Source organism: Solanum lycopersicum, chromosome 12 (genome assembly GCF_036512215.1).
Source record: "Solanum lycopersicum chromosome 12, SLM_r2.1".
Taxonomy (NCBI): domain Eukaryota; kingdom Viridiplantae; phylum Streptophyta; class Magnoliopsida; order Solanales; family Solanaceae; genus Solanum; species Solanum lycopersicum.
The window spans coordinates 50480320-50624498 of NC_090811.1; the positions used below are offsets into that span (position 1 = coordinate 50480320).

A 144179-nucleotide genomic window follows, 5' to 3' on the forward strand; every position below is an offset into this window, starting at 1 on the left:
CATATAATATGTGATATAAGGATAATATTATTTATGTGATGGAGGATATACGAATTGACAAGGTTTTCTTTCACCTAATCAAGGGTATAGATTTTGATTAAGGGACTTGCAAGGTGACAACCCCCACCTCCATGTCCTGAAGGACTTTTTCATATGAAGCATTCTAGGGCACCTCTATTACGAGCTCTAAATGATAAGTATACATATAGAGAAAGAAATTAGTATTATCTTCCAATCTTTGATTGCTAAAAACCATGAATATGGTCATTAGAGAAAGGAACAAATTCATAACGTCTATATACAACGATATAGCAGACCAGATGTACTCACCGGACATGTAGTGCTGGGTTAGAATGAACAGTTGGTTGGGATATTTTTGAATATGGATGAGAACAGTATTTGGGCTTTACCTATCCATAAATTGTTATGTATTATAGATGTTGTATCCACATAATATGATCGACCTATGCATTTTAAGCCCTATTTAGATATCAATGTGTAGCGCTGTTTGGTGTCCTATACTAAAAAGGATATCAATATGCTCACTACAAAACATGCATAAGGGAAGAGGAATTATTTTTGGGGGTGTTTTTTTTGGGGGGGGGGGGGGTAGACATGTTTTGCTGGAAAGAAGACGTAAATTTGTTTGAATATTAATATTTGAGTTATGATTGGGGTGGTCTGATATGATTTTGTACTAAGTTATAGTTATGAATCAAATCGTAAATCGAGTTACATCAGAAGAAAATAAAGCTCGACTAATAATTTGAATTTGATTTAATTTGGTATTGAAAAAATAAACTTCGACTATATCTTGGATGGTTTGGTTTTCAATTTAAAATTAAAAAAGTCAACATGAGACCAAACCAAGCGGATATGATATATGTAATTTTAGATTTTATTTTATGCATAAAAGTATTTACTTTGATGTAGTTTCTAAATATTGCTTATGTATTTTCATAATTTATATCTTTTAACATATTTTTTAAATGTTTTTAGACTAATAATGCTAAAAAAATAAATTAATTCAATAGTAAGAATGACAATAACGTTGAATTTGTTCTGTTGTTGTACACTTATTTAGACATCTAAAATGCATAACATAATTATAATTTTTCTTCAATGTTTAATCATGTAACTAAATACTTATTAGACTTTGTCTAGAACAATTTAGTACTTTTGAAATATGATCACTTCCATTATGACTTATCAATTTGTAAGATTTATTTTATACAATTTCATTATTATATTATTGAATATTTTATTGTCAACACTCATTTCATATTTTGTGTTATTTTCTTAAAAAATACCTTAGACAATTTTAGTTAAGTTGGACTATAGAAATGGTGCACAAGTTAATTATATGTTTATATGAACATTTTACAAGAATAATTCAAGAACCTGCAAAGTCAAAAAATTATTAGTTTGGTTAGATTTAAAAATTTAAAAAATTGACACATATGGTTTAATGGTTTTGTATTGAAAAACCCGAACCTTATACAAAAAAATCCAAGGTTGGAAAACATGAAAAACACAATTTTTTTTAGTTTATATTGATTTATAAATTTTAAAATTTGTCACAAACGATTTGGTTTTATATTTGAAAAATTCGAACCAACCCTTTCATATACACCACTATTATAGGGCTTCAATCGGGGGTAAATGCTTCGTACCAAAGTTTTTTCTATAATTAAGATTCAAGCCGGAGACCTCTTACTAAAGGATGAAAACTCTATCAATTGTGGTAATGATAGATTTTCAAGGAACTCAACTATTTTTATTTTCAAGGAAGTTATTTTCTTGAAAATATTGTTTCTCAAAATATTTACCAAACTCAATATGAAAACTCAAAGAAAACAAATTCATTCTAACCACAACACACGTGGAAATGCTACGTGATTCATCAAAAAACAAAAAGGAGTTTTGTCCCCTCTTTTTTGTCTACAATTTCCCAATCCTTCTCGAACAAGGAAATTAAATCCTAAATTTCTATTTCTAATGAAAGTAGGATAAATAAATAAATTTGGAAACTTTACATTATTTTTGCCTTAAGATTCCATAAAACAAACCAGAAATATCCCTCTCTGTATATATATACACTCTCTCGCTTTCTTCAGTTATTTCTTTTTAAAAAATTATCCTCCGTTGTTCTCCGCTATGTCGGTGATGATTGTGATAAGTTTAGGGGACATCGCAAAGGATTTGTTCACCGATCAATGCCCTTTAACATGCAAAAACATTATAAAGTTATGCAAGATAAAGCATTACATAATTTTATCTTTCACATTGTTCGAAAGCATTTCACAAGGCAGAAGGGAGATCCAAAAGGAAAAGGATTGGGAGGGGATTCAATATAAAAATTTTTATGTGGTGACCAGGATCATTTTTTCGATGATGGGATTCATTCTGGCTTGAAGCATTCAATGACGGGAACTGTAGTGATGGCTAGCGCTTGTACTAGATAGAAGAATCTAAATGCTTCTCAGTTTTATATCACGTTACGTGATAATCTCAACACCCTTGATGGGGAGCGTACTGTTTTTGGAGAGATTGCACTTGGATTTGACACATCGAATAGGATAAACGGAACTTATGTAGATGACAAGGTAAAGCCTTATCAAAATAGCCGAATCAAACACACTTATATATTGTATGATCCTTTCCAATTAGTCGACTTGATTCCAGATGCTTCACCTGAAAGAAATCCGTAAGATGAGATTGATGATGTTCAACAGAGGATGACTTGATGCAAAAGGATGAGGAATTAGGTGTTTGTGAAGAGAAGGAAGCACACTCCGTAGCAGTATTACTTGAAAGTGTAAGAGTCATTCCTGATGCTGAGATCAAACCCCTTACAATGTGCTCTTTGTTTGTAAATTAAATCTGCAAAATGAAGTGAAAGCATTGTATATAACTTTCTCACGATTTGGAACCGTGACAACTGCTGAAATTATCAGAGATCACAAGAAAGGGAATAGTCAGTTGAGGAAAAGGAATCCCCTGAAATTATTAGAGATCACAAGAAAGGAATAGTCAGTTGAGGATAAGGAATCCCGTGATCAAGTATATTTTCAGATGAGTAATACTAAAACTGATAATCAAAGGATACGAGTTGATTTCAGTCAAAGTGTAGCAAAGTTATTGTCCGAATATCGACCTAGAAACCAAAGAAGCAGTGTTTGTTTCAACAATGGTTCTGTTGATGCCATGAAACAGAAGGAAGAAGACACAAGTGGCATGGTGGAGATGGTAACAGAATGTACTCAAAATTTTTGAGAACAAGACAAGAGACAAGAAATCACAAAGGGATAAAACACCGGCAAATAACGAAGCCAAATTAAGGATGGTCAAATAGATTCAATTATGCTTATTATGTCATTCACACTTTTTATCCATGTTTAACAATGTTTGTAGTGACATTAACTTGTTTTATCGGAATGGTCCCACCTTATTTCATAGGATTTGGATGGGGATGCCCTTAAACTAGCTTAAAAACAATTTGGTGTTGTTAGATTAACGTACTATTTGAACCTAAATCTTGAAAATTTTAGTGATTCTAATGTGATCTCGATTTGAATCTCTAATTTGCAATATCCTTTTGTATCGTTATTAATTTCATCAATGTGTTATGTATTTCAATTTTATGTGTGTTCTAGTTTATCTTGCTTGATTGCATCCGTTCTTTACTGGTTTATAAATGACAAATGGTTCTGCCTATAGAGATGTGAATTTGGTGATACTTTTAATTGGTTTTGAGAGTAGTAATGATATAAATAATGAAACCTTCATACTGATTGGTGCCTTCTGAGTCTTGTACCTGTAAAGGCTACATACATCTCTTTATCTATAGTGTACTGAGCCATACACAGTGAACTCCGGCGACTACTGACTCTAGACATTAAAAGAAGAGAAAATTTTTGTCTATAAAATTCTTAAACTTATAATGCTCTTTTATCTATCAAATAACCCTTCACATCCAAATATATTGAAATGAAATTTTATTGCCGGGAAGTTTTATCTATTTGATGGTAATGAGTTCACAAATAGGACTCATTTAGAACTTTATTTTTTTGAAAATAGTTTCCTCAATTTCTTATTTTATGTCAATAACTGTTGAGAACTCTTAAGTTTCGGGGATTTGGAGTTTTAGTGTAAGAATGCACACTTAGGCGCAAAATGGGAACAAAAAGGGTGAAAACAACTGAAGTTGAAGCTTGATAATTGTCAAGCATGCTTGGTGACTTCGCCCTTTGTTCCAACTATTGAAACCCTAAAAGAAGATGATTAAAATGGCGATGAAAAAGTGCGATCGGTGCTTCACCAAATAGTTCCACGAAGCATAATTATTCCACCCAATCGTCAAGAATGCATAGACGCTGAAGATAAAGCACAACCAGTCATGAACAAGAAGAAGGACTAATTGCCAAACTTCTAGGCGATTCGCGACTAAATTCGTCATACGAATTCGCCAGCACTAAATGTTAAAACTATAAATACTAGCCTTCATTATTATTTTAAAAGGTACAAACATTATTATCAATTTTCACTTTTAGAATTTAGGTTGTTGATATTTTCTTTCAAGTTTGGAGGGGTTTTTGTGGGAGACTTAAAGAAAGAATTTATTATTTCTCAAATCGAAAGCGGGTCTTCTCCATTCTTTTTCCTTTGCTCATACTAAGGTTTAATTTCTTATACCTATTTGATTTTTTTTTATAATTTTATGTATATTTGATTATTGCTTAATGTATGGCCACAAATCCCCATTTTTGGGGTATGATTTAGCAAATATGTGTTGATATTATTGTTGAAACTTGTTTGTTGATAGGATTAGATGCATTTTAATGGTGATTTCACCTAGTGGTTGTGGTTTAATTTAATGAATTTTTAGTTGCAAACACAAAACGACCCATGTGTTTTTGGCTTGCTCGAGAGATAGGTCATGAAATCAAGACCACTAGATTGATGTCCTAAGGAGTGGGGCCACATGAGGCTCAGTCCAAGAAGATGAGTCCTAGTCCCATATACAAGCGCACTTCATTGAAAGATTGGGTGTGGATAGGGCGTAGGTTAGTCTTCATTAGACGACTGGGTGTCCGAGAGGAACCCATTTTATATGGGGTAATGTAACAACCCGTTTAGTCGTTTTGAGCAACAGACATCAATTCTGGAAAAACTGGCAGAAGCGACGGACCCCACGACAGAACGTCATGGGCACGACGGACCGTCGCAGGGTCTCGTTTTAAAACACTTAGGAAATCTGAAATTGGGTACTGAAAATCGACTCTCTGAACTTTGTGACGGAATGGCAGGACGGACCGTCACAGGTGTGACGGACCGTCACAGACCCTTGGTGGAAATATTGGGTCTCTGAACTCTGCGACGACCTGCAGGACGGACAGTCGCAGGCACGACGGCCCGTCACAGGTTGCGCAAATCCCAGGCAGAATCAGATTTCTGGTTAAGTTTTAAGGGACGTTTTTGACTGTTCTTGCCTTAATTATAAAGTTCGTGGGTTTATATTAATAACTCAAATTCTTGGGGGTTAAAAGAGGTAACCCTAAGTTAATTAGTGGGGTATTATTGCCATCTTTTATTCTTAATTATATACTAATTAGGGTAAAAGAAAGTGGGTTTGAATTAGAAAATGGAAAGAACAAGAAGGGAGAGAGAGAAACGATCGAGAAGAGGAGGAAAACACCAAGCTTCGAGGATTAACTTGCTTGATTTCAATTCTTCGGTGGAGGTAGGTTATGGTTTTTCATGCTTTCGTAGTGAACTCTTAATAGAGAATGATATGTATTGGTAGTATTGTAAACCCTACTATATGCTTAATTGTATGTTTGCATGAATATTATTATGTGATTGTGATAAGATAAGCATGATGAAAATATTGAATCCCAAATCTTGAAAAGAAACTTTATTATACATTATTAATGATGATGCCTTGGTTTAGAAAAAGGCTTGATGAATTAAAGTAATGGGATTGAGGATGCCTTGGTATAGAGAAGGCTTGATGATTTACAGAATGATATTAGTGGATAGGAGTGTCACGTACCGACACATGTAGGGGATCGGGTGTCACGAACCGACACGTAGAATTAGGGGATCGGGTGTCACGAACTGACACGTAGAATTAAGGGATCGGGTGTCACGAACCGACACGTAGAATTAGGGGATCGGGTGTCACGAACCAACATGTAGAATTAGGGGATCGGGTGTCACGAATCGACACGTAGAATTAGGGGATCGGGTGTCACGAACCGACACGTAGATTTAGGGGATCGGAGTGTCACGTACCGACACAAGAGGAATAATGAATAGGAGGAAGCGGAGTGTCACGTACCGACACAAGAGAAATAAAGATAATGAATCTTGAAAGATGTTAATATACTCAATCTAACGAACATGATTCCCAAATGAGTATGGTATTGGGGATTGAGTCCTCATGTGTGAACTTGACGGTAATTGTTAATGATATAGTATTTGTTGTTGCTACATGTTGAGTATCATAGTTTATTTTATGATATTACTCGGTATATATTAATTTCTATTTTGAGTTGGCCGATGATATCTACTCAGTACCCGTGTTTTGTACTGACCCCTACTTTTATGTTTTCTTCTTGTTTATTTGTGGAGTGCAGCAAACGTGCCATCGTCTTCAACTCAAGAGTAATTCAAGCCAGTCTTACTACATCGGAAATTCAGGGTGAGCTAATGCTTCTAGCTTGGACTGGATCTTCTTCTTCAAGTCTTGATGCCTTGAACTTCCGGCATGGACTAGCTTCTTATGTATTTTTAGCTTTTAGAATACTCTTAGTTTAGTCATTTGATTGTAGATGTTCTTGTGATGATGACTTCCAGGTTTTGGGAATAATAGATGTTTAATATTGATAGTTATTGAATTGATTTTATTAATGAGTTAAGTCTTCCGCATTATTTTCTGCTGTTATTACATTGAAATGTTAAGGTTTAGGTTGGTTGGTTCGCTCACATAGGAGGGTAAGTGTGGGTGCAAGTCGCAACCCGGTTTGGGTCGTGAAAAACTTGGTATCAGAGCATTAGGTTCGTTGGTCTCATCACACAAGAACAGGTCTAGTAGAGTCTTAAGGAACGGTAGGGGGACGCCTTTACATTACTTTGAGAGGCTATAAGACTTTAGGAAAATTTCACTCTTTCATTCTTTCTTTCGTGCTACTACTTGAGTCCAATTGGTATCTAGGCGATACGAATTTGTATCTTACAATCTTCACTCTCTTTCGCAGATGGTTAGAACTAGAGCGACGACTACGCCAACACCAACATCGGCCAGACAAGAAACAACTGAGCCAGCCACTGGGGCTGTGGCTCGAGGAAGAACAGCGACAAGGGACCGTGGAAGAGGTCATGGGAGGACGTCCTCTAGAGGGAGAGGACAAACACCTAGCCCATCTGATACTAGGGAAGTGACTCCCCCACCGACTGAGGAAGTAATAAGAGAAGGGGAGGATGGGGAAACTGAACAAGTGCAAAATGAGGAAACGCCACCCCAACCTACCCCAGAGATGATCAATCAGGTTCTGGCTTATCTTAGCAGGTTATCTGATCAAGGTCAGGCACCTCCAGTGTTTTCTGCGCCAACACCTCCGATTTCAGAAGTACAACATGCGGCTACTATGGCTCCCCGCATGGATGTTCCATTGGAAATAGGCACGTTTCCACGTCTGACTACTGGGCCTATAATGACAAATGATCAGCACGAACTTTTCAGTAAGTTCTTGAAATTGAAACCTCCGGTCTTCAAGGGCGCTGAATCAGAGGATGCTTCTGATTTTCTGGTTGACTGTCATAAGCTACTACACAAGATGGGTATAGTAGAACGGTTTGGTGTTGAGTTCGTGAGTTATCAGTTTCAAGGGAACGCCAAAATGTGGTGGCGGTCACATATCGAGTGTCAACCAATAGAGGCACCACCTATGACTTGGGCCTCATTCTCTAGTTTATTTATGGAGAAGTATATCCCCCAAACTTTGAGGGATCGGAAAAGGGATGACTTCTTGAGCCTAGAGCAAGGTAGGATGTCGGTTAATGCTTATGAGGCTAAGTTTCGTGCGCTATCCAGATATGCCACTCAACTCTGTTTCAGTCCTCAAGAGCGGATTCGCCGGTTTGTGAAGGGGTTAAGGTCAGAATTGCGGATTTCGGCCTTACAGATAGCGGCAACGGCAAAATCCTTCCAAGAGGTGGTAGACTTTGTGATAGAAGTGGAAGGGGTGAAGCCAGACGACTTCACCACAATATCGACATCAAAAAGGCTTCGAAAGGGAGGTGAGTTTAATGGTTCTTACACTAGAGGACAGGGTTCGGGAAATTACTCAGTCCGACCAATTCAGTCTTCACTACAGACTGTAGTTGGGGGACCACCTCAGACCGGTCAACACTTCTCCGAGGGGCATATGATCGACTCCAAAGAATGTTATGGATGTGGGGAGGTTGGACATATTAGGAGAAATTGTTCCAGACCAAGTTACAGACCCCCAATAGCTAGAGGTAAAGGTGGTCATGGTAGAGGCCGTTTTTCTAGAGGGCGTGGTGGTCGAGGTAATAGTGGTCACCAAAACGGCAGAGGTAATGGGCAAACTGGGGCCACTACATCACAACATGGTAGGGGCAACGGACAGACGAACGATAGGGCCCATTGTTATGCTTTCCCTGGGCGGTCTGAAGCGGAGGCATCTGATGCTGTCATCACAGGTAATCTTCTGGTTTGTGATTGCATGGCTTCTGTATTGTTTGATCCTGGATCCACATTTTCTTATGTATCTTCCTCATTTGCTAATGGTCTAAATTTACATTGTGAATTACTTGATATGCCTATTCGTGTTTCTACTCCGGTGGGTGAGTCTGTGGTAGTTGAAAAGGTATATAGGTCTTGTTTGGTGAACTTTGTGGGGAGCAACACTTATGCAGATTTGGTTATTTTAGAAATGGATGATTTTGATGTAATTCTTAATATGACTTGGCTTCATCCGCAATTTGCGATCTTGGATTGTAATGCTAAAACGGTGACGTTAGCCAAGCCTGGGACAGATCCGTTAGTGTGGGAGGGTGACTACACTTCCAATCCGGTCCACATCGTCTCCTTTCTTCGTGCTAAGAAAATGATTAGTAAAGGGTGTTTAGCTTTCTTGGCACATCTCAAGGATGACACTACCCAAGTACCTTCAATTGAGTCGGTTTCAGTAGTTCGTGAGTTTCTGGATGTGTTCCCTGCAGATCTTCCTTGTATGCCACCGGATAGGGATATTGACTTCTGTATTGATCTTGAACCCGGTACTCGCCCCATTTCTATACCCCCTTATAGAATGGCTCCCGCGGAGTTAAGAGAGTTAAAAGCACAACTTCAAGAGTTATTGAACAAAGGCTTCATTAGACCAAGTGCATCTCCTTGGGGTGCTCCGGTTTTGTTTGTAAAGAAGAAGGATGGGAGTTTTCGAATGTGTATAGACTACAGACAACTAAACAAGGTAACCATAAAGAACAAGTATCCTCTTTCCCGCATTGATGATTTGTTCGATCAGTTACAAGGTGCTTGTGTCTTCTCTAAGATTGACTTGAGATCCGGTTATCATCAATTGAAAATACGGGCAACGGATGTGCCAAAGACTTCTTTTCGAACGAGGTATGGGCATTACGAATTTGTAGTGATGTCCTTTGGTCTTACGAATGCCCCTGCTGCATTCATGAGCTTGATGAACGGGATTTTTAAGCCATATTTTGACCTCTTCGTGATCGTATTTATTGATGATATATTGGTATACTCAAAGAGCAATAAGGAACATGAAAAGCATTTGAGAATGGTATTGGAAATGTTGAGGGAGAAAAAGCTTTATGCCAAGTTCTCTAAGTGTGAGTTTTGGCTAGATGCGGTGTCCTTCTTGGGGCACGTGGTTTCTAAGTATGGAGTGATGGTGGATCCTTCTAAGATTGAGACAGTGAAGAATTGGGTAAGACCCACTAATGTGTCAGAAATAAGGAGCTTTGTTGGGTTAGCTAGCTACTACCGCTGATTTGTCAAGGGATTCTCTTCTATTGCTACCCAATTGACGAACTTGACTAAGCAGAATGTCCCATTTGTATGGTCGGATGAATGTGAGGAAAGCTTTTAGAAGCTCAAGACTTTGTTGACTACCACACCTATCCTTACCTTGCCAGTAGAGGGTAAGAACTTCATTGTTTATTGTGATGCATCCTATTCTGGTTTGGGTGCAGTACTAATGCAAGAGAAGAGTGTGATTGCTTATGCCTCAAGACAATTAAAAGTGCATGAACGTAACTATCCCACTCATGATTTGGAATTGGCCGCGGTAGTGTTTGCATTAAAATAATGGAGACACTATTTATATGGGGTTAAGTGTGAGATCTATACGGATCATCGTAGCCTTCAGTATGTCTTTACTTAGAAAGATTTGAACTTAAGACAGAGGAGATGGATGGAGTTACTAAAGGACTACGATATCACTATCTTGTATCATCCGGGGAAGGCGAATGTTGTAGCGGATGCTTTAAGTAGGAAGGCGGGAAGCATGGATCTAGCTCACTTGCAAGCTTCTAGACGCCCATTGGCTAGAGAGGTTCAGACTCTAGCTAATGACTTGATGAGATTAGAAGTAAATGAGAGGGGAGGATTGTTGGCTTCTGTGAAGGCAAGATCTTCCTTTCTTGACAAGATTAAGGGAAGACAGTCTGATGATGAGAAACTGCGCAGAATTCAAGATAAAGTATTGCGAGGAGAGGCTAAGGAAGCACAAATCGATGAGGAAGGTGTTTTGAGAATCAATGGAAGGGTATGTGTACCCCGCGTCGATGATTTGATCAACACTATTCTGACAGAGGCTCATAGTTCAAGGTATTCTATACATCCGGGTGCAACCAAGAGGTATCGTGACCAAAAGCAACACTTTTGGTGGAGTAGAATGAAGCGGGATATTGTCGACTTTATTACCAAGTGTCCGAACTGTCAACAAGTAAAGTGTGAACACCAAAGGCCCGGAGGAACACTTCAGAGAATGCCCATTCCGGAATGGAAGTGGGAAAGAATTGCAATGGATTTTGTGGTTGGTCTTCCGAAGACAATGGGTAGGTATGACTCCATTTGGGTGATTGTTTATAGGTTAACTAAATCTGCTCATTTCATTCCGGTCAAGGTTGACTTACAATGCAGAAAAGTTAGCCAAACTTTACATCTCGGAAGTGGTGCGATTGCATGGGGTTCCACTATCCATCATATCAGATAGACGTACGCAGTTTACTTCTAAGTTTTGGAAAACACTGCATGCAGAATTGGGTACTAGGATGGACCTTAGTACTGCGTTCCATCCCCAGACCGATGGTCAGTCTGAGCGAACGATTCAAGTGTTGGAGGATATGCTTCGTGCGTGTGTGATAGAATTTGGTGGCCATTGGGATAGCTTCTTACCCATAGCGGAGTTTTCATACAATTATAGCTATGTATCAAGCATTGATATGGCTCCATTTGAAGCATTGTATGGTAGGAGATGTAGGTCTCCCATTGGTTGGTTTGATGCGTTCGAGGTCAGACCTTGGGGTACTGATCTCTTGAGGGATTCGATGGAAAAAGTGAAGTCTATTAAAGAAAAGCTTCTAGCGGCGCAAAGTAGACAAAAAGAATATGCAGATTGAAAGGTTAGAGACTTAGAGTTCATGGAGGGTGAACAACTCTTGTTGAAAGTTTCACCCATGAAAGGGGTGATGCGGTTTGGTAAAAGGGGTAAACTAAGTCCAAGGTACATTGGACCATTTGAAGTACTTAAGCGACTAGGGGAGGTGGCTTATGAGTTAGCCTTGCCTCCAGGGCTGTCCGGAGTACACCCGGTATTCCATGTATCGATGTTGAAAAGATACCATGGGGATGGGAACTACATTATCCGTTGGGATTCAGTCTTGCTTGATGAGAACTTGTCTTATGAGTAGGAGCCTGTTGCTATTTTAGATAGATAAATTCGCAAGTTAAGGTCAAGAGAGATTGCATCCATCAAGGTGCAATGGAAGAATCGACCCGTTGAAGAAGCCACTTGGGAGAAGGAGGCGGATATGCGAGAAAGATACCCACATCTGTTTAAAGATTCAAGTACTCCTTTTCGCCCTTGTTTTCCTTCTTTTAATCGTTCGGGGACGAACGATGGGTAAATTGGTATCTAATGTAACGACCCATTTAGTCGTTTTGAGCAACAGACTTCAATTCTGGAAAAACTGGCAGAAGCGACGGACCCCACGATGGAACGTCATGGGCACGACGGACCGTCGCAGGGTCTCATTTCAAAACACTTAGGAAATCTGAAATTGGGTACTGAAAATCGACTCTCTGAACTTTGTGACGGAATGGCAGGACGGACCGTCACAGGTGTGACGGACCGTCACAGGTGTGACGGACCGTCACAGGTGTGACGGACCGTCACAGACCCTTGGTGGAAATATTGGGTCTCTGAACTCTGCGACGACCTGCAGGACGGACCGTCGCAGGCACGACGGCCCGTCACAGGTTGCGCAAATCCCAGGCAGAATCGGATTTCTGGTTAAGTTTTAAGGGACGTTTTTTACTGTTCTTGCCTTAATTATAAAGTTCGTGGGTTTATATTAATAACTCAAATTCTTGGGGTTAAAAGAGGTAACCCTAAGTTAATTAGTGGGGTATTATTGCCATCTTTTATTCTTAACTATATACTAATTAGGGTAAAAGAAAGAGGGTTTGAATAAGAAAATAGAAAGAACAAGAAGGGAGAGAGAGAAACGATCGAGAAGAGGAGGAAAACACCAAGCTTCGAGGATTAACTTGCTTGATTTCAATTCTTCGGTGGAGGTAGATTATTGTTTTTCATGCTTTCGTAGTGAACTCTTAATAGAGAATGATATGTATTGGTAGTATTGTAAACCCTACTATATGCTTAATTGTATGTTTGCATGAATATGATTATGTGATTGTGATAAGATAAGCATGATGAAAATATTGAATCCCAAATCTTGAAAAGAAACTTTAATATACATTATTAATGATGATGCCTTGGTATAGAAGAAGGCTTGATGAATTAAAGTAATGGGATTGAGGATGCCTTGGTATAGAGAAGGCTTGATGATTTACAGAATGATATTAATGGATCGGAGTGTCACGTACCGACACATGTAGGGGATCGGGTGTCACGAACTGACACGTAGAATTAGGGGATCGGGTGTCACGAACCGACACGTAGAATTAAGGGATCGGGTGTCACGAACCGACACGTAGAATTAGGGGATCGGGTGTCACGAACCAACACGTAGAATTAGGGGATCGGGTGTCACGAACCGACACGTACAATTAGGGGATCGGGTGTCACGAACCGACACGTAGATTTAGGGGATCGGAGTGTCACGTACCGACACAAGAGGAATAATGAATATGAGGGAGCGGAGTTTCACGTACCGACACAAGAGAAATAAAGATAATGAATCTTGAAAGATGTTAATATACTCAATCTAACGAACATGATTCCCAAATGAGTATGGTATTGGGGCTTGAGTCCTCATGTGTGAACTTGACGGTAATTGTTAATGATATAGTATTTGTTGTTGCTACATGTTGAGTGTCATAGTTGATTTTATGATATTACTCGGTATATATTGATTTCTATTTTGAGTTGGCCGATGATATCTACTCAGTACCCGTGTTTTGTATTGACCCCTACTTTTATGTTTTCTTCTTGCTTATTTGTGGAGTGCAGCAAACGTGCCATCGTCTTCAACTCAACAGTAATTCAAGCCAGTCTTACTACATAGGAAATTCAGGGTGAGCTAATGCTTCTAGCTTGGACTGGATCTTCTTCTTCAAGTCTTGATGCCTTGAACTTCCGGCATGGACTAGCTTATTATGTATTTTTAGCTTTTAGAATACTCTTAGTTTAGTCATTTGATCGTAGATGTTCTTGTGATGATGACTTCCAGGTTTTGGGAATAATAGATGTTGAATATTGATAGTTATTGAATTGATTTTATTAATGAGTTAAGTCTTCCGCATTATTTTCTGCTGTTATTACATTGAAAATTTAAGGTTTAGATTGGTTGGTTCGCTCACATAGGAGGGTAAGTGTGGGTGCCAGTCGCAACCCGGTTTGGGTCGTGACAGGTAAGTTGCTCGAGATGGAATTTCTTTCACTTCAAGCTTAGCCTAGTTATTGTTATTTCGTAAATTTACATAACGAAAACATGTACCCATTGATTTACGTCAACATATGTTGCTGTCATACCCCAAGAACTTCTCCTCATATTGAATCCCCTTTGTATTTTTGTTGTCTTTACTAGTTGTGAAAAATCCACCTTTTTGATATTTGAAACTTCGGTGTCACCAATTGAACTTACATTGTTTTGATTCTATAATTTCTTAAGCTACTACTGAATAGAAAGATATTCTAGTTTAGCTACCATTTTTACTACTACTTCCTTTTGGCAAGACCACAACCTTTGGTTGGGTTGCTGTACTCCCTTCGATTAATAAACACTAAGACTGTAGGCTATTGTCGTTGATCACGATTAACATAGAAGAAGCATCAAAATGGCACCTTTGTCAGGGAGTGGTGTCACGTGAAAATATAGTTCTTTTAGAGCCTTTTTTTTGTTATTTTTAGTTATATTTTTGCTAACATTAATTTTAGTTTAGTTTTGCTTATTTGAATTATAAAGAAGGAAAACATTGAACCTCAGGGATACTTTACTGATGTTCAAACAGACAGGGGAGGAAATAATTATGGAAATATTGCAAAAATTAAAAGAAATCTTGCAGACATGCTCATCTCATTGAATGCCTAATAAGGCACAAGATTGTTTCTATCGAGGTTCGAACCCAAAAATAGAAGAATAGATAAGCACCATTGTAAAGAGGGAATGTTGAACCAACCCTACAATGTTGTTGCTACACTACTTGATAAAATGTTCAAAACCAACGAATAATCCCAAATAAAATACGAATGGGATAAATTGGTGGCACAAGTAGATGTTCTATCCAAACAAATGATGGGATTAGAACAGCAAAGCTAGAGAGCAGTAAACAAACTTCTTCCATCGAGGGTGCAAACCGAAAAAGAAGCACGAGAGTGTGAAAAATGACTATAACCCTTCACTTATCCAACAAAAACATGATGATCTTTGAAGTGGAGTATGTAATCTTAAGTTGAGTATCTAATCTCTAAGTTAAGTATCTTATCCTTGAGTGCTTCTGAGTTGAGTATCTTCGTAGTTTTGAGTATCCTTGAGTACTCTTTGAGTTGAGTAAGTTTGAAAAGATGTAAGTATGTTTCCAATTTTATCAAGTTTAAGCTTATGTTATGCGTTAGAATTCTCCTTACATGCTCGTACATTGTACATAATGAGCCATTTTGCATGCATCTTCTCAAGATGCAGACACTGATATTCAGGATCATCAATCGGAGATTTATTGATACATCCGAGATTTTGGGTTACTTGTGGTGAGCCTCCTTGATATTGGAGGATTTCATTTACCTTTCATTTCTATAAGTTTTTAAGGTGTCATGGGTATTTTCTCAATTTCCATCATTGTCATTTAGATGATTCATAGATAGTCAATACACTTGAGGAGTCTGTATTAATCATTTTTTTAGTAACTGTTTTAAAGACATAAGTTGCCTATTTTATGGATAATGGAACATATTATATTATTCTAAGTTTTCTTTTGAGTTCAGTTTTGTATTTCAGTTTCATGAATTTTATTCTTTTTTAAGCTTTTGTATGCTTAAGTTAGTCTTTCGCTTGTAGCCAGCCAGAATGAGGGTTCGCTTGGGGACCAACAATGGTTCTAAAGTACGACTACATATAAGATATAGACTTGGGTTGTGAAAAAGTTAGTATCAGAGCACAGAGTTCAAGTGTCCTAGTCTTTCTATGAAGCAGTGTCAAATAGGATCTCGTTTATGGTTGTGAGCCCCCCCTTATATAAATGGGGTACGACATACATTAAACAAAATTTTCGCTTATTTCATACACTTAATTGTTCAATAGAGCTAAGTAATATAGATCTATTCTAACTCGTGTGTTCTCAGATTCATTCGACTACCCATCATACTAAAGGTGGTGGAAAAGTAAAGTGTTAAGATCCTTATGGATGAGTTGTTCTTAGCAAGAGTCTTGAGAAAATCATGGGACTTCAGAAGGTCTTGAGAGAAACCCAAGAGTAAGTTAAGCATTCAGTTTTAAAGTAATGCATTAATATGAATCTAGCATTTGAGTGAAAAGTGAGTTATACTCTCTTGTCTAAGCCGTGTTTCAGCTGAGATCCTATGAAGAAGTATGTCTACAGCCTGGGTAGTAATTTCATCCCAAAATGATAGTATGGATGAAGATATCATGAGCAGCATAGGTAAAAGAGCCAGCGTTAGGGGGGAGTATGTAGAGGTTTAGTAATGTAAGTATGGGAGATAGTGTTTTGGAAAGATATGTTATCATAGACATGCACCTAGTTAGATAATAACGAATAGTTTTCCCTTATGGGTAGACTAAGAAGTGAAAAGTTGTGAAGAACACATGATATGACGTAGAGTAAGTGTTGCAAGTCAATATGAGTTAGAGTATACCTTAACTATAAAGGGATTATGATGATGGGTCATTGTGTTAGTACTGACTAGAGGGGGTAAATGGGAGGGCTGAAAATGGGAAACATAAGGTGGGTAACCATTTAATCCGTCCATATTTGATATGGGTAATGATGGGTTGGATAATAAATGGGTCGGTAAAATACTACATTACCCATATTTTCATTAATAAATAGTACTTTACTTAAGAATTCAATATGAAGAAGATATTTTAGTATTTTTTAGATGAAAATGTTAAACATGCTTCATTTAGTTTATTGTATCATAATAGTAAAAAAAAAACGTATAACTTTTCAATATAAAATAAATATATGTAATAATAAGATGATAATATTTTTAATTTCAAAGTAAATGAATATTTGCATTTTAGGACTAAAACATGCTTAATTTACTTTAAGCAACGCCAATACTAATACATGGTTTGCGTATTTCACACTATTATTGATTATCCAATATAAAATTAAATAAATAAATAAAATTTTATTATAATTAAAAAAATAAATGTATATTAAATTATATATTTTTGGTGGGTCAAAGATTTCACCTTTTCAATATGAGAGAGAATAGTAAGTTCTACAGAACAACATAAAAAGGAAGAGAAGTTACATTATTTTTAGTGATATCATGAATTTTGAGTGAATAAAACTTAGAAGTTTAACTAATTTAGTTAATTAATACTTTACCCATAGTTTATCAATATTTTACCCATATTTTTATGGGTAAAGTATGTGTGTAAACCAATATTTTTTCCATGTGAGAAATCACTCACCTGACCCATTAAAATATGGGCAGTTTTGGAGGATCACCAAATCATGGGCTTATTTTTCCGCCACTAGTAATGACCAAGTGTAAGTGGTGAATATATAGAAGGGGCAAGAGTATTCATGAATTGAAAGATTTAATCTAGGTTTATGAATTTTAAAAGAGAACCTCATGGCATTCAGAGGATGATAGAGTGATTCGAGAGATAATTTGGGTAAATGAGTAAGTAGTAAATAAGTTGTGAAGTGGAATGTGATGGTAACCCGAGTCTACAGATTGAGAGGTAAGGATTAACTAATTTTCAGGAGGTCATAGTGGGCCACGTTTTCTAAATTTCCATAGTAATATTGAGGTATAAGTATAGTAACTGAGCAATCATATTGATATTCACGTTTAGTAATAAACATTAAGCTTGAATTTGAGATGAGTATCATGATCAAAAGAATGGTAACATGAGGATGATGATGTTAGTCTTAAGATTTGATATGGAAGACAAGACATAGAATAGGTGAGGAATTGAAATTTCTGTTACAAGGGTAAAAAAAACATTAAGAGAATGTACGCCACTTAGAGATGAGGAATAGTTTTGAGAATAATATATTAATTTCCAAAGTGATTGGGAGTAAAAGATTTTACGCAATGCTACAATTTTTTATTTAATCATAAAAATCGTAGTTTTTATTTTTAAAAGAGAAAATAATTGTGATATCTCTTTATTTTGCATGTGGTATGTTTTGGAGTAAGTTTTTTAAACTTTAAATATATTTGTTCACTCTTTCAAAGAAATGTTGTTTTTTTTACTGCTGGGCCAAATATCTTTCTCTTGATGAGTAAGAAAGAAGTGTCATCACATGGCAGCAAGAACACTTGTTAATTAATTAATTTGACATAAATTTAAAGTTTGTCCATTTATAATATGTGAAGACCGAAATTCATATATATTTTCATCAAATCTGTTGATTGATTGATTAAGATTCATTCATTCTTATTCAATCTTTTAGGTTCAATTCTTGAGAATGGAAAGACCTTATATGAAGAACCCTCAAAGTGGAATATCACCCAAGAATTCAAATTAGTGGAACATCAAATGGGAAACAGAAAAAAAGTTCCATAAATATTTAGTCAAATTGCTCTCATACATAACTAATCCTCATAGCAATTTTTAGTATTGTCTTACAATTTCCAATATATATATTTCATATAATTGGGATGACGTGCATTAATTTTTATTCTTCAAAGTATCGATCAAATCTTCAAATTTATACAATATGAACTCTTATGCCTCTATTTATAGCGCAAAATAGAGGCATACAAAAATTTAGTCATAAACATGACATTAACATGAATATAATGAGGGAGGTTATGGAATGGAAATGTTACAAAAGTAATGGTTATAAAGTTGGAGGTTAAATAAAGTTATAGGTTATGGAGGTTATGGTTATCTTCATAATTGAGGAATTTATGTTGTAACTTCTTGGAGTAGTAGACATCCACATTATATTATTTTATAACACTTCCCTTTGGATGTCCATAGATAATATGCCTCGTTAAAACCTTACTAGGAAAAAATCTTGTGGGAAAAAAATCCTAGTGAAGGAAAGTGAATACACATATCTTTTAATACGCTTTGAATGTTGCCTCGTTAAAAATGATATCAAGAAAAACTAATTGGGACAAAGAAATGATTATGGAGAAGAGTACAACACATATTTTTCTCCCCCCGATAAAAACATCACTTGATATCTCGAAAACAATGCATTTCAATCTTGTATCACAATTTCTCAAATATTGATGTTGGCAATATTTAGTGAATAATTTTACAAGATTTCACGTTAATAAACATTTGAACTCAATCTCACCATTTTGTTGAAGATCATGTGTGAAAGACTTTTGGTGAATTATGCTTTGTTCGATATCTTTTGATTATATCCTCCTTTCAATTGAGCTATATATTACTGTTGTATATGTTGGCTGGAATATCACATATTTTCTGAATATGATAGATCATGATTTCAACCAAACACAGTAGTTATTAATGTTTGTTGAATGCCAAAATACTGGTGTGCCTCCATATGTAAGCAAATAACTCTTTTACGATCGAGCTTTGTCTAGATCAAATAAATATTCTATATCTACATAATCTAATCATTTTGACTCATCAGATATTGATAAATTTTATCGAAGCTCTACTTTTCTTCTCAAAGAAAATGACATATCTCCTAGCATTTGAATAACCAGCAATTTTTAAGTGCACCACTTGCAACCCATACATGACAGTTTAAGTCATTTTCATGAGGTTGAAAAGATTCTTAATTTGTGTGAATCAATATCAAAACCATTGGGTACTCAATCAAATTTTTTTAACACCTTTTAAATCCTTTAAGGATTTTCATTAACCTTCATCATCTAGTTTGACGTAATAATCAATCATTATGCATATTCAAATATTTTAGCTATTGCCAGACTAAAACAAGTTTAATTGCATTCACCATTGGAGAACATATCTTCATTCAATAATGTCAGGATTTCTGCAAAAATTCTTTATTCCCCAAGGCACGAACTTTACTTTATATCTTACGGTTATACTTTGGCACAATGATTCATTTGTTTTCTCAGTGACATATATTTTGATCTATGAACTATATGTTCAAAAGCTTCACTTTTATAAGTAAAATAAAATATATTTTAATTTGACATGTCAATCATTTATTTGTCCACACAATATAGCAGATTCAAATTTTAGATCCTCGTGACCATTTATAGAACTAAATTGTAAATCATATCAAATATACGGTCGACAACCATTTTGATATCGATTCCAATATGACATAACTTATCGAGATCTCTTCATCATTTTCAGGTAATTGAACCTCTGCCAAGGGTTTATGAAATGTTATGTCAAGTGCTCTTCAAAGCACTTACCTCATTAGCAATGACCATTTTGATAATTTGATCAGCTCCTTTATCAAGGAGTTTTACTTTTGGAATCGATTGGTCTATCACGCTTCAAGGACTATTTATTTGAGCATTTGCATTTTAATTAAAATATTGGGTCAGCAAATACATCTGGCAAATTACTTGCAACATTTTGGAAATGAATTATCTTTTGAACTTCAAGTTCACAATTTTTTAACGAGGATCTAGATAGTTCACCCCACACATAATTTTCAGCTTCTACACATATCTCCCCCCCCCTATTGTTAGGAAATCTAACATTCACCCCCAAGCTCATTTGGGGATCCATCATGGTGCATGGAGCAATAAAATCATATGTGCGCACATCAAATTTTTAGATGTAAATTATTTGGTTCCCGACACCTGAACCAATTGGGTTGGGAGAACCTTGTTGGCTTGATGCATACATGTTAAATAAACTCATCTCAAACCAAATTTTATTTGAGAGATTTGTTCTCATAATCAACGGTGTAGTTATAATTGGAGGCTACAATTTTCACTAAACCAACCAACATTATCAACATGACATTATAGTTTGGAACTGTGCTCTTAATTTAGTAATTCGAGCCAACAACCTTACAAAAATCAATTGGTAAGTTGATGCAAATACACATGTGACCATACCATAGATGCATCTATTAAATCATAATAGCAAACGGTTCACATGGCAGGTGAACGAGCCCATATTTCACCTTTTTATAGGTTTCAAAGAATTTTAGGGGATACAATCCCAACCTTAGCTGGTACATGATCATTATGTACCATAATTTTATCACGAGAACACGCTACAAAAGAGAATTCTTAAAGAATATTTTATTTCTTCAACATATAGCCACATGAATTCTCAATTTCTCTTGCATCACATTTGAATCGGAATGGCCAACCAATTATGTCAACTGGTATTTATTCTAGTAAATTTCTCATTTAATTTTGCATGTGATTCCATCGTCATGCCCATGTTTGTATAGAACAAATAAGAGGAAAAATTGGTAATCTTATACGTAAGTATTTATAACCCATTTTTGTTGTAGTAATTTCAAGATATTAATCTTCCCATAATTTACCGTCTCAATAACTTATTTATTTTCAATTCTTACTACAACCCGAATATTTTGAATAATTTCATTTCTTCTGATAGTTACAAACTAGATCTTTCGTAACTATCAATTAATTTTGTGGACTGTCACAATTTTTACAATGTCATTCTTATGGGGATCATCTCTTTCAAGGAGAAAACTATTATTATTGTCATGGTTAAAATTATTACATTCAAGACATATTTCTTGATTACCAATGACGAATTTGTGTTGACATACAACAACATTTATTTTGGTCATGACCACAACCTACATAAAATATTTATTTCTTTCTTTTGTTTGTGTACTCAAAATATATATATGACCAAAATGACTATTTATATCAAAAGAATTTTTTTCAATCTCTCAAACCTCCCGTAGACGTGAGAAGTGACATTCATCCAACAATACATGAACATGTTCTTATCTATATGAACACAAGTCAAATTTCGTCAATAGATTGACCATAACCATTCGTACATGTTCCACAAGTTTTCATTAGAATCTAATTGTCATGTTTTGGCATTATGTAACTAACCTAAACATCACTTTAAGATTTCAAATGTACCAAATGTACTACCACTTTATATTCATTTATTTTTGATGGGGGATTTACAAAACTTTTTAAATTAGGTTGCAACAACAACAAATTGCCCAACTTCTCATGCCACTTTGATGAATAAAAGTTATCTTTAACAATTACCTTCACATTTGATGGACCATCTTCAGTATAGTGTGTCCAATAACCGTTTATACAATTTTGATGGACAAAATTTCCTTCACATTTGAAGGAACATCTTAAGAACCCATAATGTTCTTTTTTTGAATTACCCATAATGTTCTTTCTTTTCATTACCTCAATGATGATCATTAACATTTTACCATATCCATATTAATACATTCAACCACTTGTCATTTTCAGACATGTTAATACACTGCTACCACATTCACATAAGAGAATGGAGTAAATTAATTGGGTAAATATTATAAATTTCAGTCAAAAGTATAAAAATATATGTCAGTCATAATCATATCATTACTATAATGAATTTGGACTTTAATCCAATGTCTTACCCATATAAAGACACATTTGATCATAAATCAATAGAACTTCAATGAACCCAACTTCGTGTTATCATGGTGCACCAAGACTTTAACTCTATATCTTACCCACTTGGTGCGGTGAAACCAAAAATTAATCGTCTTACTCTCAACCAGTGCCTTAATAAAACTAATGAATTACCAAAACAATAATTATCGAAAATAGTAAATATAATCTGAACTTGACTTGATATAATTGAAAATGAACAAAATCAATTAAATAAAAAAACATGTTAGAATAATATAAAAGTCCAAAGTTAAAATAAATTCAAACATTTTAATAGTCCCTCTCAACATTGTTTTGAAGATTATTATAATTTACTAACTATTTTAGAATAACTACAAAACAAACTTTGTTAGTACAAATTATATGTTAATAACTCAACAAGTACATGTTCAGATGAAGAAAAATAAAGAGGTACAAAAGTAACCAACAATAATAATCCAATCAATATGTATATGTCACATAACTCAATAAAACAATATAATAAAGAACAATTGTTTTACAAATTGTTAACTTACAAAACTAATTTTACTTTTTAAATATATAAGTGATCAAATTAAAAGTTTGCTAAAAGTAAAAGCAACTTCTTGGACTCATATGATTTTGAGATGGTAAGAAAATTAATGATGCATAGTAAAAAGTAAAATCAAAAAAATATATATAGTACTTTACCTTGAGAGAAAATAAACACAAATATTTTTACCTTATTTATATATTTTATTTTTGCTTCAATCCTTCAATGGTAGAACAATCGTGATGATAACTTGTTGTAAAACTAAAGCAAAGTAACAATATAAAGATAAAGAAAAGAAGAATATAAGACAACAAATATTAAAGATGAAAACAATAGAAATAGGGATATTTCTTATTCTTCAAAGTATTTATGAAATCTTCAAGTGTATACAATATAAACTCTTATGCCTCTATTTATAATGTAACGTAGAGTTATACAAAAGGTTAGTCATAATTATGACATTAACATGAATATAATCTCTGAGGTTATTGAAGGGAAATGTTACAAGAGTAATGGTTATAAATTTGAAGATTGTGTAAAGTTGGAGGTTATGGAGGTTATGGTTATCTTCATAATTGAGGAGGTTATGTAGTAACTTGTTCGAGTAGTGGACATCCACATTATATTGTTTTATAACAATTTCCATTTACTTAACTCATAGTTTTGAACAATTTACATATTAAAGGGTATTGATTGTGCCTCCAAAATGAGATTGTTTAATAATGAAAAGAGTTCACCATATACTAACATATTTTGTGGGTAAAAGACACATGGTTTATTTAATTTTATTTATCTATATTTTTTAAAAGCAAAAACTCGCTAACTTGAATGTTAAATTATTATAATGCCCTCCGACTTAAAACACAAAATATATTATATTATATTATATTATATTATATTATTATACATCATATATAAGCCACAATAACTAGTTTCTATTACATATTTGGCATGAAAATTCCAAACTTAATCAAAATATAAAGAGAATTATATTATAATTATATAGTTTGTTATGAGATGATGGTACAGTCGACATAATACTACTCCTATTGGCTTTGTGGCTTTGTATAGCAAGCTGTGTGACCTCAAAGGCCGTTAAAGAAGGAGAAAAAAGGGCGCAAATGGTCTGGCACATTTAGAACTGCTAGACACATGGTCTTAGTAAGAGTATGTATTAGTGTCTTGACAGGCCCCTTGCTCAGGTTACAAGAATTTTCCACACAACCATCCAATTATGAGCAAATCCTTGTATATTTGGGTTCTTATTTCTAAATAAGGATATTTTGATGAACTTGATCTGGCTGGTCGTGCGGACTACTGCCAACCCCTAGATCCTGATCAGAAAATGGTATTAGAGACGGGAAAGTTCATGAAAGAATGTGTAACAGAACTCGAAAGTTCGACATAGTTATGAATTATTTATCATGGATCTTAGAGATACAAGTATTGAAAGTACTAGACTTGAAGAGGTAGATATACCTCAAAATCATGATTTCTTCAACAAATGGACAATTCCAAAAGTTTATATTAAAACCATTTATAATTATGGTTGGATTGATAATCTCTCTACTAAACAGATGATAAAGACGACTGACCAGTCTCGTGCTTTAGATTATTTTAAACAAACTGTTAGATTGTTAAACAAAAGAGATATAGATCTATACAAAGGTCTGTATAATTATTTGCATATTGGTATGGTACAAATTTCATTCAAAACATTAACTCTTAAAGGGTTACCAGAAACATTTTTAGCTGCTCTTCATGATGCTCGAAATTGAAATTTTCGCCAATCTTTTACGGGTTCAATTGAAGCAACTGTAGCATATGGTTCAGTGTATCTTAATACCCAAACAAATGTGCAATTATCTATTAAAAGATAGTAATATTTTGGATACTCTAACTTTATATGTTAAAACGCATGGTTTTAATTACGCACCTGGTTTTGAAATTATATTCTTATATTATAGAATCTGTCATAAGTTATTGTCTACTCTTGATCCTAGATATAACTAATATGATACATCTGATCAAACTATTGTCACGACCCGGATTCTCGAATCCGGATGGCAACCGGCGTCGTTGACCTCTCTGAGGTCGCAACAAAGCCTCATCGTGCATTCATCAAATTCATCTAGTTAAATTCACAGAAAATTTAAAACTTTTTATGTGTATGAAGTATACATAGACTTTATATAATTATTAACTAGGTACATGAAATACTAAGCTCAACATAATCGAACAACCATCTAACATAGAAAATCAATTCGAAACTGAAGATGAATATATCATAAATAGTTTACCAGACAGGGCCTTATTACAAAGCTTTGAAATGAATGTACGAAAGAAACGCTAAGTAAAAAATCCACTAGATTTGTCTAAAACTAAGGCTAGACTAAATCTGTAACATCCTCGAAATTAAGAGGACCTACCAAATGGTCTAGAGAAACGCTGATGTCCAAACAGTTGCAAGAGTCGTCAATATGTACCTTAACCTGCATCTATAAACTAGTAAATTGTAGGGTTAGTACACCACTTGTACTAAGTATGGGTGTATGCACACATATAAATAAGGCTATGCATGATCAAAGAAAGCTCTTCCAAAAGAACATGTTGTTTCTTGAAAGTCTAGTGACTAGAGTTTCCTAAATCGTTAGTTTTTAATTGTGGTATGAATATAATATATTTTAATGCATTCAAAGAACACAAATCATTTTATATATGATTACAAAACATTAGTATCATCCACAGAACTTTAGAACAACTCGAGCGAAGATTTTCAAATTTCATAGTCTAGACCCGAGAGCCCTATTTTTGACACTTTGATTATTTTTCAGTCTTTTTCTCTTTCTTGTTATGTAGTTCAAATGATCTCCTTTAATCTTATGTTTCACATACAAGTGAAATGGTTCATTGTAGTCCCATACCTATAATGAATCGAGTAAGCAATTCACATGATGCAAGAGATGATTTGGCTACTCTACTTTAGATTCTTCATTCTTATTTCCTTTGGGTATGATTATATATATGTCAATATTTATTGGCTATTCCCATTCTTTAGTTGATTTATAATACATTCTCCATTATCGGCTACCTTACTTACAAGACAAATATTTCATTTTTAAATTGGGTATGAATGTATTTATAAGCCAATATTTATTGTCTATTCCCATTAATTGGTTATTAGCCCTATTTATATACCTTGATGCATCTATTCATACTCCAATATTTTCACAAGCCTTAGTTTATTTTCAATCTTTTTCTTCTTCTTGTTGTGTAGTTTAATAATTCTTTTGATCCTATGTTTTACTTACATGTGCAATGATTCATTATAGTCCCAGACCCACAATGAATCAATGTAAGTAATCCAAGGACTAAGAAATGATTTCCCTACCTTATAGTGAGTCATTTTTACAGTATATATTCATTACCTTTCATATGCAATTCTCGATTGATCATGCCATTGATTTCATTACTTTAATGTTTTATATATTATACATTTCATATACATGAGACTTTTGAATCGTTGATGTAGAATAAGACATCTCAAATGAGGGCCCAACAAATGGGACCTCAACCTGAGGGCATTCTTTAGCAAACACAGAGTCTGCTTCATTCAGTCATTCGTACTTCACATTTTTCATTTCATTCATTCGTAGGCTCATGTAAACACCAGCTATACCTAGTATGAAGTTTAAAACTCTCATCAAGATCATGAAGTGTAATGACCAAGAATGACTTAACGTCATTACATGAATGTGATTTCACCTCCTCATTGTCTTACACAAACACCTTTGATATCGTTCATTTCATTATCTTTCATACATTGAGGAACTCCAACATTAAACGATAATAGATCATGTGAGCATCATGAAATTTAGTGTCTACCCCACACCGAAAAGAGGTGGAATCACCGGCCAAAGTGACCCAAAACATGGTAGCGTACATGGGAATTGAACCCCGCCAGATTCCTATATTGGTAGTATAGGTTTGAATACTAGGAGATATAAGGAGACCCATACGGGGCATGCCGTACAGTTTCATCTCATGAGAGTAACTGAATATCCGCCCTTTCCAAAAAAGGCATCACCGCTCATAACTAGCCTATTGTTGCTCAATTTAAAGTTTCATTACATTCAACTCATACGTCATGGAAGATGGATTCTAGTATGAGGACATCATAGATCAATAGATGATTTCTCATCTCATCATTACTATTAAGTATACATTAATTACAATACTTTCGTTAGAGTGTTCATAGTGACTGGACTCTTCTTTTTACACTCTCATAGGTGAGTATGTTTTTGTAACATTTACTTTGTCTCATTTGAGATGGCTCTCATCTTTCACATTATCCACTTATCATGTTGTCACCACATTTGTTAACATTAGCACATTGCTTTTTATAATTACTCACCCCTTTACGTGAATGTTTATTTCTTCTTCATCTTCTAGTGTTGACTAAAGCATTATGGAGGCTTGGTTCTCGATTGAGATTTACTTACTCTATTGATAACGTTAATCCTTACTTTACATTGATGAAATGTGAATTTTCCTTACATATCATCCTTTGTTGCTAATGAGACTGTCTCACACCTTCTAACATCTTCATACGTGAGTATTCTTGTAACATAGTAGCTTAGGTGTAAGTGAGGCTTGTCTCACTTCCTTTAACACCCCATAATGGTCAGTTACTTACTTTAGACCCCTTTAATTATGTTATAACTCACTTTACTTTATTACTTTATTGTAATAGATTCATACATCTATGGACGATGATCACTTCATTCAATGATTTTCATGAGTTCATATGTCATTCTTTTAGAGCATGTTGGGAGTTGTCCCAATGAATGATATGCCCTTGATTATGGGTTGATTGAATTAATTTAAAAGTTGTTATATTATCATTTTATACTCTAACTACACAAGATTGGCATATGATTTGTATTGACCTCGAGCTTTGAATATGAAACTACATAACCATTTTGTTGGCATGTGCCAATTCTACGTATGTTCATATTTAAATTTAATATGTATAAAACATTAGCCAATCTTTTAACTAGTTAAAATAATATTATAGACATTTACATATATCACTTTTAGACAATGTATTAGCTATATGATATTCATACGAGTAATATTGGCATAAACAATTGGGCATAGATTTCATAACCATATTTGTTAGCATAAGCCAATTTTCATGTGCAACTATGTTTTTACACATTATACATTGCCCAATCTTTTAATTATTTAACATAATATTATAGCCATTTACATACATCACTTTTAGACAATGTATTGTTAGTCATTTTATTGGCGTACGATTAGTATTGGGATAAACAATTGGGCATTGATTTCATAACCATATTTGTTGGCATAAGCCAATTTTCATGTGCAATATGGTTAAGTTTTTATACATTATACATTAGCCAGTCTTTTAATTAATTAACATAAAATTATAGCCATTTACATAAACCACTTTTAGACAATTTATTGTTGACCATTTTATTTGAACACGATTATTATTGACATAAACAATTGGGCATAAATTTCATAACCATATTTGTTGGCATAAGCCAATTTTCATGTGCAACATGCTTAAGTTTTTATACATTATACATTAGCCAATATTTTAATTAATTAACATAATATTATAGCAATATACATAGATCACTTTTAGACAATGTATTGTTAGCCATTTTATTGGCATACAATTAGTATTGGCATAAACAATTGAGTATAGATTTCATAACAATATTTTTTGGCATAAGCCAATTTCCATGTGCAACATGCTTAAGTTTTTATACATTATACATTATTTCATCAAAAACATGCACATTTAGATCATCCAACACCACATACAAACAAAATGATTTCTAACATATTCAACATTGAAATCGTGACAAGGATACTAGGAAAAAGGAGTTCGACATGAATGACGGGAAACAACCCTAGTTTTCAAGATCTTTAAATCATTCGAAAGAAATTCCTCTTGGAGAAACAAGTCCAGGAGAGAAACCCATACCTTAAGTAGAATCTAATCTACAAATACCATCTTTAACGAAAAATTGGAGAAACCTTAAAATCTCCTAGGAGAATCAATGGAATTTTCTATTTTTCTTTCCCTTGCTTGCTTACTGTTTTGCGTCCTTTTTTTTCTATGAGTTTGAACGTGATTTTAAGTTTTGATAACTGATATTAAATTATAAAACTAAGTTTTAATAAGTTAATTTAATAAACTATTTAAACAATTACCAAAAAGTCCTTCCTAAGTTGATTAAACATAGGAGAACATAAAACTTAGTCAAATCGGGAAATTGGTGTTGACTATGATTTTGGTCAATATTTTTACTTTATATTAATTAATTAAATTGTTAATTTAATTAATTTAGGTACGTAGGGTAAGTACTAAAGTATCCTCAAATCATTGGAACCAAAATTAACCCTTTTGGGCCATGCTAGGTTAAGTACTAGGATGTTTCTTGAGTTGTACTAGGTTAGTGTAAGAATTTCGGCTTGAACCCTTTAATTTAATTAATTAAATGTATAATTTAATTAATTAAGTGATTAGGGTGATTACTAACGTACCCTTAAGTCGTTATGATCATTACTAATCCTTTGAACCATCCTAGGTTAGGTACTAGGTTGTCTTTTTACTTGTTTTAACCGAAATCTGGAAATTGTTTTGTGATTATGGTTTCACCCCTTTATATTAATTAATTAAGTTTGTAAATTAATTAATTAAGTATCCTAGGGTAATTCCTAGAAGTACCCTTAAGTCGTTAGGATCTTAACTAACTCTTAGGACCATCCTAGGTTAGGTACTAGGTTGTCTCTTTAACTAGTACTAGGTTAGTGTCAACCCAGTTTTTGTCCTAGATTGTCGGGTTGTCACGACCCACATCGAGCCACGACTGGCACTCACACTTACCCTCCTATGTGAGCGAACCAACCAATCTAAACTCTAACATTTCATTATAATATCAACAGTAAATAATGCGGAAGACTCAAACTCATTAAATAAAACCAATTCATTAACTTCTAAAATTCAACATCTATTATTCCCCAAAATCTAGAAGTCATCATCACAAGAACATCTACTTCAAATAACTAAATCTAAGAGTTTCTAAGAATCTAAAAATACATAAAGCTAGTCCATGCCGAAACTTCAAGGCATCAAGACAAGAAGAGGAAGATCCAGTCCAAGCTAGAAGCATTAGCTCACCCAGATATCCCGAATAATGAAGACTGGCTAGAGTTGCGCTTGCGTTGAAGATGACCGTACGTTTGCTGCACTCCACAAATAACAAGAAGAAAGCATAAAAGCAGGGGGTCCGTACAAACACAAGTAATGAGTAGGTATCATCGGCCAACTCAAAATAGAAAACAGTATATATTAAGCAATATCATAAAATCAACTAATATCCTTAGCATGCAGCATTTACAATTACCATAACCCTTGGTTACAACACCAAGCTCATCAATGAGGACTCACGCCTCCTCATCATACTCATTTGGGAATTAGGTTCATTAGATTGAGTATATTAGCATCTTTCAAGATTCATTATCTTTATTCCTCTCGTGTCGGTACGTGACACTCCGCTCATCAATAAACTATCCTGGTGTTTGAACGTGACACTCCGATCCTCATTCTATCCTGGTGTCGGAACGTGACACTTCGATCCTCATATACTATCCTGGTATCGGAATGTGGGACCCGATCCATATACTATCATGGTGTCGGAACGTGACACTCCGATCCTCATATACTATCCTGGTACCGGAACGTGGCACCCGATCTATATACTATCCTGGTGTCGGAACGTGACACTCTGATCCTCATATACTATCTTGGTACCGGAACGTGGCACCCGATCCATATACTATCCTGGTGTCGGAATGTGACACTCCGATCCTCATATACTATCCTGGTACCGGAACGTAGCACCCGATCCCCTAATCTCACTACTTTCATTCATCAAGCCTTCCTTTATACCCAGGCATCACCATTAACAAAGTAGATTAGGGTTTCTTTTTCAGGATTTAGGATTCAATAGCTTCATCATGCTTATTTTATCACAATTACATAATAACATTCATGCAAGCATACAATTAAGCATATAGAAAGGTTTACAATACTACCCATACATATCACTCGCTATTAAGAGTTTACTACGAATAGTATAAAAACCATAACCTACCTCCACCGAAGATTAGTGATAAAGCAAGCAATTTCCCCAAGCTTTGATCTTCGTTTTCTCTCTTCCTCGTTCGATCGTACGTGTCTCCCTCTCTCTGTTCTTTTCTCTTTTTCTTATTCAAACCCTCTTTCTTTTACCCTAATTAGCATATAATTAAGTATAAAAGATGGCAATAATAACCCACTAATTAACTTAAGGTTACCTCTTTTAGCCCCTATGTAATTAGACTTATTAACATAAACCCACTAACTTTATAATTAAAGTAGGAATAGTCCAAAATATCCCTTAAAACGTGTAAAGAAATCCGACCCAGGATGGGATTACGCAGCCTGTGACGGGCCATCGTGCCTGTGACGGGCCGTCGTGCCTGCGACGGTCTGTCATGCTGCTCCGTCACAGAGTTCAGAGACTCAATTCTCTAAAGAGTCTATGACGGTCCATCACGCCTGTGATGGTCCGTCCTGCCATTCCGACGAAGTTCAGAGAGTCAATTTTCAGTACCCAATTTCAGAATTTCTAAGTGTTTTGGAACGAGACCCCTCGACGGTCCGTCGTGCTCATGACGGTCCATCGTGGGTTCCGTCGTCTCAGCCTGTTATTCCAGAAATAAAATATGCTGCTCAAAACGACTAAACAGGTCATTACAATAGATACCAATTTACCCATCGTTCGTCCTCGAACGATCACAAGAAGGAAAACAAGGGCGAGAAGGAGTACCTGAATCTTTAAACAGATGTGGGTATCTTTCTTTCATATCTGCCTCCTTCTCCCAAGTGGCTTCTTCAACCGGTCGATTCTTCCATTGAACCTTGATGGATGCAATCTCCCTTGACCTCAACTTGCAAAGTTCTCTATCTAAAATAGCAACAGGTTCTTCCTCATAGGATAAATTTTCATCAAGCAAGACTGAATCCCAATGAATAATATAGTTTCCATCCCCATGGTATCTTTTCAACATCGACACATGAAATACCGGATGTACTCCGGACAGCCCTGGAGGCAAGGCTAATTCATAAGCCACCTCCCCTACTTGCTTAAGTACTTCAAATGGACCAATATACCTTGGGCTAAGTTTACCTCACTTACCAAACCGCATCACCCCTTTCATCGGCAAAACCTTCAACAAGACTTGTTCACCCTCCATAAACTCCAAGTCTCTAACCTTCCGATCCGCATACTCCTTCTGTCTACTTTGTGCTGCTAGAAGCTTTTCTTGAATAGATTTCAATTTTTCTATCGAATCCCGCAAAAGATCAGTACCCCAAGGTCTAACCTCGAATGCATCAAACCAACCAATGGGGGACCTACATCTCCTACCATACAATGCTTCAAATGGAGCCATATCAATGCTTGAGTGATAGCTATTATTGTATGAAAATTCCGCTAAGGGTAAGACGTTATCCCAATGACCACCAAATTCTATCACACATGCACGAAGCATATCCTCCAACACTTGAATTGTTCTCTCAGACTGACCATCGGTCTGAGGATGGAACGCAGTACTAAGGTCCAACCTAGTAACCAATTCCTCATGCAATGTTTTCCAAAATTTTGAAATAAACTGCGTACCTCTATCTGATATGATGGATAGTGGAACCCCATGCAACCGAACGATTTCTGAGATATAGATCTTGGTTAACTTCTCGGCATTGTAAGTCAACAATCACCCAAATAGAGTCATACTTACCCAATGTCTTTGGAAGACCTACCACGAAATCCATTGCGATTCTCTCCCGTTTCCATTCCGTAATGGGCATTCTCTGAAGTGTTCCTCCGGGCCTTTGGTGTTCATACTTTACTTGTTGACAGTTTTGACATTTGGCAATAAAGTCCACAATATCACGCTTCATTCTACTCCACCAAAAGTGTTGCTTTAGGTCATGGTACATCTTAGTTGCACCCTGATGTATCGAATACCTTGAACTATGAGCCTCTATCAGAATAGTGTTGATCAAATCATCGACGCGGGGTACGCATACCCTTCCCTTGATCCTCAAAACACCTTCCTCATCGATTTGTGCTTCCTTAGCCTCTCCTCGCAATACCTTATCTTGGATTCTGCGCAGTTTCTCATCATCAAACTGTCTTCCCTTAATCTTGTCAAGAAAGGAAGATCTTGCCTCCACACAAGCTAAAAATCCTCCCTTCTCATTTACTTCTAATCTCATAAGGTCGTTAGCCAGAATCTGAACTTCTCTAGCCAATGGGCGTCTAGAAGCTTGCAAGTGAGCTAGACTTCCCATGCTTCCCGCGTTTCTACTTAAAGCATCCGCTACAACATTCGCCTTCCCTGGATGATACAAGATAGTGATATCGTAGTCCTTCAGTAGTTCCATCCATCTCCTCTGTCTCAAATTCAAATCCTTTGGAGTAAAAACATACAGTAGGCTACGATGATCCGTGTATATTTCACACTTAACCCCATATAGATAGTATCTCCATTGTTTTAAGGCAAACACTACCGCATCCAATTCCAAATCATGAGTTGGATAGTTACGTTAATGCACTTTTAATTGTCTTGAAGCATAAGTAATAACATTCTTCTCTTGCATTAGCACTGCACCCAAACCCGAATAGGATGCATCACACTAGACAATGAAATTCTCACCTTCCACTGGCAAGGTGAGAATTGGTGCAGTAGTCAACAGAGTCTTGAGCTTCTGAAAGATTTCCTCACACTTATCCGACCATAGGAATGGGACATTTTGCTTAGTCAAGTTCGTCAGTTGGGAAGCAATAGAAGAGAATCCCTTGACAAATCGGCGGTAGTAGCTAGCTAACCCAACAAAGCTCCTTATTCCTGACACATTAGTAGGTCTTACCCAATTCTTCACTGTCTCAATCTTAGAAGGATCAACCATCACTCCATCCTTAGAAACCACGTGACCCAAGAAGGACACTGCATCTAGCCAAAACTCACACTTGGAGAATTTGGCATAGAACTTTTTCTCCCTCAACATTTCCAATACCCTTCTCAAATGCTCTTCATGTTCCTTCTTTCTCTTTGAGTATACCAATATATCATTAATGAATACGATCACAAAGAGATCCAAATATGGCTTAAAAATCACGTTTATCAAGCTCATGAAAGCAGCAGGGGCATTCGTAAGACCAAAAGACATCACTACAAATTCGTAATGTTCATACCTGGTTTTAAAAGCAGTCTTTGGCACATCCGTTGCCCATATTTTCAATTGATGATAACCGGATCTCAATTCAATCTTAGAGAAGACACAAGCACCTTGTAACTGATCGAACAAGTCATCAATGCGAGGAAGAGGATACTTGTTCTTTATGGTTACCTTGTTCAACTGCCGATAGTCTATGCACATCCGAAAACTCCCATCCTTCTTCTTCACAAATAAAACCGGGGCACCCCAAGGAGATGCACTTGGTCTAAAAAGCCTTTGCTTAGCAACTCTTGAAGTTGTGCCTTTAATTCTCTTAACTCCGCGGGAGCCATTCTATAAGGGGGTATAGAAATGGGGCGAGTACCCGGTTCAAGATCAATACAGAAGTCCATATCCCTATCTGGTTGCATACCAGGAAGATCTGCAGGGAACACATCCAGAAACTTACGGACCACCGAATTCGACTCAATCGAAGGTACTTGGGTAGTGTCATCCTTGAGATGTGCCAAGAAATCTAAACACCCTTTACTAACTATTTTCTTAGCACAAAGAAAGGAGATGATACGCACCGGATTGGAAGTGTAGTCACCCTCCCAAACTAACGGATCTGTCCCATTGGCTAACGTCAGCGTTTTAGCAATACAATCCAAGATCGCAAAATTCGGATAAATCCAAGTCATACCCAGAATTACTTTAAAGTAAACCATTTCTAAGATAACCAAATCTGCATAAGTGTTGCTCCCCACAAAGTTCACCAAACAAGACCTATATACCTTTTCAACTACCACAGACTCCCCCACCGGAGTAGAAACACGAATAGGCATATCAAGTAATTCACAATGTAAGTTTAGACCATTAGCAAATGCGAAAGATACATATGAAAATGTAGAGCAAGGGTCAAACAATACAAAAGACATGCAATCACAAATCGAAAGATTACCTATGATGACAGTATCTGATGTCTTCGCTTCTGACCGCCTAGGGAAAGCGTAACAATGGGCCCTCTCGTTTTTTTTTCCATTGCCCCTACCATGTTGTGATGTAGTGGCTACAGTTTGCCCATCACCCCGACCGTTTTGGTGACCACTATTACTTCGACCACCGCGTCCTCCAGAATGACATCCTCTTCCATAACCACCTCTACCTCTAACATTTGGAGGTGTGTAACTCTATTTTAGACAATACCTCTTAATGTGTCCGATCTCCCCACATCCATAACACTCTCTGGGTTCAAGCATAGGTCTCTCAGAGAAGTGTTGACTGGTCTGAGGTGGACCCCCAACTACAGTCTGTAGTGAAGACTGAATTGGTCGGACTGAGTAACCTCCTGAACCCTGTCCTCTAGAGTAAGAACCATTAAACTCACCTCCCTTTCGAAACCTTTTTGATGTAGTTGCCATGGTGAAGTCATCTGGCTTCACTCCTTCCACCTCTACCACAAAGTCTACCACTTTTTGGAAAGATTTCGCTATAGCCGCTACCTGTAAGGCTGAAATCCGCAACTCCGATCTCAACCCTTTCATAAAATGGCGAATCCGCTCTTGTAGACTGAAACACAGTTGGGTGGCATACCAGGATAATGCACAAAACTTAGCCTCATATGCAGTAACCGACATCCTACCTTGCTCTAGGCTCAAGAACTCATCTCTCTTCCTATCCCTCAAAGTCCGAGGAATATACTTCTCCATAAACAAGCTAGAGAATGATGCCAAAGTCATATGTGGCGCCTCTGTTGGTTGACACTCAACATGTGACTGTCACCACATTTTGGCGTTTCCTTGGAACTGATAAGTCACGAACTCAACACCAAATAGTTCTACTATACCCATCTTGTGTAGTAGCTCATGACAGTAAACCAAAAAATCGTAAGCATCCTAAGATTTAGCACCCTTGAAGACTGGAGGTTTCAATTTCAAGAACTTACTGAAAAGTTCATGCTGATCATTTGTCATTATATGCCCGGTAGTCAGACGTGGAAACGTGCCTATGTCCAATGAGGCATCCATACGAGGAGCCATAGTAGCTGTATGTTGTACCTCTGAAACCGGAGGTGTTGGTGAAGAAAACACTGGAGGTGCCTGACCTTGATCAGACAACCCACTCAGATAGGCGAGAACCTGATTGATCATCTCTGGGGTAGGTTGGGGTGGCAATCCCTCATTCTGCACTTGTTCATTTTTCTCATCCTCCCCTTCTCTTATTACTTCCTCAGTCAGTGGAGGAGTCACTGCCCTAGTATCATATGGTCTAGCTGCTTTTCCTCTTCCCCTAGAGGACGTCCTCCCACGACCTCTACAATGGCCTCTTGCCGCTGCTCTTCCTCGAGCTACAGCCCCAGTGGCTGGCTCAGACGCACCCTGTCCTGCCGGTGCGGATGTTGGTGTTGGTGTAGTCGTTGCTCTAGTTCTAACCATCTGCGAAAGAGAGTGAAGATGGTCAGATACCAATTTGTATCACCTAGATACAAATTGGATTCAAGTAGTAGCACGAAACAAAGAAAGAAAGAATGGAATTTTCCTAAAGTCTTATAGCCTCTCAAAGAAAAGTAATGGCGTCCCCCTACTGTTCCTTAAGACTCTACTAGACTCATTCTTGTGTGATGAGACCAACGAACCTAATGCTCTGATACCAATTTTATCAGGACCCAAATATGGCCGCGACTGGCATTCACACTTACCCTCCTATGTGAGCGAACCAACCAATCTAAACTCTAACATTTCAATATAATATCAACAGTAAATAATGCGGAAGACTCAAACACATTAAATAAAACCAATTCATTAACTTCTAAAATTCAACAGCTATTATTCCCCATAATCTGGAAGTCATTATCACAAGAACATCTACTTCAAATTACTAAATCTAAGAGTTTCTAAGAAGCTAAAAATACATAAAGCTAGTCCATGCCGGAACTTCAAGGCATCAACACATGAAGAGGAAGATCCAGTCCAAGCTAGAAGCATTAGCTCACCCTGATATCCGGAATAATGAAGACTGGCTAGAGTTGCGGTTGCGTTGAAGATGACGGTACGTTTGCTACACTCCACAAATAACAAGAAGAAAGCATAAAAGTAGGGGGTCAGTACAAACACACGTACTGAGTAGGTATCATCGGCCAACTCAAAATAGAAAACAGTATATATTAAGCAATATCATAAAGTCAACTAATATCCTTAGCATGCAGCATTTACAAGTACCATAACCCTTGGTTACAACATCAAGCTCATCAATGAGGACTCACGCCTCCTCATCATACTCATTTGGGAATTGGGTTCATTAGATTGAGTATATTGGCATCTTTCAAGATTCATTATCTTTATTCATCTCGTGTCAGTACGTGACACTACTCTCCTCAATATACTATCCTGGTGTCGGAACGTGACACTCTGATCCTCATTCTATCCTGGTGTCGGAACGTGACACTCCGATCCTCATAAACTATCCTGGTACCGGAACGTGGCACCCCATCCATATACTATCCTTGTGTCGGAACGTGACACTCCGATCCTCATATACTATCCTGGTACCGGAACGTGGCACCCGATCCATATACTATCCTGGTGTCGGAACGTGACACTCCGATCCTCATATACTATCCTGGTACCAGAACCTGGCACCCGATCCATATAATATCCTGGTGTCGGAACGTGACACTCCGATCCTCATATACTATCCTGGTACCGGAACGTGGCACCCGATCCCCTAATCTCACTACTTTCGTTCATCAAGCCTTCCTTTATACCAAGGCATCATCATTAACAAAGTGGATTAGGATTTCTTTTTCAAGATTTAGGATTCAATAGCTTCATCATGCTTATTTTATCACAATTACATAATCACATTCATGCAAGCATACAATTAAGCATATAAAAAGGTTTACAATACTACCCATACATATCATTCGCTATCAAGAGTTTACTACGAATAGTATAAAAACCATAACCTACCTCCACCGAAGATTAGTGATCAAGCAAGCAATTTTCCCAAGCTTTGTTCTTCGTTTTCTCTCTTCCTCGTTCGATCGTACGTGTCTCCCTCTCTCTGTTCTTTTCTCTTTTTCTTATTCAAACCCTCTTTCTTTTACCCTAATTAACCTAAGGTTACCTCTTTTAAACCCTAAGTAATTAGACTTATTAACATAAACCCACTAACTTTATAATTAAAGTAGGGATAGTCCAAAACGTCCCTTAAAACGTGTAGAGAAATCCGACCCACGCTGGGATTACGCAGCCTGTGATGGGCCATCGTGCCTGCGACGGTCTGTCCTACTGCTCCGTCACAGAGTTCAGAGACTCAATTCTCTAAAGAGTATATGACGGTCGGTCACGCTTATGATGGTCCGTCCTGCCATTCCGTCACGAAGTTCAGTGAGTCGATTTTCAGTACCCAATTTCAGAATTTCTAAGTGTTTTGGAACGAGACCCCTCGACGGTCCGTCGTGCTCATGACGGTCCATCGTGGGTTCCGTCGTCTCAGCCTGTTTTTCCAGAAATAAAATCTGCTGCTCAAAACGACTAAACAGGTCGTTACACGGGGGCACTAATAGGTCCAATTCGGTTAGACCTAGATTAGTTAGATATTTGGGGCAGTAGGTTAGAGTCTTAAATTTGTTACGAAGGTTAGGCCCCACATGAAGTGGTCCCTTGTTCATGTTTTCACCGATACCTTCCCTAACCGAATTCGGTTAGGATGCTTCCCTCCTTTGGTAGGTTCTTCACATGTCTTGCATACGTGCTTGCACCATGGGTTGGTTGCACTTTCCTAACTAACTACTAGTTATGTTTCATTTGGGAATGTTTACTTATTGTCCCAAGGATCCTCACTATGTCCTGGGGCACTGTTTAATCTACAAGACCATTTAAATGATCATGTTCTACGGTACTAGGATTGACACTTGGATGCCTAGTACTTTGTGTGCAAATATTATAAAATATATGTTTTTAGCTTAGGATCTTCATTGCAGGTACATTTATTAAACAAGCTCATTAATGTTAGAAAATTGCCTAACACCCTTTAAGCCAATATTTTTTTAATATGCCCAATATTTTGTTTATTTTGGTATTATATAGAAATTGGCTAATACCCGTTAGCCAATTTTCTATACTATTCACAATATTTCTCAATATTGGGCATTGCGATGCCTATTTACCCCCAATACACATTCTTAAAGACCTATTGGGCTCTTCACTAGACATGCAATTTTTCTGGAATGTTACATTAACCCCTCCTTGGGAACATTCATCCCCGAATGACACTTATACATCATTTAAACAAAGAGTTTGACTTACCTTGTCATACTTAAATGTTTCTATTTTGTGAATATCTGATTCACACTTATTTGGATGATGCATATCTTTAAAGATTTTCTGAAGCTTCATATTTGAGAATAAGGAATTTCCTTCTCAAACACACTTAACTTAATGCACATCACAAATCATGCAACATAGAAAACATGTCTATGCTACACAAACAAAAAGCAACATAAAATGCAACGTAACTTCACTTTATCTCTTATAGTGTTATTATAAGACATAAGATTAAGGACTTACCACACCAAATCTACTAAATCACTTAAACTTAGAGTTTCTTAAAAATAAACCAGACTTAGGAAGAGTATAAACTCTTAGATGACATCTTGTTGACCTTAAGATTTGAACCTAATGACACCAACTTAATTTCAAAGGGACTTGCCACTATGCCATCTACTTTGTACATACCCCTTCGGCCTTAACACTGTCTCTTATGGGATTGCTAACTAGAAAAGGTTCATGTAAGATCTCAAGAAGTAAGTAAAATTGATCAGCCAAAAATGGAGTTACATTAGATTAGGTACATCCTGGATCTAATAATGCATAAACAGGAATGGAGAAGACAATCAAGTTACCATTATCCTCATATGTGGACTTCTCTTATTCCTCTCTTCATTTGAACGCATAGAATCGGCTTCAGCTACAAAATTTGGCCGATGCTGAGAATCTTCCTTGGCTTGTTGGATTTGAACCACGTCCTTCTCATTTTAGCCCAACTTATTTGGAAATTGAAGTCGTACTACCTTATTTCTATAGTCTATTATTGTAACAACCCATTTAGTCGGTTTGAGCAGTAGAATTATTTTTGATAAATACTTACTGGATGGACGGACCACGCGACGGATCGTCATGGTCACGATGGACTTTCATGGACTCTGTCGTCCCATACTTGTGCAATTTCTTCTGCTGCTCTCTTCACTACCCTCGATGGTAGGTATGACGAACCGTCATAGGCACAACGGTTCGTCGAGCGTCTTCATTCCAAAACACTTCAACTCTTGGAATTTGGGTACTGGGACTACTTCTCTAAACATCGTGACGAACCTGCAGGACGGACCGTCATAGATACGACGGACTATCACAAGCTGTGTAACCCCACACTTGGTCGGACTTCCGCTAAATTTTAAATGGGTGTTTTGGACAATTCATAATTATAATTATGAATTTAGTGGGGTAATTTTAATAACTTATTTAGTTGGTGGTTAAAGACGATAATAATGAAATAAATAGTGGGTTACTCTTATCATTTTTTTATATAATTGATTATATGATAATTAGGGTAAAAAGAATCTATAGAAGAAAAACAAAAAGAGCAGAAGAGGAGAACGACAGAGAGAGCGTGAACGAAAGAACAAAGCAAGCGACTTAGACTTCAGATTGAAAAGGTTCATAGGCACTGAAGAAGGCAAAGGCATTGGAGAGGTAGCTTGCTTGATTTCGGTTCTTCGGTGGAGTTAGGTTATGCTTTATTTCTATGTGATAGATAAACTCTAAATAGCGATCGATATGTATTGAGTGATATTGTAAAGTCTCATGTGTACTTGGTTGTGTGGTTGTATGCTTTGATTGTGTGGTTTGTGGTTGGCTTAAAATTATGAGACTGTTGAATTTCTAATCTTTAACCCTCTCTATTAAAATGACGCCTTGAATAAAGAAGGCTTGATGAAATAAATAATGAGATAATTGGATCGCAGTGTCACGTTCCGACACTGTATTATTGCATCGGAGTGTCTCGTTCCGACATGATATGATGGGATCGGAGTGTCACGTTCTGACACGGTATATGGGATCGGAGCGTCATGTTCCGACACGATAAAATTAAAGGAAAGGAATCTTGAATTATCTTAATATACTCAAATTCAAAGAACCTATTTCCCAAATGAGTATGGTGTGGAGGCATGAGTCCTCATAGGTGTGCTTGATGTTGTGATTGATGGTGTACCTATTATTGTGTTGTTGTAAATGGTTCATGTTTTGTTGCTTGCCACCTATTAAGTATTGTACTTCATTTTATATTATTATTCAATATATATGGTTTTCTATTTTGAGTTGGCCGATGATACCTACTCAGTACGTTTTCCTTTTGCTGACCCCTACTTGTATTTTCTTCTTTGTTTATTTGTGCAATGCTGCAAGTGTGACATCGACTTCGACTCGCCCTCAGCTCTAGCCAGTCTTCAGCACATCAGAGTTCTGGGTGAGCTATTATTCCTAGCTCGTGGTGGATTCTCTCCTTCACGTCTTGATGTCTTTGAATTTCGGACATGGACCATCTTTTTACTTATTTTGGTTTCTTAAATACTCTTAGACTTGGTAATTTGAGGATAGATGTGCTTGATGTGAGAATAAGTGTTAAACTTTAGAAGCTTATATACTTGGTTACATTAATAAGTTTTGGGTCTTCCGCATTATTTTTTTTGTTAATTATAGTTGAACTATTGGTAAATGTTGGGGTTTAGATTTGTTGGTTCGTTCACCTAGTAGGCTAAGTGTGGATGCCACTCACGACTCGTTTTGGGTCGTGACAATTATAGCATAATACTTATGAAGCCAATTCATGTCTAAGCCTTATTCATGAGTTGGTGTGTATCCAACTTATCCTTCTCCTCCTCATCAATACTCATAAAAGGCTTTTAGACATTAACATGCATTCAAATCAATACGAACAACCACTCTCACCACACGTCTTTCGTCCACGTTGGGCATTTCCATTATTTCCCCTTCTTGTGGAGGCTAGATGTGGAGCATGGTGCCTTCGACCACTTGAACATCCTAATTCTTGTGTGTTTTCTTCTACGCGTTCACACAAGAAGGATTTCATATACTTATAATGACAGAAAGTGTCAAAGCTCTAGATAGCACGATAAAGACAAGAAGAACGGAGAATTTCCAATCATCGCGTAGTCTTTAAGTCATGATTGTGGTTGTGTTGAACTCTAAATCCTTGGAAATTTAACCTCAAGCTCTTATACAAAGTTTGTCACGATCTAGATTCTCGAATCCGGATCGCAACGGGCGTCGTTGACCTCTCAGAGGTCGCAAACAAGCTTCATCTTACATTTATCTAGTCAAATTTGCGGAAAATTTAAAACTTTTTATATGTATGAAGTATACATAGACTTCATATAATTATTAACTAGATAAATCATGTACTAAGCTCAACATAAGAGAACAACCATCTAACATTAAAAAATCAATTTAAAACTGAAGATGAATATATTATAAATAGTTTACCAAAGACGACCTTATTACAAAGATTGGAAATGAAAGTACGAAAGAATCGATAGGGACAAAATCCACTATATTTGTCTAAAACTAAGTCTATACGAAAAATGTAGCATCTTCAAAATTACCAAGACCTACAAAATGGTCTGGAGAAACGCTGATGTCCAAACCGTTGCAAGAGACGTCAATCTGTACCTTAACCTGCATCTGTAAAATAGTAAGTAGTACGGGTTAGCACACCACTTGTACTAAGTATGGTTGTATGCACACATAAACATAAGGTTATGCATGATCAAAGAAAGTTTTTCCAAAACAACATTCTATTTCAGGAAAGCCTAGTGACTAGACTTTCCTAAATCGTTACATGTGAATTGTTGTATGAATATGATGTATCTTAAAACATTCAAAAAACACCTCATTTTCTGTATTATTACAAAACATTAGTATCATCCACATAACATTAGAACAACTCGAGCGAAGATTTGGAAATTTGATAGTCCAAACCCGAGAGGCCTATTTTTGACACTTAGATTATTTTTCAGTCTGTTTATCCATCTTGTTATGTATTTTAATGATATTTTTTAATCTTATGTTTCATTGTAGTCCCATACCAACAACGAATCAAGTAATCAATTCACATGACGAAGGAGATGATTTGGATACTCTACTTTAGATTCTTCATTCTTATTTCCTTTGGGTATGATCATATATATATATATAAATATATATATATATATGGCAATATTTATTGGGTATTCCCATTCTTTAGTTGATTTATAATCCATGTTCCATTACTGCCTACCTTTCTTACAAGACAAATATTTAAATCTTAAATTGGGTATGAATGTATTTATAAGTCAATCTTTATTGGCTATACCCATTAATTGGTTATTAACCCTGTTAAACCTTGATGCATCAATTCATACTCTAATATTGACACAAGCCTTAGTTTATTTTTCCGTCTTTTTCTTCTTGTTGTTGTGTAGTTCAATAATTCTTTTGATCCTATGTTTTACTTACAAGTGCAATGATTCATTATAGTCCCAGACCCACAATGAATCAACATAAGTAATCAAAGGACTAAGAAATAATTTCCCTACCTTATAGTGAGTCATTTTTTACACTATATATTCATTACCTTTCATAAGCAATTCTCGATTGATCATGACATTGATTTCATTACTTTCATGTTTTATACATTATACATTTCATATACATGAGACTTTGGAATTGTTGATGTAGCATAAGACATCTCAAGTGAGGGCCCAACATATGGGACCTCAACCCGAGGGCCTTCTTTAGCATACACAGAGTCTGCTTCATTCATTTATTCATACTTCACATTTTTCATTTCATTCATTTGTAGGCTGATGTAAACACCAGCTATACCTAGTATGAAGTTTAAGACTCTCATCAGGATCATGAAGTGCAACCATGAATGACCTAATTTCATTACTTGAATCTGATTTAACCTCCTCATTGTCTTGCACAAACACCTCCGGTATCGTTCATTTCATTATCTTTCATACTTTGAGGAACTCCAATCTTAACCGACATAGATAATGTGAGCATCATGAAATTTAGTGTCTACCCCACGCCGAAATAAGGTTGAATCACCGGCCAAAGTTACCCAAAACATGCTAGCATACATGGGAATTGAACACTGCCAGATTCCTAAATTGGCAGTATAGGTTCGAAGACTATGAGATATAAGGAGAACCATAGATGAAATGTGAATTTTCCTTGCATATCATCATTAATTTTTTTAGTGAGACTGACTCACACCTTCTAACACCTTCATACATGAGTATTCTTTTAACATAGTAGCTTAGGTGTAAGTGAGGCTTGCCTCACTTCCTTTAACACCCCATTCTGGTAACTTACTCACTTTAGACCCCTTTAATTATGTTACATCTCACATTACCTACTTACTTTAGAGTAGTATATTCAAATCATCGTTTATGGACGATGAACACTTCATTCAATGAGTTTCATGAGTTCATATGTCATTCTTTAAGAGAATGTTGGGAGTTTTCCCAATGACTGGCATGCCCTTGATTATCATTTTATACTCTAACTACACAAGATCGACATATGATTAGTATTGGCCTAAACCTTTGAATATTAAACTACATAACCATCTTTGTTGGCATGTGCCAATGCTACGTATGTTCATATTTAAATTTAATATGTCTAAAATATTAGCCAATCTTTTACTAATTTCACATAATATTATTGTCATTTACACATATAACTTTCAGACAATGTATTGTTAGCTATATTATTGGCATACGAGTAATATTGGCATAAGCAATTGGCCATAGATTTCATAACCATATTTGTTGGCATAAGCCAATTTTCATGTGCAACATGCTTAATTTTTTATACATTATACAATAGCCAATCTTTTAATTAATTAACATAATATTATAGCCATTTACATAAATCATTTTTAAACAATGTATTGTTAGGAATTTTATGGGCATACAATTAGTATTGACATAAACAATTGGGCATAGATTTCATAACCATATTTGTTGGCATAGGCCAATTTTCATGTGCAACATGCTTATGTTTTAATACATTATACAATATTTCATCAAAAAACATGCACATTAAGATCAGCCAAAACCACATACCAACAACATGATTTCTAACCTATTCAACATTCAAATTGTAACAATGATACTTGGGAAAGGAGTTCAACCAGAACGACGGGAAACAACCCTAGTTTTCAAGATCTTTAAATCATTTGAAAGAAAGTTCTCTTGGAGAAAGAAGTCCAGGAGAGAAACCCATACCTTAAGTAGAACTTAATCTACGAATACCATCTTTAACGAAAACTTGGAGAAACCTTGAAATCTCCTAGGAGAATAAATGGAATTTTCTGTTTTTCTTTCCCTCGCTTGCTTACTGTTTTACGTCCTTTTTGTTCTATGAGTTTAAAACGTGATTTTTAGGTTTCAGAACTGATATTAAATTTTAAAACTCAGCTTAAATAAGTTAATTTAATAAACTAATTAATCAATTAGCAAAAAGCCCCTCCTAAGTTGATTAAACATAGGAGAACATAATTGATGTTGACTATGATTTTGGTCAACATTTTGACTTTATATTAATTAATTAAATCCTTAATTTAATTAATTTATGTACCTAGAGTAAGTACTAAAGTCCCTAAAGTCATTGGAACCAAAATTAACCATTTTGGACCATCCTAGGTTAAGTACTAGGATGTTTCTTGACTTATACTAGGTTAGTGTAAAAATTTTGGTTTGACCCCTTTAATTTAATTAATTAAATGGATAATTTAATTGATTAAGTTACCTAGGGTACTTACTAAAGTACCCTTAAGTAGTTAGAGTCATAACTAATCCTTTGAACAATCCTAGGTTAGGTACTAGGTTGTCTTTATCATTTTGAACCGAAATCTGGAAATTGTTTTGTGATTTCGATTTTGCCCCTTTTAAATTAATTAATTAAGTTTCTAAATTAATTAATTAAATAGCCTATGGTAATTACTAAAAGTACCCTTAAGTCGTTCTTTTGACCATCCTAGGTTAGGTACTAGGTTGTCTCTTTAACTAGTACTAGGTTAGTGTCAACCCGATTTTGGTCCTAGATTGTCGGGTGCACTAATGGGTTCAATTCGGTTAGAACTAGATTAGTTATCGATTCTGGGAAGTAGGTAAGAGTCTAAAATTTGTTTGGAAGGTTAAGCCCCACATTAAGTGGTCCCTTGTGCACGTTTTCCCCAATAACTACTCTAACCGAATTCAGTTAGGGTGGTCCCCTCCTTTGGCAGCTTCTTCACATATCTTGCACATGTGCTTGCACATAGGTTGGTTGCACTTTTCTAACTAAATATTATTTATTGTTCATTTGGTAAAGTTTACTTATCGTCCCTAGGATCCTCACTATGTCCTTGGACACTGTTTAATCTACAGGATCATTTTAAATGATCATGTGCTGTGGTACTAGGTTTGACACTTGGATGCCTAGTACTTTGTGTGCAATTACTAGAAAATATATGTTTTTAGCTAAGGATCTTCATTGTAGGTACATTTATTAAACAAGCTCATTAATGTTAGAAAATTGGCTAACACTATGCCCAATATTTTGCTTATATGGGTATTATATAGAAATTGACTAATACCCCTTAGCCAATTTTTTTATACTATTCCCAATATTTCTCAATATTTAGCATTGGGATGCCTATGTACGCCCAATACGCATTTTTAAAGACCTATTGGGCTCTTCACTAGACATGCAATTTTTCCTGAATGTTACAACTATTTTCGTAGAAACAAATTTTGCCTAATCTAAGTTCACCACCAGAAGAGCTATCAAGTGAGATGAAATAGATTTTCCAAGTTCTTGGACTCTTAATTCAATAATATATCCTAGTAAGGTCACTAACAACTTGACTAATAGTGATTTTTCTCATGTTACTCAAAATCTAGATGGTAGGATTTTTATACAGTTTTATGATAAGTTTACAGTTTATAATAGACAACTGTACAAGATAAAGACAATTTATCTTATAAAGATATTCCTTCGGCTTCTGAAATAATCTTTGATTTAAATGATTCTTGATGATTTCTCACAAAATAGATTTTACCAGTATCCCTGGCCAGAAAACCTACTCAAAATGAACTTTTTCATAACTGATGTTATCGGTTTAAAACCAAGTTCTTTGAGACATATAGTCAAAACGATCATCATCATATTTCACAAGAATTTTATAAAACAGGTGCTATTTATAACCAGATTCTCTATTTTGTAACTTGGTTTATAACCACTTATTTCCTTCATATATCAATGTGTTAGAAAGATCTTATAAAGATGGCAACGGTAATATTGTAAAAGCATTATATCCGCCTCAAAACCCTTTTATATTACTCAATAATAGAGGCATTAATTTTTCTGCTTTTCAGAAATTAACCGACCATAATATTGCTCAAGTTCGTATTTATTAAATTAATGATTTAATTTCTCAACATAATTATTTGTGTTTATATGTTAATGTTTTAGGAAAACATATCAATACTCTTGATAGAAAATATGACGATTTTATTTCTTTAATAAAAGAAATGGGTACTTTTATAAACCTTCTGACATTGCTTAGACTAGTAAAGATGCTCAAATTGTTTGTACTCATGTTCAAAGACCTCTTGAGATTGAGGATTTAAAATTCAAATCTTTAAATGATTTAGAGGAACTTCTTGATAAAAAGTTTTCTAATTTAAGTACTAAACCTGTAGACTTGTCAAATAATTTTGCAGATAAATTAGAAGCTAACTTTGCTTTAAAAAGATTTTGATCTAACAGATCAAACTTGGTTAAAGTCAATAGTTATAATGACATCACTAAACCGACAAAGTTTAAATACACTAGTAAACCTCAAATGGAGACGTATTATTACACACGTCCTACCCTTCAAGACATATAGATCCAAGAACCTGATTGGAATCGGACTAATATGTCTTATAGCGGTTTCGACATTTATGTATCAAATTTTGATGGACTAACATATCGACAATTGGCTATTATGGTACAACGTATGTTAATGTACTCCACTTTTTTGAAGTGTTAAAAACACTGATTATAATATCTGGAAGATGATAAATGCTGGTTTTACAGGCCAACTTTGTGTATGGTGGGATAACTATTTAACCATTTAATATAAAGCTTTCGTTACTATTGCAATAGAAATCGACAAAGGTATTGATAACCTAGGCACGACTTTAGTAAAAAGTAGAGAAGGTGTTGTTTATACATTAGTTCTTACCATTTTAAAAGATTTCAATGGTAGATTCACCAATCAACATGAGACGGTTCGTACCCTCTTGAATGGTCTTAGACATAGGACCTGAACTAAATTTAGGTTGTATAAAGATACATTTATGAGTAGGGCAAAGTTTATAGATGGTTTGCCTCCCCTATTTGCTGAAAGGGTCAGAAAAATCTCGAGGGGATATTTTGGTGAAATCCAGTATACTAATTATACTTATGGTAAATTGATAGTGTTTGCATGCATTAAGGATTAAACTTATGCAATGAGTTTAAACTATCAAGACAGCTTAAAATAGATAAGCATAGAGAAAAATCTCAATTGGGAGATTTTTGTACTCAATTCGGTTTACCAGGACCTTATTCATCTCCTCAGAATAAACAAATCTCTGAAAAACCTTAAAGGAAAAGGAAACCTCAATATAGGATTCAACAATATCGCAATGTTAAGAAGAATTATAAAGTTATTTTAGACCGTCCTCCAGCCAAAGCATGGTAATAGAGAGTAGCGGGTGTTCCTAAATCAAAGTCGTGTAGCTCATTAGTGACAAAATCCTCAGGTGAGAAAACTCTCCGACAACTGAAAGGGAGATTCAGTCTCATCCTCCAAAAGTAAGAGTTGGGGAAAATTCTGCTTTTTTGGCCTGGAGTATACTTTTCTTCATAGTAAAAACCCTTCTGTCACCACTGTTGTAGCTTAGCGGTTATGAGGCGCTTAAGCGGAAATTTTCTGGGTTTTTTTACTGGAATTGTTAGGAGAGTGAACAGTAGGTGTAGGTACCAAGGGTTAGGTTCTTTCAAAAGCTAGTTGTGGCCCCCTTTCTATTAAAATATTCTGCTCAACTAAATAGGCTAGGCTAATGGCTTCATCCAAAGTTTGGATTTATCGTTCAAGATGGCATGTTCAATATCCGTCTGCAGGCCCGATATAAAAAATGGAGTAGCCAGGCGTTCGAAATTTCTTATGTCTCATTCACCATCGCCTAAAATCTAGATTAGATGTTCGATACAGAGGAAACTTGTTGGAGTTTAGAGTGACGCCCCTTTGGGGACTTAATATTCTTACTTTTGAAACGTCAGATAAATCGGCTGTTTATTCCCGTACTATCATTGGTACCACTAAGTTGCTTCTCTATCAAGATAAAATGAGGCTTAAGAGAGATGGCATTTAGGTAATATACCATAGAATGTTAAGTAGTGTTCTACTTGAAACAACCACGCTTTTAGGCTAATGCCATGAAAGTGGTCAAGTTCAACAAATGCCAGTTTGTGACAAAGAGCAACAGATCCACCATAGGAAGATCTCTGGTACACTGTCATCTTCGAAGGCGTAAATCTAGCTGGCTCCGGAGCATATGCTGTTATTTTGGATCCTATATTAGAAAATTTTACCAAAACCTCCAACATCACTTGTTAGTATCATCTAAAAAAGAATGTATATCAGAGACGTCATTTGATAACACATTATGTCCATCTTGCAACATTTTTTGACGAGTATGCACCATATTTCAATGCAATGAAAGCACCGAATATAGAGAAGAAAATTTAACAAAAGAAATAACTCGATTTCAATAGAACAGTAATAAGGATATGACCACTAAAAAGGGAAAATTACAGGAAAAAAAAAGATTGATCGAGAAGAGGGGATGGGAGGCTAGACATTAGGAGATGAGAGAATAACAGAAAATGCATAAACATTAGGCTACCCTCTCACATCCCACTACTCTGCTCTTATAATTAATTGTCGTGTCCTTTTTTCTTTCTGTTTGCTAACTCTAATACCACCAACTTTTAACCATGATTCCAATCATACTCAGCCAACCTAGCATTTCGCATTTTAATACATTGGCCTCTTACCAAAATATCGCTACTCGCTTTTATGTCCAGCTCAATAGGTAACTTATCGTTCACAACAATGTCATGCATTGAGAATAGTTTTCAAAGGATTATTCATTTATTTTTGATGTTGTGTCATAATTGTAATATTGTGAATTATGAAATGTTATGAAAACGGGCATCGCCTAATTATTTATGTCAACATGCCATTTGTATTATTCTGAAACATGGTTGTGACAAGTAGTATGTGAGTTGAGAAAGAATAAGAAATGAAAAAGGATGTACCATTTTGAGGAACATGTCACGCGCCGCGATGGATACTACAAATCAATAGATGTGTCGTACATCATGACAAATACTATATATCAATGGATGTATCACGTGCCGTGACAAATATTATAATTGAGGGTCGCTTCATATACTACGATGGATGCATGGAAAAATGTGTCTCTAAGGGTCCCTAACTGATAGACAATGGGTGTGTATCACTAGGTCATACATGAATACTATACTTGACATTGCATTGGATATCTTTATCATTAGTGAGCTTGATATTGTGTTTCGTTGATCATGTGAGTACCTTTATGTCGAACTTGTGATTAATGAATATTGAGTTTTTTGTTGATTTCGAGTATTGTTGTTGAGTTGCGTGTTGTGCGTTGTGTAAATTTTAAATTGTTATGTTGGGATGGTTTTATGCAGGCTGTACCAATGGAGCTTTTGTTAGGGTGTAAGGAGTACCCGTATTCCATCCCCTTAGCTTCTGTTTTGAAGTCTTCTTGTTGAGTACCGTGTGGTTTGGTACTCACCCCTTGCTCCCACATTTTTGTAGGTTATTAGCTCGGATCTTCATGTACTTTCAATCATCCTCTTTTCTGATGCTTCTTTTGGAGATTCTTGAGGTAGTTTTTGGTCAACCCAAATTAGTTCTATTTATGGGGGTAATTTTAAGTTTATTATAAATTTCTGCATTTTATTATAATTGTTGAGTTCTAGAATGACTTGTATTGGTGGGATACGACAAGTGTCATCAACTCAATTTTTGAATCATGATAAAATGGTAACAGATCCCCAGGTTCATAGGTCTCACGTGTATACAAGTTGATTCTAAGTAGAGTATCAAAGGGTTGTACGGAGACATCCGTACTTATGACAGGCTACAGTGACTTGGATCTCTATTGTGCATCCTTTGAGATTCTGGCTTATAATTTTATTCCATTCACTCTCACAATTATAGTTATGACTCGTTCATGGTTCTTTTATGCGAGTAGTTAGTGTTGTGTATTACTTGGAGGTCAAATTTGATTGAAAGTAATATACTTATGAAAAATTTATTTGGTTATACTTGGAATGTTGAGTAATTCAGAGTGGTTAGGTAGGGTGATGGCTTGATGAATCCCTATGTGTCATGCCTCAAGCTACCCCCGAGACGGGGACACGGAACCTAGGACAACAAGTGATCCCAAGCTAATCATGCTAGTATGATCATGAGCATACTAAAGATAATAAACTGTTGCGGAAGCTAAATCAAACTTAAAATGAAAAGATGTAGAATATCTATATTCTATAACTGAGATATTTGAAAACAGTGAGATTAACACAAAAGAAATATTAACTCAATACTATGCTGAATCTAACTATGTCTGAAAATAGACTCTAAACTAGACTAGAAATACTAGGACAAGCCCTAGCTAAATCTAGCAAAAACTGAAACTAAATGACTAAAGACTGAAATGAAATTCATGAGTGTTATCCTCAGAGAATGAAGACTCACCATTGAATCTGCTGAACTGGAGATCGGGAAATCGATCTATGCGTAATCTAGATGCTGAGAACCTTAACTTACATCACGAGAAGATGTAGCGCACGTGTGCATCAGTACTTGAAAGGTACTGAGCATGTAGGATAGAGTAAGGATTAAATAAAAAATAATTGAACAAGCACAAAAACAAGTATAATAATTTGAAGTGATGTGTTGATTTCTGAGCTAACTGGATGCAATGACCAATTTATAACATGTTGAAGCTGAATACTGAATACACTTATAAATTGTAAATGCAGAGAGTCTGATTGAACTGTGAGAGATACTAATAACTGTTAATAAAACCACATGATCTAAATGTGGAGTCCGATGTATCCACCACATCGAGAGGACCCAATATACCCTACCAAAGATATAAAGGCATGCGGGCATGATCACTAAAATGATTGCCCATAGAGGGGAATTACAACCTACTTGGCTAGTAGTTCTGGGACTATTGGGTACGTTAAATCCTAGTCCAACTCGGTATTATACTACTCCAAATGAATTATGTAAATTAACTGATTATATCTGAATTTTTGTAAATACTAAATAACTTGAAACTTAACATGGAAACTTAGAATGCAACAATTAATCTGGTAATTATGCATTTATAACTAAGGCATGTATATCTGAAGTGTCTGAAATATATGACCTAGCATGTGTCATTCAAGAAATAAAAAAAATACAAAGCTAGGGTTCTGAAATTCATGCGATAATCTGAGATATAACATGATAATTCTATTTGGAACATATATTTAATAAATTCATGAAGTTATATCAAAGTTCTAGAAACCCTAGGTTTAATCATGATAAGAGAATCAAGAACTGACTTATACTAAGGACCCAATGGGTGAAAGGAACCCACTAGTGAAATCCCACATACCTGGTGTTGAAATCCATGAAAAAATACTTATGTTTCGGGGCTGGAACTGCTGAGCTTTTGGCGTTTTTGAACTAGGGTTCTTGAGCTTTTTTCTCCTCTCTTGCTTCTAATTTTCTAAGTTTTTATTTAATGATTTGACTTGGATATGTTTTTGTTATGTTTCTAGGCTTAAACTGACTAGTATATGATGATTTATGGTCAAAACGACATAACATAGGATAAAAAGACCCCAGGGAAGGTTGTTGTCGGGCCTCATGACGGCCAGGACTGATGGTCCATTGTGCGCTCGACGCCCCATCGTTGGGTCCGTCGTGAGGGCCTGCTCGATAGGCCTTTACTAAAATGGGCATAACATTTTACTCGGATGTCTGATTTTAGCAAAGTTGGTGGCTGTTGAAAGATAGTACAATTATCTATCTCTGGGTAGGTCATGGGAGACCTACTTCGTTTTGTGATAAGATTAATGATCATTTTAAGTTTACCCAATTGCATTTCCCTTTAACTGGTTGCAATTTTTCAACCTACGGTCCGTAGGTCCACCTACGAACCAGGATGGTCATCCATAGCTTTTGTAGAGAGCGGTTGAAGGGATTCTTGATCGACGGTCACGGACTACGGACCATTGTTTGACCTACGGACCGTAAGTCCATCCGTCGTCCAAGACTTAACCAATTTTCTAGGCTGAAATTGTTTGGATTTTCTGATCCCATCGATGGTTGTGTAGGACGGACCATATTTCAGGCTACGGTCTGTCGATGCCTTTGTAGGTAGCGCCTGCAGATTTTTCTAAAAAACTGATTTTTGGTCTGTTTGGGCTATGGGGTGTTACACTATGAGGATATATAAATTATGAGGTTGAACAATTGTTTAATGGACTTCATAAACACCTTATCTATTTCGGGTTAGCTATCTAACAGAGGGACAACACTTGTGTAGTGTATATGATATTCAGAGTGAGTCGACAAGTTAAAATGGATTGGTTAAAGATAGGACTACAAAATGAACAGTTTTACATTTGAAACTATAATTAGCACAGTTGTCATAAACATATATGGGTTACTTAGAGAGTGATGAGAATGATGTTACGATAATGATGCCTATTTTGTTAGAGTTATAGGGTGTCTTATTTTTGTCTTCGGCCTTATCCACAAAAGAATGCATATCGCTATGGATAAACATATTTGATTATGTTTTGCAACTAATCAATGAATAGAAATGTGTGGGTTATTTGGATAAGATCTTTTCAATAAGTTTGAGTTTTTCTAGTAGTTGATCTAATGGACTTTCATGGTCTGATACTAGTTGTATGTTGTAATGAATATAACAGTTTTCAAATGTGAATTTACCTACTTAATGTGTATCAATTGTATAACCAACTTGTATAATGAGATTCAATGTTGCATACATATTTGAGAAGCAAACTAGTTTGTTGTTATGCGCCCTAGGGTTAAGCTTTGTTTATAAGAAAGGTTTTAGTGGTGGATTGTAGATGCAATATTAATACGTTTAGATTGTGAAGTGTATTGCGATTTTTCTAAATGAGGATTCGTGATTTTATTATAATGTATAAATGAGTGGATCGATATCGAAATAACAAGCTTATTGGTAAAGAAAGTCCCAACGAGTGTATATGCGCGAAGGAAATTGAGAATTTTTGTAACAATGTGCGTATAAAATTGAGTTAGTTCTTTTGAATTCGATTGGTATAACTTGGTTTAAGGTTCCATATTAATGAAAAGCTTGACTCTGTGGTGATGACAAGATATAACTGAGCATCATGGTAACAAGAGTTCGTGATGGATTATAATTGAGGTGAAACTATAGAATACATATTGTTGGTTAAATGAATTTTGTATGGTAATGACGACTTGCGAGTATTTAAGGCCCTGGTCTGATACTATTTGGTTAGTAGATTGATTGCATGGGAAGTCATAGGAGGTGCTGAGACACTGCTTGAATAAAATTGAAAGAAATTAGAGTTAAACTGAAAACAATTAGGGTAATATAGCTTAGTCTTTGGAAAGAGGAGATCGATAATAAGATATTTACTTTGAGCAAGGAAAAAATGTAATTTCATATAGAAGAAAATTGAGTTCTAAGACGCATGGTTTCGTCTATTTTGGTCTACCTATGAAAATTGTGTCACGGGTTCATCATATTGGTTAAAAATTATTTGATAAAATTTGAAAAAGGAGTGTACATACGTTCAACTTGAGTGTGATGAGAAACTTTTTCTTGTTTTTTTGACTTTTGTAATGAGTACAATTGAATTTTTAGCGAAAGAAATGATTAAGGTCGATGGAGAGACAATCGATGATAAGCTAAGATATATGAATTCATAAACATCTTTAAGGTATGGGTTAATGTTGATAAATAAAGGGACAAGATTAAACAATTGAATTCAAATCCAAAATTTTTATGGTGAGTTTATGTTTGTGGTAGTGTGTTTTGTCAAGGTATGGATTGGTAAAGTAAGAAATAATTGATCTCATTTAGTATGAAACATTTAGTAGGACTAATGTTTGAGTAGTAAATTTTGTTACTTTTGATTGTTATACCTTGGGGGGGGGGGGTTCACGTAATGTTATGTGTTAGAGGATAAGGTAGAAATAGCATGGGTTGGTTGGTCAAAGGATAAGATTGGTAAGAAAGTCAGCGAAGAAAAAAGAGTATGGTATACTAAAGAGTTCAGCTATTTAAAATTTGCATCATCGGAAGAATTTAAGAGATGTGAAGGAAAAAGACCTCTCATTTAGAATATTGATTCGAAGTATAAGGATGTATTGATTTTCACATATAAGTTCTAATATGATTATGGTTGTAAATTGGTTGGTATAGACTTTCTAGGACATTATCAATAATTTCTATGAAGATATGGTTTTGATTTTGGTGAAAATAGAAAGGTGTGGAAGATTATGTGTTCTTATAGAGGATAAATTGTTTATATTATGATAGGTGACTGATGGATACACAACAGTATGGACCTACAGTTATACGGGGTTATTGAGGATTGTGAGTGAGTTGAAACTACTTTTTTTATAAGACAACATAAATTTTTATGATGAGATACATAGGCATTTGATGGTGAGTAGAGATTATGAACTTATAGTATAAAAACTACAGGAGAAACCACAAATTTCTTTGAGTTTTTTCATGTTGTACATGATGGTATTAAATGTTAGTTGAAAAGTGATATGTGAAAGTTTGTGTGATGTTGACATTAGGTCTGATTCAATTGTTGTACCTCGATGATAAAGTATTTTAGATTTGAAGTTAGTGCTATCAATCTTTGGTGAGACTTATATCTTTCATGTAATTCTTAAATAAAAAAATAGAGAGCCATATTTTGAAATTTTTAGAGGCTACAATGTGTTTGCTACGAAACATTGATACTACTGACAGTTTGAACTAAGGTAAATGATTGGTATAGTTTATGATGTTTGTTGGTAATAAGAGTATTAGCTTCAATGTATTACTATGAGAAGTGTGTGGGGTATAATAAAAGTGTATTTGTAATATGGTGATGAGCACCATACTAGTTGATTGTGGATCGATAGAAATCGAGAGACAAAAGTTGAATAAATTTTTTATTTATATGGGCACTAGGGAAGAAGTATCTTGTGTTATTCGAACATGCTTCCAAATATTCTTATGTGATCACGTACTTCGTTTTGGACATTATTTGAATATCTATACCCACTCATATTTTCACCTTTGAAGATTCACTACCTATGCCTACACATATTTTCACCTATGTGGGTGGATCCCTAGTGAAGGATTGGGTTTACCGATCAAGTGATATCCTTTTGAAAGGATAGGATTCTTTGGAAAATTTAATTATTTTAGATGACATATTTGGTGTTATGTTGGAGTAGTTGAAGTATTTCAGTGGTTCTATATGGGCCACCTTTCTTATGAAATTATATAGAAGAGCTATAATTGATATTTACAGTTGATAGACAATTTTAATATTCATCTAGTCGTTGAGATAAAGTTCCATCTATGTGTGGTTTAATGTGGGGATAATATAATCTAATTTTTTTGTTCTTAAGGGTTGTCTACAATCATAACTGCTTATCTAGCATTTTCAATAATATTGTAAGAGGTTTAGTATACTTGGGTGTACCGTTTGTTTGGTGGTGACTTTATCTGGCTCTTTTTTGAGTAACATAAGTTGAATTCTCCCTTGATATGTATGTGATGTCTAAAGATCATATTTTTATAACTTAAACTCGTGAAAAGATTCTGTTGTTAATTTCATATTGTGATAAGATTTGTGATGGTTTGTGCATTATGAGTGTGTGGTGGTTGATTAAAGTTCACCTCTGCTTATAGTCAGTATCGATTTAGAATGTTATCTACGTTATGTGAGAAAATATTCGTCATGATGGGCGTGTTATGGTTAAATAAAATGAGCTTCAAGATAGATTGGGTTCATGAGTTATTCCATGTCTTGGTAATCAATGTTGATTTGTAAGTCTGTCAAAATTTGATTCAAAAGTTGAGCTCTTGGTAGTTGATTTAGGTGGAATGTTCCTAAAGATAAGTTCATCACTTGGAGAGATGAACACGACTTTGAAAAATTATACCTCGAGCTTTTGTTAATTTCAATTATTCTTAATTCTTCTTCTTTATATTTAGAACTAACATAATTTTTAGTGGTGGATGATGCAATAACCCTCTTAGTCGTTTTACGAATTTTAACCATTATTTTTATGTTAAACTTTTTAGTAGCTTTTATAAGCTTGAAATGACTTTTTGATGCAATTATTGAGACAAAACTAAATAAAGTACTATGGGTGTCATCAGATTTGTTTTCATATGAATAATTTTAAATAGATTGAATTGATTTGGAGGCATAATGAAAAGGAAAGGCTCAAGTGTTGGAGTGATCGTTCGATTGTTTGAGCAAAGTAGAATTGTTAAGTGTGTAAAATCATGTATTTCTTTTTGATATGTGTTAGAGAGTAATGAGACTTTGTGATTGATTGATTTTTTTATTTGAATAATTGTAATGATGAAACAAGAATAGTAAAAGGCTATGTGATTCGTTATTGGTTGAAGATGTATTGATAATATCTTTGAAAAGCTTGTCAATTCATTGTTAATGTTGTATCAGGATTGGGCTGTTGTGAATTTTGCAATGTTATGAAATGGTTATCTCCTCAGTATTTATGTGAACATGTCATTTGCATTATTTTGAAACATAGTTTTGACAAGTGTTATGTGAATTGAGAAAGAATAAGAAATTAAAGAGGATGTCCCATTTCGAGGGACATGTCGCATGCCACGACGAATACTATCTTTTGAGGGAGGTATCGCAAACCGTGACAAATAATATATTTTGAGAGATGTATCGCATACTAGGACGAATACTATATATCGAGGGACGTTTTGCGCCTCGCGATGAATACTATTATCAAGGCACTTGTCACATGTTGTGACTGATGTATGGGCAGATATGTCCCCTTGGGTCCCAAACTGAGAGACAACGGGTATGTGTTATTAGGTCAGACATGCATCACAATACCTGAAGATTGCATTCTATTGCATTGCACATCTTTATCATTAGTGAGCTTGATGTTGTGTTTTGTTTATCTTGTGAGTAACTTTATGTGGAATTTGTTATTGAAGAATATTGAGATTGTTGTTGAGAATATGTAATTATTAGAGTGTTGTTGTTAAGTTGTGTGCTGTGTATATTGTGAACTGTTAGGTTGGGTTGGTTTTGTGCAAGTTATAGTTGTGGAGGTTTAATTGGGGTGTAAGGAGCATATATTTTATCCTGTTAGCTTTTGTTTAGAAGTTTAGTTATTTAGTACCGTGTGGTTTAAACTCACCCTTCGCTACTATATTTTTGTAGGTTATGAGTTTGGATCTTTGTATACTTTATGTTATCTTCTTTTCTGAGGCTTCATGTGGAGATTTGTGAGGTAGTTGTTTGTCATTTCAGCTTACTTCTATTTATGATTTTGTTTTATTATAGAAACAATGTCAATTGCGACTTGTATTTTAATTTTGAATCAAGTGTAATATTTCAGAGACTTGTACACGTGACAACAGGTTGTGAGGGTAATTTTAAGTTGATTATAAATTTTCGCATATTATCGTAATTGTTGAGTTTTAGGTTGATTTGTCTTGATAGGATAAAATGAGTGTGATCACTTCTAGTTTTAGGTTATGAAAATGTTTCTCATCAGTTAACTAATAGTTACTCTTCCTTCATGTATGTCTCGATCTTATGTTATTGGATTTATGTAACTTATTCACCTCACTTTTGTTGTGATGTTATTTTCAATATCACAATTTCATACATATATCTTAGTATAATTTGTATAGTGGATTTGATATGCATATAGCAACACATGATACTTTGAGTGCATTAATTTGTTTCAAGAGCGTTAAGATATTAAATTGTATCGATTTGAAGATTAAATGCTTTTTCTCTTCTCACAAATCAAAATATATCTTTTATACAACTTTAGTCATTCTTTATTATATTTTGATTACATATTAGTACAAAAAAATGGATTTTTAAAAGAGAAAATTGTACATAATAGCAAACATTTAAATTAAAATAAATTCTATAGCTACTATTTAATTTATTTGTATTGCCCAGCAAATGTTGCACATATGTTGCCAATCTGATTGGGATTCACGAATCTAGAAAAAAATTGATGATTTATTTTTATACAAATCCATTTCCTGTCTTCTCTTTCCCATTTTCTTTCAATTTTTTCTAAAATTTCTCTTCAAATCAGTTTTTTTTCAATTGATTGGAGCCCACGCTCTATATTTATACAAATTCATTAGCTATTTTTACCCTCCCAATTTCTTTCAATTTCTCCTAAAATTTCTCCCTAAATAATAGTTTTCTTAAAAAATTATATATAGTTTCCACTGATATAAATTTTAATTATACACAAATTTTTAAAATTATAATGTACAGTTCCACTAATACATTGATAGTTATTGTATTAGTAGCTTCACAACAGTTTCTTTGTACATACAATATAAATATTTACATTGGATACAATTTTGTGCATTATTTTTTTATAAGGATACTTTTTGTATAATGATCATTTACACATATACAATTGCACAAACTTATACATCCAAACTAAGGATGAACCTTCGCTGTATAAATAAACAAACTTGAAGAAATAGACAACAATTTCATATACTTATTCAACTTAAAACAACACCAATAGGTATATGTATATAAACTACAACGAGTTCTATTTTTCATTTATATACATGTTCCCAATATACACTTATACAATCAATTTCTTTTGCTTTTCTTTCTTTCGCATTTTATAAAAATTCAAATGTATATAGTTTCTCTCTTTCTCGTTTTATACAATTTATTTTATACAATTCGTTTAATTGTATATGTATAGCGAATTATACACATGTATGTTTGCTATGGAGCGTAATTATGCGAACTTTGTTATAGCATACAAATATGAACTTTTTATTTGCTATATGTGAAAGTTGTCCTTTTTTAAATACTATAAATACTTCTATTAGTGTACTATTTTAAATGTAAAAATTAATTTCGTTTCTCAGGAAATTCGCACAGCGGAAGATCCTGAATTTGAGACTTTCTACACAAAAATTATTCTCTTAAACGAAGATATTCGAGCTTGGATGGCGGCTCAAGATAAGCCTCATGAAAACCTTATATTCCCTAAGGAGGTTCTACCACGTGGAAACGCTCTTTAATGGAACTTTAGCCTTAGCTGGTCGTGACCAAGAAACCACAGGTTTCGCTTGGTGGGCCGGGAATGCCCGACTTATCAATCTATCCGGTAAACTACTAGGGGCTCATATAGCCCATGCTGGATTAATTGTATTCTGGGCCGGAGCAATGAACCTATTTGAAGTGGAAGAATAGAGTGAATGAGAAAGATAAGGAATTTGGAACCGCTAAGATCCGCATATGTTTTATAAAGAGAATAATCTTATGCTTTGAGAATAATAATAAATGGACAGTGTTCAATTGGAACATGAAAACGTGACTTAATTGGTCCTAGTTACTCTTCGGGGCGGAGTGGAAAACGGGGGGGATTCTGGAACGCGAAAAAGGATCCAATGAATTCGAAAGAATTGAACGAGGAGCCGTATGAGGTGAAAATATCATGTACGGTTCTGTAGAGTGGCAGTAAGGGTGACTTATCTATCAACCTTTCCACTATCACCCCAAAAAAACCAAACTCTGCCATTACTATGCTCTTTTAAGTTTGATGTTAAAGATTTTTTTGCAATTAAATAAAAATTATTTTTTAAAAAAAAATGAAAAATGGGTGTTGTAACTATAAAATAGTATATAACTGATATACAAAATTTTAAAATATTAAAAAATATTAACATAAATTAACGTGAATTTGAAATGAGCAATTATAGTAGAACTACTTTTTAAAAAGAAATATATAAACTCCTTTTTATAGCAAAAAATATTGAATGAGCATATATCATATTTTAATGCAAAATATTTCAATTATATCTCACAACTTCTTCTTATTTATAGCATATTTAAATACATATTATTTACATTTCTTTTTAAAATGTAAAATTTTAATAAGCCCGTTTATTTTATTTATGTGGGAAGTTGTCATGACCCAACAAGTCAGCAGAACTCAACCATAACAATAAAATGTGAAATTCCATAATTAACACAAAAATATCCTCAAAAGTTGGGGTTATCGCGTGTACATTGATTGAAAGGAAAACTCAAGTTTCAAGTTACCTTGTTTCTAGAATAGAATAAGATTATAAATAGGAGTAAGAAGATCTGGTGAGATGACAAACAACTATCTCACAAATTTCTAAGAAGCCAAAGAAAATAAAAGAATGGAAAGTATTACAAAAATCGAAGTTCGTAACCTACAAAAAAAAAAATAAAGCAAGGGGTGAGTACCAAACCACACGAAACTCAAAAAGTAAACTTCTAAACACAAGCCAAGAAAATAGAATACGGGTGCTCCTAAATACACTAACCGAACCTCCAAAACTACAATATGCATAAAACTGGCCCAACCACACAGTTCACAAGTTCAAAGCACACAACTCAACAACACTTTACCAATTTCATATTTTTAACAACAACAATCTAACAATTTCATATCCTCAACAACAACACTCTAAAAACTTATATATTCAACAACAAACTAAATATTGATCAATCACAAGTTCCACAGAAAGACAGTATGGAAGATCAAGTTCACCAATAATAAACAAGTGCAATGCAATGTCAAGTATCATGATGCATGTCTGACCTAACGCTACACGCCCGGTGTCTCACAGTACGGAATGCATGAGGAACATATATGTTCATGCATCCATCGTAGTGCGTGATACGTCCATCAAAATGGTATATCCTCTTATCACAGAACACTTTTAACAATTATGTCTCAAAAGCAATGCAAATGACATGTTCACATAAAATATGAAGAGATTATCATTTTCATTATAAGGTACAATTCACAACAATACAACTGTGATACAACATCAACAATTAAGCAATAACCCTTACAAATCATTGTCAAGAATCGCACCAATAATTAATCACATTACCTTTTTATTACCATTTTTCCATCATTAGATTGATTCAACAAGGACAAGTCAACCCCTCACTAATTCTCATTACTCCCAAACATATACCATAAGGAAATACACAATTCTATGCACTTAAAAAGGGTTTAGAAATTCACTTGCCTCAAATAGTTTGGCATCGGCTCCAGAACTTGAGCATTCAACTTCCGGTTGACTTTCAAATCAATACTATCTATTCAAATAGATAATCACATTAAGATTTCAAAACTAAAACCACTCATAATACTACAGGTGTAGCCATAGACCCAAAATTTCACTCAAATTTATAATCAATCTCCGAATCTTAATGTCAGAAACATGTCAACTTCTTTCAAATTTCTCAAAATTCAACCTATAATTAAGTTCCAATTCCTTCAAACATCACGAATCTAACGATATTCATATAATATGATACACATATTATTCAATTACATATCCGTAGTATCAAAACTAATTTGATAATTATAGGAAAAACCCAAAGGAAATAAAAGTGCTCTGCTAACCTATTCCAAATCTATGTGTAAAAATATTAAAAAAAGGCTAGCAATTACATTTTTGCCTAAAAGTGAAGTTTGCCATTCTCACGTAGGTCGCCTTTCAAAAGTGGTAAATTTTCGTATCCATTCTTTATTTTATTTTCTAAATTAATTATACATTAAAATGATAATTCCTAATAACTTAATTAATATTTACTGTTTGGCTCATTATATTTAACAATAAACAGATTGCTCGCAAATTAATTAATTATACCTAAATAACTATTCAAAATATTAAAAAAATGAACTTTCGAGTACGGGTCATTACGTTATTCACCTCTAAAAATCATGTTCATCCTCAAACATAAGGAAGAAGAAGGAAGGACAACTAATGTTACCAAAAGTCTAAGATAAGACCTACCATTCGGTGTTCATATCTCTGACTGAGCTCCTCCTTAAGGTCATTCTATCAATCAAGACTGATTATTAAGAAGCAGACTAACCCATGAACCCAATCTAAACTAAAAGTCATTAGACTATAACACAACATCATGACAAATCTTTTCTCACATAGAAAATAAAATTCTGAACTGACACCGACTACAGTCAAAAGTGAACTTTAAGCAACTACCACCCACTAATAATTTACAAACCATCACAGAACTTATCAATATTTTCTTTTCACAACACAATCTTTTCACGAGATTAACCTATAAAAATGTGATTTTTAAACATGGTGTTGTCATCTAGGAAAAATTAAACTTATATAACCCAAAGAAGTAAATGATAAGGTAGTCACCCAACGAACGATACAACCGACCATACAAAACCTGTAACAACACTATCGGAATCCTAGATCAGTAGTTGTGACTATGGTTAAACCTAAAAATTAGTAAAACTCGACCCACTTGTCCCCACATCCAATCACACCTAGTTGGAATGTGACATCGACAACTAAATAAATATTATGAATTTCAGACGACTGTAAATATTCATGGTAGCTCTTCTATAAATGATCATAAGCAAGTTGTTTGTGTATAATCACTAGTATACTTCAACTATCCCAAACAACATCAAAAATGCTAGAACTAAAATGAATGAGTTTGTCATGGATTTCATCTTACCAAGAGAATGTTGCAGGACCAGTACACCCGATCCACCACTAGGGATCCACCCATAGATAAAGAAACACATGTGAGCATATACAACGAATTATACTTCAAATCATATTCGAAACGAAGTAGGTAGGTCATATAAGAATGTATGGGACCACTATCGAATAACACAGTATACTCCCTTCATAACGCCCATACCAAACATTTCCATTCATATGACTTCATCTCTTTAAATTTTAGCTACCGACAATCAACTAGTTTGGTACCCATTATAATCTTTCATATAATCAATTAATCAAACCCCACATACTCCTCACATTACTCCATTTAAGCTAACACTCTTAATACCAACAAACATCACAATTATACCAGTCATTTACCTTACTCTTGAACTGTCACTAGTATCAAAGTCTTCTTAGCAAAGACATTGTAGTCTCTTGAAATTCCAAAATATTGCTTTTTCTTTTTCTATTTAAGGGTTACATGACAAATATGAGCCACACTCAAGACTGATAGCATTAATTTCAAATAAAAAATATTTTTCTATCAAGGTAAAATAATTGAATAACGCCCAATATCAACTTCACGCGAACTTTCACATACCGATTTTCAAGTACTTATTCATACCGTTTTGTACCTCATACCAACACTTAATAAATTCTTAGTAACCCCAATAATTCTATATACTATAAGCTCATAATCTCTACTAACCTTCAAATTCCTATGTAGATCGTTCAATCAACAATGGAGTGTCAATCTGATCAAAATCTTCATTAGCCATGTAGAACTGTACGTCCACACCGTCGAACATCAATAAGTTACCTATCATAATTTGAACAATTTAGCTCCGCATGACCACATAATATCTTCTACACATAGATGTTTATCATCCAACAAAAATTTAATCTTTAGAAAAGTCGATAATAACTCCTCATAAGTCTATATGGAACTAATTCACATCTCACAATCATATCTAACCTCATAGTAAAAAATTAATAAATCCTTAAACTACCAACCAAGGGCTTATACAAGAGGACTTATTCCTTAATATTTCTAAAAGTCTTTCTATGTCATAAAATTCTAAATATCTTGAACTCTTCAATACAACAAACTCTTGGTCCTTTGGTTGACTCTCTTACCAATCTTATCCTTTGACCAACAAATCATAATAATTTTACTTTATTCTCTAAATCAAAACATTGAGTGAAACCCCTCTTAGGTTTAACAATCAAAATTAACTAAATTTACTAATCAAATTATTTTTGTAAGTCCTTCCAAATGCTTCATACTCAATGATGGACCATTTCTTATCTTACAAATCAATACCTTTGAAAAAGCACACAACCAAAAACCTAAACTCACCATAAAAATCTTAAATTTTGAATCCAAGTATGTAACCTATGACCCCCTTATCTATCATTATTATCTCATAATTTGATGATTTTTATGAATTCATATATTTTATCTTATCATTGTTCACCTCTCCATCGACCTTATCATATCTTTCCCTAAAAATTGAACCATACTCATTATCAAACTCAAAATTACAAAAGAATTTATCATCACACTCGAGTTGAATTAACATATATATACTCCTTTCTGAGGTTTTATCCAATAGTTTTTTTTATTAATATGATGAACCTGTGACACTGTTATCATAAATAGTGCAAAATAGATGAAATCAGGCGTCTCTGAACTCAATTTTATTCTATTTAAAGGAAAATCTTTTGACATTGCACTAAAAATAAATATCTTTGTTCTCGATCACCTCTTTCCAAAGACTAAACTACATTACACTAATTCTTTTCATTCATGACTCGATCTCCTTTCAATTTTATTGAAGAGGTGTCAACATGTCCTATAACTTTCCATGCAATCAAAATATTCACCAAATAGTGTCAACTCACATCCTTGAATACTCGTTAGCAGTCGTCATTATGATACAAATTTGTTTAACTAACAATCCTTATTATATAGTTGTAACTCAATCACAATCCATCACAAAATCTTATTACCATCATGCTTAGTTAACTCTTATTATCACCAGGAAGTCAACTTTTTCATCAAGATGAAACCTTAGACTCACTTATACCAATCAAACCCAAAGGAGTATTCCACTTTCATATTCATTTTTTACTAAAATCTGCAATTATGTTTACATAAGTACACACTTTGGGACTTTCTTTACCCATAAGATTGTTATTCTGGTATTAATCCATTTTCCTTGGACCTTAAGATTAAATCACCTATCCTCATTTAGAACCCTTGAGATACACTTTTTAACTTAACACATTACTAGCATATGAACAATCTACCATTAAAATCTTTCTTTAAAATAATGCTTAGCTCAAACATTCATAGTAAAGAAATAGTTTGTTTCTCAAAAGGAAATACAACATCGAATTTCATTATACGAGCATGATCACTTGACATCAACATATCCATTTTCGTATACCACTAGTACCATATTGTTAAGTCTATTAAATCCACAACTAGAACACATCATACCTATCGAGAAGGTTGTACCCGAATAGCCTACACATTTCTTCCCCATTAAGTAACTAACATACCACTACAAAATCTATTCGCTCTCTCGTCCAAAGCAATATGCACCCCTTCATAGTTCAGGTCAATACCAGGAGTAATACATTTCATAAGTCTAAGCAAGTAATCATTGATACTATTATAATATTCATATTATGGACTTCTTTAATATAAACTCAATCTATGAAACCTTAGTAGAGATTCAGACCTTAATTGGCGCAACATCATTCTCATCATCCACTAAACAACTCATACATGTTATGACAACTTTACTAAATGTATTTTCTAAAGATACATGTCCATAATCCGTCTATCCCTTTTAATTATTTCATTTTCAATTATTGAACCACAAGAGATATTACATATACCAGACAAGTACTATTTCTCAGTTGCAAAACCTAACTTAATAAGGATAACACATTCATGAAGTTCCTCAAACCGTTATTCAACCTCGTTATTTAGAAATCCTAAAAAAAATTTGTCGAGCCCTCACATAACACAACCTTTTCAAATTGAAAATTTCAAATATGAAACATATATGTTTTTTTATAAATCTATCACTTTCACCTTAGCATCAGGTCTAACCTCGAATCCATGCACAATACACCTACTTATATCTTAACGAACCACATATGAATCGTCACTAAAATTGAGTAAGAACAAAATGAAGCAATATGAATTAGAGCAGAAAAAAAGATGCACGATAGATATTCAAGAAGTGGAGATTTTTCTTAAAAGTCACTATAACCTATCGAAGATAAGTATAAACGTCTTCGTATCAATCCTTGAGAATCTACTAAGACATGGCTTGTACAAGCGTGAGACTTATGAATCTGGTGCTCTGCTACCATTTTGGCATGACCCAAAGATAAATGTGATGACACTTGTCTTATTCCACCAAGATAAGCCAGTTTAACATAAAACCATTTCATTGACATATGGAAATTTCATAATCAATTCAAAAATATCTCTAAAAATCTAGTTGTCACATGTACAAGCTAGAATAGAACAAGATCATAAATGGGAGTAAGTAGGTCTTGTGAGATGACAAACAACTAACTCACGAATCTCTAAGAAGCCTCAGAAAATAAAAGAATGAAAAGTATCACAAAATCAAGGCTCGTAACCTACAAAAAGATATGAAACAAGGGGTGAGTACCTAATTACACGAAACTCAACAAGTAACTTCTAAACACAAGCTAAGAGAATAAAATACGGTTACTCCTTAACACACCAGCCGAAAATCCACAGCTACAACCTTCATAAAATCAGTCCAACTTAACAGTTCACAATTTATAAAGCACACAACTTTACAACAACACTTAAACCATTTCATGATTTCCACGACAATACTCTAATAATTCCATATCCTCAACAACAACACTCTAACAATTATATATCTTGCACAACATGTTCAATATTCATCAGTCACAAGTTCCATAGAAAAGCAGTCACAATATCAACAATACACAAAATCAAGTTCACCAATTATAAAGAAGTGCAATGCAATGTCAACTATATTGATGGATGTTATATATATATATATATATATATATATATATATATATATGGGTGTGTCTGTGTGTGTGGGGATGTGCGGGTGTGTTGGTGGGGGGAGATAAAATAGAGAGATAAAATACTTAAAAATTAATAAAGGTAAATAAAAAAAAAAAAAACCATTTTAAAGACTACAACACGAATAAAGGAAAAACTAGATGTAACAATACATCACCGAAAAATTTAAACTTAACCAACTTCACCGTTAAAATCTAAACTGATAATCTTTTTCAAATTATAATATAAAAACAAATAAATAAACAACTCTTACTACAAAAATTCTTTAAAAAAAGGTAGATTACATTAAAAAAACGGAAAAGGGTCTAAAATACGCTCAAAGTATTGGAAATGGTACAAAATTACCCTCCATTCACCTATTGGCTCCAAAATACCCTTCCGACCCACCTATTGGGTCAAAAATACCTTTGTCATCCACCTTTTGGTTAAAAATTGACCACTTATTTAACGGTTTTAGATTTAAACTATTTAAATATTTTTTTAAATACGTGGCGCTCAACTATTTGTTATAATTTAACTTTTTAGTATAATTTATAAATCAATCCACTACCCATCCATTACTAATTAAACCCTCCAAATTAATAAATCACTCAAATTATTAATGCAACAATAGAAAAGCTACTACTAATTGAGTGTTTTAAAATATTTGAGACGAAAATATCTACAGAAGTAAATTATCATACATTCAAGTGTCTAAATAAAAATTACCGATAAACTTAAAAGTCTGACTATGTTCATCTTAATTATTCTTACGTGTCAATTATGTGATGTTACTTCATAGGTAACTTTTTTTCAAAATAATAAATTAAAAGTTATAAAAAAAATCATAAATATTTATAAAATTATATTTTAAAAAAGTGCATGAATTTTAATTCGGGATGTATTACTTCTTTACCTTTAATCATAAATTTCTAATTCAATCTTGAAAGAGAATTAAATTGAAAGTGTCCTTCTAAATAAGCGGCTCAACATAAATTTAATTGGGGCTTCGATTCAAACTCGAATAATTTTGGATGTCATTGTCATTAATCTATAATTTCATCGTGTTTTAATAGTGTTTATGACGATTTTGATATTATAGTTGGATTATTAATTGGGTGGGGTTTAGTTAGTAATGGGTGGGTAGTGGGTTGGGTTATAAATTATGCAAATAAACTAAATTATAACCAATAGTTGAACATCAAGTATTTTGAAAATATTTAAATAGTTTAAATTTAAAATCATTAAATAAGTGGTCAATTTTGAAATCAAAGGTGGATGACAAGGGTATTTTTGAGCCAATAGGTGGATGAAAAAGGGCATTTTGGAGCCAATAGGTGGATGAAAAGGACATGTTAGATCCAATAGGTGAATGAAGGGCAATTTTATACCATTTTCAATACTTAAGGGTATTTTAGATCCTTTTCCGTTAAAAAAAATCAGTTGTACTATATCACCAAAAAGTTAATGAATGAGACTATTTAGAGCAAGTAAGACCATTTCCAACCAACCTCAATTTTATACTCTATTCTCTATATTTTAAAAGAAAAATAGAGAATGAATTTTCAATCATAGATACATAACTTTTGAGTGTATTAGTAAGTGATCCGAAATAATTTATTAATAATGAGTGGGAGCACTCATCTACTTTTTCAACAAGAAATGAATAATAGTTAATAAAATTTATTATTTTCCTTTAATTTATTTAATTTGTAATATAATTTATATTGCAATACATATTGAACTAAGACTTTTCCTTTTTTAAAAAGGAAATTTACATAAATATACTATAAATAAAAAATATTTACTATTTATAGTAATAACTTGTTTTTTTCTTTTCTTGATCACTTTTACTACATTTATAATACGCTTTTAATTCATATTACAAAGGGCACATTTTATCAACATATAATATAAGTCTTATTGGTGGATGATATATTTATCACACATATTAATACACATATAATACAAACTATCAACTTTTTACCAAACAAGCATAATATATTTTTAAAAACATTTATAATGTATATACATATACAAATTTCACATAGTATTGCTATAAATGTAATAACTAAAAAGTATCGCTAAAATCCGTTATTATTTATTAAAAGGAAGCTATCCAAGTAATTTTTCCTTTTAAAAATTGTTTAAGTATAAAATGGAGCAATTGCATAAATATTTATATTTAATTAATTACATTGACTTTTATTTTTATTTTTATGTTCGTTTTTGATATACTATGAGTTATTATTTGTTACTCATGCTAATTTAATTTTCCAATTTTGACTTTAACATTATTAATATCATGTGTTATAAAACGAGAGCAAAATGCAATAGTACAAAACAAGAAATGGAAGATAAATGTGAATGAGAAATATAGAGTAGAGAGTTTTTTTTTATCTCTTTTGTTGTCTATTTTCTAAGTGTGGATACCATCCTTTTATAGGATGTTTAAATCACCGTTTTACAACATTTGGTAATAATACGTTACTATAGTACTTAATTAATATAATAAATACACTTAATTACTGTAATAAATGGATACATTACGTTAAGATAGGTAAAGAAACACCCACACAATTAAGTAAAATTTTAAAACCCTCCTGCATGTTTAAAGATAATGTGCCTCATTAAAACCTTACTTAGAAAAAACGAGTGGGAATCCTAGTGAAGGAAAAATAATACATACATCTTGTAATACGCCTTGAGTGCTGCCTCATTGAAAACCTTACCATGGGACAAACTCATGGCTAAGGGAAAAAGAGTACATTGCATATTTGATCCACGTGATGAAAAACTTATTTGATATCTTGGAGACGATGCATCCCAACCTTATATCTTAGCTTCTCAAATGTTGATGTTGACAATGCCTTATTAAATGAATCTTCAAGATTATCACTTTAACGAATCTATTGAATGTTTATCTCACCATTTTGTTGAAGACCAAGTGCGAAAAAGAACTTAGGTAAAATAAGCTTTGTTCAGTCTCCTTTGATATATCCTTCCTTTATTTGAGATATGTAAGCAACATTATCTTGATACAATGTTATTGGAATCTTTGTTTGCACAGAAAGACTGCATAATTACAAAATATGTTGAGTCATTGATCTTAACCATATACACTATCGACTGTCTTCATGAATAACTATTATCTCTACATTATTCGAAGAAGTAGCATCTATTGTTTGCCTCATCGAAAGCCATGATATAGATGTACTCCATATGTGAATAAATAACCTATTTGAGATCTATCTTTATCTGGACCAAACAGATATCTCATATTTGAATAACCGATAAACTTTGACTTGGATGAATTAGAATACAACAATCCCATATCAATTGTTCATTGAAGATATCTAGATATATGTTTAACACCTTTGCATTGTCTTCTTGTTGGACATGAGCTGAATCTCGCCTATAAAATTACTCGCAAAAAAAAAATTGGTCGGGTATTGTTGGCAAGGTAAATTAGTGCCCCAATTGGAATAATATATGATGTTTCATCCCCAAAAAAAACTCTTCATCTTTTTTTTGAGGTCGAAATGAATCTTTATCTATATCAAGAGATCTTACAACCATCAGGGTACTCAATAGGTGTGATTTATCTATGTAAAATTGCTTTAAAACCTTTTATGTATATGTTGATTGGTGGATATATATTCCAATTTTCAAGTGTTCAATATGAAGGAAAAGAAAATTTTTTGTCTTCCCAAAATCTTTCATTTCAAATTCTATCTTCAAACACTCAACAACTTTTGAAAGCTATGTAGAAGTTCCAATGATGTTCAAGTCATCAACATAAATAGATATTTTTACAAATTCAAATTTTGACCTTCTTCAAAAACTACAATAAAAATAAGGTCATTCTTATACCCTATCTTTAGCAAATATTCGCTACGAAGATTATACCACATTCACCCTGATTATTTCAATCCATATAAGGAATTCTAAATCTTAATTGAATAACTTTCTTTGAATTTTTGTGTGATTCAATCACTTTGAGTGCTTGATTGATTTTGAAAAAAAGAATATGGTCTAGAGATCCACATAAATAGGTCATGACAACGTCCAATAGATGAATTTCAAGCTTTTCATGAACTGTCATATTTATTAGAGACGTGAAGGTAATTGCATCTACCACAGGATAGTATGTCTGCTCATACTTAATGTCAGACCTTTGCAAAAATTCTTGTGCAAGAAATCGTGCTTTATATCTAACGACTTTACCATTTTCATTGCATTTTTGCACAAAAATCCATTTATGCCCCAATGGCTTGACATCTTCAGGTGTTCGGACTATTGAACTAAAAATTTCACATTTTCAAATGAAGTCAATTCTGTTTGAATTGTTTCCTTTCATTTTGGCCAATCATTTCTTTGTCTAGATTCATTGATAGATCTTGATTCCAAATCATTATCTTGTTGCATTATTTCAACTAAAACTTTATAGGAAAAAATATTACTCACCATAGTATTATTTCGCTTTCAGCTTTTTCTCGTCGAGACATAATTTATAGAGATTTCTTCATTCTCATTATTTTCAGGTACATGGACCTCCTATGTAGTATCATCATTTATTATGTCTCAGAGATCTTCATGAACAATTACCTCTATATTATGATCATCTTGATCATTTATTTCTTTCCTTTTCCAAGGATTTTTATCATTGGAACCAAGTCTATCACATTTTAAGAGTGATCCAGACTCATTTGCCTTAATATTTTGTCTTATAGGGACATCAACTCGAACATGAGACTTAAAAACTAGGATATATGATGTAGTAACCTGTGAAAGGTTAGTAAATTCATTCGGCAGTTGATTTGTAATATTTTGCAAATAAATTATCCTTTGAACTTCTTGCATACATTGATTTGTTCAACGATCTTAATGAGATAGTGAAATTGGATTCCTATCTAACTTATTGCACCAACTGTTTTTGTTCTCCCCCTAATGTTGGGTGTATTGATTCGTCAAAATAATAATCATCAAATCTTGTCGTAAATAATTCTCCAGTTCTAGGTTCCAAATATTTTTTAATAGAACGAGATTCATATGCAACATATATCCACAACCTTCTTTGGGGACCCATCTTTGTGCACTGTGGTGGAGCAATTCGGATATATACCACAAACCAAAGATTCAAAGATGGGAAATGTGTGACTCATGACCAAAAACCAATTGTAATAGGGAGATGATGTGATAACTATTTGGCCTTATGTGCACAAGTGTTGTTGCATGCAAAATAGAATGCCCCTAAACCGAAACAGGAAACTTTATTCTCATCAACAAGGGTCTAGCTATCAATTGAAGACATTTAATCAATGACTATGATAAACCATTTTGAGTATGAACATGTGCCACAAGAAGTTCCACTATTATTCCGGTGGACAAACAATAATCATTAAATGTCTGAGATGTAAACTCACCAGCATTATCAAGACGCATTATTTTTATTGCATAATCTGGAATTTGTGTCTTTAACCTTATTATATGAGCCAAAAACCTAGCAAAAGTTGTATTGCAAGTTGATAATAAGCACACATTATACTATCTTGAAGATGCAACTATCAAGACTATATAATATTAAGGGGTCCATATGCAGGGTTAATAGGTCCACATATATCACCTTGTATCAGCTCCAGAAATGGAGGGAATTTCAATCCAACCTTAGAGACTGATGATTTGATAACCAACTTTCCTTGTGAATAAGCACCACAAGTGAATTCCTTTTATTGAAGAACACTTTGGTTCTTCAGAGTATGCAAATGTGAATTCTCAATTACTTTTCACATCATAGTATAAACGGTATGTCCCAACCCATCATGACAAATGATAAAATCATTATAATTAGTAAAACTTTTGTTTACTATGGCATGTGACTTAATTGTACCAATATGTGTATTGTACAACCCAGAAGAAAGTGAATGGGAATTTTTATGCACAATTTTCTTCTTTGCATCTGTTGTAGCGATATAAAGTTATTCAACCTTTCTTTCACTCGTAGTCTCAACATGCTAGTCGTTTTTAGGAATAAGCTTGAAACTTAACAAGTTTCTATGAGACTTACTATAATACAATGCATCACAATTAACAAAATTTTCTCCAGGTAGTAATAATGGCGGTCATCTAGATCCCTCAATTATTTTTTACTACCGGATATTGTATTAAGATATGCCTTTTTCATTATTAAATGAAAGAAATATTTCTTTTATCTTAGTATCGTATGAGTTGTGGCACTTTCCATAAGACACATACCTCTACTACTCATTTTGGATATAGCAGAAGTCTGGGAAATATTATTTATCTTCATATGAATAAAAATGCATAATAAGAAGTACGAAACATAATAAAAGAAAATTTAAGTACCTGAACGTTAAATAAGACATTAAAAATACAGAAAAACATTATTCATTTCCTAGATCAATTATCAATCTTAGTTGTGATTCCAAAAGAAGTCCTCAACTTCCAGATGAGTAATATCATTGAGCCCATCAAAGGAATCATCTTTCAATGCTAAGTTTGCCTCAACATTCTCATTATATTTTCGAGATGATCTTGCCTCCAAATCATCTTTGAGAGTCAAATGTGACTCTACCCGCGCATTACAAGAGGAGGCACTGACTTTATTTCCTTTCCTTTTGAAGGAATTCTAATACATCCTGACAAAATGCTCAGGTGCCTGACATTCATTTTTCTTGTGACCTTTAAGGCCACATTGATGACAGTGATCACCCTTTCCTTTAGAAGGATTATTTTGAGAACTCATATTGTTGTCCCTTTTGTTATGACCACCATCTCAACGATTATTGTAGCGTCTTTTGCCTTTGCCACGCCCGCACACATTATTATGGCCCCAATTATTTTGTCTTATTTCAGACTGATCGTGTGCATCAACCGCGTTTGCCTTTAGTAATGTGGCACTTCCAGCAGGACGGGCTTCATGATTTTTCATTAAAAGGTCATTATGTTGCTCAGCCACCAAAGGACATGAGATCAGTTCAAAAATTTTCTGAAAACTTTTTTTAAGATATTGCTGCTGTTATCATATTACAGGCATGGAATGTAGTTAGTGTCTTTTGCAACAAGTCCTCATCATTTATTGTTTCCCCACATAATTCCAAGTGGAAAGTTTTTCTAACTACAATAGAATTATACTTAATTATGATTTATAACCTTGAAACTGTAAATGCATTTACTCAAATTGAGCCCTTGGCAATACCGTTTCCTTGAGTTGTTCATACCTCCCATTCAAACCTATCCACAATTCAAGTGGATTTTTTACTGTAGTATTCAACCTTCAGGCTTTCATTAATATGATGACGAAGGAAAATCATAACTTTCAATTTATCCTGACATGATGCCTTATTTTCTTCGATTATACAATCACCAAGACCTTTTGCGGTAAGGTGAATTTCATTATCAAGTAGCCATGACAAAATAATTTTTTTCAGAAATGTCAAGTACCACAAATTTAAAATTTGACAAATTCGACATGATGAAAACTATCATAAAATAGTTGAGTTAATAACACGATGTTCATTTTTTTTAATAAAAGATAACTTTATGTTCCAAATGATTAAGATTTAGTATAAAGTATATTATATTCATGAACATGAAATGTTACAAAAACATGTAAACTCGTAAAGTATGAAACGGTGAATTTAATATAAGTTCTAATTATTTTTAAATATTTATTTCTAGTTTTAAAAGTTGTTAACCTCTAACATTTGTAAGTTTTTCTTGTCATATTTAATATAATACTACTCTCTTTATGACACAAAAAATATTTCTCATAAATTTATGACAAGAAAATATGTACAAGTTTTCTAGCTATCACGCTACATATTGCTTCGTATTAAATTACAAGTTTTCTTACTATCATGCTATCATATTGCTTAGTATTAAATTTAAAGTTATACATTAATAGCATAAATAAGATAACAGTATAATCTTCAAATGTATTGATTATTATGCCTAGTTAAGTAATATGATAATACCTAGAGCAAGTTATATATGCAATAAGCAAAATACTAAGCAAAGATTTATACAAGTCCAATACTTGACTTGTATAGGAAATTGATTAACGTTATAGGAAAAAACATAATTCTGAATTAAGTAGGCCTTAATTGATTAGAGACTCGTGCTGATAGGATGTTATAAGATGAGAACAAAATGCAATAATACTCAACATGAAATGGAAAGATAAATGCTAATGAGAAATATAGACTAGAGAGTATTCTTTTATCTATTTTGTTGTGTATTTTCTAATGGTGAACTCCATCCTTTTATAGTATGTTTAGATCATCCTTTTATAAAATTTGATAATACTTTATTATAATATTTAATTAATATAATAAATGGATACATTACGTTAGGGTAGGTTAAATAAACATCCACACAATTAAGTGAATTTGTAACAATAAGGAATATTTTTATTTTTTTGATTTTCAATTAATCAAATGTAAAATATACCAAAATATCCTTTAATGTTATGATATTTATTATATTTAGGTGAACAATTATAACTATAAACTTGCTAACAAGGAAATAATAGTTTTTACTTTTAACTAGATTTTTAAAAATAGTAGAAAAATAATATTTAAACATATGAAGTATTCATTTTTTAATCAAATTAAGATAATTTTAAATTAAATGTGCTAAGTAAGTTACTTAATAATTTATATCATTAATTTTAATGTATCATATTTTTATTTTAAATTAAATAAATTAGTAATTTTAAAAGATTCACACAACTTACGGGTACGAATACTACTTGTGTTTACTTATACATAAAAGTCAAAATCCTTTATAAAAGTCACAACCCTTTGAAAAGTTCATAACTCATAGAAAAAATAAAAATTAAAAGGAAAAAATTTAACCATTCAATGCGGAAAGGTGTGTGATTTTAAAATTATATAAATAAATAAATAAAAATACTATACAATATAGAAGCTATACTAAAGTGAGTGTTTTAAGAAGAAGAAGGATAGAAAACATTCCAAAGTGTAGTTTAAAATTATGAGGAAATCTTTTTTTTCATAGACAACAAAGGATAGTGTGAAATAATGTTTATTGTCTATTATTAAAAAAGGCAGAACCCTTTAGAAAAGTCACAACCATTCCGAAATGTTATAGCTCATAAAAAAAAGTCACAACCCTTTGGAAAAGTCACATTCCTTTTGTAACACCACAAAAATTTCTAAGTTAGACCCGAACTATTCTTCGTTTACATGTAAGGTTGTATAGGGTGGTTCTTAAATTGACCATAAATGTAAAGGTAAATTATTTAGTGTGAGAATATTTTTGGATATCATTTAAGGACAACTAGAATCGCCTACCACAAAATTGAATTGAATGTTTTCTTACTGATTAAGTTATGATTTCAGATTCTCTTTGTGTCTGATTCAAACGACTATATATCTTTGAATATAAAGAGTTCCATGGCTCATATCAAATAAAATTAAAGGACATTGAATCTTCTTTCCAAGGACGTTAATTTTGCAACAATCCGAGTTTTGAGTAAAAGATTATGACCATTTTAAAAACATATGATACAGTTGAGTGACGAAATAGCCATTGGGAAAACATTAAAAAGGGTCATTTTTATAGTTTTTGCCAATAAAAATACCCTAAAACAATTTTTTTGACTAATAAAGTATCCAAAACAATACGATTTTCATCTCTTAATACATCATTCTCTTCTCTCTCAAACCATAAAGCAAAACCCTAAGGAAAGATCGAAGTGTAAGAATTCATTCAAGATTATTTCCATCATTCCCAAGATTCTTCTTCAATATAAGTTTTTCTCCAAAAAAAATTATTCTTTCCAACTCAAATTCCTCCATAGAATTATGATTCACTAAAAATTATGGCCATAGAGATGTCAAAAAACTAGTTCAAGAAAAAAATGTTTCTTGGTTGTTCTTATTCAATCTAAGGTTTCAAGGCTTCCAATCAAGTTCTTCTTAATTCTTCTTCAAGAATCTTGTTCTTTCAGGTATGTAAAACTATCATATTATTGGACTAGTTCGTCCTCACGCCCTACATCCACTTTTAAATCAGCAAAACAAAAATCTAGAATTTTACCCCTAGAGGTGAGTATTCTTGAGATGAGTTGATTTTGAGATCTCGAGTTCCTATTTTATAAAAAAAAATTCTACTACTACTTATTGAGTTTTAGATTTTATGCATTAATATTCTTGACTGGATTCATTCATGTCTATATTTCAACATGAACCTTATGATTTGTGTATTCTTAGGATGAGTAGTATTTTAGAGTTTTTGCGTTCTTGAGTTCTGAGTACTGAGTTTTTATATTGCTATTAAGACCCTTGAGTTGAGTCGTTCTTATCCACAATTCCAGATGAACCATATGAATTGAGTTATACATTTTGAGAAGCTTTTAAAACCAACATTTCAGTTTTTCAATTGTGTTTTTTAGAAAGTAAAGATGAGTTTTGATAAAGTCTTGTTAAAAAACGATTAGTATGAAAATCGAGTATGTCATCAATGTTTAAGAAGTATGGTGTATTGTTATGAAATTCATGTTTATGTAGTATGACTTCCCGAGTCATCAATGATCATATCAAAATATGGTTGTGATATATTTTTGAAAAAGAGTTTTCAAATATGAATGAGTAAGAGTATAACAAAGTTAAGTACCAAAGGTATTAGCATTTACATTGATAAAAGAGAAAATTTTATTTCTAAATGAGTTATGAATTCAAATATTATTTCCGTCATTATTGAAAAGCCAATGGGTGAAAGAATTGGGGTCAGAAAACCTTTTTGTAGCAACATGAGATTTCCTGGCCTTGTCCAGATTTGGACAATATTGGAGTTCCGTGTGTCTACGGAAATCTGGTAATGATTGGGTGATTTAATAAGGAATCCAATGGTATCTGGGTGAGTAGAACTCCCAAAATTGACCTTAGCGTGAGTGGTATTTTCTGAATGTCGTTGGTTAGAGGTGTGTTATAAAAAGGAGGTATTGTAATTATTAAAATATTTCAATGGTTTTGTTCAAGCAGTTTGGGTGGGATTTTTTTTGCCATGGTGGGTTAGATACAGTATAATGGGTATTGCCGTAGCGAAAGGGACACGACTAAAGTCGGAAATAAATCCTCAAAAACATTTTATTATGCACTTCTCATTTTTGAGAGCTACAAGACGATGCCAGAAGAGTTCTTGACCGTTTTCACCATTCTTGAGGCTAAAAGGTATGGTTTTCACACCCCAAATCAATTTTTCAATCTGTAAAACTTAGTTTCTTGGGTAATTATTGATGAGGGAGGGTTTCGGTATGAAGTTTATGGTGGAAAAGGCTTAATATGGATATAGAGATCAAGGGTTCGGATTAGGGTTATTGAGTTTATTTATAATCCTGATATTTAGACCTTTGATTGTTGATCCTTGTATTAATTGTATATTTTTAGACATCAAACAAGCCAGAATACATAAAGAAATATTAAAGTGCCTTAAGGATTCAAGCTTGACTTTAGGTAGGTGATGGCTACGATTTCATTTTGGTGTGATATACGCTTGTAATTTCTTCATTGTAATGCATGTATATGTGCAAATGTTGAATTATTGATCACCCTTATAGAAAATGAGGATATTTGAATAATTGTATTTCATGAATTACCTCTTGTGTATGATTGTGAGAATATATATTGTGATTATGATTGTGGTTTGTTAATTGTGTGAATGTCACGATCTAAGACATTAATTCAGATCAGCTTCCACGTTTTGACATAAATATGGGATCGATTGCCATGTTCCAGCATAAACATTGAACCGTTATCATGTTCTATATGCTAATAGTTTGGGTGTGGTTCCATGAGAGTACCATTGAATTGGGTTTTGGAAGAGGACCATTAAATTGTGTTGTTTCTATACTTGTGATGATTATATTCATATCTAATGATTATTGATATTGAAGACTTTATGTTTCTCTAAATTGATAACCACTGTGTATTATTGTGAATGTGGGATATTACATTGATTCATAAAGGAAGACAAATATTTTATATGTTCGGTATATGTCTATTTTATTATGTTATGGTTATTTACACATGTTTCACTTCTTGGATTCGACGTATGATCCTATCAGTTCACTGTGGTTGTGTAATAATATAACACTTGCTTGTTCTTTGTTGAGTATAGATCATATTCAGGTGACTATTGAGCATAAGTGCATTTAAATGTGAGCTATATCTTTTAGGCTACCATGGATCTTCTTTATTTAGGTCTACTCTTTTCGGACTCAGAATATTTGTTAAGGTGTTGTTTGGCTTTGTGGTTACACCCCTTGTTCTTAGACTTGTCGTGAGTAAAGTTTTTGTACGATGGCTTTCAGGTTCTATGGTTTGAATTTCTGCATTAGTTTATTAGATATTTGTTTAAACATTTGGATATTATGGGGAATCCATTTTTATTGCTACTTAAATCTTCTTCCATAGGTTTAAATGTGAATTACTTTGGTTAAGTTGATTATTTGGGTTGTAGTATAGGTTCTCCAACCGGAGGGTTAGTGTGAGTGCCACTCATGACTCTCTGGGTCGTGAAATAGTTTGTATCAGAGCCCTAGGTTCGTTGATTTCATTGTACCAAAACTATTCTACTGTAGTCTTGCAGAACGATACGAAGTCGTCCATACTTTTCTTTGAGAGACTATAGGAATTTAGGAAAAAACTCACATCTTTCTATATCCTTGTGCTATGACTTGAATGAAGTTGGTATCTCGATGATACAAATTGGTATCTTTCCTCTTTCACTCTATGGTTCAAACTAGATCAAGAAAAATGGTAACACCATCACTAGCAGCAGAGGATGTGTATTGACTAATGATAGTTTAATAGGGTCACAATCTAAAACAAGTATCCATAACCTCAGATAGATGATACTTTTGACCAATTGCAAGGTGAATCTATTTTATCTAAGATTAATTTAAGGTCAGATTACCATGAGTTAAAGATGGAGGTTGTTAAGAATTAAGTTCAACCAAGTTCTATAATTGGAATTCCCAGTTGTTGGGCTCACTAGATACTATTATCGCTTCTATTTTGAGTTGAGTCCAATTGGTCTCCTGATTCATTGTTATCTCCAAGAAGTGAACTAGTCGTCATAGTTTTGACAGAATGAACACAAACAAGTTAATTGGAACTGAGAAGGATCCAATTGGTAGCTGGCCTTAAGGGTCGTATAAGGCATAGATGAATCATAATGATCGTCTATGGAATGAACTAGTTAAATAATTTGGACTTGTCTACAAGTTGTAATTGCTTGAGCGTCTTAAAACTTTATGTGAAAAAAGGGTCATCATGAGATTAGGTACAAGGGTCTATATAAATTACAATGTCGTTCGTAAGACAGAAATTTGGACGTGCATTCAACCAATTGATAACCGTTTGAGAGTCTGGGTGTAACCTGGGATATGTGTGTGTTAGTGTTGAAACGATATAAAATGCGTACTTATTTGGGCTGACCTGGGTAGATAATGATTGTCCTATCTAAGGGAATTACTCTAATACTATATATGTTATACCTAGAAACCGTTGGGGAATTTAGGAAAGAAAAGAACCCCAGATTGTTGGCAGGGCTTCTATTGAGGCTGGTAAAGTAGGCTTTTTCCCGTCGAGGGGGCTCTTGGGACGCATTCCTTCAACCAGATCGGGACAAGGTGAGACAAAATCTCAACCATGTCTCCCATATTTTTCCCTAGTCACAATTATGGACCCTGAATCATAACTTAACTAACAACCACAATCTAATTCAGTATTCATCAATCGAATATAATTTATAATGTGTGTTAAAATTATAGAGAACCTAGGCATATGAGGAGGACATCAACGAGGTCATGGAGGCCGAGGAAGTGATAATATAGGTAGAGAAGAAATGCAGCAAAGCAAGGAAGTTGCGCATCAAGAGGACAAGGCTCAATATTATGCTTTTTGGGTAAGACCATATTTGAGGGTGTGATGCAGTGATGTAAGAGCTACTCTTGTCTGTGCCTGGATGGCCATTGTTTTGTTTGATCTGGGTTCTACTTATTCGTATGTGTTATTTCAATTGCCTTGGTATTCGATGTGGTTTGTGTTATACTTGGTTCCCCAGTCCATATTTCTATCTTACTTGAATAGTTAGTCATTAACCCATGTATATCATGTTGTCTTGTTGTATTTATGGATTTCCAGATTTGGGTTGATTTGGTTATGCTGGATATGAACGACTTGATATATTCTTAGGCATGACTTGTTTAACCCTCTATTATACCAGGCCTAATTGTAATACTAAATAGGTAACTCTAGGGATTCTTGGTAGGGAAAGATTAGGTAAGTAAGATCTACAAGCCTACGATATCTAGGATAATATCCTCTATTTGGGATATAAAAATGGTAGGGAAGGGTTGTTTGGCTTATTTGGATCGTATACGGGATGTTAAGGTTAAGTCTCTCTCTATTGATTCTGTTCCCGTGGTGTCTTAATTTTAAGGAAGAGTTTCCTATGAATTTCCCTGGTATGCCTCCATATAGAGATATATATTTCTGTATTTATTTGAAAACTGACACTCGCCCCGTTTAAATCCCCTTGTATCCTATGGATCCAGAAGACTTAAGAGAGCATAAGGCTCAAATCCAAGAGTTTCTTGATAAAGGGTTTATCCTAGTGTTTCCAAGTGGGGTGCTCCTATCTTGTTTGATAAGAATGTAACAACCCGAATAATTAACTATGCTTATCTAGGGCTTCACTTGTGCTTTGAGGGCTGTTAACTATCTTAATTAATGTGTTCATGAGTTTTGAAGTCAGTCCGGTTTAGTTTGAAGTCAAATGTCAAGGAACGACCAAGATGTTTGACGTCTAGTCCTTATGTGCTTGCGAGTTATCTAGTATGATTTTGCATGTTTCCTGACTTGTTTGGTGTTGAAAATTATAGGTGAGGTTCCTAAGTCTTAGATGAGCATGTTTAGGGTTTTAAAGTCTGGGTACGACTCCACCTAGGTCCCATATTGGTCTCTAGAGGAGGACCCCAACTCTAAGGCATATTCTACGTGGTAGTGTAAATAAATGACCCTAACAATGTCCACTAAATTAAAATAATGGATCTTCGAGTTTCTATGTTGATTAGACCTGAATGACTGCTCAAACTTGAGACTCATACAAAAACTAAGAAGCACCATGACGGGATGTCTATCAGACGACAGTCCTTCGTTGACAGGGCACCGTTTCGGTAGTCAATCTGCCTGCAACTTTGGCCTATGCTTGGGGTGTTTTGGGAAGTCACTCCAAGTATTGTAAATTTTATGGAATGTTTTTAAGTGTATTTGGGTATATTAAGAGTATTATAGTGATTTAACTCTCATTTAGACCCTAACACCTAAATCAAAACCCTTTCCCTCCCAAGTTTTCTCAAAAAATCTCCATGAGAGCTCGAGGTGAAGATTGAGATTGAATGATGTATTTCAATGGAGTTATTCTTAAATTCTCTTTCGTTTTCTTCTAATAAGTTATGGGAGTTCTTTATCTAAGGCTTTCTATCACCTTAGAGCCAATTTCAAAGTGAATTTTCAAAGATCTCAAAGTTTATGAAAAGGTCCGATTTCTATTCTATGTCATGGGTACTTGCATGAAACATTTTCAAATAATGAGATATGATATTATTGACATATAATTGATATTTTCTGAAGGAAATCTCTATGAACTCTTGAACTTTTCTAATCTCTAAATTTGGCTATAATGTTGGAGACTGGAGCATGGCTTGATCTTAGTAAGTTAATGTGTTAATTTTATTGGGCTATTGAATTCTGTATAGATCATGGTAGAGTTGTATTTATGCTGCCTTATTTTGATGATATTTATATTGTATATTGTTGGTCATTCGTATTGTTGGATTGTTGGTTTAGAATTGTGTATATAGCTATTTGTAAGAGCCTTTGTCAATTGATTTTATTGAAAAGGGTAAGGAATTTTGATAATGATGATTGAAAGGTGGTAAGTTGACTTGATCTCTATATATTGTATAGTATTATTATAGATTTTATATTGCTTTGTATGGTCCACTTATGGTGACAGTGCTTATGTGATGAACATGGGCTTGTCGGCATAATTTATGTAAATTATAGTAGTATGATGCTAGGACTTATATGAAGGTGTAATGTGTATATGTTTATGTGAAGCAAGGTGATCTTGTATAATGTGAAAATACGAAGTTAATTACTCTGTTAATGTTTTTGTGATCTTGTATGAGTGCTAATGTTATGATTCTTCTTTAAGTGATAGTATATCGTGATAGAAGGCTACAAACTGTCTTATGTGACAATATTGTATAAGTATGTGTGAGGGATAATCACGTTGTCCTTTGAATGGCAATAGGTGTTTATGGTAGACTATGATTAGTTTTTATATTGTTGATAGGGTATATTTTGTGGTAAACTTAGTGTCCCTAATTGGTACTTGAATGAGATTGTATGAGTGATATGATGAATGTTGTGTCTTTATTTTGTAGACCTAATTCCCTCTTCTTGATTCATGAAAGTTATGTCAATATGTGATCCCTTGACTTGGTAGGCTAATGCACCCTTATCACGTATGTGTATAGACGGTTGATTTTTGACCCTGAAATAAGTAAAGAAGGTCAATGACTTGATACTTGCAATATATAAAGAAGGTTATCATATCCTTAAAGTTGAAAGTCGTAATGGTATCCTTGTCGTGAGAATGATGGATATAGGGATATATTAGATTGAACGACATGAAACCATCTCTAAGAAAGTCATTAATATATCCTTATTGACCATCGAGTGGCAGCTCTAGTGAAACCATCCTTGGTAGGGTGTATTATTATTTTGTAGTGACTAATGTATGATACTTTTTCATATTTTTTTGTGATGAAGTTAAACTATGAGAACTTTGCTAGCACCGAGTGAATATACTTGGGGAGTGGCTCTACTTAAGTTAAGAAAACACTTGATTTCCCTTAACCATGTGCCTACATGGGATGTGTCCTATTTCAACCCTTGGCAAGTAGAACACCCTCTATTAGAGTAGGGTAGAATACGAATTCTATGCCCAGCTAGTATGGTCTATGTCGGTTTATTCCTATTCTCATCATGTGGGGTTCATTAGTATTCAAGAATTTCTATAATATTTAAATAGTTAAATGGGACGCTATATATACATGGCACGAGTAGGCTTTGACTATGCAAGGATGAGGGTTCCCTAAGTCTTCTCCAAGACTAATATGTGAAGTCCTCTAATTGAATAGTTTTCTATAAAATGTTATCATGAAAATATTATATCTTAATGAAGTATGTTTTATAAAAAGGTAGTTATATAGGGTAGCTTTGAAGATTGCTTAGATAGGCTTGAAGAAGGTGTATGGGCAGTCTTTTCATGTTTTACTTAGATGCGTTTTAGAGTAACCTTATGTAGGGAGTCTAGATGATGTAAAGGTTTATCTTATTGAATATGGAACTATGTGATATGTGTTGAAGTGGAATAACTTACTTTAGGTAATTCTTAACATACATATAGGTGTGTCTGAAGGGGTTGTATATGCGGCCGCTTCATATCTTACATAGGTGGGTCTTAGGATAACCTTTAGTAGGGGTTTATGTGAATATGGTTATGTGATTTATGTTAATTAAAAATTCTCTACATGTTATTGTTGACTTCTATTATGCCTCTTAAACTCTTTTATGAAGGTTTATATCAAAATGTCCTAAAATCATGTTTCTATACAAAATGTCCGTTTTTCATGGTTTTCGCATGGCTTCTATACTTAGTGCATTCAATGTGCTAAACCTTTCTTTTCCCTTTTTGACTTAAGTGTAGGGAATTGGAAGTCTTGATATGCCGTTGATGACGGATAGGTTTCTAAGGGTTGAAGATGTAGTATTGGTGATTCTTATTCAATTCGAGCACAAGACCCACATTCTCGTGTATTATCTTAGTTATTGTTTTTACGTCTTGTAAGGGCTTTGTCCTTACGTTATACATTCCATGTATTAAATAGTGTAAAGACACATTGTAAAGATAGATGTTTCTAAAAAAAAGCCTCTGGTTTGTGTATTATAAAAAATATTTTTCGTGTGTGAAGAAAAATTTGAATTTTTGCTGATTTTTAGAATATATTATGCGATTATTGATACGAGAGGCTTGTGGGGGACTTCTCAGGGTCCCATTCACCGGTAACTTCTAAGGGGTACCGTTGGGTCATTACAAAGTGGGTATCAGGGCATATGTTTTGGGAGTGTCTTCCATTGTCTCATAAACACAACTAGTAGAGTCTTGTTCACAATCTAAAGCGCTCCACATTATAAATAGGAGGATATTGGGTTCTAAGAAAGTTTCACTTCTTCATTCTTCTAATCGTGCCTAAGAGTTTGGTTTTATGGTGTCTTTCCTTTGTTCCTTCTATGATTGTCCTTAAAGTGTGGCCTTTGAGAAGTTTGGGTTGAGGGACAAAAGAAGATTGTGTGTGCCTTGTGAGATAGGATATGGAATGTTGTGCTGATGACCTTAGGTTAGTTTAGTTATCCTATATAGGGAAGTATTGTCGAATTAGTTGGTTTGAAGTTGTTTAGATCCGAACTTAGAAAGGAAGGAAGTGATGTTTGAAAGGGTAAATGTGAGTTTGTATTAGTAAAGGATATTTGTTTTGTTGTTCAAGAGGTCTAGTATATTTAAGATAGGGTGAGAATGGTGTTTGTAAGGTTGATGTTTCCGTAAGGTAGGTCCTTGTAGTATGTTCGTGTTGACCTTAGATGGGTTTCTCCTAAGTGGGGGAGTATGTTGTATCGTAAGGGAGTTGTGAGTAAGATATCCTAATATTTTCCTTATCTTCTTATTCAGGCCTAAAAGTAAGAGTTCCGCATATCTTTGTTTATGTTGGAGTCTTTTATGATAAATAAGTTTCAAAATATTCTATTTATGATATGCATGTCTTAGTTGAATTCTTGTTACATAAAAAAATGAGTTTTCATGCATGGTATTTCCTCATGTTTATGTGCATTTAGTGAATATTGTCTATTTTGTTCATGATGTGAAATAGTGAGCATGCCTAAATTGTTATATGACATTGATTTTGTTAAGCATGCCTAATTTGTTTATGAGAGTTTCATATTAAGACTTTATGAAAAAATTGCTTAAATATTCCTTGTTGAAAATGTTGCATGAATTTTCTTTGATGAGAAATTGCGTAATGTGCTTAGTAATGTTTAAATGAGCATGATGTGACTTGGTGAAGGAAGTCCCTTCAATGGCACGAGAAATGGTAAAGAATGATGCATAAGGAGTTTATAGATGTAGTTCTATTTGTTTGAATTGCACGAAGTTCTTTGATGTCTTTTATATGGAGTGATGTTCCTCTTTGATATGTGTATGGTTTATGATATTGTATGCTTGTATTTGAGTTGATTGCTTTTGTTGTTATCCCTTTAAGTGGAAACTGTCATTCAAGGACGAATGTTCCCAAGTAAGGGAGAATATAACAATCCTAATAATGAACTAGGATTATCTAGAGATTCACTTGTTCTTTGAGGGATGTTACTGAAATTAATTAATGTGTTTTTGAGTTTTGAAGTCAGTACGGTTGTGTTTGAATTCAAATGTCAAGGAACGACCAAGACGTTTGATGACTAGTCCTTAAGTGCTCGCATGTGGTCTAGTGTGCGTTTGCATGTTTCATGACTGGTTTGGCATTGAAATTGATAGGTGAGGTTCCTAAGATCTAGATGTGAATTTTCGGGGGTTTAACGTCTGGGTACGACTCCACCTAGGACCGACAAGGTTCCCTAGAGAGTGACCCCAAGTCTAAGATATAATCTGGCGGGTAGTGTAAACCAACGACCAAAACAATGGTCAGTTGATCAAAAGACGGCTCATCAAATTAGTCCGTCGATTAGACCTACAGTCCTGTTCAAATCTGAGCCTCAGACAAAAACTACGAAGCACCATCATGGGACATTGATCAGATGATGATCCGTCGATTGGGCCTACAATCTGCCTGCAACTTCAGCCAATGGTTGGGGTGTTTTGGGAAAACCATCCCAATTCTTTCAAAATGTATGGATGATTGTTTTAGGTGTATTTGAGTACTTTTAAGAGTATATATTAAACTTATTAACTCTAATTTAGACCCTAACACCAAAAATCAAAACCCTTTCCCTCCCTAGTTTTCTCCAAAAACCTCCGTGAGAGCTCAATGTGAACATGGAGCTTGGATGATAGATTTCAATAGAGTGCTTCTTCAATTATCTTTGTCTTTATTCTAACATGAGTTCTTGCACGAAACGTTCTCAAATAATGAGATATGATGTTATTGATATATAATTGATGTTTCCCTATGAAAATCTCTATGAAACCTTGACCTTCTCTAATCTTTAAATTCCTATAATATGGGTGATTGGATCATGACTTGATGTTACTAGGTTCATGAGTAGATTGTTTTGGGATACTTAATTGTGTATAGATCATGGTAGAATTGTAGATAGCCTGCCTTAATTTGATGATATTCATAGTTTATATTATTGGACCTTTAGTATTGTTGGATTGTTGGTTAAAAATTGTGTATATGGCTATTGATAAGAGCCTTTGTGAATTCATTCGATTGCAAAGGCTAAGGAATCTTGATGATGATGATGGAAAGGTTTTAAGTTGACTTTATCTCTTCATATTGTGTAGAATTTTTATAGAAATTGGATTAATTTGTATGATACACTTATGGTGATGGTGTTTATATGTTGATTATGTGATGAACATGGCCTTGTCGGCATTATTTATGTAAATTGTAGTAGTATCATGCTAGGACTTATACAAATGTTTAATGTGTAGATGTTTATGTAAAGTAAGGTGATCTTGTATAATGTGAAGATATGAAGTGAAGTACTCTTGTAATATTTGTGTGATCTTATATGAGTGCTAATGTTTTGATTCTTCTTTAAGTGATGATATATGATGATAGAAGGCCAGGAAGAGTCTTATGTTGTAATGGTGTATATGTATGTGTAAGAGTTAATCATGTTGTCCTTTGAATGGCTTTAGGTGCTTATGGTAGGCTATGATGAGTTTTCTATCTATGTTGATAGGGTATCTTGTGTGTTTAACTTCGTGTCCCTACTTTGTACTTGAATGACATTGTATGAGTGATATGATGAATGGTGTGTTTTGATTTGGTAGACCTAAGTCCCTCTTCTTGATGCATGAAAGTTATGTTGAATGTGTGTTACCTTGACTTGGTAGGCTAAAGCACCCTTTTCATGTATGTGTATGAATGATTGATATATGACCTTTCACTAAGATAAGAAGGTCAATGAGTTGGAAGTTTCAATATTGAAAGTAGTTTACGATATCCTTGAAGTTGAAAGTCGTATAGTATCCTTCTCATGTGAATAATGGACTTAGGGGTTTGCTAGAACGACATGAAACCATCTCTAAGAATGTTATTGAGCTATAACTATTGACCATTGAGTGGCAGCACTAGTGGAATTATCCTTGGTAAGGTTTATTATGAGAAAGTATGGTACCTTTTGATATGCCCCTTGTGATGAACTTACTCTATGAGAACATGGCTAGCACCGAGAGAAGTGCTTGTATGAATTTTGCTTGTTAAATTCAGGATTGATGTGATAGATTATAGATTAAAATTACATTGTCAAAGTTTGTATACACATGAAGAGTGGTCAAAATTGGCCAAAAATTACCTTGACCCGGCCAACTTCGACCGTTCATTTTAATCTGTTCAATTTAGCCTACCAAAAATTATATTGATTTTTAACCCAAGAGAATATACTTAAGGAGTGCCTGTAAGGTCTCTCAAAAAGAAATAAGGTGTCTAGACCCTAACATGTTCCTAAAAAGTTTAATAACATGTTTATGAAGTGTTTTACAATGTGTATGCTTGATTTGAGGTGATTTGAAAATCAAACGAATGTCCGGAACATTTAAAAGTTAGCCTTGAGACTTGTTACTGTGTTCTAGTATGTCTTGGTATGTTTTACATGTTGTTTGATGTTCAAATTAATAGGGAAAGACCTTACATGTTTATTATCCTAGTTTCTAATACTAGTATCATATTCAAAGTACATTGATGATGCCTTCTACATGTGCATGAAGATGTTAGGGTTCGCTGGTCTATAGGTTTTACATTGATGAAGTTATGTCGATGGATGACCCCATTTCTACGTATCCCTACATGAATGTATGATCTTAGGCATGATTAGGAGCCTTATAATAAAACAAGAATATGCCTTGTCTCCAATGCTATAATGTTGAGTGTGGTCTATGTTGAATGTGTATTTTGATCTTAGGAGGCTGGCTTCCTCAATAGTATGTTGATAGTTATTATGTGATCATGTTGACCAATGTACGCACACTCACGCCTCATGGAAATATATGTGTATGATAAATTCATAGTGCCGAATGAAAGAATAGTTCTCCTATATAGTATTGCCTACTGCAATGCATGTAATGTATATGTCCATGAAAGTATGAAAATGTATCTTAACTAGGATGACTTGAGAGGTGAACTAGTATAGGTAAGGTATGAGACTTTGCCTATACATTGCACATGTGTACCTTAATATAATAGAATAGCTCCAAGGGTAATTACTCTATGTAAATGAATATGAATGCATGATGAAGCTATGAACATGAAAGTATATGCAATAATATCAACTAAATGATATGATGAAGTATGCATTTGTGTAGCATTTAAATGTGGTATGTGAAAGGTTTCCTAATATATGAACAGGTATACACACATGAATTAATGCATAACAAAGTATGTATGGCAACCTAGTAAGTAGAGTCCCTTGAAAGGTATGATCAATTGTACTCTAAACTAGACTATGATTGAATATGCTATGTCCAGGTGAAAGGATATTCTCACATGAGTTTAGTTGATGAAAGGATAATCTAATCTGTAACCTATGAGATAAGCATATGAGGGGTTAATTTCATAAATCCTATATGATGAATGTAATATTAATAAAGCTATTCAAAAATGAAACTTTTCTTAGCACCATGTGAACATGACAACTGAGGGGTGCTCTTTCCTAGTGAGGAAGTTTTGTTCAACAAATGTCCTCATGAGGTTGAAACTATAATGACAAATGGCATAAAGAGAGTTTCAATATACATCTCCTTATTCCTTAACTATGTTGCCCCCATAGGACCTAGCAAGTGGATCCACCTAATTTCTAGCATGAGGTTAATGTTCTACCTTGGTAATTAGAGCACCTTCTTTCAGTGTGTGGTTCGATGACACCGGATTCCATGTTTGGATCACATGGTTTTATTTTTTTTTAAGGCTATGGTTTCAAAAAATTAAAAATAGAAAATGGAAGTAAAGTAATGATACCTAACTCAGATAACCTAAGGGAAGTTGCTTGTTGTATGTGAGGGTATGAGACTTTGCCTAGACATTGCACAAGTAACTCTTATCTTATATGCATGATGTTGGTATGCATGTAGTTTACTAAAGCTTTAATGTTAATATATTGAATAAATGATAATTGTTGTGGTCTCTTTGTGAGTTTACTTAGTATGTGTGAGGTTATGAGGCTTTACATGTACATTGCACTCATAGGCTTAGATTGGTATTATTATTAAGGTCTTATAAGGTCTTAATGAAATGAAGTTCAAATATGTTAATATTCACTATTGTCTTATTATAATGATATTGGAAGTCTTGACTTGTATGTTTTCTTATAATGAGTCTTATATGAGGTTCATGCATTATGTTAAGTCATATGTGAAGTATGTGTTGTCATGATATGGTATGCTTCTACGAGTATGTATATGTGTTTCTTGTTAATGAAGGTTTTGTGAATGTTCACCTTGATGACCTTAGAGTGATGATTGAGTATGGGTAGTTGAATGGGACATTGTCCATGCATTGAACCAAGTATTACTTGAGAGTTACTTAGGGGGTAAGGATGATATGGTAAAAGAATATAATTTTATGAACATGATTTATGTACTTTGAATGCAATATATGTGGCTTGGTGTTTGTCATCGATAGTGTCCATGCTATATGAAGTATATGAATTACATTGTATAATTTTGCCTATGTTTATGAAGATCCTTTAAAAAGGCATGTTGCATGATTTCTAAGTAAATGTCCTCTTTAAATTCATGTTTTCACATGGTTGGCATACATAGTGCATTCATGTACTAATACCATTCTTCTTCATCTTTTTACACAAAGTGTAGGTGATAGATGTCTCTTAAAGTGAGGAGCTTTAAAGATGTTTCCCAAGCTCAAGAAAGGGATCCTTATAATACAAGGATTTCTTATGTCAAAGTTCTAATTAAAGTAATTGCAATAGCTTAGTTTGTATTTTATGTTGTTAAGGGTCATGTCCCTAGTATAATCTATTGGTTTGGAATCTAAGTTGGCAAAAGAGATTATTGTATAACTATGTATTATGACCTATTTTATGTTTATATGAAGTGATGTTTCTAGCATACGATGTGCACTAAAAATTTCTACACTTTTCATTAGTTTCCTATAAAAATGCAATGAATGAGGTCTATGAGTTCGTACAAGACCTCCGAGAGGTAAAGTACGACATGTTACTTCTAGGGGGTGATCCCGGTCGTGACAAACATGGTATCACAACATCAGGTTATAAAAGTGGTTTAGGTATCAAAGTCTCATATTTCTATGTCTACTAGAGTTTTGATCATTGGTGGTGAGTCGCGACACATCTATGAGCAAGAGGCTATATGACCATTGAATTTCACTTTCTTCACTACTCTTGTGTCGTGCCATAGAACGTAATTTTATATGATATTTCTCTCGTATGTTTTCTTTTCGGGTGGTCTTTTAGATGTGATTACTTGTATGAGATGGTATATCATTTATAAAGGGAGAAAAATGTGATTTTTTATGCTTACATTATATTTATAGCTTGATGAGTATGTGTGAATGTGAATTTTAATGTATGGTGATGTGATGCCATCGAAGGATATATGTGTGATTTATGAGAAATGACATATTATGTGAAGATTTATGTTATTATGTGGTGATAACTTGTTACTAGTTGTTATAATTGAATGGAGATCCCTTTGAAATGAGAGGTTGCTATGTGATGTATATGATGATAGTGAAATGTTATGGTTTAGGCTTGAAATGCTTTGATGAAATGTGATCAACAGTGAGGAAAATATATATATATATATATATATATGTGTGTGTGTGTGTGTGTGTGTGTGTGTGTGTGTGTGTGTGTGTGTGTGCATGTATGTGTGTGTGATTCTTTATAGTAGCCTTGTGTGGATTTTGAGTCTTTTGTATAAGCTTGATCTTAAGGAGTGAAGGTAGTGTGCTTACCTCGCAAGGTGATTGTGGAGTATGCTAGTTAATGGGGGAACCCTTATGACTAGGTGAAAAGTTTCCCATATAAACCTATTCTAAGAATGTGGACAAAGGGAAAACAAGGTTTTGTTCCATACGTTGGATATGTTTTAGCCTAAGGTTGACTTAGAGGGTAATATGTATCCATTAAACCATAAAAAGAATAGAGGATTGATGTTGACAAACTTGAAGTGGTTACTTGTTCTTTAAGATTGACATTAAGTATGACCATTTGAGGAAGTGCTTAGGTTTTACCTAGGTGTGGTTTGTCTGAAGTTTCCTCCAAATGTGATGATGTGGGTTGAAATGACCTAGAATTTACCTTGCCTGGTGCTAAAAGAAAATAAAGAGGCCTTTATGGCCAAGTTTCCTCTATTGTTTCCCCTAAGGTTTTACCTAGAGAGGATGGTTACCCTAAATATCTAGAAAGAGATGGTAGTGGACCTTAAGAGTCCCAATATCTGTTCTATGCTTTGATAAATGATAGAGTTTTCCTTGGTATTCATAGTATAGTTAAGGCTTCATGTTGTTGGGTAGTATGACCTTGCTTGATTTTTATGAGTTTCCTTTAGGTGTTAGACTTAGAGGAATTATTATGCATGGGTGGTACCTTTTGAAAGATGAGATAAGTTGATCTTAATTGGGTTTACCTTAAGTGCGGGATGATTAGGTGAGTAGTAAGGTTTTGTCGATATCTCTATCATGTCCTTGTATTCTTACTCCAGCTTGGAACCAAAGAGTTCCTAGTAGCTTGTTCATGATGGGTGTTTTTCAGAAAAGTATAAGTTTCATATTCTCCATATGTTGTAAATGCCTTAATTGACACTATTTTAGGTATGTTTTGGAAGGTTTTCCTTTCATGAAAATGTTTTTTTAAAACAAATTTCATGTTTCTCATGTTGTTGTTCATCTTTATATGCTAAAATGTGTGTTTGACTTCATGCGATTATCTAAGGAGCATTCTTGATGTAACGCATAATAGTGGTGTTTTAGGCCATTAATGAGAATTGAGTCTCTTTAAAAAATGTGTGACTTTTGTGATCTGGGGTATATTAATAAAGGTTCATTATTTAGATGTGATGATATGTCTAGGCAAAGTTCTTGATGTGTGCCTATAATGTTCAAGTTTTTTCCTAATTAGTTCATGTTTATGAAAACAACTTTCATGCTAGGACTTGAAACTATGTGTAATGACTTCTTATTGTTGTGATGTGTGTGGTGTGATTTACTATTTTGATTTCATTTGGAAGGGAGTATGAGCATGCGTTGGTTAAAAGTAGAGAAATTCTCTTTAAAATGAATTGAACTTTGTGCATTGCTCGTATATGAGCTCTATGATAACATATGAGTAAGTTAAGGAGAAGGACATTTGTCTTTAAACATAACTAAACATGATTATGTTAAGCATAAAATAAATGATAATATGTCTAAATGATAAGGACATTTGTTGATCAACATTGCTCGTTATCTATGTGCATTAAGTATGAGTTACGTATATGCCTCTTGAGTGATGATGTTTAATCTACTTATGTGTGACTTAAAGGTTGCTTTATGTTGATATTTGATGAAATAATATGGAAAGACCATGTTATTATTAGGATACTTATTATCCTGCTCTGAACATGAGGAGTGTTTATATGTTTCATGCATTAAGGTGTGAGTGAGTGAAGGCTTCTACTTGCTTGTGTGGAATTGAGTGCAAAGTGGTATGAAGTTGGTGTTCCTTGTAAGTTTGGTGCATTGAATATTATTTTATGATGTGTTGAATGTTTTGAGTTTCTCTATGGGTCATTGACTCCTTGTAAGTGTTTAAATGACCGAAGTGTCATTCGAGGACGAATGATCCCATTAGGGGGATATTGTAAGGTCTCTCAAAATTAACTAAGGTGTCTAGAGACTCACATGTGCCTAAATAGTTTGATAACACATTGATTAAGCGTTTTGAAGTGTTTATACTTGATTTGAAGTGATTTGTAGGTCAAACGTCCAAGAATGTCTGAGACGTTCAAAAGTTAGCCTTGACACGTGCTAGTGTGTTCTAGTGTGCCTTGGTATATTTTACATCTTGTTTGATACTAAAATTGATAGGAAGGACCTTAACACATTTATAATCGTAAATGGGTTCAAAATGTAAGATCACGAATCCCCAAGGACCAACCAAGGTGTCCTTGAGAAGGACCCAAACGATGCATAGACACTACCTTGGCAGTGTCCAAACGACGAGCTCGCAATAACAAACCGTTCCTTTACTTATGCCCTGTCCATGGGGGACGTTGCTCCATACATGGATGTGGGAGATTAATACTACAAATGACCGTCTCTTTCCCAAACTACGAAGGTGCAGGACGGGCCGTTGTTCCACAAACGTTCGATGGACTACCCTCCGTCAATGGAACCTGCAATGCTGTCTTCAATGCTGCCATGCAAGGGGTGAATTAGGAAATTCACCCCACTTTCCAAAAATGTATTGGAAGGTTATTATGGGATATTTTAGTTATACTAAGTTGGTTAATAACATAAAAATCCCAGGTACAATTCATTGTTAAAATTTCACCCTTCCATCTCAAAACAAACTCTCTCTATCAACCTCCACTGGAGATGAAACTCAAGAACAACATGGTTGATGGATTTTCATGGATTCTTTATCAAGTTTTCGTGGCTTTCTGATTTTATGCGGTATTGTTATCCTTCATCCTTAGTTATGTTTTCATCTAAGGAGTTCTTTCCAATGTTTTCAAAGAAGAATTCATGATCAAATTGTCCATCTTTCAATCTAGCACTGGGTTCATTCTATAATTAATTTCAAAGCATGCTTATGATGAATTTATGATTAAATATTGTTTTTAATGAGGATTTAAATCCAATTTCATGAAGCACCTATGATATTCCTACTATGTTAATTTAACCAGTATTATGGGCATTGTAATATTGATGTTAAGTTTATGGAATTATGCTTCGATTATGTAAAAGTATCTATAGCTATTGTTTTCTATATCAATTGATGATTAATTATTAATAACTGATCGATGCTGATCAAAGCATACAGAATTGGTAAGGTTGCCCTATTTCCATTACTTTTTATGGAATTGGTAGTTGAATTATCATTGAATGCTATTGTGTGGTATGGTACACTTATGGCAGCACTGTTTACCTTTTTGTCATTTCCTATGTGTTGTGATGATTTACTTGAAAGAAATATGTGTAAGATGATTCAGTGTGAAGATTATCATGAATTTGAAGTATTGTGCCTAGTTTCCAATACTAGTATCATACTCAAAGTATATTGATGATGCCTTCTAAATGTGCATCAAGATGTTAGGTTAGGTGGTCTATACGTTTTACATTGATGAAGTTATGTTGATGGATGACCCCCAACATATGTACCCTACATGAATTTATTATTGTAAGCATGATTAGAAGTTTTAGATTCAAATGTGAAAATTCCTTGTCTCATATGATATAATGTGGTGTGGTCTATGCATGAATGTGTTTTATGATCTTAGGAGGGTCGCTCCCTCAATAGTATGTTAATAGCAGTTATGTGATCATGTTTACCAAGGTACACACAATGACACTTCATGCATATCTATGAGTAGGATAGATTCATTGTGTCTAATGAAAGGATAGTTCCCTATACACTAATGCCTACTACTATGCATGTAAAGTATATGTCCATAAAAGTATATATATGTATCTTAACAAGCATGACTTGATAGGTGAACTAGTATGGGTAATGGTATGGGACTTTTCCTATATATTACACATTTGTACCTTAATAGAATAACTCCTAAGTTTATTACTCTATGTACATAAATATGAAAGCATGATCAATCTATCAACAGGAAAGTATATGCAATAATGTCAAGTATATGATATTATAAAGTATGCATATTTGTAGTGTTTAAATGTGGTATGTCAAAGGTTTCTTCTTATATTGAACAGGTACACACATATGAATGAAAGCATAAAAAGTACGTATGATGACATAGTAAGTAGAGTCCTTTGAAAGGTTTATCAACTGTACTCTACACTAGACTATCCTTGAATATGCTATGTCCATGTGAAAGGATATTATCACATGATTTAGGTTGATGAAAGGACAATTCTCATCTATAACCATTATCTAAGAAAATGAGGGGTTAATTCTCCCAAAGCCTATTTATGAACGTAATATTAATGAAGGTTTTTCAAAAAGGGAACTAGCTTAGCACGGAGTGAACTTAAAATATGAGGGGTGTCCTTTCCTTGTGAGAAAGGCTTTTTCACCAAAAGTCCTCATGAGGTGAAAACTATAATGCCAAATGGAATAAAGAGGGTTTAAATATACATCTCATAGTATCTTAACTATACTGCCTTACAGTACCTACCAAGCGGATCCACCTAATATGCTAACAATATTGTTAATATTTTACTTGGGGAATAGAGCACTTTCTCTAGGTGTGGGGTTCGATAACACCGGATTCCATGTTTATCTCACATGTTAAGGCTAGGATTTCCCTAGAGTAAAAATGGACAATGGAAGTAAAGTAATGAACCCTAACTAGGATAATCTAAGGGAAGTTTCTTATCGTAGGTGAGGGCTTGAGACATTGCCTATGCATTGCACAAGTAGTTCTTAAAGAGAGTTATAGAAATTTTTTCTATATGTATATGCATATGTATATCTCTTTTATGCATGATATTATGTTATTGACCTACTTGTATAATAATATGCATATTATAAGTCCTATTGTGTCTATATGATGAAGTCTTACCTTATATGCAAGATGTTGGTCTTGCTTGCCCTATGGTGAAGGTCTTTCTTTGTACGCATGTAGTTGACTAAATCTATCATGTTAATGTATGAAGTAAATGATAACTCTAGTGATCTCGTTGTGAGTTTACTTAGTATGTCTGAGGTTATGGGTATTCACATGTACATTGCATTAGTAGGCTTAGATTGGGATTATGTGTAAGGTCTTATGAGTTCTTAATGAAATGAATTCCAAACATGTTAATGTTGACTATTGACTTATTATGATGATATTGGAAGTGTTGAATTGTATGTTGTTTAGGAATGAGTCTAATATGAAGTTCATGCATTATGTAAGTCATATGTGAAGTATGTGTTGTATTTGGTATCAATGAAGGTTATGTGAAAGTTCAGCTTGGTGAGCTTAAAGTGATGTTTGAGTATGGGTAGTGGAATGAGACATTATTCATGCATTACACCAAGTATTACTTGAGTGTTACTTAGGGGTTAAGGATGTTAAGGTAAAAGAAGATAATGTTATGAATGTGATTTCTATGAATTGAATGCAATATGTGTGGCTTGATGTGTTGTCATGAATAGTGTCCATGTTATATGATGTATATGAATTATATTGTGTAATTTTGCCAATGTTTATGAAGATTCTTTAAAAAGGCATATTGCATGATTTCTAAGTAAATGTCTTCTTTTAATGCATGTTTTCCAATGGTTGTCATACTTAGTGCATTCTTGTACTAATACGACCTTTATTCATCTTTTAACACAATATAGGTGATGGATGGCTAAAGGATATTTCTTAGAGTGAGAGGCTTGACAGAGGTTTCCCAAGCTCAAGATAGGGATCCTTATGATTCAAGAATCTCCTATGTTGAAGTTCTTGCTTAAAGTATATATAATATCATAGTTAATATTTATGTTGTTAAGGGTTGTGTCCCTATCTACTCAATTGATATTGAGTATAAGATGGGAAAAGATACTTGGAGTCTAACTATGTATTATGACCTCTTTTATGTTCAAATGATGTGATATTTGTAGCATACAATGTGCTATGAAAAGTTTTAAATTTTTCGCTAATTTTCTATGAATATGTGATGAATGATGTCTATGGGCTTGTGCAAGATCTCCAAGACAATGTGTCTTCATGGGATGTGTCCCAGTTCTCTCCTTGGCAAGTAGAACACCCTCCATTAGAGTAGGGTGGACTCCGGATTCCATGCCTAGCTAGTATGGTCTATGTCGGTTAATGTCTATTCTCAGCATATGGGATTCATACAAGTATTCTAGAAGTTAAACAACGTGTAGGCAATGGCATGGGACGCTATCAATACATGGCATGAGTAGGCTTTTAAAGATGCTAGGATGAGGGTTCCCTTGGTCTTTTCCAAGACCAATATGTGAAGTCCTCTAAATGTATGATTTTCTATCAAAAATGGTTTTAATGAAGAATATTTTATAAAAATATACTTATCTAGGGTAGCTTTAATGATTGCTTAGTTAGGTTTGAAGAGGGTGTATAGGTGGTCTCTTCATGTTTTACTTAGGTGAGTCTTAGAGTAACCTTAGGTACGTAGTGTAAATGATGTAAAGCATTATATTATTGAATATGGAACTATGTGATATGTAGTGAAATTTAATAATCTACTTTAGTTAGTCTTTAGGATCATCTATGTGTGCGTGAAGGGGTTGTGTGGGTGACCGCTCCATATCTTAATCAGGTGGGTCTTACGATAATTTTAGGTAGGGTATCAATGCAAATATGGTTATGTGATTGATGTTAGTTGATAATGTTCTATATGTGTTGGTTGACTCCGATTACGTCTCTTGAACTCTTTTATGAAGGTTTTAATCAAAATTTCTTGAAAGCATGTTTCTATACTAAATGTCCCTTTTTCATGGTTTTTGCATGGCTTCAATACTTGGTGTATTGAATGTGCTAACCCCTTCTATTCCATTTTTTACTTATTTTTAGGGAATTGGAAGTTTTGATATATCATTGACGATGGATAGATTTCTAAGGGTTGAAGATGAAGTATTGGTGAGTCATCATCGATTCGAGGATAAAACTCACATGTTCCTTATATGTCTTAGTTATTGTTTTTAAGTCTTCTATGGGCTTAGTACCTATGTTGTACATTCCAACTACTAGATGGTTTAAAGACACATTGTGAAGATAGAAGTTTTTAAAGAAAGTTTTCCGCTTGTGTATTAATGAATGTATTCTTCCTCTGTGAAGAAAATTTAAAATTCTTGCTTATTTTTAGAGTATATTATGAGTTAATTTATACGAGAGGCTTGTGTGGGGCTTCTCGGGGTCCCATTCACCGCTAACTTCCAAGGGTACCTTTGGGTTGTTACATAGAAGAAGAAGGATCGTATGAGGACTGATGATATTATCATAATCCATAAAAGAGTGGATCAAAATTTAAAGCTTATGAAAAAAGAAAGTCCCACTAAATATAAAAATGGGGTTAGTCATTTGAATTAGATGAGTGTACCTGAGTTTGATGTGTTGTGTTTATGAAAGGTTGGCTTCGTAGTGATAGTCAAGGTTGAGAAAGTGTAATGGTAATAAGAGTTTGTGATGGATTGTGATGGAATGCGACTATATAATAAGATTGTTGGTTAAGTAAAATTTTTTATGGTAATTACAACTTGAGAGTATCCAAAGTCGTGGTTTTTAACATTTGGTGTGTAACGTGGTTATATGGGAAGTCCGAAGAGATGGTGGAACACTATTCGAACAGAAATAAAAGAGCTAGAGTCACAATGAAGAAAAAATAGTGGGATGCAGTACAACTTTTAGAAAGAGGCAGATCAAGAATGTTTTTTCAATTGCAAAGGTTGAAAAAATATGTTTATAGGGGTAGATAATTGGATTTAGAGATGCATAATTTATTTTGTAATGATGTGGATATGGAATAGTTTGACAAGTCCATCATATTGGTTTAAAACTATTAAAACTGACTTAAGAAAGGAGTGTACAAACATTAGCTCGAGTGTGATGATAAGTGCTTTGTTTTTGTTCAGAGTTTAGTAAGTAGTATGATTGAATTTTAGCGAAGGATATTGTAAGATGATAGATATGTGATCAATGATACACGAAAATCTATGAATTGATAAGAATCTTTAAGGTGCAAGCTAATGTTGATACATGAAGGGATTGTGTTAGTTGGTAGAAATTACAATTCAGATTTTTCATTATCACTTTACGTTCACGGTGATGTATTATGTCAACATATGAATTTCCAAGGTGAAAAATGATCAACTGGATCCGGTATTGAGCATTTGAAAGGACTTAGACCTGAATTGAGCTGTAAAGTCCAACATAAGAAAGAACTAGTTGAAATTCTTAATCACGATGTCCGAAATCTGGATCCGGTATTGAGCATTTGAAAGGACTTAGACCTGAATTGAGCTGTAAAGTCCAACATAAGAAAGAACCAGTTGAAATTCTTAATCACGATGTCCGAAATCTAAGGTCATGCCATACAAGTATTTATAGTAAGTCGACATTTAGATACTACTCTTCCCTTACATTGCCGTTCTTTCCCAGTTTATCAGTCGGGAACAAGTGACGGGTAAATTAGTATCTATAGTAAATACCTGATTTTCATCGTTATAGAAAAACCAATGGGGAAACATTTTTGGCCAAAAAACATTTTTGTAGTACCTTGAGATTCCCTAGCCTTATCCTTATTTGGACGAAATCATACTCATGTGAGTCTATGAAAATGTGGTAATGATTGGGTGAATTATTAAGAAATTTGATTGCATAAGTAGATAGCAAAGGCATTCATAAACCCGTATGACTGTTACAACTAGGAAGTACCCCCGGGAAGTAACATGACATACTTGACATCTCAAAGGTCTTATACTAGACTCTTAGTATTCATTCATCACATAGGTATGATAATTTGTGTGGAATTAAAACTTTTTACTAACAATGTCAATAAGGGAACTCTTTTATAAAACATAAGATGAAATAAGTCTTATCATCACAAGCGATCTTAGACACGTCTCATTATCATAGGGTCATATGCCTTACATTGAAAGAAAGATACTAGTCTTTAATGAAAGAAAACTAGAAATACCATCAATTTCCTTTAACATATGAAGACATATTAAGAGTCTTGACAAAACAAGCTACTTCCAAGCTTCAATTGTAGGATCCTCACTTTCTTCCACCTATACTTGTAGGAATATAGAAAAATATGGAGTTAGTACAATAGACACTACGTATGACAAATGTGCAAAAACATACATTAAGATGAAATTTTAGTTGAAATACTTTTTTCATGCTATTTTGATAAAATCTCATGAATCATGTGTAAAAGACATCATACAAGTCAACCATCAACATGTAAGTTAATATTCCTATAATTCACAACTTATGACCATACTCATTAAATAGGCCATTAACCATTTGGACTTTCTTATCCAAAGTTATCCTAAGACCCACCTAGGTAAGACATGAAGAGACCACCCATACAACCTCTTCAATACACACCTATGTGATCCTTACGACTACCAAAGATAAGGCTACTTCCTTTTTTCATCACAACTCAACAAGTCAACATGCATTACTAGAGATACTAGAGGAAACACTCATGCATTTAAGAACTTCACATAAAGAACATCCCCTAGGATAATTCTAAGTTACAGTAGTCCAATGTGAAAGTAGCATCCCGTTCTACTACTCCCACATATTGCTCCTTTGGAACCACCCTAGACTAGGCACATTAAACTCAACCATTTACAATAACCTTCTTTACCACATATTTCATTAATGTCAGACATAAATTCAACTTACTTCGTTAATATCACATAGAAATCCATTCATTAATTAACATTACAAGAAAAACTCTCTCCAAATGCCTACTTGTGCAATGCATAGATGACGTCCCATCATGCCACCTACCCTAACTAGTAAACCCTTAGGAAGACCTAGTTCAGTACATTTTTTTGTGGGTTCTAGCTTTAACCAACATAGACCATGGGATCTTAACATGGAATCTCTGTATTAACCCTACCAGATGAAGGATCCCCACTTTTCTAAGGTAGTGCCATTCTTTCAGCCTTTACGTGAAGCACCACTGGCTAGTCCTAGGCGGGCACATAGTAAAAGGATAGGGAGATTGATTCTAAGTACAACATATCAACTCACGAAGAGTACCCAAATCAAGAGGTTGCTTTTGTACACTACATTTGTTCTCATGAAGATCATCCACCCCTTTCCAAATTCTCTCGATGATAATCATAAATCCTTAAAGAGTTTTAGACTTTCATTACATTCATTAGCTATAGGTTATATGATTTCTACTAATTACTTCTAAACCCACGAATAGTAATCATCTCAACCTATCATTCATTCATTGGCTCTTAGGAATATTGAGGTTGTCACTAGGCACTACATATCTCTCACAAAGAGTGTCCACCCATAAATTCCCCATTCATTCATCTTCTAAACATTCTCATACTACATTCATAATAATATGCACACAATCATGCTTCACATTCACATCATACTTCAATTAGTCATACTATCTCCAAGATTCACATTCATAACTTCGTAACACATATTTATACATATACATCATAGCATCCCTTTACTTCACATTAAATGACTTCAAGTCCACAACCACAATACACATAGATATTCACGTACATTAGCTAAACACCGCCACTATAAGTGGATCATACCACACAAGAGCAATTCAATAGAAATAGAATAATTTAGGTCAACTTATCCTCTTCCATTAGACATAATCACCATTCCTTAATATATCCAATAATTCACAATATATATATATATATATATATATATCATGATCAAAAATATAAATCAACTATATAACTCATATATTCACAATTACATCAACATTAGATCATAAGTAATAGACCTACTTCATGAGCCAAATTTAGGAATTTTGTGAAGTAAAGGGTTCATGGGGATTTTAATTGTAAAACATCAATTTAACATCAATAATATCGTATCTAATCATTTGAAATTGTTTCATGCTAAAATCCATAAATTAGAGTAGAAATTACGCTTTTTCATAAACATTGAAATCTTTGAAAAGCCTTCGGAATTACCTCTAGAGTGAAATATAAATCTAGATAAAGACTAACATACCTTAGTATTACTAAGCACAAGAATTTTGGATTAAAATCTTTAGATTTTACCTTCTTCCTTGGATCTTGAAAGTCCTCCAATGGATGATTTGAATAGAGAGAGAATTTAGAGAGAAGAGAGTGCTTCTATATATTTTTCTGATTCTAATTGAGGGTTAGGATTTTAGATAGCGGGAATAGGTGTAAAATTACATAAAATAATATATAATACGTCATAAAAACCCCCTATATAAGTAGGACCTTTTTTATTAAGTATAACTTGGGGTTAAACCGACGCGACCTAATCAGGGACATGGTTGTGCGTCGGAGGAACTTCCAAATCATTGGTCTAAAAATTCATTAAGGCAGAGAGTTTCATGAAAAGCGTACGTTATATGGAACTTTTTTCCTTTTTATCTGATTGAGACGCGAAGCGCAATGGGCCTCAAAAACAGGTTGCCTGCACGCTGCCTTGGCAGCCCCCTTTGCTAAAGTTTGGGACATCCTCAAGGACCCTTTGATTGGTCCTTGGGGAGTCGTGTCGGGAAGATTTGATCCTAAAATAAATTATTAAGACACAAGGGTAAATATTATTGATTTTTGACTCCAAATAACACACAAAACTCATACAACATACTATAACACACATGTTTAAAAAAGACTAGTTTCCGTATGTCTTGGTCGTCCTTTAACGTTTGACTTCCAAAATCTTTAAAATTGAATTCAAAAGATATTATTCATTATTTTAACAAGTTATTAAATCAATAAACTCATGTGAAGCTCAAGCTTGTCCTATTTCATTTTGAGGGTGTAACAATGACTTTATAGAATTGAATTTGAGTGAGTAGAACTCACAATCCATCTTACTATGTGATATTTTCTGAGTTGTTTAGAGGTTTGTTTGTAAAAAGGGGGTCTTGGAATTATTAAAATAGCTTACTAGTTCCATACAGGTCGTTGGGGCGAGATTTCTACCGTCATGGCTGGGCCGCTATAGCGGGATGGGTCCCGCCTTAGCAGGAAGGACATGAATTATGTCTGAAATAAAACCTAAAAAAACATTTTATTAAGACATTTTTTATTTTGAGAGCTAGGAGACGATCCCATATGAGTTCTTGATCGTTTTTAACCATTCTTGAGAGTAAATGAAAGGTTTTCATTTCCCGAATCTATTTTTTGACCCACAAAACATAGTTTATTAGATAATTACCGACTGGTAAGGGTTTTGATCTGAAATTTATGGTGGAAAATCCCTAATTTAGGTATGGGGATCAAGGGTTTGTTCTAAGGATATTCTGTTCATTTATAGATAGGATAATTAGACTATTGATTATTGATCCTTGTGTTAATTGTATATTATTAGACTATGAACAAGCGAGAAGCATTTAGAAAGAAAGATTCAAGTGCCTTACAGGATTCAAACTTGGACTAGAGGTAGGTGATGGTTATGAATTCAAATTGTTTTGATATAAGCTTGTAATTGTTTCATTATAATGCATGAATGTATGTGAATGTTGTATTATTGATCTCTTATCGTAAATGAGCATAATTATATATTGTATATCATGTATCACCTTTTGTTGTATGATTGTGAGAATATACATTATGATTGTGATTGTGGTTTTTTAAATGGGAAAGTGTCATGATTTGACACACTAACTAGAATTGGTTTAACATTTCGACATAAACATCGGATTGAGTACCATGTTCTGGTACGCTAATAGTTAGGTGTGGGTTCCATGAGAGGGTCATTGAATCCGGTTTCGTGAGAAGACCATTGAATTGTGTTATGTATCTAATTGTGATGATTATGTTGATAATTATAACGATTCATATTTGAAGATGTTATGTTGCTATATATTGATAATCGATGTGGATTATTAAGAATATGGGATGCTACATTATTCTGGAAAAGGTCACTAATATTGCATATGTTTCACTTATTGGTGTATTCGTGTGATCCTGCCAGTACACTGTGGTTCTGTACTGATACTGAATTTGATTGTTCATTGTTATGTACAAGTCACCTTCAACCATAAATTAATAGACCTCAACTAGGTAACTATTGAGCGCAACTGTATTTAAGGGTTAGTCAATTTTTTTACACTTCCGTGGATCTTCCTTGTTTGAGTCCACTCTTTTCAATCTCAGACTATTTGTTAAGTTATCGTTTAGTTTTAGGGTTGTACCCATTGTTCTTAGACTTGTCCTTATTAATGTTTTTTGTATAATGACTTTTAGATTCTAGGTATTGAATTTCAGAATTAGTTTGGTTAGTTATTTTTTAAAACATTGGAGTTTATGGGGACTCCATTTTTATTATTATTTAAATATGCTTCTGTATCTTTAAATGTGTATTACTTTGAATTAATTGATTAGTTGAGTTGTAGTTTTGGTTCTCCTACCGGAGGGTTAGTATCGGTGCCACTCACGACGGTATGAGTCTTGAAAAAGATATTTCAAGAGAAGATACCTCTTTTAAGAGGATAGTTTAAGCAATTATCTCAAACCATAGGAAGAATATGTTTTTTAAACATTGATCAGGAGTATATATCATTTAGAGTAGTATTGAGCACCGATAAGGTGATGAGTTCAAACAACTCAGATTTCTCATAAACTATGTATATTAACATGGAACATGATCATACTTTTTAGATGAATCCTTATTTCCTTAAAGAAGAGCTTAGTCGATCCATTTAGTTGAGGTGTTTTATGCCCTGGAAGGTATAGTATAGTTCTAGCAGAGTGGGAGAGACATTGTATCATCATGTAGCTCATAGTGGTAGTTTCTTCATTAGATAATCTTCTAATAGAGTAAAGATGTATTTTTATACATCACTTATGATGTTGAGTTTAGAGATGAGAAAGTATTTAGTAAAGCTTTAAATGATTTAACTTCTTTATTTCTTTAAATGCAGTTGAGTATGTATCTATCTATATCTATTGATATATTTTCATTGATTTGTTATTCAAATATATTACATACTTGTACATTCAATGTACTAATGTCATTTAACCTACATCTTTTAATGATGTGGTTATAGACTCTTAGGATCCTAACAAGATCTTGTTGAGATCAGTTCATCCTCTCGTCAACTTTTGAGTAAGACCTCCTTGTTTTCAGAGGACTTTAGTTTTATGAGGTATTAGTAATAGTTTTTGAGAAGTCATTGGTAGTTTCTCGAAACTCATATTTATACAGTACAGGTTTTATAGATAAACAATTTCGGAGATTCTTTCAGTTTTCATACTCTGTATATTCAGCTACTTTTTGAGATTCAGAATTATTTTTTTAAAACATTTCATTCAATTTGATGCTTATACATTCTTGACTTAGTCTTCCACTTGCAGTCAATCATGATAAGGGTTTGCTTGGTGACAAAAAAAATTTCTCGAGTGCCGGCCACATTCAGCGTATAGGCTCAGGTCATGACACCTTTAGAAAAGCATGAACCCTTTAAAAAATATCATAAATCATCCAAAATATCATAAATCATCCAAAAAATCATAACTATTTTGAAAAGTCACAACCCTATTAAAAGGTGTACTTTAAATATGAAATTATATAGTATAAATAAATATGATGTGATGTCATATGATATGATATGATATGATATGAAATGAAATGATATGATATGATATTCCATACTTCTTGATGGAAACAGTGTGCAAAATTGTTTTTATTTACTGAAGAAAACTTTATAAGATAGGAAGCTAAAACTTCTTTCTAGGAAAACCTACCCCTTCTTTACAGATGAAGGGTTCTATATATAGGTCTAAAAAACAAAAGGAATCTTTGTACAGTAATATGGGTCCCAGACATAGATGTATATACTGTGTACATAGTGAAGTGAATCCCTTATACAGTTTATCTAAATAGATCTTTTTCCCTTATGTTTTTGAGGAAATATTTCGTTCAGTCTATACTGCTATTGGATAACAATCTTTCAGTCTCGGGGGGTTGGGCATTATCGTCCCCGTTTTAATTACATGACTCACTTTGCATTGAAGTGTCTAATTTATCTAATTGATTCAGGGATTGAAGAAAATTTTTCTTTACTTCTTCCAAATATTAATTAATCATTTTATTCTTATCTTTGTCATGAATGGAGATGCGTCTGGCAATATTTTTAACTGAAGTATTGATAACCGTCTTTTGTGGGTCTACTTCATATTCTTGGATCTTTATTTTAATGATATCCAAAAGTTCATGGCCGTATAACTTCTTCGTTTTAGGATCTTTCTTCATCAATTTGTCCCAAAAATTATTCTTATAAGTCCTATATAAGCAAGGAATCTGTTCGTCTGTGAGTCCTAATTCCGCAACCCATTTATGAATCTAGGGAATAGAAAATTCAATGAAGAAGTGTATCTGATCAATTTTTTCTAAATAGAATATATGATCGGGTAGGTATAACTCATTTAAATGGGGCAAAACTTTTACCCGTGTTTTGTATCACGTGAGGAATGAGGCAGGCAATTTTTTAATTGTCGGACCGTGGTATGACCATCAGTTTAAAAACCAATGTTGAATAGGTTCTCTAAATACTTTTGCACATACCTTTATAAATCAAGTATGTTTATGTCTATCATTGTTATAATATAGCTTAATCAAAGGCCTCTATATAATCCAAATATATTAAATTCATACTTAGTTGATTAGCCTTTCTTTTATTGTGGATATCCCCCATTTTTCAACAGACACAATCTGTTTAATAATTAATTTTGAGAAGTTACAAACATTCTCTATCGTGTTATAACCTGAAAAGTGATGGAATTCCACACCTCCTGTACTAATGAGAATAGTCTCATAGTACAAACAGGTTTATTATGATTCACCCGGAAAGTATAACCCATTTAATAAGTATCGGTGGAATATCTTCCATGGTTTATTTTGACATTGAATCTCAGAGTTTTCTACTAGAAATATTAGCTCGTTTTTTTGACATGTTTTCATAGGACTTGATATAATCAATATCCCCTTCTTTCTCCACAGAAGCAAACGTATCACTTTGCTTTTGAGTATTTAGGCATGCTTGTAGTTTTGCATATAATGGGCTATCTTTTGGAATATCTTCCAGATGAATACACTGATTTGCAGATGATTTTCATTTGGAAGGTATCCTTTTGTTTATTAAATTTCTTCGTCCCATTTGTATAACTGGGGAGATGGACGAGGATCCATATGACAAACCATGTTGATATGATGATGATCCTTGTGAATAGGATCGTCCTGGGGAAGATCTTCTCCATCCGCGACCGCGAACTCGGGTCCAAGGAGGATCCATGCTGCATGAAAACACTTAATTTTATTCGGAAAGATAATCGAGAATATCTTCTCGGGATGTTTCTTCATAATCACAAATAGAAAAAATCAAAATAATCTTCCTGGAAAATGTCTGAAACTATTTTGTCATGTATCACTTCTTTCAGATCCTTGCATAGAGGTATAACCTTTAGAATAATGATTAAGAATTCTTTGTCGAATATGAGGGAATAATCAGTCATTGAGTTATGAATTCGCGTGATAAGAAATCAAGAAGGGAATTATCAACACCCTTTTTATATTGAATTTCAAAATTAAAAGCAGCCAATTGAGCCTGCCATCGAGCAAATATTAGTTTAGAGGCATCGTGTTTAAAATTTTTATCAAACATATATTTTACTTTTTGAGCGTCAGATTTTATTAGAAACTTTTTTTTTATATAAATCATCTTGAAATTTTAAAAAATATTTAACAATTGTTAACATTTCATGAGCCACAGTTGCGTAGTTTTTCTGCGCTTCAGTCCATTTTCCTGAATGAAATCTTATCAGGCATTTTATTTTATCATGTGGATTAACTTGCTTCAACATTGTCCCATAACCAGTATTGGACACATCTGTCTCAGAGAATTTTTGCCAAGTGGGATTAGCAAGAGTTAAGTATCGTAGATATTCTACCCGTTTCTTGATTTGTTTCACAAGATTAGTATGACTATCAGTCCAAGGATTTATATAATTCTTTTTTATCCTATCATATAGAGGGGCTAACTCTCGAGATAAATATTTAAGAAAAGGAAATATATAATTTAAACTTCCTAAAAATCTCTGGAGCTGATATTCCCTGACAGATATTATGTCCGAGAAACGAATATTTGTTTGAAACAACAACATTTTTTATTTCGATATTACTAAACCATTCTAAATAACAATTGTTTTTAAAGATATCAAGTTGTTTGATATGAAATTCAAAGGTCTTCAAAAATAATAAGATATCAACTATGTAGACAATTATAAAGTCCAAATATGGGTTGAAAATATCATTCATAGTTTTCATGAATTCAGAAGGGGCGTTTTTTAAACCAAAGGGGATTACATTCATTTCATATTGGCCAAATGGAACGTTAAAAGCAATTTTTTAGGTAAGTTCCATAAAAAAATGCATATGCTAATATACAGATTTTAAATCAAATTTTGAAAATATATTGGCATCATATAATCTTACCAGTAAATCTTTTTTATTAGGAATAGGATACCTAATCCATTTTTAAAAAAACTTCAAAGATTTATAATTAAAAACTAACCTTGGAATACCTCTTTCCTTTTCAGCAGCGTCATTATCGTACAAAGTAGTGCATGACCAAGGGGATTTTGAAGGCTTTATTAAACCTTGGTTTAATAACTTATATATTTTATTTGCAGAATTCTACTAATTCAGCATTCATCTGACAAGCTCGGATTTTATGGGAATATTTTCTTCTGAAAAACTGTCTTTGAATGGAAGAGGGATAAGATGCATTTTACTATTCCAAAAGGCATTAGGATGATCTGCACAAATCTCTATAGAAATTTTTTTCGGAATTTTTTTTTATCTTTTCCTATTCTTCCACAGATTTCAAAGTATCTTATATATTCATTCTAATCATTTCTAATTGTAGAAAATTAATATGTTTTTTTTTCATATCAATCAAGGGATTAATATCACGTTGTATAGGATCAGTAACAAAAGAATAAGATACTTATTTATCTTTATTCTTAGTGGTAAATCCTTTTGAATCAAGATGAGAAAAAGGATAAATAGCATTTATAAATAGAGTCATAGAATAATTGGCCAATGTAATTGATTTTTCACTAGAAAAAAACATTAGACCTAATAAGGAATTTGACTTATCAATAATTTCATCACTTAGAATAGTTTCACTATTCTGTTCTTTCCCTTATAAGATGAAGAAATAGCAATTTGAGAAGTATTTTTCTCAAGTTGTGTAACACGATGATCATAAATCATTCGATTTTTTTAATGGATTTGATCTCTTGTTTAAAATTTTCTACTTCAATTTTAAAATCATCAAAAGAAGTATCTCTGGTAAAAAAGGAATCTTTTGTGAACTAGTTTGTTTTTTATAGATAGGTTTATTAATTTCTGTCAAATAATAAGGAGCAGAATATTCAAACTAATCCTTTAATTTACAAGAGTGCTTTCAGCTGATTTAGAGATATGTTGAGGACTAAAGGCTAACTGAATAATTTTTTCTTCGACCTTATCATCATAAACTTCTTTTAAATATTCAATCGAATTGTCAGCTGTGATTGTTTTCGTATTTAAATATTCAAATTGTGACTATTATTTGTAAAATTCATTATTTACAAAGTTGCACATATCATCCTGTCAAGCAGTACAAGCAGTATTATTTTCTTGATTAGCAGATGACTCAATCACATTATATATCATCAGATCCGAATTCAGTATCATCTAATTCAGATCCAGAAGTGTATGATAAACTTTAATTTTTTTCATGCCATTCATTATCAAGCGCAAGCAATTTAAGTTTTTCAATTTTACAATTGGAGAAATGTTGCCAAACTTACCGCATTTATAACATTTAATATTAGCAATATCACGCTTTGATCTAGTTTTATAAACCTGATTGTCGTTCTATAATCCTTCTTAGCTTCATGATATTTTTCAGTCCTATATTTAGGTCTCCTTTTTATATAAGGTTTTTTCAAGATTTGTTTCTTCTGAGAGAAGAAGAAGGTCCCGGTATACCTTATTGAGTACAAAAATCTCCCAATTGAGAGTTTTCTCTAAGCTTATATATTTTAAGCTGTGTGGATAGTTTTAGCTATTTGCACAAGTTTAATCCTTTCTGCGTGCAAACACCTATCAATTTACCATAAGAATAATTAACATACTGGATTTCATCAAAACATCCCCTTAGGATATTCTGAAGCTTTCAGCGAATAGGGGAGGCAAGTCATCTAAAAACATTGCTTTCCAATGATCAAACTTATTTTTGGTAGTTCCAATACGCTACTCCTGAATGTATATTTATACCCCCTAAATTCAATTAAGGTCCCACATCTAAGACCATTCAAGAGGGTCCAAACCGTGTCATGTTGATTGGTGAATCTACCGTTGAAATGTTCTATAATGGTAAGAATTAATGTATAAACATCATCTTCTCTATTTGTTACTAGAGCCATGACTAGGTTATACCTTCATCAATTTCTATTGAAAAAATAATGGAAGCTTTCTGTTCAGTGGTTAAATAATTATCCCACCATCCACGAAGTTTAGGCTGTAAAACCAGCAATTATCATCTTGCAGATATTACAACCAGTGTTTTTAACACTTTTACAAATAGTGGAGTACATTAACATACGATTTACCAAAATAGTCAATTGTCGATCTGTAAATCCTTCAAGATTGCATTCACAAATGTGTGAACCGCTATAATCTGTATTACTCTGATTCCAATCACGTTCTTGGATCAAAACGTCTTGAGGGGTAGTACGTGGCTAATAATACGTCTTCTTTAAAATTCTATCAGCGTATTTTAACTTGGTCGGTTTATCCATGTCTTTAAGATGATTTACTTCAGACCAAGTTTGACCTTTTAAATCAAAATCTTTTGAAGCAAAGTTAGCTTCTAATATATCAGCAAAATAACTTGACAAGTCTATAGGTTTAGTACTTAAACCAGAAGTTTTTTTATCAAGAAGTTCCTCTGAATCATTTAAAGATTTGAATTTAAAATCCTCAATCTCAGGAGTTCTTTGGACATGAGTACAAACAGTTTTCCCTTCTTTAGTAGTGGAAGCAAGAAGGTTTTATAAAAATACCTATTTCTTTTATTAAAGAAATTAAATCGTCAAGTTTTTTTAATCAAGAGTACTAATATTGTTCTCCCAAATCTTTAACAAATAAACTCAAATAATTATTTTGAAAAATCAAATCATTAATTTCAGCAATACCAACTTGATCAATCTTATGATCAATAAATTTCTGAAAAGCAGAAAAAGTAATTCCTATATTATTGGGTAATAAGAAACGGGTTTGAGGCGGATATATTGCCTTTGCAATATTAGTGTTGCCATCATTATAAGATATTTTTAACACATTAATATATAAAGGCAAATAAGTTGATATAAACCAAGGTACATAATAAAGAATCAGGTTATGAAGAACACAGGTTTCCTAAAATTCTTGTGAAATGTTATGAACATTCTTTTGATTATATGTCTCAAAGAACCAAGTTTTAAACCGATTCCATCTATCAAGAAAAAATTCATTTCAAACATATTTTCTGGCTAGGGAAGGTGGCCTAAAATCAATTTTGAGAGGAAAAACAAGAATCATTTAAATCAGAGCTCATTTAAAAAGCTGAAGGAAGACACTAATGCGTACTCTTACAGAGCCCACGTGTTTAGCAATACTAACTGTACCAGACCATTTGCGCTATTTTTTCTCCTTTTTTGACGGTCTTGTGCGGTCATACAACTTGCTACACAAAGCCACAAAGGCAAAGCCAATAGGAGTAGTATTATGTCAATTGTACAACTATCTCAGAACCAAGCTAAACACTTGTAATGTAAATCCCTTTATACTTTGATAAAGTCTAGAATTTTCATGGAAAATATGTAATAGAAACTAGTTAGTGAACATAGATATGAATCTTTTAGCTGGACATAGTCACGGCCAAAGTGAGAGACAAAGTACAAAATTGAAGAGAGAATATTATAAAAAAAAACCTGGAATTCTTGATCAGAATAGTGTGAAAAGTTATTTTTATTTATTGAAGAAAACTTTACAAAAGAGGAAGCTTAAATTTCTTTCTAATAAAACCTACTCCTTCTTTATAGATGGAGGGTTCTATATATAGGCCTAAAAAAACAAAAGGAATCTTTGTACAGTAATATGGGTTCCTTATATGGATCCGATGCACAATGTATCTACTGTATATACACTGAAGTGAATCCCTTGTACAATTTATCTACATAGATCCTTTTACCTTTAAGTTTATAAGGAAATCTTCCGTTCTGTCTATATTGCTATTGGATAGCAATCTTTCAGTCTCGAAGGGTTTGGCATCATCGTCCTTTTTATCACTACTTGACCCACATTGCATTGAAGTGTTTGATTTATCAAATTGATTCAGGGATTGAAGCAAATTTTTCTTTACTCTTCGAAATATTGATGAATCATTTCATTCTTATCTCTGTCATGAATGGAGATGCGTCTGGCAATATTTTTAACTGAAGTATTGATAACCGTCTTTTGTGGGCTGCTTTATATTCTTGTATCTTTGTTTTAATGGTATCCAAGAGATCTTGGCCGGATAAGCCCTTAGTTTTGAGATCTTTCTTCATCAATTTGCTCCAGAAGTCCTATATAAGCAAGGAAGTTGTTCGTCTATAAATCCTAATTCAGGGACCCATTTATGAATCCAAGAAATAGAAAATTCAATGAGGAAGTATATCGGCTAGGTATAACTCAATCAAATAGGCGGCACTTTTTCCCATGCTTTGTATAACGTGAGGTATGAGGAAGGCAATATTTTAATTATCGGACCGTGGTATGACCACCAGTTTAAAAACAAATTTGGAATAGGTTCTTTAAATAGTTTTGAACATACCTTTATAAACCAAGTATGTTTATGGCTATCATTGTTATAATATAGCATTTTATAAAAGGCCTGGATATAATCCTAATATATGAAATTCATACTAACCTGATTAAGGCTTATGTGCCTTTCTTTTATTGTGGATATCTCCCAATTTTCAATAGATATAATATGTTTAATAACTAATTTTGAGAAGTTATAAACATTCTCTGCCGTGTTATAACCTCAAAAGTGCTACAATTTTACACTTTATATACTAATGAGAATAGTCTCATAGTAAAATGAGTTTTATATGATTCACTCGGGAAGTATAACACATTTAACAAGTATCGTTGGATATCTTTACTGGCTCTTTTTTACTCTGAATCTCAAGAGTTTTCTACTGCAAATTTTAGCTCTCTTTTTTTACAATTTTTCATGGGACTTAATATCATCAATATCCTCGTCTTTGGCCACAAAAGAAAATTTATCACTTTGATTTTGAGCATTTAGTTATGCTTGTAGTTGCGCATATAATGGGCTATATTCTGGAATATCTTCCAGATGAATAGACTGATTTGCAGATGATTCTCCTTTTGGTGGTATCCTTTTAATTATTAAACTTCTTCCTTCCATTTGTATAACTGGAGAGTTGGACGAGGATTCCTATGAAGACCCATGTTGATATGATAAGGATCCTTGTGAATAGGATCATCCAGGGGAAGATCTTCCCCGTCCGCGACTGTGAACTCGTTTTCAAGAAGGATCCATGCTGCATGAAATACACTTCATTTTATTCGAAAAGATAATCTTGAATATTTTTTTGGGATGTTTCTTCATAATCTAAAATAGAAAAAACAAAAATCATCTTCTTGGAAAATGTCTAAACCTATTTTGTAAAGTATCATTTCTTTCCTAACCTTGCATAGAGGTATAACCTTAAGAATAATGATTAAGAATTCGTTGTTCAATATAAGGGAATCAGTCATTGAGTTATGAATTCGCGTGATAAGCAACCAGGAAGGGAATTATCAACATCCTTTTTAAATTGAATTTCTAAATCAAGAGGAGCCAATTGATACTACCATCTAGCAAAAATTATTTTAGAGGCGTCGTTTTTAAAATCTTGATCAAACATATATTTTACTGCTGGAGCATCAGTTTTTATTAGAAACTTTAAAACACATTTAACAATTGTTTACATTTCATGAGCCATGGTAGCATATTTTTTTTTTTGCTTCAGTCAATTTTCGTGAATAAAATTGCATAAGGTATTTTATTTTTATCATGGGGATCAACTTGTTTCAAGATTCCACCATAACCAGTATTAGACACATCTGTTTCAATGATTTTTTGCCAAGTAGGATTAGCAAGAGTTAAGCATGGTAGATACTTTACCCGTTTCTTGATTCGTTTAACCAGATCAGTGAGACTAACTGTCAAAGAATTTTTATTAATCTTTTTTAGCCTATCATATAGTGGGGCTGATTCTCTAGATAAATCTTTATAAAAAGGAGATATATAATTTAAACTTCCAAAAAAACATTGGAGTTGATACCTATCTGTAATAACATTAGGAAATTTTGAAGCAAAATCAATAGATCGCTGAATGGGAGTAATTTTTCCCTGACAAATATTATGTCCAAAAAACGAATATTTGTTTGAAACAAAGAAATTTTTGATTTGGATATTACTAAACCGTTATGAGTAATAATGTTTTTAAAGATATCAAGATGTTTGATACGTAATTCAAAGGTTTTTGTAAATACTAAGATATCATCTATGTAAACAATTAGAAAAATCCAAATATGGGTTGAAAATATCATTCATAATTTTCTAGAATTCACAAAGTGCGCTTTTCAAACAAAAGGGCATAACATTCCATTCATATTGGCCAAATGGAACGTTAAAAGAAGTTCTATATGTATGTTCCTTAAAATTTTGAATATGCCAATATCCTGATTTTAAATCAAAATTACAAAATATATTGGCATGATATAATCTTGCCAGTAATTTTTTTACGGAATAGGATACCTAATCAATTTTAAAAATTTATTCAAAGGTTTATAATTAATAACTAACATTGGCATACCTCTTTCCTTTTCAGCAGCGTTATTAACGTAGAAAGTAGTGCATGACCAAGGGGATTTTGAAGGCTTTATTAGACCTTTTTTTTTTTATATAAATGATCAATTTTTTTTTAAGATTCTACTAATTAAGCATTCATCTGACAAGGTCAAAAAATTTTGGGGATATTTCTTCAGAAAGTTGCCTTTGTATGGAAGAGTGACAATATGCCTCTTTCTATTCCACAAGGCACTAGGATGATCTCCACAAATCTCAACAGCAATATGTTCGGAAATTAAATTTATATTTTCCTGTACTTTCACAGATTTAAGAGTACCTAATATAATCATGCTAAACATTTCTAATTGTAGAAAATTAACATGCTTTTGTTTCATATAAATCAAGGCATTAATATCACGGCTTATAGGACCAATAACAAAAGGATAAAATATGTTTTTATGTTTTACTTTCCAGTAAATCCTTTTGAATCAAGATGAGAAAAAGGATAAAGAGAATTTATAAATAGAGTGCAAAGAATAAGGAGCAGAATATTCAAAGTCATCCTATAATTTAGAAGGAGTTCTTTAGTTAATTTAGAGATAGGTTGAGAACAAGAGGCTAACATTTTTTCTCGGACCTTATCATGAGAAACTTCTTTTAAAAGTTCAATCACATTATCAGATGTGAGAGTTTTTGTATTTAAATATTCAAATTGAGACTTTAATTTGTAAAATTTATTATTTTCACAGTTGCAAATATCAGCTTGACAAGCAGTACGATCAATATTATTTTCATGATTAGTAGATGACTCAATTACATTATCTTCATCATCAGATCCGGATTTAGTATCATCTGATTCAGATCCAGAAGTGTATATTAAACTATAAATTTGTTCATGCAATTCATTATCAAGCGCAAGAAATTTAAGCTTTTGAACTTTACAATCTGGAGCAATGTGGCAAAATTTACCGCATATATAACATTTAATATCAACGATATAACGCTTAGATCTGTTTTTAGGAAACCTGATTGTCTCTCTATCTTCTTAGTTTCGTGATAATTCTTCTTAGCATCGTGATACTCTTGAGTCCTATATATAGGTATCCTTTCCCTATAAGGTTTTACAGAGATTTGTTTCTTCTGAGGAGTCGAACAAGGTCCTAGTATACCGAATTGGGTACAAAAATCTCCCAATTGAGATCTTTATCTAAGCTTATCAATATTAAGTCGTCTGGATAGTTTTAACTCATTGCACAGGTTTAACTCTTCATGCGTTCAAACACCTGTCAATTTACCATAAGTATAATTAGCATATTGGATTTCTCCAAAAAAATCCCCTCAGGATTTCTTTGACCCTTTTTATGAATAAGGGAGGCAAGCCATCTATAAGCACTGCTTTCCAATTATCAAACTTATTTTCGGGTAGTTCCATTTCCCTACTCATAAATGTATCTTTATACAACCTAGATTCAGTTAAGGTCCTACATCTAAGACTATTCAAGAGGGTACGAACCGTCTCATATTTACAGGTGAATCTACCATTGAAATTTTCTAAAATGCTAAAAACTAATATATAAACAATGTCTTCTCTATATTTCACTAGAGAAATGCCTAGGTTATCAATACCTTCATCAGTTTCTATTGCATTAATAATAGAACATTTATGTTCAGTGGTTAAATAATTGTCTCACAAGCCACGAAGTTGCCCTATTAAACCAACAATTATCATATTGCAGATATTACGATTAGTGTTTTTAACACTTCTACAAATAGTAGAGTACATTAAGATACGATGTACCAGAATAGTCAATTGTTGATTTGTTAATCCATCAAGATCCCATTCATAAATGTGAGAATTTTCATTTCATCATATGTCAATGCCCATCAGTGTGTTTCACAATTTTACTTAACTCTTCTAGGGTTTCATCATTTCATTTTTTATTTCATAATCTCTTTATTCATTTCATCAGTTCATTACTCATTCAATGATGCGCCAATGCACTTGGCCATTTAGTGTGTTTCACACTCTTACTTAACCCTTTTAGGGTTACATCATTTCATCACACACATCTTAGGTTCAGTTACTTTTAAACGTATGCTAGACTTATGAGTCTATACATATAAGCCATGGGGCTTCGTTCATAGTTTGTCTAAGTGATTCATACTTAACAAAGATTATGTGGTACAAGACTTATGCATCTTGTAGATATTCCAAGATATTGATTTCGATCTTTAGAGGTTGCATTCATTGAATATTTACTTACCTATGACTTATGTGTCAATACGGAATTGGGTAAGGGAACCCGATTTCGAATCCCTTGGAAAACACAATTTTATTTTAAACTTGATAATCACATTTTTCAGATTTGGGGGACCATACTTAGATCCTTATAAACCCCATTATATTTCCTCTTTTTTCCTCTTCTCCTTTTCGTTTAAGTCAAGGAGGTTGTCGGTTCAATCCCCCCTAAACTCAATATTTTTCTTTTAATTTATCTCTTTACATTCTCACCTATCCAAGAGGTTTTGGTTTCAATCTCCACTCTCCACATTTATTTTCTACATTATTTTTCTCCTAACTCTCTCATCCATTCAAGAGGTTTTGGGTTTTGAGTTCAATCCCCACACAATATCTATTTTTTCTTGATTTTTTCTCACGAACTTTTTATGAAATTTTCATTTAGTGATGTCATGGTTTCAATCCCCAATAACCTCACATTTAAAAAAAATTAAACAAAGCTCATTTTTTTAAAAGTTGGCCGAGAATACAATTTCCAGCAGGCTTGAAATTTAGTCTCTTCCAATCCATTTTTGTCTTAATCTTTTGTTGATTTTTTTGTAGCTTTCATGTAATAATGTCTTTTGTACCATTTTATTTAGCCTTAATGTAGCTTTCATGAAATCTATTGGTGTAATGTTGTATTTTGTACTATTTTATTTGGCCGAACCCAACCTATCAAATGCTGGAAATTTATTTATTATTTTCAGCTTCTTTTTATCATCATTCATACATTAATTTTTAAGGTATTTCATGGATCATTTGGTATATATTAAAGTGTTATATTTTTATGATTATATTCAGTCAAGAATTACCATTTCATCTAGCAACATTACACCACTTTTACACCTCATGATTTACATAAATATTCGGACATGAAATTCAACCATAAAAAGATAGGCTTAAGTCATCGGCGGCCCCATAAAGTTGTCCGCATAATTTACTTAGACACTTCAACTAATACTAGTACCAATTGAACACTTTTACCTATATAATAATCGTTTCTATTAGACAGTTTTTGATAATCAACAAAAAATGTGAAGAGTGTGTGATACACTTGCGTTGACGTGGCAAATGACTAATTAAAAAATAACATTTCGCATTGGGCCCCAAAATTACAAAAAAAAACACATTTAATATCTAATTTTTTTAAAAAGAAGGAGAAAAAATAAAAGTGTCAACCTATTCTAGCCCACCTTACCCCATCCCAGCCTGACCTTCTTTAATCTTCATCTTCTTCCCCAAAACACATTCTTTCTTAAAATACAAAACCTTATTCTTTTCAAATAACTTCTTGATTAATTTTTTTCATATTAAGAGTGAAGAAGAAAGAAAAAAAATTTCTACATCGATGAAAAAATGAAATTGATAGCTCCAAAAAAAATTTTCAAATTTTTTAAATCATTTTTGATAAAGTTAATGACCACATATGAATTTGAGTAAAAATCTTTGTTCGAAAATTGTTATAAATAAATATTGGCTAACCATTTTTATACGTACAAATCATTCTTCTTTTTCATCCTCTTCATATTTGTTCCTTGTTTTTTATGAGATCTGAAATAAATCATACGAAGACTTTCTTTCAAATATGAATCTTTATAGTAGATTTTCTTTTATCTTCACATTTGGAAGCTGTAATTTTTTTGTATATAAAAAAAGAAAAAAACAATGTTAAAGCTAAAGTGAAGAATGTTTTGTAAACTAAATTATGAAGAAGATGAATGATAGGGAGTGGGGTGTTTTCTGTTTTGAAAAAAGTGTAAATAAAAAAAATATTTTTAAAGTTAGTTATAATGCCAAGTGTCAATAAAAGAAGAAAAAATGTAAAAAATAAGTATAAAAGATACTATTTTAAGTCTTTGTCACGCGCTTCAGGGATGTGCAATACACATTTTTTGGTATATCAGTATTTTGTGTCTAATAGGTACATATTTTGAACAATTTAGGTGTTCAATTGGTACAAGTCTTAATTGAGGTGTCTAAATAAATTATGCGGACAACATTGAGGGGCGGTCGATGACTTAAGCCAAAAAAAATATCATTTTTCACATACTTTCGGTTGACATAACTTAACATGCTTACAATGCCAAACACATAATAAAGAACATATTATCACGAAAATAATACTTTCATACTTAAACTACTAGAAACATGCCAACAACAGGATCTCTAACCTATTTCACATTGAGGTCAAAAGGATACTAGGGACAAGAAGTTCGACAAGAATGGGAACAACTCTAGTTTTCGAGTAGATTTATGTGAGCCTTAAGGGTCTCTTGGGAAAGAGACCAAGATTAAGAAGACCGATACCTTTTATGACGTTCAAACCTCGACTTTCTTCCCAAAATCTTCTCCAAAAATCACATCCAAATCCCCTCAAAGTAAACACCAACTCGACGGACAAACTTCTCTTTGCTACGTGATTGATTTCGTTTGTTTTCTTATATTTTCGTTGTGAGTTCTTCAAGTGTGACGAACATTGGTTTACCAACTTTTTTTGGAGTCTAGTTAGCATTTTGTCGAATAAGGTTCTTATTAAATTATTAAAAATCTGATTTAATTTTATTTTAAATAAGCTAATAAATAATAAATATAAATTAATTACATCAATTTACAACCTTAAATTAAAAAGAATTTAATTCATTGCTTCCACCTAGGTTCGAACCCCGGTGGAGCAAGACCTCACTTCAAGAGCCTAATTTCGGCCCTCTCTCCCCAAAATGCCCATCCACCTTATTAATTAAATATTCAATTATATATTTAGGGTAATTACGATACTACCGTTAGCCTGGAATAGGACCATTTTACCCTTAGACCCTCCAAACCTAAGATTTTCCCTTTTTAAGTCCAGTAAAGACTCCTTCAAGTAAATCATTGTATTCGAGAGCCCTACATGGTTGGACCAAACCTTTCCTAGCTCAACAAACTCCCCAAGTTAGTTGTCTTGGATTTATCATGGTTCCAAGGTCTGGTTTTACGCGCATTAATCCGTGTGAACCCGGTCTAATTGTTGGCATTCTAGACACATAAGCATTACTTAGCATATCCATTTTTAGGGTTGTTACATTATCCCCCCCCCCCATTTAGTAACATTCATCCCCGAATGACACTACTCTTTACTAACAATAAGTAAGTCATCTATAGAATGTATTCATACATAGGTTATTCAATACTCCCCATTGGTGAATATCTGATTCACATATTAACGTGATGGTGCACATCATTAAAACCTACTGGTAGCTTCACATTAATAGACTAAGGAACACTATCCTTAACTAGTCTAATCAAAGCATACAACATAAGTAAACATGTAATTCATAAAAATCAGCAACCAACATGATGAATCAAACGTATTAACTTCATACTACTGCATAAACACCGTGCCCAGTCAAATACATGAAAGACTAATTAAGGCTACGCCCCCGAGACTTCACCAGAGGATCCTTCCCCTGCACCCAAGACTTGAGTGCGAAGAATTGTTGCCTCCTTGGAGACTCTTCACTTGGACCATTAGGTTGAACTCTCTCATTCCCTTATTCTTGACTTCTCCTATTCGGACAATCCTTCACCATGTGACCCAGTTTGCTACAATTCTAACAAGCATTAAAGCCCCACATACACTTTCCTCCATGAAGTTTGACAAACTTCCTACTCTTAACTCGGGTTTTAGAATCCCTATGATAGTGTTCCTTGGACGAACTTGAATCCCCATTGTGGGAGAGTCCCTTCTTAAACCATGTCTTATTGCTGATTTAAGTACTACTCTTCCTTGAAAAATTCTTCACAACTTTTCTTGGCTTGTTCCCTGCCCTAGTATGCTTCCTAGTCCTGTTTTCTTCAACTTATAGGACTTGGACCATAAGCCTGAAAAGGCCCATGCTGGCATGCAACATAGATTCCCTACACTCCTCCTAGAGATTCTCAGCAATCTTAGATCTAGTGTAAACGGGAGGATTCATCCCCGTGAAGTCCCTTAACCTGCTAGCCATGGTGCTGGCAGGTGGGTTCTCCCTGGGAACACCTTGTTGCTACTGCCTTCGTTACTCCTTGTATTAATCTTTTTGAATCTCGAGAGTTGATATTAGATAAGCCCTTAACACCAAGAGACAGACAATAGATAAGGCACGATAAGATCAGCAGAAAGGAAATTTTCCTACGCACCATGCAGTCTCTAATTCAGGATAGTGGTGCACTTCACTACCATGACTTAGAAACTACTCAATGTGGTTGATGTGAACTTATTACCTTCGGAATTTAACCTAGTGCTCTGATACAAACTTTATCACGACCGGAGTCTATACCCCAAACAATACCGGCGTCGTTGATCTTTCAGAGGTCGCAGACAAGCCTACTTACGTCATTCTTATTTCGTCTAGGTTAATTTTAGCAGAAAATTTGAAACTTTTTGTTTCTTAACATACATACTAATCATTCTATTAGATCCATAATTTTTCACCATCTAACATTAAGATCATCAAATGAAAGAAATTGTTTGGTATAGAATTAAATGTATACTTGCCAAAATGGCACCAATAAAATGTTTAAACAAAAGCGGAAAGAAACGCTGGTGGAACATACTCCACTGGCTCAATCCTATAACTAAGCTAGAATATAATGGGCAAGCATCCTCGAAAGCGTGAGGGACTATCATGTCCGGATGAATGCTCCACATCCGGATAGTTTCATCGTTAACCTGTAGCTCTAACATCCACATGTGCCTGCACCTAGAATTGTAGAGTTGTATGGGATTAGTACACACTTGTACTATGTATGGGTATATGAAAGCACACACCAAGGAAATGCATGATTAAGAACAACTCTTTCCTAACAACATGTTTATGGAAAGTCAAGTTAGTGGACTTGCCGAATTGGGATTAGGAAATTTAGTGAGCTTTTCAAATTTTGAATAGGAAAGTGAGTGAACTTTCCTAATTTGGATTAGCAAATTAATGCCATGAGATTAACATTCATCATCATACTTATCATATTGCACGCATCACATAACATCTTCTACATAGCACAGAACATATTGCATATAACACATAACATTTTTCATATTATTCGTTCATATGCCATGAGACCTTGGAACCATGCACTTGACATCAAGACTTCCCAAAAATGAGTTCTCAACATATGGGACTTCAACTAGGGATCCTTCTTTAGCAAACACAAAGTTTATTTTATTCATACATACATACTTCATTAGATTTCATTCATAGTCTAATGTAAACACCAACTATACATAGGATGTAGTTTAAGATTTTCATCGGGTTCACTATTAATTGATCAAGCATGACCTAGTGTCATTACATAAGTATAAATCACCCCTTAAATATCCTATTTTAACACCTTTGGTATCATCCATTTCATTATGTGCATCATTTGAGGCTGGACTCATTCATTCATGGGGAACTTTAAATTCATCTGACATAGATCATGTGAGCATCATAAAATCCAGTGTCATGAAACCCCACACCGAAAATAGGTGAAATCACCGGCAAAAGTTACCCAAAACATGCTAGCGTACATGGAAATTGAACACCGCCAGATCCGTATATTTACAGTATAGGTTTGAAGACTATGAGATATAAGGAGACCAGTACCCGACATGCCAGAAAGACTCATGTCATGAGAGTTACGTGAACCTCCGTCCTTCTCAAAAGAAGGCATCACCGCTCATACCTAGTCTATTGGTGCTCAGTATAAAGTTCCATTACATTCAAATCATACATCATGGAGTGTTCACAGAGACTAGTCTCTTCATTAACTTTACACTATCATAGGTGAGTACTTTTTGGTAACATTTACTTAGGCTCATTTTAAATTGCTCTCATTTTTTACATTAGCCTCATATTACGTTGTTACAACATTCATTAACATTAGCACATTTGCTCTTCATAATTACTCATCCTATTTTATGTGAATGTTCATTTCATCATATGCCATTGCACTTGGCCATTTAGTGCGTTTCAAAATTTTACTTAACCCTTTTAGGGTTTCATCATTTCATTGTTTATTTCATTATTTCTCTATTTATTTTGTCAGTTCATTTTTTATTTCATCATATGCCAATGCACTTGGCCATTTAGTATGTTTAGCACTCTTGCTTAACCCTTTTAGGGTTAAATCATTTCATTACATACATCTTAGGTTAACTTACTTTTAAATGTATGCTAGACTAATGAGTCTATATATACAGTCCATAGGGCTTCGTTCATAGTTTTTCTATGTGATTCATATTTACCCAAGATTATGTGATACAAGACTTATGCATCTTATAGATATTCTGAGATATTGATTTTGATCTTTAGAGGAAACATTCATAAAATATTTACTTAAGTTTGACTTGTATGACAATATGAAATTGGGCAAGGGAACCCGATTTCGAATCCCTTGGACAACACTTGATCTTATTTTAAACTTGATAAACGCATTTTTCAGATTTGTGGGACAATACATTGATACCCATCAACCCCATAATATTTCCTCTCTTTTTGTCCTCTCTTTTTTTGTTTAAGTCAAGGAGGCTTTGGGTTCAATCCCCCACAAACTCATTATTTTCTTTTTAATTTATCAGTTAACTTTCTCACCTATCCAATGGGTTGTGGTTTCAATCCACACTCTCCATATTTATTTTCTACTTTATTTTTCTCCTAACTGTCTCATCCATTCAAAAGGTTTTGTGTACAATCCACGCTCACCACATCTATTTTTCTTGCATTTTTCTCACGAAATTTTTATGAAATTTTCATTTAGTGATGTCATGGGTTCAATCTCCAATGACCTCACATTTAAAAAAATGTTTTAAACGAAGCTTATATTTTTAAAAGTTGGTCGAGACTACAATTTCTAGTAGGCTTGAAATTTTGTCTCTTCCAATCCATTGTGCCTTAATCTTTTGTTGATATTTTTTGTAGCTTTCATGTAATGATGTCTTGGGTTCAATCCATAGAGATCTCACTCTTTTTACATTCATTTTTCATTACATTTTGAACAATTTTGTTTTGCCGAACCCAACCTACAAAAAGCTTGAAATTTGTTCACTATTTTTAGCTTCTTTTTATCATCATTCATACGTTTATTCTTAAGGAATTTCGTGGATCATTTGGTGCATCTTTAAGTGTAATCTTTTTATGTTATATTCAGCCAATAATTACCATTTCATCCAGCAACATTACCACACTTTTTACACCTCATTATTTACACAAACATTCGCACATTCAACCATAAAAATATATGTTTTTTCACATACTTTCGGTTGACATAATTTAACATGCTTACAATTCCAAACACATAATAAAGAACACATTATCACAAAAATCAAACTTCGTACTTAAACTACCAGCAAACATACCAACAACATGATCTCTAACCTATTTTACATTGAGATCAAAGGGATACTAGGGACAAGGAGTTCGATAAGAAAGGGAACAACCCTAATTTTCGAGTAGATTTATCTGAGCCTTAAGGTCTCTTGGGAAAGGGACCAAGAGTAAGAAAACCCATACCTTTTATAACATTCAAACCTCGACTTGATGCCAAAAATCATCTCCAAAAATCACGTCCAAATCCCTTCAAAGTCAACACCAACTCGACTGACAAACTTCTCTTTGCCTACGTGATTGATTTCATTTGTTTTCATATATTTTCGTTGTGAGCTATTATGCAACATAGGAAAGTAGTAGCCTATGCCTCTAGACAACATAAGGTGTATAAGAGAAACTATCCAACTCATGATCATGAATTAGTGGCCATGATATTTGCCTTGAAAATATGGAGGTATTACTTGTATGGTGTTCATGTGGATGTTTATACCGACCACAAGAGTCTTCAATATGTGTTTACTCAAAAGGAGTTGAATCTCCGACAATGAAGGTGGTTGAAATTGTGGAAAGATTACGACATGAGTTGTCTAAATCACCCTAGAAAGGCCAATGTGGTTGTAGATGCTCTAAGTCGTATGACCATGGGTAGAGTGTCTCACGTACATGAAGCCAAAAAAGACCAAGTGAAATCTGTTCATAGGTATGCTAGATTTGTTATAAGGTTGGGTGATTCTCCTAATGATAGTTTTATGGTCTATCATAACTCGGAGTCATCATTGGTGAAGTCCAAACAACACCTTGATCAACCATTAATTCAGTTGAAAGAATCGATTCTTGGTAAACTTAATGAGTCATTATTCTTCGAAAGGGGGGGATGGTGTCTTGAAGTATCAAGAAAGGTTGTGTGTTCCCAATGTAAATGTAACGAGGAACAAGATCTTTGAAAAAAATCATGGGTCTCGTTACTCCTTTAATCCAGGTTCAATAAAGATGTATTATGACCTTAGGGAAGTGTTTTAGTGGGATGGTTTGAAGAAGGACATAGCGGAGTTTGTAGCAAAGTGTCTAAATTTCAAACAAGTGAAACTCGAACACCAAAAGTCGTACTTCAAGAAATCCAAGTTCTTACTTGGAAGTGGTAAGACATAAATATAGATATTGTGGTATATTTGCCTTGGACAATAAAACAATACGACTCAATATGGGTACTTATGTGGCGGAAGATTATACGAGGATCTTCACAGATGAGATTGTGTGTTGCCATGGTATTCTGTTATCCATCATATCAGATAGAGGTGCACAATTCACATCTAGGTTTTGAAGCTCATTCAAACAAAGGTTGTGTACCAAGGTGAAGTTAAGCACCACTTTTCATCCTCAAATGGATAGTCAAGAGGAGCGTACTATTCAAACCTTTGAGGATATACTTAGAGCTTGTATCATTGATTTCAAGGGGAATTGGGATAAGCACTTGCCTTTGGTTAAGTTTACTTACAATAGTAGTTACCATTCATCTATATCTACGGCTCCTAATGAAGCCTTGTATGGTAGGAGATGTAGATCTTCAATTGTATGGTTTGAAATGGGTGATTATTCACTTTTGGGTCCCGATTTGATTGATAAGTTTTGGAGAAGTTTCATATAATAAGCAACTGGTTACAAACAACCTATAGTTGGTAAAAGTCTTATGTCGATCATAGGAGAAGGGAATTAAAGTTTCAAAAAGGAGATAAAGTGTATTAAAAAATTTGCCTATGAAAGGATTGATTAGATTTGGAAAGAAAGGAAAGTTGAGTCCGCGTTATGTGTGTCCCTATGAAATCAGTCAAAGAGTTGGAAATGTTGCCTAATAATTGAAACTCCCTAATGAATTGGCTTTGATTCATCCGGTGTTTCAAGTTTCTATGATTAAGAAGTGTATCGATAATCCCGAGTCTATCCATTCTATTGAGGGTCTTGGAGGTGAAGGATAAACTTTCTTGTGACGAGGTTCCAGTTCAAATCCTTGATAGGCAAATGAAGAAGTTGAGGAAGGAGGAGGTGACTTCCGTAAAAGGTGTTATGGAAGAATCACCTAGTTGAGGGTGCAACATGGGAGGTTGAGGCCGACATGAATTCCCGTTACCCTCATCTAATTGATAACTAAGGTTATTTATTGCTATTAATAATGAAAAGTATGACTCAATATTAAATTTGCTTGATTTTGGTAAAGTTTTGCAAAAATATACATTTAAGGGCGATTACAGTAAGTTACAGTGAAATGTTCTTTTAACTTGGAAATTTTGAAATTTTAATTTTTTTGAGTTATTTTTGCATTTTGATATGGTGAGTCTTAATAAATTTATATGTAGATGTTGGTAAGTTTAATTATGGAATCATTGACTCATGTAAAGCATGTTTAGATCATGTTGTTGTTGTGAGAAGGCAATTCCTCTTAATGTCACTTTAGGTCTTATGTGAGGTAATTGGAGTTTTGAGTTGCTATGTATAAATGTCATGATTGACGTTTTAACTCATGTTGTCATGTATTTTGTTGGTTGGGCTGCTAGTCTTGAGTCTATACCTTTCTTCAAAAAAGTTTAGTGTCATTCGGGGACGAATATTCCTAAGAGGAGGGTGGGGTTGGGGTTGGGGGTAATGTAACATTTTGAAAATCTAAGACGTGTTCTAGAGATGAACATGACTTTTAAAAGTTTTATACACTGTTTTAAGGTCTATTTTAGTGAATAAGAGTCATTTAGGAAGTCTAGAAACCGAAACTTCAAAGAACGTCCATGACGTCCGGAAACTAGTTCAATGAGGTAGTACCGTGCCTTAGTTAATTTGACTAGATTTTAGGAGTTGTAAAATGATGAAAATTTGTAGAAGAGTGTCTTACACATATTAGAGTTAATTCATAGTCAAAATGTTGGGCACGACTCCCCAAGGACCAATTAGGGGCCCTTAAGGAGAACCCTTACTTATGGGGCCAAAGGACTGCCCAAGGCAGTATAACCCACGACTTGTGATCGACGGGGCATCAATTGCCTCATCGATCAAAACTTAGTAATTTTCATCAATGATGGTTTTGGACAAGTCTCTGACCAAAGTGACAGACGAACGAGCCGGAGTGTCCTGTGGCCGTCGTCTCACTAACAGACCGTGGGTCGAGGTCTCGTATGTGAGGGCCTGAGTTGGCGCACGTTTTAAGTTGATTTAAATTAATTAATTTAGGATTTATTCAATTAATTTGAGGTTATTTGAGGTCTAATTAAGTTATTTAACAACCAATATTAAGCCTCTGGCCTAATTAGACTAGCCTAAGGTCTCAAAATTTCCAAACCCAAATTATCTTCCTTCTCTCATTTGACTTTCTCCCAAAGAAACTCCATTGAAGACCAATATTGAGGTGGTCTTAAGGGATGCAATGGGTAAAGTTTCTAATCTTCATCAAACATTAACGTATAGGATTCCTTTCACATTTGAGACCTCTTTCCACAAAGGGTTCCATCAAATTGATTCAAAAGTTGAGTTTTCAAGTGGGTCTTTTCCAATCTCGGAATTGATCTTGTGAATTTATTTGTTTAATATTTCTTTTGAATATTATGAATATATTATTAAGTATTTTAACTCAATTAATTGATATCTTGATTAAATGTTCTAACTGTAGAAGATGACTTATTCCCCTTAACCCTAGGTTATAGTCTTTGTATGAATTCTGTAATGTTGGTTCGATTGACTTGGTTATTGGTTAAATTACTGCTAGATGATGTTAGTTCATCAATTTTGAGTATATTATGGTGAATTATAGTCCTATCATTCTAGTTCTTGATTAATTGATCTAGATTATGACTTTGACCTAAGTCTCTTTGTCTTAAGCTATGAACTAGTAATAGATTGTGATGTAGTGACTCAATTGATTTTGTTATCATGTTGATTATTGTTGAATGATGATATTACACCCTTAATGAATTTAATCAAGGGGTTTATGTTAAGACCTTGATGATGGATTATGAAGGAGACTTGGTAAGTCTTGGGATCCTGATTCTTTACTTCAATTATGGTTAATTGTGATTTAGTCATGATGTTGTATTAAAGTATGCCTTGTTGATAGAGTTGGCATGGTTTTGAATTGAAATTTCTTGAGTATGGTTTGTGAGGTGTTGGTTAAGATGTAAATGTTATAAGGATGGTGATGAATTACCAGTTTGCCTTATTATGAAGTGACATATAAATGTGTTAACTTCATTTATATGAATTGTAATGAAAGGAAAATACTCATGCAACTATTATTGATCTATGATGATGATTTTAATACAAGGGTTATACCCTATAACCTATATTAAGCTCTGATGATTAACAAAGTTATTAAAGACATTAAAAAGGCACTCTAGCTTAGCCCCGAGTGAACTAAAGTGAGGAGTAATCTTGAGATTGAAGACTATGTAGTGTAAAGAGAGTCCCAACTATATGTCCTAGTTCTTGAACTATGTTGCCCCCATAGGAATAGTAGCTAGTGGATCCATGTAGTTGCTATGTTCATGTCTTGATACTACCTTGGCAAGTAATCTGCCTACCTTTTGTGTAGGGTTCTATGACACCGAATTCCACATAAGCTCATGTGGTCTGTCTCGGTTAAGGCAAGATACTTCCAAAAGGTAAAATTAAATAAAGGAATGAACTCTAATTAGGATTATCTGAGGGGTTTAGCTTATTCTAGGTAGGGATATGTGACTCTACCAAAACATTTCACTAGTTAGCCTTGAGGGAAGTCTTAGAAGGATGTTCTTATGTGTGTATTTGCTTATAATAGTACATGATATGTATATGACGAACTTGCACATTGTTGATACTATATGATGATTGGTTTCACTTATGAATATGTTTTGTTCTACATTGTTAGAGAATGAAGATATGACCATTAGTGATATGCTATGAGAAGTTGGATGTTGGTCATGCTTCTTTTTGGGGTACTTGATTGAGTAAGGTTATGGGGGATTTCTTGATCATTGCACTTGTTCATTAAATAGGGGTTCATGGGAAACTGTCTTCCTTTGGTTATGTTGAAATGTACTTTTATTCATGCTTCTCGATGTTAGCACTTGATGATAAAGTTACTTGACTATGTGTTATGATATGCATGTTGACTAAAAATGACTTAGCATTGTTGGTCTTGTGATGTACATGCATATGAATTTTTGAATATGCCTTATATATTGGTATGGTCTTCTTGTATATGCATAAATGGTTTAAAAAGAAATTGCATATTTTAATGAAATATCCCTGTTGATATTAATTCATGATATGTGTGCATATTCTCTTATACATAGTACACGTGGTGTACTAACCCCATTTTCTTCCCTTTTCGACCAATATTTTAGGTTCCGATTGTTGAAGTGCTTTGAGATGAATTTGAAGAAGACTTAGAATTCTCAATCATCAAAGTCGGGTAGGTCCTCAATTTCTGAGGGCAATGCCACTATCAAGCTTAGGGAGTTGTCTTAGTTTAAGGCTGTTATGTTCTTTCATTTTCATTTGATTACTAAACATAGTATGACCTAGAATTTGTGTGTTCACAATGGATACGTTTTCACTTGTATGAATCTTGTTAGGACTGAAAATCAGCAGGTGTAAATGCGGAATCTAGCAAAGCAAACCTCAAAAGACCATGAGTAAGAAGACAACGAGAAATATACCAAAAGTACAAATATTTAATATGGTTCGGTCAATCGACCTACGTCCACAAAGGAGATTAGAAATCCACTATAAATATGAGAGTATATAAAATACATAGGGAAACAACCTCAACCAATTCACTCGGAATACATGGGAGGTTCACACAAGTCATAACGTATCAAACTTGTGACCCACAAATTCTCCCCCCTAACCAAAGCTCTCAAAGCCCTTAAGACTACATTGTGAATGCTAATTAAGTTAGAATAAACATTCCTCTATTTATAGAGTCCTAAACCTTTTCCTGCAAGAAAAGGATTAGTCAATCCAAAACATTTTCCTAAAAGGAAAACCTATTTATGGTAAGAAATCAGGGCAAATAAAACCCAACAAATCTCCCCCGTAGCCTTAATTTCTGACAAAATAAATTTGTCCACCTTCTTTACTTAATCTTCAACAACTTGCTTCTCCTCTCCATAATCTCCTTTGCAAAATTTATTTCTCAACACATAGAAACTCTCTGAAACAATTTCTTAAACAAAATCTTCATTACTGTCAAGAAAAGTTGCGGCTAGAACTACACCCGCCATGATGAACACCTCTTTCTAACCTAGTTCAATCATCGATTATCGAACCAATGAACTTGACTTCATCATTGAATCTAGCTCTGATACCACTTGTTAGGACCGAAAATCAGCAGGTGTAAACGCGGAAACTGGCAAAGCAAACTTCAAAAGACCATGAGTAAGAAGACAACGAGAAATATACCAAAAGACACAAAGATTTAACGTGGTTCAGTCAATCGACCTACGTCCACAAAGGAGATGAGCAATCCTCTATAAATATGAGATTACAAAATACAGAGAGAAACAACCTCAACCAATTCACTCGGAATACATGGAGGTTCACATAAGTGATAATGTATCAAACTTGTGACCCACAAATTCTCCCCCTAACCAAAACTCTCAAAGCCCTTAAGACTACATTGGGAATGCTAATTAAGTTAGAAGGAACATTCCTCTATTTATTGAGTCCTAAAACTTTTCCTGCATGAAAATGATTAGTCAATCCAAAACCTTTTCCTAAAAGGAAAACCTATTTATGGTAAGAAATCATGGAAAATAAAACCTAACAAATCTCCCCTGTATTACTAGTGAATCGATTGAGTTTATTTCTCTGTATATTTTGTACTCTCATATTTATAGTGGATTTCTCATCATTTTTATATATGTAGGTCAATTAGCCGAACCACGTTAAATCTTTCTGTTCTTATAGCATTTTTTTCGTTTGTCTTCATACTCGTAGTTTTTTATGTTTGCTTTGCTAGCTTCTCTGTTGCACCTTCTTATTTCAATCCTAACAATAATGATAATATCCTACCACGAAATTCATCTAACAAAGTGAAGACCCACGGTAACACAACCATTCCACATAACCACAATAGAATCAAAGAGCACCAAGATACGGGCATAACCAACTATCTAAGAAACTAACAATCAACCTATTACTATTCAAATTATGATATTCAAACAATAACCTCATAGGACTCACATAAGTATGCAAGGTACAAACAACAAACATAATACAACTGTCTCCCCATAAGAATAGTGGGTGTAAATAACAACCAATTATACTTCTGATAGATAATGCATATGAATGCATGTAATGCAGTAGGTACTAGGACTAATGAATTAAGGGTGAAAGAGTTTCAAAATGAAGAAAAAGGGACATTAGTTTTAATTATTAAGTATAGGTGACAACTTTAAGATTAGTGCTAAGACTAGAAAACGAACCAAACAGAATCACTGGAAAAAATCAGAACAGGACAGCTTGACTGGTTTTTTGACAATTATCAGGATGAACTTGATCAGAATACTCATTTCCATCATGTTCCATTCTATACCAAGATGGAACAAGAACTGAATGGGATAAACGGGACGACACATCTAGCCATTTCAAAAAATGATAATTTTTTTGAACTTTTGTAGATTTTTTAAATCACGAAGATATGAATGTTTTTTTTATTTCTCCAAGTTTAAGTTAATAGTTTTGAAACTTATAATGTAATTTTACTTCAGTTTATTTTAAAGATATTTTTTAAAAAAAGTTTTACCTATTATGTTTGCAAGTTAAGAGTAATAGAGTTTTTTTAATTGTTTTGAGATTAGTTGTTAAGATTTTAATCTTTTGAAGTTTATAAGTTATTACTTATTAATATGTTATAAGTTATATTTATAAATTATTATTTAAATAACTTAAATTTATAATTTTAAAACATTAAATAAAAGTAAGGATAAAACAATGACAAAAATTAAAAAATATCAATCCAATTTACTTAAAATGATGCCCTAGGGCAGTGGGAAATAAGGCATTTATTTTTTATTTTTATATAAATTATAATATAAAATATAAATTATTTAATTAAAATAATTAATCGTAATCAGAATAAATCGGGATAAACTGATACCAGTATATCGTATTAAATGGTGATATTATTCCGTCTCGTGTACCGGTTCATGGTCATTTGTTCCAACCCAAAGACTACCGAACCGAAACGGATTGGAATGGTACCAAACTGGTATCGGTACAATGTGATCCAGTGCTCAATCCGCCTCCATCCCCTACCCCTTCTGCCTTGTAACAGTTGTCGTCACCACTTCCTCCTCTACTACAACCATCCGTTCATCATTCATTGCCACCACTTTCTTATTCTTCCTCTTTTATCATCATTGTTGCCATCTCCTTCTTCTCTACCTCTGTCGTTACAAAAACAATCACCTCTCCTTCGTTGTTATCACCAAAATCTCATTTGCAAGTTATGAGTAATAGAGTTTTTTTAATTGTTTTGAGATTAGTTGTTAAGATTTTAATCTTTTGAAGTTTATAAGTTATTACTTATTAATATGTTATAAGTTATATTTATAAATTATTATTTAAATAACTTAAATTTATAATTTTAAAACATTAAATAAAAGTAAGGATAAAACAATGACAAAAATTAAAAAATATCAATCCAATTTACTTAAAATGATGCCCTAGGGCAGTGGGAAATAAGGCATTTATTTTTTATTTTTATATAAATTATAATATAAAATATAAATTATTTAATAAAAATAATTAATCGTAATCAGAATAAATCGGGATAAACTGATACCAGTATATCGTATTAAATGGTGATATTATTCCGTCTCGTGTACCGGTTCATGGTCATTTGTTCCAACCCAAAGACTACCGAACCGAAACGGATTGGAATGGTACCAAACTGGTATCGGTACAATGTGATCCAGTGCTCAATCTTCATTAGTTTTAATAACACTAATTTTAAAATCCCCAAATTTTATTATTTGCATAAAAACCTTATTTTCCCCATTTCACACCCTCCCTTCTCTCCACCTTTCTGCCCGCCTCCATCCCCTACCCCTTCTGCCTTGTAACAGTTGTCGTCACCACTTCCTCCTCTACTACAACCATCCGTTCATCATTCATTGCCACCACTTTCTTATTCTTCCTCTTTTATCATCATTGTTGCCATCTCCTTCTTCTCTACCTCTGTCGTTAAAAAAACAATCACCTCTCCTTCGTTGTTATCACCAAAATCTCATTTGCCACTCTACCACCCTCTCTTTTACCTCTCTTGCTACAACAATTATTGTAATTATTGCAGCAACTTGAGTACTTGTTAAGCAAACTTGAGCAGTTGTTGACACAATTTAAACACTTACTACAATAACATCAACAATTGCTGAGCATATTATAGCATTTGTTGGGAAAATGTCAATAGTTGCTACATTAACCTCAACAATTATTGTGACAAATTTAGCTATTGCTTCATTTATACAAAAAATGAAATTGAATGACTTCAACTTCAAAAAATTTAAAATCAAAGCAAATAAGTTTGTGAAATAGGACCAACACGAGAAAAAGAAAACACGTGATAAAAATTAATGAACGACAACAATGATGATTGCAACAACTAAGAGAAAATAGTAAATGCAAGAAGAGACAAAGAAATGAAGAAGAAGAAGAAGAAGAAGAAGAAGGAGGAGGAGGAGGAGGAGGAGAAGGAGGAGGAGGAGGAGGAGGAGAACAAGGACAAGGAGAAGGAGAAGGAGAAGGAGAAGAAGAAGAAGAAGAAGAAGTAGAAGAAGAGAAGAGGAGGAGGAGGAGGGAAGAAGAAACATGGAAAGAGAAATTCGATTTATTTTAAATATTCGGGAAATGCACAAGTACCCCCCCCCCAACCTATGCCAAAAATTCCAGAGATACAATTATATTATACTAAGGTCATATTATCTCCCCTGAACTTATTTTATAAGTAATTTTCTACCCCTTTTTGTCTTACATTACACTAGCTTGAAAAAAAAAGTTAACCAGCCTTGGTCCCACAAGACAGTGTCACGTAGGCCGAAAAGGGATAGAGAATTATTAATAAAATAAGTTCAGGGGGACAATAGGACCTTAGTATAGTATAAGTGTGTCTCTGAGATTTCGAGCATAGGTTGAGGGAGTACTTATGCATTATCCCTAAATATTCTAAAAGTTTAACAGTTTTAAATATTGCATTTTAGACCCTAATTATCTTAAACACTAATTATTATCCAATTATTAATTTATATTTAGGTAACGATAAAAATAATGATAAAAAATAAGAAATAATTTCTTTTTTTAATTTTTCTGAATTGAACTAGGATTTTCATTTGCTAATTTTTTAGAAAAAGTATTAGAATAAAAATAATATATTTATAAAAAATGAGCATTTTTTACCCATGATATAACAATAACAACATTTTGGATCAAAGTATTGACGACAAGGACATTTTTTGACAAAACAACAAACGGATAACATTTTTGTTCCTTTCGTATAGTTTAAGGGCATTTTTGAGCCAAAGTATTGATGATAAGGGCATTTTTTAACCAAACTATAAAGTGAGGACATTTTTATTCCTTTTGCATAGTTTGAGGACATTTTTGAGTTTATCATTCATCTTAGTGTCAGCAGTTCCAATAACAAGGTTCTAGTTCTTTTGTTGGATGGATAAGATTGTTAAATCATCAAAACTTCATATCAAGTTCGAACCAATATCTCAAATCATCTTCGAACTAAAATTTTCCCCCTTTTTGATGATAGCATACTTATTCACCAATTCGCCCGACCAACAAGAATTCTTGGGTAACTGGAAATTAATCGTCCCCGAAGTTTGTCAAATCATCAAAATATCACTATAGCATTTTTCCTATTTTTGATGATGACAAACATATTCACCAGTTCCCCTTATCAATAATAACTCCTGGGGTAACGGGAGTTTCATCATCCCAAAGTTTGTCCACTCATCAAAATATCAATATAGCATTTTCTTCCTTTTTGATGATGAAAAACTTGTTCAACTTCTTTCCCCTGTCGGTAGGACAAGGTCTTCTTCTTGTAGCTAGCATTGATTCTCCCTGTCGGCAAAACTATTTCCTTTTTAGGTAGGTAGCATTGATTCCTCCTATCGGCAGAACCATTTCCTCTTCTGTCGGCATAACCATTTTTTATTCAAGTAGCTAGCATTGATTACTCCTATCGGCATGACCCATGTATTCTTCAAATAACTAACATCATTGATCTATTACCTTAACAAGTTTCACCCTTTTGACATCTTAAAAAAGGGTTAAAGCAGTAAACCAAGTTGACAGAAATGTAGTTCTAGCAAATTCATGCCCTATCGGGAAGCACTTAGCATGAGCAAAAATGCATAATGTAATAAAACAAGTCAGTAAAAAAAGGTATTTTCATCCATAAACAAAAGATCAGCCATCAAAGCATTGCAAATATTATTACGACTGAAAACCAGAACAATACCCAAAGAGAGGAATGAGTACTGACATAGATATTTAGGAAGGGAATGGATGACTTAGAGGAAAGGGATTAAAATAATAAAATAATAGATCATATCCCTTTGCATGGTGTTTTAGAACCCTCTATTAAATCTTACTTTTTTTGCCACCTCGCCTTAATGTTGAACCTTTAGGGATGACAAAATTTTTTATATTTTATTTTTTATGGAACCTGGTCCCTCTTATATTGTTGTTTCAGAAGCCGGACAATGATTTGTAGACAACCCATTTAAGTATTATAGTTAACAAGAGCAATTGTCATAACTTCCAGCATTAGCCTGAGTTTCTCAGGACAGAAAGATTGGTAACACAAACTACTCAAGGCTTCTGAGATGAATAGATCAACAATTGAGGAACCAAATATAAATAAGTTTAATCATTTTTTTCCTATTTTTTATCAGACACCATCCTCTTAAAAAAATATTGAATTCGAAAATATCAACTAATCCCTATTTGAACATCATATTTTCAACTTCTTCATTTTTTTCTTTGAGAACCAGCTCCCTCTTCACACTTAAAATATTTTCATCTCAAAATTCTCAACTAAGAATAAAGAGGTTAACAATTTGACGTGTGTTTTGAGAGAAGAGAGAATAGAATTCGAAATACCCTCATATTTGGAAGGTAAATTGATTTTCTTAGGAAATGGAAGGAAATATGCAATATGTAAGAAAATCAAAAGGTATAATATGTGAAAGAAAGTGCCATTTTGATATTCAATAGATGGGACAACGATTAGATACCTGAATAACAGACTTGTGGCAATTTGAAGGTTCACATGCTTAATTAAAACTACAATGTTAAGAGTCCTAACCTTCGAGAAGAACCAGGTTCCCTTTCCTTCAGCCCTTTTGTCATATGTGTATACCTACAAAAGGTATGAAACTGAACTTGCTGAAACGTACATAACCGAAAAACAAGGATACATGTTCCCTTTTCGTAGTCAAAAAAGAGTATATTGCTTCAGGCAGGATCTATTAAACAATGTTTTAGCATTTCCATCATTAGCTTGATTATTTCAACAAGATTTTTATAAGCTTCAGGATGCTTCTTAGTCCACACGAGTTTAGTACATCAAGATTCACTTGCTACATTTATTGCCTCTGTTGACGGAAAACCAATTGAATCTTGCCATTTAATTTTCCATAAGTGAAAGATCATCCAATAGCATAATCCGCTCTTGTGGTACTCTTTCCATCATCTTGACACCCAGCGAAATCAATCATCACCATGTACCCCAAATGAAAAAGTCTCCTGATATACAGAATAAGACAAGGTCCCCTGTCTTCATCAAATATCTTTGGATTCTAATAGTAGCCTTCAACAGTGATTTCTTTGTACATGAGTAGAGCCATTGAATTGGGTTCATCGGCATGCAGCTTCAAGTTAGTACCCAAAAAGTATAAATTGTCTAGGCACCCAAAACATGAAACTTTTTTAATAGATTCCTTACACAGGTATTAGGTCCCTTATTTTGTTCAAACAGCAGTTGCCCCTAGTCAGGCTGTGCTATCTTCTTCCCTTTAGCTAAGCTACTATGAGTATACAACTGGTAGAACTTCAGTGAAGATGTAAGCCACTTGATCTTCAGTCTTACAAAGCTTCATGATGACACTATCCATCTTTATCATTGTCTTGACTTGAAATATGTTACGCCATTTGAGAAGATCATTGATGTGATTTTCTAGACAACCAAGGGTACCTTGCAATGTGTGCTAAATTTGTACTCTAAGAAGAAATCTCTCATTGTGCTTATTTATAGACACTACGGATGAATGGGATAAACTCTTCACACAATAACTCAAAATGTACCTCCAAAGATGACTTCATCAATATAGACTTGAATGATCAACAATTCATTTCCTTGTGATCTCAAAAAAGAGGGGGTTTTGACAATTACCTCTTTTGAAGTAATAGTGGAAGAGGAATTTGGACAACATATCAACTTGTTCGGAATCTATTTATCATACATTGCTTCTTTCAAACTAATCTTGATCAGCTTCATCATTCTCACTTTCAGTTACACCATCTATTTCCAACACTGTCTATAGGACTGGGTCCCTCATTAGGTTCATAATCTGCATCAACTTCCTTTAGATTGTTGGATTTATGTTATTCTTCAGAAAGCTCACTATTTGGACCATCTCTCTTTTCAGAAGTGACCGTTTCATCTCAGAAACTTATTTCATTGCAACTTTTAAACTCTTCCAGACTCATCAACAAACACATGACCATTTTTAGTAAACCTCTGATAGTCCTTGCTGGAGGAAGAGTGTATCACAACTATTTTTTCATCAATGTTGAGAACAAACTTCTCAATATCATCATTTTAGTCACAAAACATTTAGTATCTATCACTTTAGCCCGAAAATGTTTAAGAGATTAAAAGCCAACATATCCCACCTGAAGGATAATCTGATCTACTTCTCTTTAACACAAACATCGCATAGTTGTTATATGAGATTTTATTTTAAGCAAATCAAGGACTAGGTCCTTTAATACAAGTTTTATTAGAAAGAACAATTCAATTGACCAAGTCTCATGTGTCATTGATTAGTGTTCTTACCTTGAGAATAAAAGGAAGGAGATTGTTACACCAAAAGGCGTTTACAGAAGTAACATAATTTCTTGCATGCCCACCTTATCAGCATCCTCATCCGATAGATAATGTTTTTGACTTTAATTCCTTTGTCAAAAAAATTTTCTTACCATGGATAGATAATACACTTACACCTTGAAGTGCCTCCAGCGAGCAGAAGTATTCAGTTTACTTGTCAAGTTCTTTGACCATTCGCCATTTATAAACCAACACTCACTAATGCTACTTCCTCTCACAAAAATACCATATCATGTGTTAGCTTTGGAAAACCACTTTATTTGTCGCTCCCAATAAGAAGATAAAGTAGTTATAAGAGATTTCTTTTTCCATCGAGGCCAATTGATGTTTTTGCAATTAGGAACATGATCACGACTAAGTCCCTTCTTTTGCCAGTTTTTCTGTTGACCAGATCCCTTCTTGTGATTGTTGCAATGTTGACTAGAAGATTTTGTGAGGTTATGTTGAGTCCTTTTACAAGCTGGAGAGTCCTTCTTCAAGTGACCATCACAACCACAATGGAGACACGACAAACTATTTGACATGGGCACATCTTTGTGTGAAGTTTTTAAGAAGGACTTTTGCTTGAATTTCTTAACCCCTTTCTTTCATTTTGACTCTGACTGGTAAGATTAGAAAAAATTTTTTGAAGAAGTGGTCGGTTTGAGAGATTTGTTCAGTGCTTCTTTGACATGGACCAAGTCCTACTCTAACTCAAGATCTCTTTCTAACTCCATTTTCATCTTTATTTCAGTAGTTTGCAGCTTATTCTCAAGCTCCAACTGCAACCTTCTTGCCTCATTTTTTCCTTTAAAATTTTTATTACTTACCCCATTCATATTTTCCTTCAATTCTAGATTTTCCACCTCTAGGTCTTGGATACTTTTTTTTTTCAACCTTATGCATGGGGTAATCTTTGATGAAATTCCCTAGATTTCCACACTTATGACCTAGGTAGTTAGACATTGCAACTCTTCTAAAGTTCCTTGCCTTTCAAAAACCTCCATGTTTTCTTACAAATTTTTTAAACCTTCTTGGGAGGTATGTCATTTCATTATCTTTATCAAAAGTTCTACATAATGTCATTTTGAGAGCTAGATACTTGTCTTTCTTCACCTCCTTCTTTGATGCTTCTTAATGTCTATTTCGTGGAGCAACCATTTTTGCACAAAAATCTCGCTCTATGTTAAACAGCTAGAGGGAATCTGCTCTAATACCACTTTTGGGAGTGCATGCATCAACTAATATAGATAGAGCAAGGTCCTCAATACTGTACTGTCGGATAGTAAAAAACAAATGCAGAAACGTAAAGATTAACAAGCAAATTTATGTGGAAACCTCCTTGCTCAAGGGAAGAAAACCACGACCTATTCTTAATAGGATTTTTCGAACCGCTTTCACTAATCTTTAACAAGCAAAAGTAAAAGAAGATTACAACATGCAATTAGTCTGCAAATCTCCACACTAAGAAAAACACCTTGCTACTTCGATGAGACAGAGTAGATACAATACTGCCCACTAATCTATCACCCCTAAATAACTTAGACTTCAACTGAGCGAATATCACACCGCCCACTATACTAACCCAATTGATTAATATATACTTTTATAGTAAGATACAAAGTTGCTCATAACTATGTTCTTACAAGAATCAAACCACATTAGAAACATTTATAACAAACAATTAAATGAATCCTACAATTTAAGCTCAATACAAACATTCAAGAATAATAGCAGGTACAGAAAGCACTTCTTCTCTTGATCAGGTCCTTGTTGTATGTATTCTTTTGCTTGAGTTCTTCCTTGAAGATGGTCTTCTCTTTTAAGCTCTTTGAGTTTTAGTTTGCTAAATCTTCAATTGCTATATATATATTGGTTAGTCATCTAACAGTGATGAAAGATAGAGGAGGAAATTTTGTGCTTCACGAGCAGATGTCATGAAATTAAGACACCATCTTAGAAATGAAGAACTTGCTGCTGGTTCAATTTTCTACCGGTTAAGAAATACAACACTTAGGAATGAAGTAACCACTGATATGGGTCCCCGAAGAGAAGTGTACGCCCATGCTGGAATTCTGGATTTAGAGGAAGCTATTGATACTGAATGGGTTTACATCTGAGATAAGTTTGGCAGTTAATTACTTCTCTTGCTTGGTTTGACTACTAAAGATGAGAGGGTACATGTAACTATGTGTTGCAAACTACTATTCCTAACACTAGTAATAAAGAGGCAGTTGCACTTTGTGTAGTGGGAAGATAGTTTGTTCTTGACAACTCTTTTGCAAGGGAAAGAGTTTCAAGAATTGCACGTCGCATTTGAGCTGCTCAGCTACCTCGTCAAGCACTTAGGTAATCCTCCCAAAGAGCAAGTAAGATAAATAACTGTGATACGGAATTCTACCTTATGCCTTACCAGTACATCACGACCTAAAATACGTAGTTGTACCTTGCACGTACCCGCCAAGGGCCCTAACTCTATCACCAAAAGCATCAATAAAATTTGTGTTGGGTCCCAAGATCCCCTTTATAATTTTTTAGTGCTTTGATTGAAAAAATAATTAAATAACCATGGAATAAAAGACCAAAGTCATAACATGTCTTAAATAATTCATCCTACTATTACTTTCTGAAATTTTATATACTTATCCTGAGTGAGTTCATGGAGCTTCTATGAGATACATTCCTTATATGTGATAATGACAGAAGAAAATGACAAGGGAAACCTTAATTACTTAAACTTAAAAGAAAGCTACTATAAAGGAATGAAGTAGTAAGTGCCACCACTATACAAAA

At 33.8% G+C, this 144179-nt stretch overlaps 1 pseudogene; it reads left to right on the top strand.

Moving 5' to 3' along the window:
* The first annotated feature begins 2157 nt into the window (after positions 1 to 2157).
* LOC101265110 (peptidyl-prolyl cis-trans isomerase CYP59-like) lies at positions 2158 to 60944 on the top strand (annotated as a pseudogene).
* The last annotated feature ends 83235 nt before the right edge of the window (positions 60945 to 144179 follow it).